Source organism: Candoia aspera, chromosome 10 (genome assembly GCF_035149785.1).
Source record: "Candoia aspera isolate rCanAsp1 chromosome 10, rCanAsp1.hap2, whole genome shotgun sequence".
NCBI classification, from domain to species: domain Eukaryota; kingdom Metazoa; phylum Chordata; class Lepidosauria; order Squamata; family Boidae; genus Candoia; species Candoia aspera.
This window is the reverse complement of record NC_086162.1, coordinates 25,796,455-25,908,329: the sequence shown is the minus strand read 5'-3', so window position 1 is coordinate 25,908,329 and position 111,875 is coordinate 25,796,455. Positions and strand designations below refer to the sequence as shown.

General features: G+C 52.4%; 5 protein-coding genes across 6 annotated transcripts; 2 read left to right on the top strand and 3 right to left on the bottom strand.

Annotated features, from left to right (window-relative positions):
- Nucleotides 1-56,559: 56,559 nt before the first annotated feature.
- Nucleotides 56,560-64,632, bottom strand: GMFG (glia maturation factor gamma). Its single transcript, XM_063312522.1, has 7 exons — nucleotides 63,932-64,632; nucleotides 62,643-62,739; nucleotides 61,951-62,000; nucleotides 58,989-59,038; nucleotides 57,625-57,707; nucleotides 57,153-57,226; nucleotides 56,560-56,843 (listed from the first exon to the last, which is right to left on the bottom strand). The coding sequence occupies exons 1-7, from the start codon at nucleotides 63,932-63,934 to the stop codon at nucleotides 56,772-56,774; spliced, it is 429 nt and encodes a 142-aa protein (XP_063168592.1). The 5' UTR covers nucleotides 63,935-64,632; the 3' UTR covers nucleotides 56,560-56,771.
- A 1,418-nt stretch (nucleotides 64,633-66,050) lies between these two features.
- Nucleotides 66,051-82,390, top strand: SAMD4B (sterile alpha motif domain containing 4B). Of its 2 annotated transcripts, none has more exons than XM_063312496.1 (13): nucleotides 66,051-66,178; nucleotides 71,789-72,204; nucleotides 72,741-73,226; nucleotides 74,029-74,271; nucleotides 74,898-75,007; nucleotides 75,317-75,403; nucleotides 75,896-76,202; nucleotides 76,604-76,689; nucleotides 76,792-76,910; nucleotides 78,706-78,904; nucleotides 79,423-79,546; nucleotides 79,929-80,012; nucleotides 81,993-82,390. In XM_063312496.1, exons 2-13 carry the CDS (start codon nucleotides 72,009-72,011, stop codon nucleotides 82,019-82,021), a joined length of 2,070 nt encoding a protein of 689 aa, XP_063168566.1. In that variant the 5' UTR covers nucleotides 66,051-66,178; nucleotides 71,789-72,008; the 3' UTR covers nucleotides 82,022-82,390. The 2 variants fall into 2 exon arrangements, with proteins under 2 accessions (XP_063168566.1, XP_063168567.1); XM_063312497.1 differs by lacking the exon at nucleotides 66,051-66,178 and adding an exon at nucleotides 69,374-69,451.
- Nucleotides 82,391-84,189: 1,799 nt separating this feature from the next.
- Nucleotides 84,190-91,941, bottom strand: LOC134503726 (suppressor of cytokine signaling 5-like). The gene is made up of 4 exons (XM_063312631.1): nucleotides 91,749-91,941; nucleotides 91,398-91,510; nucleotides 90,286-90,833; nucleotides 84,190-88,729 (listed from the first exon to the last, which is right to left on the bottom strand). Exons 1-4 carry the CDS (start codon nucleotides 91,939-91,941, stop codon nucleotides 87,400-87,402), a joined length of 2,184 nt encoding a protein of 727 aa, XP_063168701.1. The 3' UTR covers nucleotides 84,190-87,399.
- PAF1 (PAF1 homolog, Paf1/RNA polymerase II complex component) lies at nucleotides 91,681-98,387 on the bottom strand. The gene is made up of 14 exons (XM_063312502.1): nucleotides 98,192-98,387; nucleotides 98,074-98,103; nucleotides 97,897-97,989; nucleotides 96,884-97,005; nucleotides 96,420-96,486; nucleotides 95,634-95,735; nucleotides 95,327-95,432; nucleotides 94,978-95,046; nucleotides 94,723-94,826; nucleotides 94,301-94,417; nucleotides 93,232-93,360; nucleotides 92,753-92,858; nucleotides 92,538-92,628; nucleotides 91,681-92,403 (listed from the first exon to the last, which is right to left on the bottom strand). Exons 1-14 carry the CDS (start codon nucleotides 98,239-98,241, stop codon nucleotides 91,958-91,960), a joined length of 1,632 nt encoding a protein of 543 aa, XP_063168572.1. The 5' UTR covers nucleotides 98,242-98,387; the 3' UTR covers nucleotides 91,681-91,957.
- Nucleotides 98,388-98,579: 192 nt separating this feature from the next.
- Nucleotides 98,580-102,485, top strand: MED29 (mediator complex subunit 29). Its single transcript, XM_063312516.1, has 4 exons — nucleotides 98,580-98,855; nucleotides 101,065-101,123; nucleotides 101,229-101,313; nucleotides 101,656-102,485. The coding sequence occupies exons 1-4, from the start codon at nucleotides 98,595-98,597 to the stop codon at nucleotides 101,881-101,883; spliced, it is 633 nt and encodes a 210-aa protein (XP_063168586.1). The 5' UTR covers nucleotides 98,580-98,594; the 3' UTR covers nucleotides 101,884-102,485.
- The last annotated feature ends 9,390 nt before the right edge of the window (nucleotides 102,486-111,875 follow it).

Sequence of the window (111,875 nt, the reverse complement as noted above, 5' to 3'; positions counted from 1 at the left end):
TCCAACACATCTGGAAGGCTGTGATAGGAACACACATGCACACCCAGTCCCTCGTGGTCACTATTTGTGCTTCATAACAAATCCAACCCAGGGCCAGGTGGGGAGGAGGCGAAGAGACAGCAGCGATGGGAGGAAGCATTTGCCTGGGCAGAACCTGGATGAGATCCTGAACATCCTTAAGATGCCAACTTGGGTGCCACAGTGGAAGAAAGGCGGGAAGAAGAGATAGTCAGTCATGAGAAGGCAGGGAGGGGGAGAGATTGCCTCCCTCTTTTCTATTGAAAGAACTCATGCAGAGGTTATTCCAGCAGATGCAGAACACGGGGGAAGTATTTTGCCCACATACAATTCTTTTCAGAGTTTACTGCTGCAGATGTGGGGCGGTCTGCCGAGATTGGGGGCATGAAGAGATGGGAGCCAAAGGAGAAGGCTGAACCTGGCGTCAGAGATCAACCACGGACCCAGGACTTGGCCGAGCGCGTCTCGAGTCCCAGAGCACCCAAACGCCAGGCTGCTGCATAGAAAGTTAAACCGGAGCCTGAGGCTGCTCCACTGAAACTGAAGCCACTTTAGTGGCCTGCTAGAACCACTGAAATGGAGCAGAGCTTATAACACAGCTGAGAAGCTGGCACAGAAAAAGAATATTATCTTAGATAGCTTCAATGAGCACATCAGAGAAACACAGGTTATTGATCTTACACATTCAGCCCTCCCAAGCATAAAGAATCACATGCTTAGACAGATTAGGTTAGGATAAGTAAAAGAATTCTTACTGACTTTATTGTTGATTCTGTTACATCCATCTTGGTGGAAAAGATGACGTTCCTTTGTTCGTCTTTTCTTTCTAAATACTTAGTTTGCCCTAAACGCTCAGCCCTATTTTGCTGCCAAGGATTGTGTGGAAGAAAGTGGCAAATCCTTCATCAAGGCCTGAGCACATAGCCCTGATGAATGGAGAGCAGAGCAGCATGCTTGCTTCTCCCTGGGTGGAAGGAGAGAGAAAGAGGAAGTGGAAGTGGCAACAAACAGCTTCCTCAGAGTTGCATTGTGGGACAACTCAATTTACATGCTAATTCACATGCTAATGAGGCATGCTGGATTTGCCAGGACTTCCAACAGAAACGAGGGAGGGTCCGGCTGCTGTTCCCAGGGTCTCCAGCGTTTCTGATGTTACAGTTGCTGGTTTAGGCAGCTTTAAGGGCAGAAGGAAAAAGCACCAAGAAGAAGAGACCAATCTGTGGAGCCCACATATTAAGAGGCAATATTTTTTAACCAGTTGCTGTTTTATTCCTTTTTACATTTGATTGCTAAGTCGCAGTGAGGTAGTATATAAATGTTTTAGATCAGTGTTTTTCAAACTTGGCCACTTTCAGGTGTGTGGACTTCGACTCCCAGAATTCCCCAGCCAGCCATGGGGAGTCGGGAGTTGAAGTCCACACACCTGAAAGTGGCTGAGTTTGAAAAACACTGATTCAAATAAATAAGCAAGTGAATAAAATAATTTGCTGGCAGGCAAGTGAGCAGAGTTAACTGTTCTGAGATTTTGAGCCTCCCAGAGGCAAAGTGAAATCCAGCCCTACATTTGGCCTATAATTGCCATAACGATTCTGTCTTTTTTAAAAAAACCTTTTCTGCACCTTCCACTATCTAATGGAGAGCTCTGGAGAACACAACAGTTTGCATACCTCTTTTTGTGCCATGTTGGCTGATCCCAATGACAGCTTGTCCCTGCAAAACAATTTAGGAATCTTTTTTTTTCTCTTTTATGTGCAAAACTGTTACTGAACAAAGCAGGCCTTGGGCCTGATCCAGCTATGCCCTGAGCACAGGAAGCTGCATGTCTCAATGGAAGGTCTACTTCCCTCCTTCCCTGCCCCCGGTTCTTCCTCCATTCTAAGTTTGATGGCTCATGTATTTCTGCCCGCAATAAAGGATGCTCCTTTAAAGGCAGGTCTGCCCACAGTAGTAAATCAGGATGCGACCAGATCCAGCAGAGAGGGCATGCTGCCAGTCCCGTTGGCTAGGAGCTACACTTGGCGGGTCCTAGGCGACAGGCCTTTTCTGCGGTGGTCCCCGCTTTATAGAACATCCTTCCCCCCCCCCCCAAGTGAAGCTGGCTTCATCCCTTCTAACTTTCCAGGAGTCCCTCAAGGCCTGGTTGTGCCATCATGCTCGGGGACCCCGGGGGAATTGCAAAATATTGAGATGGCTCCCGTGAAATTAACACCTGCTCTTTGCCTAGTATTTTTTATTTTTCTGCCTTTTATAATTTCAAAGTTTTTTAAAATCATCATCATAATATGAATCACCGTTTGTCTATGTTTATTGTTTTTTGCTTTGTTGTACACAGCCCAGAGTCACCTGTTTGTGAGATGGGCGGCCCTATAAATATGATGACAATAAATAAATAAATACGTGCTCCTTGATGAACGTGCAGCCAGGCGTGGGCTGCATCAGCACCTCTTCCACGACCAGACCGCAGGGCTGTTTATCTGCACAGTCGGTGCCCCTGGTGGGGCAGGGCTGCCCATGGGCAGGGTTCCTCATCCAGGACTCGCTCTGGAGGCCCAAATGCAACACCCAGGCAGCGTTGCTGCTGTGCTGCTGCTGGAAAAGGCGAATGCAGGCTCTGGCAGAGGGCCTTGTTAATACGGGGGATTGATGAATGATGCAGAAGCCTTTGCAACGCAGGCAAGTCGGAAGCAGCGTCCCCCCTTCCTCCCTCCCTCCCCCGGCCATTAGTGTCTGATTTGTGAGGCTGTGTGGCTGGCACTTCTGTTTTAAAAGCTGTTTCTTCAGCCCCTCTGGTGCCCATGAAAATCTGTTTTATGGCTTTAGAGCAGGAGCTGAGCTCCTCAGAACGAAGGCTCAGAAATGCTCTGGATGATCCTCCTCCTCCTCCTCCTCCTCCTCCGCCCCATGTCAACAGCAGGGCCCCACATGGGGCTGCCCTCGCTCCGGCCACCATCCCAGGCATGGCTCGATTGCTTTTACGCCCCTTCTGTCCAAAAGACTTGGTCGGTAATGGTACGTTAAGTCAGTCTGAAAAGCTGGTTGCAATCAAACGCAACAGGTGAGCAAGGAAGGATTCACCGTGGTACCTTTAGCCTCAGAACAGCCTCCTCCAATCATTGTAGATTAAGGCCATGTTGGCTGGGGATGATGGGTGCCCAAGTTCAACAAGCCTGGAGGGCCACAGTTGGGGAAGTCCCTGCCTGCAAGCTTGGATCAGGGCCTCCTCTTCCCGGAGCAGCCCCCAGATGGCCCTGGATGGGGCATCTTCTTTCCCCAACAGGCCTCTTCCAGATGCATTAGGATCCTGGAATGCCCAGCTGGCATATCTCCAGCAGTGTGGCTCTCATTCCCACACTGGCTTAGGCATTCCAGGAACTGAAGTCCTGGCAGAGCCTCCAAGTTCAAGGTGGAGATATTTCTGAGATACTTCGTGGGGTTCCCTTGGAGCAGGGCAGCAGCAAGGAGGGCCCATCGCTCAGCGAAGGAGGGCCTCAGACTAGGCTGGGTGACCAGCGGGGTCCCTCCTGGGGACTTGAGAGGCCCCAGTCCAGAAACCAAGGGCTCCCTGCCAAGCACTCAGGGCCCTCACCCAGGCTTCCAGAGCGGGTCTCCTGACTCCCGCTCCCAAGCAGTGGAATTTAGGACCAGGGCTGCCAGAAATGGGCGGAGCTTGGATGGCATCACCCTCCTGACCATACTCTGTGGACACCCCACTCGGTGAAGTGCCCATCTTTCTTGCTCCTTCACCAACAGGTTACAGGCTGTTTAAACTCTGTAAGACATCCTGTTATTAATAATATTGATGCAGCTGTTCCATTGATTTAAATCAGATTTCTGGCTGGGCTAGACTGCTTTTGAAAAAATTCTTCTAAGAGGCTTCATTCAGACACTTCTAACTCCTTCTGTAGCCTTGCAGCTGCACGTCATCCCCGGGGAGGAGGAGGACCACTCTTTGGCCCTCTCTTTTCCCCAGGGGATGAAGGCTCCAAGGCAGACTCCCAGCTGTGGGGAGCAGAGAGGTGGGTGGAATAGCCCACGGGACGCCTCCTGTGGAACCAGAGCCATGGTCCTGGAGCTCTCGCAGCCCTGGGCCCACCAGCTAAGGCCAGACCCGGAGTGGCTGCCACAAAAATTGGCCCACCAGACAAGACAAGCCCCTCCCACAAGCTGGGGGCCTGGATGGACCGAGGAAAGACCCCACGGCCACTTGCAGACCTTGATGGCGTGGCCAGGTCAGGGGCTCCTGGGCAGCGGGGGTGACCATGCCTTGAGCCTTGGGGGCCTGCAATATGGGTCAGTTTGGCCAAAGGCCGTTCAGGAGGACAAGGGGGGGAGGTGGGGGGCCAAGGGGGGGAGGTGGGGGGCCAAGGGGGGGAGGCATATCCTAGTGCTCATTCTCTCTGTTTAATCTGGTAGCCGTCTGGCAAGGAGAATAAGAAGAGCTACCGCTGATTTGCTCCCCAACTCTTCCAAGAGTCAAGTTACCATTTTAGCGTGGTGCAGTAGACCAGCAAAGTGTGTGCTTCTAGGCTGGGACTGCTCAACACACGAAGCCCTCATCCTAGCGTGAAAACTCAATTGTTGTGTCCACATCACATGCCCCCCCAACCACGCAGCCCCCGGTGCAGCTGAACGGGATAGCTGGTTCTTCGCCAGGGAAGCACAGGCAAGCCACCCCCCCCCCCCCGGTCACGCTGAGCTCCTGCAGCCCAACCGCCCCTCAGCCCAGCCACGCGGGTTGTGCAAATCCAGCTGCGCAGTCACATCAGTTCTAACCTGTTTAACTCTGCAAACTCGGTAAGACACCTTGTTACTATCAACATTAACACAGCAATTCCTCCGGTTTCCACTGAGCTAATGGGACGCACGCTCCCTTTCTCCTCCCTGTGAAACTGGGGTTGGATTTTATTTCTCCATCCTTCAACGCTGTCGCCGCAATTTCTTTGATCAATCGGTTATCAATCTGCAGAATGTTTCAAAATTAACTCCCCCAGATAAATAGCAGAGTTTTCTCTTTAGGATGAAAAACTTGCAGATTTATGTGCCATCTTCGGGAATGAAAACCAGCAAAAAGGAGTCATCTGCTTTATTACCCAGGCCCACCCCTCCACTCCGTATCAGGTATTAGCATAGGCGAGAAACACCATAACCCAAGGGACCACAGTTCTGATAGCAGGCGTCACAAATCAGATACGGGGAAGGTGCAGCGCAGGTTTACATGGTGCCAATAAAACAAAATAAATAAAATAAAATAAAATTACAACTATTGGGATAAGGAAAAATATTGACAAGAAAAGGATTTTTTTTAAGTTGCAAAAATAAAGAAAAACAACAGCAATAGCTATGAAGGAAAAAAAATCTCAGTAGTTTTTATTCTTGACATGTTGGAATAAACATTTTTCATTAGAAACCGTATTTTCCAAACTTGAAAGGGTAAAAAAAAAACATCATTTATTTTATACTGATCCCTGCCTATTTATGGAGGCCTATGAAATGGTAATAATTATTAATCAGATTTGCTATTAACTTAAAATATTAGATTATAAAGGAACAGTTTGCATGCACACTCCTCGTACTCAATAAATATCTGACAAGTGAAAATATTTTACTAAAAAAATAACCAATTGAAAGGTAACCAAACCCACCCACGCATAAACAGATACATATACTCATCTTTTTTTGCCAAATAAGAAGAAAAAGGCAAAAGAGGTTTTAAAATCAGCCTGTTAGGCTGTCATCTGAAATACCCTATCTATCTAGGGAGGAAGTCCACCGAGGCAGGGTCTGATTATACACATAACACGGGTTGTTTGCTTGGGCTCTGTGTATAACGCGTGAACCTGATTGCTGAGATTTTAGGCCATGATTTATGGCTTAAAACAATGCCCACACCCAGCCAATAGTAGCTTACTCAAGAAATGGTGGTTAAACAAACCATGGTTTAACAGCCTGTGTGATACTTTTGCAGGTGGCCGGAGAATATCTTTGCAAGTAAACCTGACCTGCGTGTTAGGTTGTTGTCTGAATGCAGAATTAAGGGCGAGGGGAAAAAAAACGGCCAGCCGACACCGCCTCTTAGATTGGGAGGTCTCTGGAGCAGGGACCGGTCAGTTGGTGACTTGTGACACACCAACAGCCCTACATTTCAAGGGTCTCTTGATAATTGTAATACTCCAGTGCAGCTGGTTTGGGGAAGGACCTGAACCCAAAGCTTAGATCTGGGCAGGCAGCTCCAGAGGCCTTGCATGTTGGACAGACCCAACCCCCTTTAGCTCATCCTGCAAAGGGAAGAGTGGAATTGGGGGGGGGGGGGCGGCGGAAATGGAGCCCAAGAAGGGCTGCTCTGGTTCCCAGCCTCATGTGCAGGGAGGGTGCCAGTGCTGGAGGGAAAGGGCTGCACCATTTGTGCAGCCCCTCTTCCCAGGCCAGGTGGGGGCTTCCTTGAGCAAATGGAAGTGTGCAGGAATCCTCTGCTTGGGCCACACTGCACCCCCCCCCACGGCTTGGTTCCTGTGTGGTGCAGTAGGCAGGTCCTCTGTCTTGCCTGCAGGAAAGCCTCTTATCTAACCTTATTGAGGCCTTAAAGTTCCCGCAATTATCCCACTCCTGAATTGGGCTTGAGGGCCCAGAAAGAGCAGACATATTGCCCTGCCTGGCTGGAAATCTGACATTATCTCTTCTGACAGGCAGCAATCACAGCTATCCAGACTGGTGGCACTGTAGATCTGCACTCTCAAGGCAAGATGAGGATTGGATCTACAAGTCATTTCACAAGAGCTTGGCCGCAGAAGCACACGTCTTTGGACTTCTCCCCTCAGCCCTCCTGTGGCTGCTGCTTTCACTCCCCTGCGTCCCCCATCAGTGGGTAGTTGTGGAGGACGCCACGAGCTTCTGCCTTTCTGCTGAATCCCCGGGAAGCCCAGGCTTGAAGTAAGTTGCCCACTCACCATGGTGCACCACCCCTCTCTCCTGGAGGTAGCCAAATGGTCCATCTATGCCCCCCGCCGTTTCCCCCCAAACCCCAGAGGAAGTTGAAAGAAAGGCAGACTAGCGGGAGGGGCAAGTCCCAAAGGGCCTGCGAGAGGTCTCTTTCCCTGCCTGGAGCTTCATTGACAGCAGAGCCAATTAGAGTCGCATCCTGGCCTCTGGGCTGTAATTAGCAGTCAAGGTCATCTTGCTCACAGGTTTTATTTGCCTATTGTTTGTCTTTGTGGGGGAGGGAGAAGCACCTGGCAGCAGTTGCAAATCAGTTCCTTCCCTTAAAGAGGAAGTGCTCAAGAGCTGCCTCTGGCCCCTTTTGCCTCTTCAGTTTCTCCCCCCCCCCGCCCCAGGGTTACACCCTGTTCTAGAGTCTTCCATCCTTGCTCTCTTCCCCCCGCCCCCCACCTGGCTGCTGTCTGTTTTGCAAGGTGTCCCCAGGACCAGACCAGCTGTTGGGTACCCTTGAGCAGAGCTCCAGATGGATGAGGCAGTAGAGCGCCACCTGCTGGATGCCTGGTGCATTTATTTATCCATCCTTCCCCCTGGGATCCTGCTGCCAACCAACGGGGTCCTGGCAGGCAGCAAAGTTAGCGCTGCTCTCGGGGGTGCAGCGAGGAGGGTTTTGGGGAAGATGGTTGCAATTTGCAGACTGGGGGAAAGCCAACTTGGGTAGATACAAATTGTTGGAATTATCAGGGGTCAACTCAGCATTGTCTCATAAGCATAAGGGGGTCTCTCTAGCAAACACATCTCTATTGTGCTTGTGGGATGTCACATGGGTCACCTGATTTCCACTTCCTCCTCCTTCTTGGGGTTGGGGATTAACAATCTCCATTACCCTTCTGGCACACCTGCAAGCAGGAGGTGCTGCAGGAATGCAGCCCTCCCCCTCTACCATCTCACCTGCACACAGACTTTCTATTCCACATAGAAATGTGTCTACAAAGAACCAGTGATGATTAAGTACCTTCTACTGTGAATCTACTTGTATCCACATCTATTGAATAAAAGTAAGCTATCTCTATTTTTCTTCATCTAACTACAGTGTGAAGACTGAGTTTGTTTTCTGAACGTAATTAAGCTTAATGTGCAAGTTCCTTTTTGGGGGGGGTTCACACTTCTGCTCTGCAAGATTGCTGTTAGCTGCTTGGAGTTCTTTTATTAACCTTTAAAAACTCCATCACAAATGGGTGGTAGACCCACCTTTTCTGCCCTGACACCCTCGAGATGGACTGGACCATGATCAATTATAAGAAGTGGAGCCCAATCCAGGGGGAGGGGGGAGGGGGGAGGGAGGGTGCCAGGTTGGGAAGAACATTGTTCTGCCAGGAGAACAGGGTGGAAGATACCACCCAGATACCTTGGAAGTTCCCACCCCCGCTTCTGTCCAGGTGCCAATGGGGCACAGCATACCTGCTTGGAAGCAGAGTAGGAGGGGGAGCTGTGTGGACAAGCCAAGAAGGGGGTCTTCCTGCGAGCTTCTGGGCTGCCACTGAAGGAGGGATCCCAAAGAACTCCAGGGACACTCAGCAGTGGCTCACAAAGCTTGGAGCTTGTCTGTGCAGGCCATCTAAGTGGCTGGAAAGGAAGGCTGAAATCAGACCCCCTCCCTGCAAATTCTTTCATGGAAGTCTTGCCAGATGTCCGACCGATACAAATCTTTGGCAGATATTCCATGTCTAATATCCAGCTATCCTGGATGTCAATATTTGATTTGGCTAATTGGTAATATTTGAGAGTTGACATGCGTTTCTGGAGGACAGAATCAGGAAGTTGACAAAAAATAAAAAATAAAAAATAAATCCCATGCCGTGCCTCTAATGTCTCAAATAATATTTGAGAGTTGGCACATAACTGTAGTTTGCCAATAATCTCATCTGACAGTTTTGCCCACTTATGAGATTTCATATTTGACACCAAATCAAAGTAATCCAGAGACAAACAGAAGTGGAAGGGACGGTCAATCAGGCCCTTTTGCTTCAACTGATCGTGGGAGACGATTGCAAGAGTGCAAATTTCTCTCCTCTCTCTTGCTCGCTCACTCAACACCATGCACAGCTTCTTCCTGGGGCCTTGATGTCTTGAAAACATTTCCCTGCTCTCTGCCCTCAATTACTTGGATTTCTTAACATGACATGGATGTTAGCTGTTTTTGCACCGGGCTCATTGTAGTTTAAGAGCAGAAGCCAGGGAGGGCTAAGCAAGAACTCTCCCCTCTGGGTTTCCTTCCATGTGCAAGTGACCAGCAAGGAGCAGCTGAGTTCCCCAAGTCAAACCGGGCAAGCATTGGCCTAGGAGCCAACCTCATATGCAAATTCTTCCAGCTCCAGCATGCCTCCAGGGCAGGGTTCCTCGACCTGAGCAACTTTAAGATGGTTGGACTTCAACTCCCAGAATTCCCCAGCCAGCATGTATCTGTATCCCTTCCTATTATTTGGTTATGCTTTGCTTATATTTTAATTCTATCTGGCTGTATTCATAAGGTCAATCCGCCTAACCAGTAAAATGAAATGAATAAGACTGCCTGTTTACACGTATGCTCCCAAAGAATGGGGGTGGGGGTGGGGGAACATTACAATAAACATGATCGGTACCTTGAAATGAGAGCAACTTTTATCAAGGAAGAACTCTCTCTGAGCTTTAAAAAGAGAAGATGCCAAAGGATTTGTCTAATTGATTGTTTTTTGTATTCTTATAATGGTTTTTGCAACTTTTATCAGTAAGCCGCCCAGAGTCACTTTTAGAGTGAGATGGGCAGCATATTAATCTAATAAATACATCCATAAATAAATGGAGCCATCTGCCTCACGCAGGTCCATGCCTGCTGTGAGAAATGCGGGCGGGGGAGAAGGCGTCTGTCTCTTCTGACCGCTGAATGCATCCGAGGGGTGTCTTTGCAAAAGCAAACTCACGGCCTTGCAGGGAGGGGGGCCTTCCCTGCACAAAACCACTGAAATCGCCTGATGTTTTGTGCCGGTGGTGGGCAATGAAAAAGGCAGCTGAACAGAAGAGGTGAAAGGTCTGCTGAATTGTTCTCTGCATGCGGAGGCAGAGAAGGCGTCCCTCCTCTTTTTCAGCTCCGCCAATCCACAGGCAGGGGGCTCGAAGCCAAGGCTGCCAGCCAAGGCTGAACTGTCTGGAATGTGATGCCAGAGCGTGGCACCCTCACCTTCACTCCCTGCCACATCCCACCCCCCACCTATATAACAGAGCAAGCCATCTCCTCCCCTCTCCTCCCCAGCTTCCTCTCAGCTGCGAAGCCAGGTCTGTCCCAACACAGCTGCAGGAACTACCCCAGGGCGGCTCCAGACGCAGGAAGCCAGTGGCTCTCAGGGGCACCCGGACATTACCAAACCCCTGACCACCTGTGGCTGGGCCCCGGCACTCTGGAGCCCAAACTGAACGATCAGGACGGTTACGGAAGATTTACTTATTCATTCGTTCGTTGGTTCATTCAGTTTATATGGCCGATACTCAATTTATATCAACAAGTGACTCTGGGCAGCAAGCAGAATTAAAATAAAAGAAAAACGATGACAAACATTACAAAAATTAGAATATCAAGCAGCTGAGAAACATCCAGCCCAAATCACGAGGACAGCCAAGAAGTGGGTCCTGCACACCCTTGGGGCCCAGGCCCAGAGCCAGGTCTTTATTTATTTTATTTATTTTCTATCCTGCCTTTATTATTTTATATAACTCAAGGCAGTGAACATACCTCATACCCCTTAGGGCCTGGCGAGAGGCCAGCTGGGTTGGGGCCAGCTTGAACTCTGGAGGTAGGATGTTCTGCAAGGCGGGTGCCATGGCAGAAAAGGCACATCTCCTGGGCCCCACCAGCTGGCATTCTTTGGCCAAGGAGACCTGGAGCGTGCCCGTCCTGCCTGACCAGATTGGGTGGGTACAAACGACCGGGGAGAGGCGGTCCCTCAAGTAACCCAGTCCCAACCTATGAAGGGCTTTGAAAGTGACAACCAGCACCTTGAACTGTGCCCGGAAGTGCACTGATGTGTTGGGCATCTGAGCTAAAGTTTGCAAGATCCATCAGGGCATCTGCAGGGTTAGATTTGCTCATCTAAAGTGACTGTTTGTCTTCGGTTTAGCTGGCTGTGCAGTGCAATTTAGAAAACTGTACGTTATGTGCCTCGCACGTTGGGTGAACCCAGCCAAATTGTAACTTATTCAATAGTCCCTAGTTAAAGAAATGATAGCTTAGTACAACGTGTGGATAAGGTTCAGAGGTTCACAATGGAGCCTGGTTGGTCCTCTGTTATATCAGAATGGAACTGAGGGGTGGATAAGTATCCTTTCCTTCCCGTTCTTAAAGAAACTTTGGCCGTAGAAGAGGAGCACGCCAGTGAAACTCCGAGCTAGAGAGGACGCCTACACGAGATGGCTTCCCGTGTGCACTGAGGTTGCACGTGCCACGAGCGAAGGGCCCCCGGAGCCTTTTTGGGCGGGCACAACCCAGGAGCGCCCAAGACGAAGACAGGGTTGCTGGGTCCTAAGTGTCTTACCCCCAGGAGCTCTGCCAGATACAGAAGGTTGCACGTGCTCCTCAGTAGCCAGAGTGGCCCTCTGTGTGTGCTCGGAGGCAGGGCTGCAACTGGAGGGGGCAAGTGGGGCATGTGCCCTGGGCACCGTGCTGGAGGGGGTGCCAAAATGAGCGCTGGGGGTGGGCCACCAAAATGGGCACGGAATCCATGTTTGCCCTGGGTGACACAGACCCTGGTTGCGGGCCAGCTCAGAGGCAGCCTTTCCTTTCCCCACAGCACGGGCTTCAAGGCTCAGAGGGCCCCCCCCGGCCTGCCTGCTCTGAGCTCGTGTTTTCCTTTCTGGGGTGCGCGGACGCCAGCTATCCCCACTGAAGCAATGCGTGGCTTCCCACAGCATCTCCACACACAGGAAGCCAGGCCCTGACCTAGATTCTGGCGGTGGACCCGCTCAGCTCCTCACGGGCCTCTCCGGAGAAGGCGAAGGCAGCAGGACTGCCGGGGGACGATTCAGTCATTTGTGTCCTCGAGGGTGCTGCCTGCTGCTAACGAGCCTGGGGTCCCGCTGCCTGGGCGGAAGGGAAGGCCCCGCGGCAGCCCACCTTCTGGCCCGGCGTCCAGCTGCCAATGGCTCAGGCGGGGCGGGGCTGACGAGCAGGAGCCGCACAGGAGCCCCCCCAGGGCCGGAGCTGCCAGCTCCTTTGCTGCCCGGGGTGCAGAGAGAACGTGGGCCAGGCTGGAGAGGGGGGGCAGCAAGGCTGGCCTTCCTTGGAAATCTGCCCAGGGCCGGTAGCGTGCAAGAGAACGACCCAACAGTGGAGGGTGGTTCAGGGCTCTGGGGCCCCAGGGAGTGAGCCATGCCTGGCCCCTGGGGGGACTGGATTCTCTGGCAGGGGGAGAGTCCCTAGAGACAAGCAGGCACTCCTCCTCTTTGGGTCCCTGATGCTAGACCCCCTTTCCCTCACTTCTCCCACAGGGAAGGGGAGCAGGGAGCAAGCAAAGGGTGGGACGCTGTCCTTGAGCTCGCAGGCTGCTCTAGGCAGAAACGGGGCAGTCTGGGGCCATCTTCCCAGGCAGCAGGAACAAGGCCATCACATGCATCAGATTCCCCTTATGCATCGGCTACCGCCTGGTCTGGTGGGGAATCTGACTGCCTCCAGACCGGATCTTCTGACTGCTGCAGTCTCAGAGAAGGGCTGAGGACCAACCTTTGTGGTCACCATTCCAATGCAAAGGACAGTTGTGCCACATTAGATCCAGAACCAAACCGGGAGTGCCACAGAAGGCCTGTGATTTCCTGGAGCCCCGAGCTGGGCTGGGCTAGGCGAGCCTCTCGCTTCTGCAGATGGTGGAGGAACCGAGCTGAGCTGGGTCTCTTCCCTGCACAAGTCTGAAAACCCTGCCTGGCCCTGCCCTCTGGCTGCCCAGCAGCCTTGCCTGGCTCCCCCTTCCTCCATAGAGTTGAGAAGACTGAAAAGGCTTTGGGAGAAAGCATGCGTATGCATGGGCCAGAGGGAAAAGGAGTGCCACGGAGGCACTGATGCTTATGAATGGAGAGGCCGCGTCAAGCTGGCAATGGGCGATTCGCTTGGCCCAGGAAGGCCAGGCGAACAGGTGGAGCCCTGGAAGCAGAGGCGCAGCGAAGAAGAAAATGACAGCTTGGCCAAGAAGCCGCCAGCCAAGTGTGGGCACTGGACCAGTCCCACCCAGCTGGGGGAGGTGGTCAGGGGCAGTGCAGGTAATGGCAGGGGGCAATTTCTGGCATACAGTCTCCCTGCTAAGAGACAGGCAAGGTTTGGATCATCATCTGCCGGGAGCCTCTCAGGAAAGGGGGTGGGGTCGGAGGTGCCCCCCATTTCTCCCCCACCCACACAGCAAATGCTGCTGTGGACCATCTTCCCCTTCTAAAGCCCCATTGTAGCTTTTTAAGACAAGACAAGGCTTCCTTTGCTGTGCTGGGGCTCGATGGAGCAGAGCTGTGACATCGTCTCTGAGCACGGCCACTGCGGGCTTGACCACTGTCCCCTGCCTTCCATGACACCACTTTCCCAAGCTGACTCGGTGGCTGTATTGAATGTGATTGGTAGATGTAATAACCTTGGCTGTGAATTTTATGACTTTTTTCATATGCTCTTGTATTTTTTTATGGCTTTGGGGGTTTTTTACATGTTTTCTGTCTGTAAGCTGCCCAGAGTCATATATATGAGATGGGCAGCTATATAAATTAGAATAAAAATAAAATATAAATAACATGGACCACACAACTGTTTGGACCAATGTTTCTCAAGCTTGGCCATTTTAAGACGTGTGGACTCCAACTCCCAGAATTCTCCAGCCAGCCTGGCTGGGGAATTCTGGGAGTTGGAGTCCACCCATCTTAAAGTGGCCAAGCTTGAGAAACACTGCTTTAAATGCTGGCCCAGCCTCCGCGCTGCAGGTTTAATCAGTGCTAATTCCTCCCCTCCGTCACTCCTCTAGAGCAAGGCCGGGGGAACCAATTAGTCTCACCACATTAAACAGGAGGAATGGCTGTCATTCCCTTTGCTTCCTTTTCAGAAAAAGTACCAGCAGGGGCGACTCCAGAACTGTGGGAAGAAGCACACTCCCCTTCTGAATCCAAGCACCCTGCAAGAGCAGCCCCCCCGCAACACAGATGCAACTCAGGGTGGTGTTCCTGCTGGAGCACCTTGCTAGGAAGAAGAGCTACCCGATGGATGCACTCGAGTCCCAGATCAGCCAGGCCCTCCCTGCATGGATGCTACTCTCCCCACAGAACAGCTGAACGATGCCTGTGTAACTGGGGGGAAAGGGGGTTTTCCTGTAAAGCTTTCATCTCCCACGTTGAGCACTCTAAGTGGGTGAGCATACAGGAAACCCCGATCCATTGCTTGAGGGGACGGCCAGGAGCTGCGTGGTGGACTCGCTTATTCCCAGGAAATGTCTCCAGGTTTTGCAAAGGGTTTTTCAAAAGCAGAAGGCAAGATACAGACTGTGACTTTGAAACCCTGCGTCTTCTTAGGTGGAAAGGACAGGATTTCCAATGTGCAATTTTTGACACACACGCAGCGGACACCGCTATTCCCCATCTTCCCTGATGTGCATCAGTTGTCTGATGGAAAAAAAGAATTTTCTTTTTTAATTTAACTCCATGTGCTTTAAATTATCCCCGGGGACAGAGTGGACAGCATAAACCTTCATCCACCTCAGCATCAGGTAGTGAATGTTCTTGATTCAGCTGCTTTTAATTAAGCCGGGAGACCAGCAGGAGGCAGTTAGGGGAGACGGAGCCCAGGCCAAGGGGGCATGCGGCTCTCTGCTGGGGCCAGGAGGTGGGCAGACATGCCCTTCCAGCAGGCCAGAAGAGCAGGCTGGCAGCTGCCAGGCCAGGCGGGCGGTGCATCCTCAGGCTGGGCTAGGAAGCTCCTTCCAGCACCAGCCTGCCTTTTACATTGGGAGGTGGGCACCAATCACACAAACTTAAAAAATAATAAATCATATCACCTAACCAGCCACCCAAAAGTTCTCAGAAGCGTGCTTGCAAGACTAGCAGAACAAAGGCTGAGAAGAAGTAAACAATGTTTTGAAAGGCAAGATGTTAATGGCAAGTAAATTAAAAAGACATCCAGGAAGGGAAGGGAAAATTGCAATAACAGGCAATAACAGGCAAAAGGTCTTGTGTGAGTGCCACTCTGACATGTTTCCCAAGACCTTCAAATCTAGGCCAAGTGTTCACTCTGCCCAGAACCACCCTAGGCAGGCCAGGCAGTATTTCAAAGACTTGAGAAAACTCCCCTGGTTGGCATGAAAGCCTGGCACATAGAGCTGCCCCACTGAGGAGGAGGAGGAGGAGGTCTTGTGAGGCAAACAGCCAAAGTCTGTCTTTGTCATCAGCAAACTTTCAGCCATTCAGCAGATGTGAAACACTCGTGACTGCAAATGGGTCCCCAATGGGGCTCTGCAGCACGGAGAGGACGAGGGGCCAGCGCTGGAGCAAACTCCTCCTCGTATTCCATCTGAGTCTCCTCTTCTAATTTCCACCCTTTACTCCTTGCTCTGTGCTTGTTCTCTCAGAGAGCGCGGACGGCCCCATTTAAAGAGCCGTGGATCGCCACCCCAACTTCTCTTTCTCATTGCATCGGTTTTTCACCTTCTCTTTAGCAAGGAAGATACCCAGCTGATTTCACACGCAGAAATGGGTGCCGTGTCAGTTTTGTGAGCGGTTGGGATGAATTGGGTCACTGCTAGGTATTGCTATTATTGACTTGTTAGCACCCCCTCCCCAGATACAGGGAGAGCGCAGAAAGGTGGGGTCAGGATGTGTAAACAACAATACATGAGATTGAGGGCCTCACCTTCAGTTCAAATCTGAACGGGAAGGATGAAGGAGTCCCAGTGTGGGCGCGGGAAGCGCACTTCGGAGAAGGCCTGTCTGCCAGGCATTTTCACATCCTCCCCTGAAGCCTTCTCAGCTTAGCAGTCATCCCCACATCATCTGGAGATGAATCCCTTATGTTGGTTTGGCATTTTCCAAAGAGGCCTCTCCCTTCACTCCAGCTGTGGCCAATCCTCCTCACCCCCATCTGTGGCCCTCCTTCAGTCCCTCAGCAAAAGCCCTCCCCTGCTGCTCCTGGTGAGGAGGGAAGGGCGTGGCCAAGTTTTCCTCCCTAGCAAGGGGACCCTGGAGCCAGGGGCGATTTTCTCCATCTGCCCTCAGGGAGGGTGCTTGCTGCCCTCTTCAGCTCCACCCTGGTTTGTCCAACAACAAAGGGTTCCCATCCGTGCCATTTCAGGCCAGGGTGGGGGGAGTCGCTTGCTTCCCTCCGATGAGCCCGAGGACTGAGCCAGCCCCACCAGCCTGCTCTTTCCCAGGATAAGGACACAGCACCGGAGCCTGCTTTAGAGGCAGCCAGATGTAACTCCCTCCTGCTCATGCAAAAGGCCGGGGACTTCCCTTCGCAGTCCTGCTTCGAGGTCCCAGGAGAGAAGCCAGGGCCTGGGGTTAGCCAGACGGGAGCCTGGACACCGGATTATTGTCCCCACTCGTGTGGGCTTCTTCAGCCTTGCTGGGAGGAAATGCTATGCACCCACGCACAGACACGCACTCATGGCTTGCATTTCCTTCCCACCCCTCCAGAAAGAGGAGTTGCATCGCGGGATTGGGGAGGAAACACAATCATTCCCCACTGCACCCCCCAGAGCCACTCTTGCTCAGCCACAAGAAAGAGAGCGAGCCTCCCCAACGTGTCAAATCTAGAACAGAAGAGCAAGCATGAAACCCACCCTGCCTTCTGCAGCAAGCGTGTGTCCCCCTGTTCCACAGCCTTGTCTGGGGGGGGGGCTGCAGCTTTGCAGGGCAAAGGTGCCCAAGGCACACAGCAACACTGGGGGTCTTCCGATGCAACGACATGCACGCGCACACACAGACAGGTCTCACGCCACTCCTGATGCCTGGCCCTGCACTCTCTCCTCCTGCAAGCCTCAGGCAAGCTTCCCGCAGAGAGAACGAGCTCGACTCTCCTCCGAGGGCAAGGCCCCGTAGTCTTCCCTGGCAGCTCCAGCCTGGCTGCCCACGAGCCCCTCCCGCTTTTCTTCTGGCTGGGTGAGCTGTTGCAAGCAGCGGTGGGAGCCCTTGACCGTTGGCCTCACTGCAGATAGTACAAAACTCTGGGGGAAGCCTGTTTCTGTCCCCGGAAACTGCAGCGAGGTTGGAATCGGCTTCCTTCCTTCCCCCCACAGAGACAGGCACAACCTGCTGGCACTGTCCCCACAGGAACCCTGGCGCGCCCCTCGAGGCAAGCCATGCAGCTACTATGAACAGAGCCCGAGCAAAGTGCTGCGATAGCCGGACTCCTTTCAGAACGTTTACCTGACGGAGAAGCCAGGTGGCAGTGGTCTTTCCCCAACCTGGAGCCCTCCGGATGTGCTGGGATTGCAGCTCCCAGCATTCCCCACCCAGCACAGTCAGGTTGGCTAGGAATTCTGGGAGCTGCAGTCCTGGCATATCCAGAGAGGGTCTAGTTGGGAAAGTCCCCAGTCTCAGCTACCACCTGAGAAGCTTCTAATGAGGGAGGAGAAGAATCAGGTTAGTTAATCCTGATAGCGAGGAAGGCAAAGGGGAAGAGAGGAGCAGCAGCAAGCCCGACCAGGCAGCAAACGGGCGCAAAGGGAAAGCTAAGAGCCTACGGCCTATGCAACCGCCTATCTGGGCAGCCGGATTAACCGCCCTCTTCATCCTAATTTTCCCCTCTTCTCAATCCCTTTCCTCGGGCTTCCCGGCTTTTCAGGTGGCTTAACATCAGTCACTCCGGGCCGCATTTTGGTTGAAGAACAACCTAGGAATAACCCAAGATGATTCAATTTATCTGCTCTCCTCCCGAAGAAAAGCCACCTTGCCCCCTCCTCCCCACCCCCAAACCAGGAGATCTTCCAAAGATTTTTCCAGCTCCCCTCCCCCACCCCTTCCGCTCTTTTTAGCGTCGCCCTCGAACAACCGGCTTAATTGCCAAAATTCATTAGCTAGCACTTAATTACACCCGCCACGTGCCGGCTTAGCCGGGAAGGCGTCTGATAAACGGCGTGTACGTTACGCGGGGAATCGTGGTCCGTAATTAACCGCCAGCCGCTCCGCTGTGTAATATTAATGAGGTCTTTTTGACTATGCAAATGAAGCAGGCGGAGCGGACGGCGATTGGACGCGGGGCGGGGCGGGGCGGGGCGGCGGCTGCTTCGCGGGTGGGGGGAGAGTCGGCCAGCTGCGTCGCGCTGCGCTTTTGCGCCTCGAGGTCCGGCTTGGCCGCTCTTGCGACGGTTCTTTATTTCCCGTGCGCGGGTTCCACTTCGGGTTTATCACCCCCCGCTCTCGCAGCGAAGTCAACGCACTAAGCAAGGAAAAAGAGAGGCGTACGCGGATCCCCCTAACTTAAGCACCCTTCCAGAACAGGGGCTGAGGAAGTTTGAGAGACCCGTCTGGACCTGCCTCCCATTCTCAGGATCTGCTTTAGCGCAAGTGGCGTCGCGCGGGGGTTCAGGCCCCGAGCTGGCAAGCAGCGCTACTCCTCAGTTACTAGGACGGCGGGAAACTGTGAGGAGGAGGCTCTGTTGGGACCGAAGGGCAGCCAATGAATCGGTCAGTCGGTTGATGTTGTTGTTCAGTCGTTAACTCGTGTCCGACCCTTCATGACCCCAGGGACCACAGCACGCCAGGCCTTCCTGTCCCCCACTGTCTCCTGGAGTTTACTCAGATTCATGCTCACTGCATTGGTGATGCTGCCTAACCATCTCACCCTCTGCCGCCCCCTTCTCCTTTTGCCTTCAGTCATTCCCAGCATCAGGGTCTTTTCCAGTGAGACCTCTCTTCGCATTAGGTGGCCAAAGTATTTGAGCTTCAGCTTCAGTATCTGTCCTTCCAGTGAGCAGTCAGGGCTGATTCCCTGTAGGATCGACTGATTTGACCTCCTTGCGGTCCAAGGGACTCTTAAGAGTCTTCTCCAGCACCACAGTTTGAAAGCATCCATTCTTCGGCGCTCAGCCTTCCTTATGGTCCAACTCTCACAGCCATACATCACTACTGGGAACACCATAGCTTTGATTATACGGACCTTTATCGGCAAGGTGATGTCTCTGCTTTTTAATATAATGTCTAGGTTTGCCATAGCTTTCCTCCCAAGGAGCAAGCGTCTTTTAATTTCATGGCTGCAGTCACCGTCTGTGGTGATCTTGGAGCCCAAGAAAATAAAATCTGTCACTGCTTCCATTTCTTCCCCTTCTATTTGCCAGGAAGAGATGGGACCAGATGCCACGATCTTAGTTTTTTTTCAAGCCAGCTTTTGCACTCTCCTCTTTCACCTTCATCAAGAGGCTCTTTAGTTCCTCTTCACTTTCTGCCATTGGGGTGGTATCGTCCGCATATCTGAGGTTGTTGGTATTTCTCCCGGCAATCTTACTTCCGGCTTGTGATTCATCCAGCCCGGCACTTCTCATAATGTACTCTGCATATATTAAATAAGCAGGGTGACAATATACAACCTTGTACTCCTTTCCCAATTTTGAACCAATCGGTTGTTCCATGTCCGGTTCAAACTGTTGCTTCCTGACCCACATACAGGTTTCTCAGGAGACAGGTAAGGTGGTCCAGTTGCTTCAAAAAGTGCATGTCAGAATATATTTTTATTTATTTTTATTTATTTTATATCCCGCCTTTATTATTTTTATAAATAACTCAAGGCGGCAAACATACCTAGTACTCCTTCCTCTTCCTATTTTCCCCACAACAACCACCCTGTGAGGTGGGTTGGGCTGAGAGAGAGGAACTGGCCCGAGGTCACCCAGCCGGCTTTCATGCCTAAGGTGGGACTCGAACTCACAGTCTCCTGGTTTCTAGCCCAGCCAGACCACTAGACCAAACTGCAAGGATTCAAGCCTTCGGTATTTTTAAAGCACAGGACCAAGCAAAAATTGTTGCAGAGTTGCGGGTGGGGGAAGGCAGAATTCATCTCTGACCAAAGAAGGGGAAAAAGAAGGGAGGCACTTCGCAAATTCTTGTCAGTTGCTTGTCCTTAAGAAATATTGGGAGAAAAATCAGGTCTGTTGCTATGGTGATCCGCAGAACAGGCTCCATTCATAAAACCGCAGGTGCCTGATGGCTGGCTCTTCCCCTGCCAAGGCCCCCCTCTTCTTGGTGCAGCACCATCTCAAGGCCACCACCTTCAGGGGGGTAAGAGCCAGGAAGATCCAGCTGGGTTTGATTCCAGGATTCTTGCGGAGAATATTGAAATCAACTATGCAAAGTCCTCAAAATACGAGGGGCTTCCCAAACTTCTGATATGTGAGCTGCACCAGGCTTTTTCCGCCCCTGAATCAGGCTGGGGAGACCCTTCAATCAACCTTGGCAATTTTAAGATACGTGGACTTCAACTCCCAGAATTCCCCAGCCAGCCATGCTGGCTGGGGAATTCTGGGAGTTGAAATCCACGCATCTCAAAACTGCCAAGGCTGAGAGAAACTGCTTCAATGGATGCTCAAACATGCCTTTTTCTCTCTCTCCTTTTAAGTCCAGTCCTAGAGGAAGAAGCAATCCTGTTGAACCCAGGTGGGAGATGTAACCTACCTGTGCCGTTCTTGCTTGGCATGGAGAAAGTCTCAGGACTGGGGGCATCCACGTGGGAGTCAAGGTGGCAGCTGCCGCCATGTGGCTGGTGGGGCTTTGATCACGTGGTGCAGCTGCCATGTGCACTTTGCGACACCCCTGTCCTGCCACCAGTGCCCCTGCTCAGGACTGATTCTTGGCCTCTCCATGCAGAGATGGGAAAGACCCCTCTCTGAAACATCGCAATCCTCTGGCTTGGAGCACACCACCTGCTGATCACGGTTGGTTTAATAAATCATCACTGCTTGGGTGCACGCCGACTAGCCACACTATTTATTTATTTATTCATTTTTCAAATTTCTATCACCGCCCATCACTCCCAAAAAGGGGACTCTGGGCCGTACATTACAATATAAATAGATCAATAAAAAGATAAAATAGATATAGGATGTAAAATCCAAGCGGCACAGATCTTATTTGTTGGGGAGAGATCTACGGTGCTAGCCACCCTCAAGATGAACTGGTGCCCCTCCCACCCCAAGCGAGGTGGCAGAACCAGGTTTTCATTATGGCTTAATGCTGGTTTGTAAGCCACAGCTTACAGTCAGCCATGATATTGGAACCCCCTGTGAGTGCAGGGACCGGTCCCAGACACACAAGGCAAGCGGGGGGTGGGGGATGTCCTCCTCCCAGTCAGCCCAGGCTGAGCGGGCTTCAGCCTTCCAGATCCTAAGATGCCAGGCAGGTGGAGAACCTCCAGCCAGCTGCTCCTGCTCCATCTGCCGTCAGGGCCCTCGGCCCTCCCCTTCCACCCACACGCACACACACCCACTCGAGGAGCAGCTTGCAGTTCTTGCCAAGAGCAGCCATGTGGCGAGGCGGCCCCCTGTCCTGCGCAGCGTGTGCCCGGCACTGCAGGCAAGATGCACAGATGGTCTGAGCTGGGATGGGCTCTTCGCTCTCCTTAAATGGTCCTTGGCACCAGCACCCTTCAGCTGGAGCAGGCAAAGAAGGGAAGGGAAATCGGGCAAGAGCGTAGCCTGGATCCTTCTGCCAATTTCCCAGGGCCCTGGAAAAGGGAAACGGGAGGAGGCGGCCCAGGCCTGATGCAAACCTCCCACCAGGCAAGAGGGAGCCATTGACAGCGCTCCCCACTTCCCTTTCTTTCCCAAAGCCACCGGAGCCAAACTACGTGGGGTTTGTAACCTCTGGCAAGATCTCTTTCTTTAAAAACGTGCCAGCTGAGTAAGGAAGAATAAAGCTCCAGGCACATGGTGCTACTCCGTCAACTAAATCAATACCTTTCATCCATGTGTGAGAGCCCCCAACCCAACCTCCCCCCTCATAGCCCCCCTGCAAAGACCCAGACTTGGCACTATTCCAGACTGGATCCCAGTGCTTCCCCCCGCCCCAAGCAGCTGGGTATTTGGGTTCCCAGAAGCTACCAGCCACAAAAGCTCATCAAGGCTTATTAAGGAAGACATCCAGAGACCCCCTTTTTAGTGCCTTCAGCTCAGCACGGTATTGTCAAGTGGGCAATAGTTCCAGCGAAGCCTCCGTTCCACGCTCAGCTTCAGCTTGCCTGTGACCAAATGCATTTGCTCAGCCTTTGTTGCAGGTTAATGGGTCTGGGCACACTTCCATCCTACGCACACCTCTTGCACTCGAGCCTTCAATCAATGGCAGAGGCTGCATGCATCGTAGCAGTCCCGAGGGACCACCATTGTCAGTTTGCAGACAATGGTGGCTGCCCCAGGTTCACACCAATAACCTAGAAATTGGTTCCTGCAGCAGGCAAGCCATGCCCGGAGCTCCCGTTCAAGGCTCGTCTGCAGTTGCTTCCGTGGCTGAGTTCACACAACCCGCTAGGCAAAAATGGCTGATTAGTTTATGACTCAGGATGTTGTGTGCAAACACTGCCAAAGTGGTTAGTTTATGGCACTGTTTGTTACACAATCCCAGGCAATTAGGTTAATTCAGTAAACCATGGTTCCAGTTAGTTACTGGTCAGAGTGCTGTGCAAACACACCCATGCTGTTGTTGCGTGTGCCGCTGTGTTGGGTGAAGAGCTCCTTGCCTTTTCTCGCCCCGCCCCGCCCCAGACCCTCTCAGTCCTGCTGAGCCTGAATTCTCTGGAGCGAGATAAGATTGCAGGATCCATTTGTGGGGAAACAGGACTTGCATGTTCACACCAGAAACACTGCTTTTCTCCGCACCCAAAGCCTTAAGCTCCCTGGGGGGGAAATTAACGTTATAAAACTCTGCCTTGAGTATGAGATCTTGGCTTACTGATCCGTTCTTCTTCAGCAAAAGGCGGGAAAGTTGATTGATTAATAAGCTTAAACCTACTTTGTTATAAAACTGCCTTCTCAGAATGAGCCTCCTCAATTTAAAGCAGAACACAAGAGAAGCTGATTAAATTTGCCAAGATTATGCAGACAGCCAATAGGCGTTGGGAAGGGCGTGCCTTTAGAAGGAGCGGGGAAGTCCCATGATTGCAGGAAAGAGGTGCATGAGCCTCCGTTTTATGCCGCTCCAAGCGAAACACAGTCCAACTCAGAAAGTCAAATTCACCCCCAGCAGAATACTTAGGGAACATTCCACGGCGAGCCTGCAAGGGTTATTGGCTTACTGTATTTGTTCCAGTACGTCAAACGTCTTTTTCACTGATTTATTAGACAGTCAGTGGATGCAACTTTGACTCAGTTGCAGAATCCAAGGGAAAGACTCTGTGTGTTCCCAGCTGTTAATCCTGGAAGGAAAGATGTATGAGAATGTGCGAGCCCCAAAAGATGGACTGGGGAGTGTGGATTTGGTGCACCGGATGGGGCTTGGGGGACCCTCTTCCCAGGCTGGCAGCTTGTGCAGGCGTTGGAAATATGGGATGGGCGAGGACCTTACCTTGGGATAGGTTTCCCCTGGATTGATGGAGTTGCTGTTCCTCTGCCCAGGTGGATGGGACACAATAGCGATGCGCCAAGGACACGGGGGCTCCAGCTTGGAAATCCCTCCCTCCCTCCCTTTTTAGCAGCCACGCTGGGGGAATGAAGCAAGCCCGGGTTTGCACCCCAACCCAAGAGGCTGCTGCTTTGCCTCTCCCATCCTCCAGGGTTATGAATTGGGGAGGAGGGAAAGATGAGTTCTCAGCAAACGTCATCCATCCAGGAGATGGAAAGCTATCCAGAAAAGCCAGAGGAGCTTCCTTCCCTGTACACACACACGTATGCATGCATGCATGCACCCCCCCACACACCCCATGCCCTTTCGGAGGTCATCCAGGGGATTCCTTGAGTTGCTGGGGGTTATTAAGTCCCGAAGGCCGGCAAGGCCCAGGAGGTAGATCTAGCAAAAGGGGTTTGGAAGGGAAAGGCAGCAGTGCGCCGGGTGGAGGAGGGAAGGAGAGACGCGTCTCATCCCACGTCAAGACTGGGGAATACAAATGATGGCCGGGCACCCAATTAGCGGCCGGCCTCCCACCCTGTCCCGGGAATTGGCCAATTTCTCCCTGCAAACCAAGCAGCCCTGTTGAGTAACCTCCAGTAATGATATTTTGCAGGTACAAATCACATTTCGAGGGTTTTTCTTGGCCCTTTCCGCACAAGCTTGTGGTCTTGCCGGAAGGGCAGAGGAAACCTATTACCTGCACAGGGCAGAGAAGAAAGGAAGGCCAAAGGTCAGAGAGTAGCTCGTCCAGGCTAGTCTGAGGGGCGAGAGTCAGAGGCACCACATGGCTCTTCTTTTTGTACCCCTCAAGCCTCTTCAGGGATGATTTCAGGAAATTGGGATGTGGGAACACGCGAAAACATACCATGACCTCAGATGTGCTTTCCATGCTTAAACCAGTGTTTCTGAACCTTAACAACTTTAAGAGATGTGGACTTCAACTCCCAGAATTCCCTAGCCTGGGTGGGGACTTTAACTCCCAGAATTCCCTAGCCAGCCTGCATGGGTGGACTTCAACTCCCAGAATGCAAGGCTGGGTGGCTTATGGGAAGCAGTGATTGATGTTAGAAAGAATCATTTCCTGACTCATATTTACTTTAGTTCAAAGACTTGTGTTCATCTTTCTGGATCTGCCTCTTCCTCTGCCAAAAATTGCCTTTGTGTGTCCACAGGAGGATTACTTTTCAACAGACTCCAGAAAGCACCAAAGGCTGGGGGGAAGGTCCCCCAACCAGCTAACAACAGGGGACCCACAGTGGAGACGTGTCCCAGCCCCACGGCTGCCTTGCTGTCCATTGCGCCTGGTCCTCCTGCTCGCCAGCCTCTGCCCCCTCCCCCTCAGCTTTTGCTAAGGCTGTGCCACTCTCCAGCCTCCCCACGGTGTGTTGGGGACTTCATCCAGCCTACTCAAGTTGGCAGGATCATGACCCCTTCCCTGAGACGCTGCGTACCCCCGGAGAGCTTGTGTGAGCGTGCCTTAGGAACCTGCCCTTCCACAAGGCCCTTGCATTTTAGCCAGCCTCAAATCCGGGCAGCAGCTTCTGCCCTGCTGCCCAATAGGGTGAAAAGTTTGGAAGTTGGGAGAAGAGGGGCTGGGTGGTGGTGCCTGGGCAGAATGGCAGTCAGTGGCTTCAGAGAAGAGCAGGGGTCAAGGAAACCAAGTGAAGACACCTCAGTTTCCCAGCCCAGAAATCCAACAAGCAGAGTCATCGTCTCCAGCCCATAATAGTCACCCAATGTGCTTGAGGTGGAAGGCCCATTAGGGGGGGAGAGCGAAGCGTGCTCAGCCGTCTGCCTTTGCCACTCCACACCCCGGAGTCCCTGCAAGTCGGAGGAGTGAAAGGGAGAAATGGGTTGCTGCAGCTCATCTCTTCCCTTCCACAGAAACACGATGAATGGAGTCGGGATGGAACTCAACCCACAGACCCAGGGAGATGCCAGGGAGGGAGGGAGGGAGGGAGGGAGGGAAAGGCAGCCAAGCGCATGGGCCAGGCCTGCTGCCCACCAGGTGCTCCACCAAGCGGCATGCTGGCCACCAGGCACCCTTGGGAGCCAGAAGTCATGAAAACCCTCCCAAGCAGACGGGAAGAAGAATTTGGGAGAATGCAACATGTTTTGAAATTCTCCTAACCCCTTCCTCTAATTAATGAGGATCCATTCCCTCAGCAAACATTACCTTGAAGATTGCAATTTGCTTAGTTTTGTTTTGGGTTTTTTTTTTTTGTTAAGCCAAACAAAACAAAATCCCATTTGCACAGCTAATGGAAGCTTAAGCTGGAGTGGGACATAACCTTGCTTGAAATAACAGCATGGCCATTTCGCCCAGAGGAGAGCCTGCCTCAAACCTGGGCCCTAAAGCAAGAAGTCCAGCTGCTGAGGGCTGCCTGGCGTTGGTGTCCTGGGACTCGCGAGCCTTTCATGCCAGCCTTGGCTGGCCCGTGGAGGTATCCTCCCGACGAACCGACGTGAAATAACCGTTATCCGTTGGAGTGAGGAAATAATTACTCTGCCTGTGATGAGAGGAATGCTTGTCTTCCTTATCCCTTTCACGTGCTCCAGGGAAGAGGCAAAGCATGAATGAGTTGGCGATGCAGAGGGAAATCACAGAGGGAAATGAGGGAGACCCAGAGGCTGAACGGGACCTGAAGCTATTCCCAGCCAGCCCTGCCTCCCCCCTTGCAAACAGTCGAGCCGGGGAGTTCAGCTTTGTGCAGCCCCCAGAGTGGAGCCATTGTTTTATTTGTGGCATTTCCTTGGGAGAAGAGAAGTGCCTGTGGCTAAACAAATATTGTGTTGGCTGCCTCTAATGATTAAATATCTTAAAACCTAATTAAAGAGATTTTTGTTTTAAGAAGAGGAAGAGGAGGAGAAGGGGTGGAATGGAAGAGGATATGGGGTGATCTTTGAACCATGGGCTGATGGGAAGATGAGCGATGGCTGTGGGGGGCATCCTACAGCCTTTAGACAGACCCCTGGGCCCTCAACCAAATGTGAACCCCCCCCCCCACGTGAGCACTTTGAACCCCTGGCAAGAACGAGGCAGAGAGAGGGTCCTGCTTTGCAATCTGCAATGCTAAGCAACCCTCGCAATTCCTGCATCTTTATGTGTTCCTCAAGTGTCTCGTATCTGAAGTTGGCATCCAGTGACCTTGGAATCAACCTCAAAGTCGCACCTGATCTTTAGCACTCCTTCCAGGCTGGTCTGCGCCATGGTATCGAGCATGTACTGCTGGCCACCAAAAGCCGACAGCTCAATGATGTCTTAGGGGACCAAAGTGGGGGCAGCTCCTTCTGGGGAGCAGAGGCAAGCCAGGATGGAGGTGGTGGTGGGGGGGAGAGAAGGTGGTGTGCAGCAATCAGCCGCTAGATCTCAAGAGCGCTTGGATTGGCCGAATAGTGATTCCCAGTCGAAACAACCCAACCTCTCCAAAGTGGGTTGCTGAAAGAAAAGTTTCCATGTATAGGAATGGAGGGTTGTGTGGAAGGGTTGGGGAACCAAGCTGCACTGAGGACCTGCCCATCCCATATGGCACAAAACAGAACAGTTGGCTTCACACAACGCACAGTGCCCCAAAAGTCCATCCGACTCTGGTTTATCATGAGGGCCTGGTTCATGCAACGTGCTGAGTGGTTCTCAAAACACACATCTTCAAATGACCCAATCCAGCCACAGCGGATGCCCCAGCTGAGTGGAGCCGGTGCCCAGGCCACAGAAGTGACGCTCCCCCGCCTGGTCCAGGTGGCTGGGTGCAGCTGGGCCCTTCTGCCTTAGGAGTTGCTAGGCAACTACACAGCTCTTCCTCCATCTTCCTGTTCTCCAGAGCGCCTGGATATTTGCAACAGGTTTGTGGCTGACCTGGAGGGATGCTTGGCGAGCAGAAATAATTCACTTCCTGGTGACTCACTCCCCTCCTGGGTCTCCAGGATTGATCCCTCTCTTGGATAGCAGGCCAGGAGGTGGATATTCAGAACGTTTTTGTTTAAGAAAATAATTCTGCTAATCCAGGAGTGCGGTAGCTTGTGACGGTCTTGCTGGAAGAGTTTGGGGCGTCTTGGAGAAGCAGCTCCGTCCAGCAGTGTGCTGGTGGCCCAGGGTCCGACTGTGGGTCCTGGCTGGTAGCAAACACAGGAGGCCGTGACTGAACCGAGGCTGGAAGAGGGCACGTCCAATTTGCCACCAAACACCCTTCCTCCAGAATGACAGCAGCATCGTCCCCGGCCGCCCAGATCTGCCTTTTCCTGACAGGGCTGATGTCTCGGGGAAAAGGAAACTGGGAGGAAGTGCCAGCCAGCCAGGAGCCCTGCTGGGCTGGGGCAGTGGCAGAGAAGAGTGGGCGATGCCTGCAGCGGCCACCTGTCTATTTCAGACAGCTGTCCTTTAGATGTATTTAATTTGATTATTTATTTTCTTGGTTTTGCTCTTGAGTTTTCCTTTGTAAAGCAAAGTTATAAACATAAACAATTTTTAAAAAATCCTTATGAACCTCCTTCAGATTTACCCCCTTTTCAGAGTTGTCCTTTACTTTTTCCAAGAAAATATGGTCACTGTAGTGATGCCCACAGTCTCAGGGGAATGGCAGGGCATGCATGCTCACGCATCTCAGGTTGGTGTTTTTGCACACCTAGTGTGTAAAAAACAAAGTGTCCCCTGAAAAGCTCCTCTCTTCCTTTCTCTCTCCCCAAATGCCTGCCTGTATTCAAACCTCCCCCCTCCGCCCGTGTTTTGGATTCCTGCAGCAGAAAACATCTTTCTCTTCCAACGAACAATCCATGCAAAATGTCAGCCAGCCTGAGTCAATACAGAAGTTTGATCCTGTTAGGAAAACCATTTTTGTTCTAAGTCTAGTTATTGGCTGGGCTGGCTTGGAGAGAATTTTCTGAGATTAAAGGCAAGCCACATGGATTTGCAGCATTTGGGTCAAAGGATGCCATGGGATCTTTTCAAGAATTACCACTGTGCTTTGGCCAAAAGTGTCTTGCTCCTTCCAAGGGGATCCCAGACTGGTACCTAGAATGTGAAAGGATCCAGAATCCAGAGACCAATTGTGTCAGTACAGCCCAATGTGCAGAAGAAAGAACAGGACTCAACTGAGCCACGTCTTACCACAGGCTGCAATGAAGTACATGCGTGTCTGGAAGTAAGAACCAGTCAACTTAGTGTTTCCCAACTGGGCCACTTTAAGATGTGTGGACTTCAGCTCCCAGAATTCCCCACCCTGGGGTATTCTGGGAGTTGAAGTCCACACATCTTAAAGTGGCTCAGTTGGGAAACACTGATCTGGAGTCTTGACTGGGACAAGTCAGAGCATTTCTGCCCCCCGGAAGTCAGGGTGGAGGGATCCTTTCTGCTCCCAAGGTGGTGTCATCAGACTCCAAGTCTGGGTGGGAGCTGACAGAGCTAGAGAAAAGGGGCAGGGGGCATTTGGGTGGCTAGGAGAAGCAGAAGCAGGGAAGGAGGTGGGGAAAAACCCCAGCCCTCGGTTAGAGACTGGAGAGGCTGCCAGGAAGAACAGGAAAATCATCCCCAGGAGTGAGGAATTTTGAAAACCTGAACCAATTTGCTGAGCCTCCCTTACTCTAATGGGTTCTTGATATATTGGAGCAAACCAGTTCAGGTTTTCAGTCCATCTCCATTCTGGGCAGTTGGAGAAAGCTGAACTACCGCTGGGTGGAATGGGGTGTGTGCGCACGCGTTGAAAGAGTGAGAAAGAATAGATGCTCACAAAGTGCATTCCTCTGGTTTTGCATAATGGACTTCGGCTGTCCAAGCGCACAATTGCTATATTTCTGTTTATTCCAGAGCTCATGTACTCTAGCCTCCGCTTCAGCTATTTCAGCGCATTTTATTTGCCTATGCGGTTTATTTATTTAAAAAAAAAGGGGGGGGGGAGAAATCAGCACCCTTTTCCTGAATGTCCCCACTTAGACATGGCATTGCACACATGGCAGAAGGCAAAACCATTTCCTTCTGGAGAAACAGCCTCCCAGATTTGCCGTATTATCTATGGGGTTAATTCATTTCCGAGAATGAGGCTGTGGGGGACGGGGGAGTGGCACGTATTTATGCTTACAGAGGCTGAAGGTGCTCATTAAATCTATTTGCACTATAAATTGAAATCCACGGGAGTTCTGCACGGTTCTAAAACCTTCAGTATTCGGTGTTCTTTAATTCGTTGAGGGGAGGAAAGTGGGGGAAGGGCAGGGGTGGGCTCTGCTCCTCGGCCAGTGCAAATCGGAAGCAAACCGGGGCCGGGGGGGCGCTTGGGGACCCCGGAGTTGAAGAAAAGACGTTCCCAAACTGTTGGCTTGTGCAAAAAGGCCAGGGAGGGACATCGGCTGGTTCCGGCACACTAAGACACAAAGCTGGTCTCCCCGGGGAATGAGCCCAGCCTGCGACCCAGAGTTTGGGGTTCAGTGCGTTGCGTGAGTCCAGCAGACTGAGGGTTCGTCTATGAAGCAGCGTTTTACAAGCCGTGACTCAGCCGTCACGCAAACCCAGGGAACTATGGTTTACTCAGTAAACGGGGACTGGGGACTCTTTTTTTTTTTTTGCTTTTTATCTCCAGATCCTGCCCTTGAGAGCGAGATTCTCTCCGAGCACAAAAAATCAGTTCCAACCCCGCAGGCCTTTACTCTTCCAGTGAAGCCCTCGCCCCAAACCAGCCCTACCGGCTGGTGCAGAGACAGGTGGCCTGAAGCCTCCGAAGCCTTCTTTCCGAAGCCTCTGCAAGCAACGCCCCCGCCCGCCCCCGCTTTCTCCCGGAAAGATGGCATGCTGGCGGGCAAGGGCAAGGGAGGAAAGCGCCAGAGAGGGAAGGAGAAGGGAATGGCCGAAAGGGAAAGGGGGGCGGGCCCGAGGAGGGGTGACCCTGCACTCCCCCCCACACACAGCGCTACGCTGGGCTCTGCTCCCACCTGCTGCGCAGGCGTGTCTTCCCGGCCCCTGTTTCTCCGGGCAGCCGCTTCTCTTGAGCTGGCTGCTGATACCTATCCCCTCGGTGGCCTCTCTTCTTCCTTGAAATTGGGCTGTTTGGATGCAAATTGGTTCTCCCATTGTCTGTTGAACCTTGACTATGGATTTAGTTTCCACTTAGCCGACTTATTAACATAGACGCCACACAGCTCTTTAGCGGGACTCTAACCACAGGGCTTCTGCGTCTGGGGGGCTGGCTGTATAGCGAGAGAGGCGCAACGCTCAGCCTGGGTCGCCCAGCTGCCTGGCGGGGGCTTGGGTCCACTGACCTCACAAAACACAGGGTCATCGTCGGGGGAGGGGGGAGCTTGGAAGTGAGGCTCCCCAATGACTTTGGCCCCCCATGAATGAACGGCTGCGTGCAGGTGCCTTTCGAACCCCTCTGCTCGTTCTCCTTCCTCTGCCCCCGAATTTCCACCCTCTGTTCTTGGATGACCCTGATGCCCTTCTGTGACTCAGAGGCTCCCTTCACCTCCCCATGAGCACCGGCTCCAGCGGCTCCACAGGGATGGGGGGCAGAGGGGTGGGAAAGGCACTGACTGGCCAAGCAGACAGCTTTGGCAGAACCCCTGTATGTTGGTGGGAGAGCTGGGTCGCTCCTCTGTGGGCAGGAGGCCAGCCAAAGATCGGGACATGGTACTAAAATGCCAGTGAGAATCTTTGGCACAAGGGGAGGGTCTAGCTGGGAGGGCCGGGGAGGCCCCTTGACCTTGCACTGGTGCTGCATCTCCCAGAGTGCATGTTGCTACTGAACCACAAAGGCCCAAGAAAGCCTCAGGCACACGCCTTGACTTCTGGCTGCCTCCAGCCACACCTGGACCGAGGCAGCCTTGTGCTTCTGGAGACCTTCCACTCGGTCCTGTGTCTGCTCCAGACAGCCTGCCTCAGCAGGTGAAGGCAGGGGTCCTGGTCCTCAGTTACCATCTGAAAAGGGAGACGGCAGACTTCTGCAGATAATTTACTCCTTTTATGACGTTTCCGTCAAACAGCCTTTGGCAGCAGGTTAACTGAGTGGAAAGCCCACTGCCGGCAGCACCCTTTACTCTGTGTGGGAGCAGAAGAACCGCGCATGCCGGAGAGGGTGAATGGATGCAAGAGAGGGGGGGCCCTTGTCCGTTCCAGCCAGGTCTCATCCCAGGCAGGCACTGGACAATTCACAGTTGGGGTGGGGTGAGGTATTGCTGGCTGGCAACAGTTGGCCAACATGACGTAGGTGATCTAAAACCGTTGGGGGCTTCGTTCCAGAGCCAGAAACAAGGACCGGGCTAACCACAGAGATAGACTAAAAATGCCTGACATCCAGAGGAAGATCTTAGAGAAGCTCTAGAGCAGTGTTTCTCAACCTCGGCCACTTTAAGATGGGTGGACTTCAAACTGGCTGGGGAATCCTGGGAGTTGAATTCCACACATCTGAAAGTGGCCAGGGTTGAGAAACACTGCTGTAGACTGAGCAGAGACAACAGCCAGTGAGGCTTTCCCTGCAGGGAATGGTTCTGACTTCTCAGACGTAGAAATCACGGACTTAAGGGCACAAACAGCCACCCGGCCAGACCGGTCAGTCAGTTCTGATAAACCTTTGCATCCTTCTGGCAGGCTTGTGAGCACTGCCAATCATTTCAGCGGAGCTGGCCCAAGATATTTTGCTTCCTGAAATGAAGAACAAAACGATGCCCTCTTCTGCCCCATGTGCAAAAGCCAGCTGAGTTGCCAGCCAAATCTCTTTTCAACGCTGACAGTGCAATAGCAGGGAGAAGACACATGGCACACAATTCTCTCCTGCAGCTAGCAGGAAAGTTGGCCTGGATGGCCAAGCTGGCAGGTCCAGTGACAAAACAGACCGATTCTGCACCGAGAACAGCCTGCTTGAGCTGCAGCCCCCATCCTGCCTGCTTTGCTGTGAAACCCAAGTGCCAGGGAAGGGAAGATGGAGCTGGCTGCTAGAGACCTGGTTCAGGAATTCTCTTGGCACCTTACATGGAAGGATGTGGCTCAGTTGGTTTCAGCCAGAAATAATTCCCAGGCGCAACAATTTAGGGGAGTGAGGATTTTCTCTATGCTAGGGGGAGCGTTAACAATATGTTGGAATGGAAAGCTAGATTAAAAAATCTAGTCAAGGAGCCTTTTGATGATGGCATCCACAGTTTTCTTGACAGAAAAGACTGGATTTTTCCATTCAGAAACTGCCAGGAGGCCCTGCTTAAGACCACCATCTCTGTCCCAGTCACAAGCACATTCACACTTGCAAGACACTGAACTATTCAACAGGGTTTTTTAAAAGATTTTTTTGGATGATTAAATAGTAAGTGGCTTGCCAATTCAAATGACAGTCAGGTCTGTAAGACTCATGGTATATAACTATTATTAGAATGGTTGCAAATTTTAATTGGATTAATTCATAGATTAATCCACGAAATCTTCTGCTGATTAATTAATTGTGGCTAGTTTTCTTTAATTGAGTTCAGGTGTATTGCCCTTCTCACAAATGAAGCATAATCCGAAGGCGAAGTCTCTCCTTGCAACTCTGCCTAGTTTGGCTTTTGTCTGTTGACTTAACAAATGACCGGGTTCCTCTTCCAGGACATTCCAGAAGCACTTCGATGGAGGTCTGAGTAAGATGCAAGTGTGCTTCTATTTAATAGATTAATTAATCAGCTAAAAGGCAGGGGATTCATCAAGGGAAGACTTGGAGGAGCCCTAATTGCTGTGGGCATTGTTCTCCTAGCTGTTTCAATTTGCAAAGGCCTCCACCCTCTTGAGCAAGCTTGGTCTTGCTGGCTGAGTCTTGCTTCCCACAATCACTGCTGGGGATGCCAAAGGCAAGGATGATGCCCAGGATGTTTGCCGCATAATCCCGGAGGTCCTCCTCGGTGCTTCTTCTGCTCTGCGGCGAGGCGGAGGTTTTACGGCAGCGTCTGGGAGGGGCATGTCAAGCGCCCCAAAGTTCATCTCAGTAAGGTATGTACATGCAGCTTTGGTGGTGAAGGTTCCTCACTCGCTGAGGTCAGGCATCTCTGCTGGAAGCCGAAACCCAGAGGCTGCCAGCATCAACCTGCTGGTGGATGTAAGGCAGGAGGACAACAGAGCCTAGGCAACTGTTCTCCATCTTTGATGGGCTTCCTGGTGGCTTGGGCACAGACCCGGAAGGGGACTGCCCTGCCAGGGCCCTCCTTGGCTACCACCCCTTGTAGGGAGGGCGAGAGAAACCCCTCACAGCATGACAGGATCCCTGATTTGGCATTCTGAAGGAAGGCAGAAAGACAGGCAGAGGCATCCAGATGCTACGTCATTTGCTGAAAGGAAGGGCCAAAGACTTTCTGGGAATATCAGCAGGATGATGGTTTTTATGGTTCATTGGTCAGACCCGGCTGAACTTCTGATGTCAAAAGGTGGCGGGAAGGAAACTGACCTTGGTGGCTTGCTTTTAATTTACTCGGCATCTAAATACCTTCATACGATCTGAAAAATCTCAAACTCTCCAGCTTTTTTCTTTTCCTTGTATCTTTTATTTGCTGGTTGTTTATTATTTATTGCAGCTTTGTTTGTTTGTTTGGAAGCAGCCTTGAAATCATTCATAAAATATGACATACGTTCTAACTGAATAAATATTTCTCTGCATCGGAGCTTGTTGAGCACTGCAGAAAGAAAATACAGGGCAAAGTGGAGAAAGCTTCTTTTCCTCCTGCATCAAAAATGCAGAAGGCCACGAGCTGCCGTTCCTGGCCCTTTCAGCCCCCCCCTTTCCTTTGCAGGATCATGTGGGGTTCCTCCCACTCCCTTCCCACAACTCCACAATCAAGCTCTGTGGCGCAGCCCGATGCTCTTATGCTCGGATTGTCTCACAGCCTTCCCCAGCCTGGTGCCCTGCAAGGATCTGCACCAGTGTTCCTCAGCCTTGGCCGCTTGAAGATGGGTGGACTACAACGCCCAGAATTCCCCAGCCAGTCTTGCTGGCTGGGGAATTCTGGGAGTTGAAGTCCACCCATCTTCAAGCGGCCAAGGCTGAGGAACACCGATTTGGACTCTCACCCCCGTCATCACCTGACAGGAGTTTATGCTGGGAGGGGGTGGTGAGAAGTTGCTGCCTGGCACCTTTGGAAGCCAGGGGTGGGGGGAGGTTATGTTATTGTTTCTCCTTCCCTCATGCTCTTCGATTCCACCTCCGTCCTCCGCATTTCAAAGGTAAAAGCAGTGTTGTCTACTAAGAGAGAAAGATGGCGCACCAACAGTAATTGCTCCCTCATCTCTGTAATTATAGGCTGTTGGCCTCAGGGGGGCACAAGGGGTCTTCGCTGGCGGCGTTTGCTAGCAGCGTGCCCAAGCAGAATGGGGTTGATTGCAGGGGCTGGGGATAGCAGTTCAGGGAGAAAGAGCTACCCACCCCCCAAATAAACAACTCTGCCAGGAGCAGAGCCCCAATAAGCCTATGACCCGCTCCTGCCTGCAAAGTCCTGGCTTTGACCTGGTGGCCAGAGGCACCCCAGAGCCCCTCCCAGCAGCAGCTCCTGGCATCGTCCTTCTGGATGCAGCTGCAGGGTCAGCCCTCCGGAGGAGGAGGAGGGCACCGGGTGGGGGTTAACGCCCCGCCTGGGAGCAGAGGGGCCCTGCTTCTTCTCAGCCCCAGCTCCCCTTCTGGAAAAAGGTAATCAGGATCCTCAGAAAAACAAAGGCAGTAAAGATGACCCGACAGTTTGCAAAGCCTCCGTGTTAGAAACCTAAATGTGCAGGAAACGCATCACGAGCAAATTGCTTGAGTCCGGTTCCGACACAGCAAACGAGGGTTGGAATCTCCCAAGTGCTCAGTTAGGGCTGTGCACGGGGGAAGGGGGTGTTCAGAGAAATCAGGATGGCACCCACAGCCATGTGACTGAAGGCCTGCTTTGGGTTGTGCCCGCCATACCGACTTGCTGACCCCTCCCCACCTCTGGTTCATCTGGAAAGTCTCAGATGAGACGCTAAGGACCGTCCCTCCTCTGCAGGGTCCCACTGCCTTTAAGAGCACCATTCCAAGATCTAGGAGTCCGGCAAGACTCCGCTGATGTTGGCAGCCGAGCCAGAAGTTTCCCATTATGCTCGTCTAACATGCGGCTCCTATCCTGCCCTCCGCAGGCAAAGGGGGTCAGCGTTTGGCCCTCGGGGGAATTCTTTGGCATCAGTGGTACCTCCTGTTAAGGTTTCCCTACTAACAGATTAAGCTACTTTTATACCTAATCATTTGGCCAGGTGAAGGGGTTGCATTTGATTGTCTCCTCTCACGTGCTTCATGCAAAATAGCCTGGGGGGAGGACCTGCCCGGACTTGTTCTTCACTTCCTCTTTTTCTCTCTGCTGGAAATGTAGCTCAGCAAGGCTTGCTCCAAACGGAGCTAAGTACTTTAAATGTTTTGCTTTTGTTTTTGCTTTCTGTAAATAAATTATTTTTATAGAAATGCTTGGTGTGTGACTTTTTTGACCTCTCCTGGGCTAAAGGCTTTCCCAGCATCTGCAACAGGTTATGGGCCCAGTAAACAGCCCAGTAAAACCCAGAAAGAAAAGAGAGATCAACTCCACACCTCATGCACAATTTAAAGGCAGGTAGCAAAGACCTGTGAAGATTTTCTTTGGAGCCACCTGGAGATTTTCCAGCAACTGCCGGTCTGCAGGACAAAGAAGCTAGCTGAGGTGACTTGCAAAAGAAGGAAGAAGCCATGGCTGCCTCCCAGCCCTCAGCGATGCCTCTGGAGCGCCTATCAGAGACCAACTATTTGAATTGGGCCCTGAAGATGGAAATGTATCTTCGCAGAGAGGATCTTTGGCTGCAAATTGGTGAGCAAAACCCCCAAAATCCCAGTGCTGAATGGCTGAGACAGGATGAGCGGGCTAGAGCCACCATTATCTTGGGAGTTGAGGACAATCAGCTAGTCCACGTGCGAGGCATGCAGTCTGCAAAGCAACTTTGGGACGCTTTGAGAGACTTATATGTAAAGGCAACAGCAGGGAGTAAAGTTACTCTGACGAAAAAGCTGTACAGAGCCTACCTTGCAGAAGGAGATAGCCTTCCTGAGCACCTGCATTTTATTCAGCAGCTGTTTGTTGAGTTGCAGGAGAGAGGAATGGAATTTACACCTCTCACAAAATCCTATATCCTCCTGTCCTCACTAAATGCAACATGGGACACGCTGATTTGTACCCTGGAGGCTATGCCTGAAGCAGACCTCACCCCATCGTATGTTACACAGCGCTTACTCGCTGAATGGGAGAAGAGAGAGGAAAGATCCCCCCCCATCTCTTCTGGAAAGCTGCAAGACCAGAAAATGAGGGAAAAGAAGGGAAAGGAACCTGAGGCCACAGCACTAGCAAGCCAGCGATGCTTCACTTGTGGTTCAGCTGGACATTTGCAAAGAGACTGTGCCATGAGACCCAAGGGTAGAAAGACAGAGCAGAAGAACACAAGGGCAACACAGAAGAAGGCTCTTCAGACAACCCAGATTGCACAGGTTGCTGAGAAGGGTAATTCTGATGTATGGGTGTTAGATTCTGGGGCCAGTTGTCATTTATGTAATTGTAAAAGCTCTTTTGTGTCACTGTCTAAAACTGAAAGACAAAGTGTATCTTTGGCTGATGGGTCTGTCACCAAAATTATGGGACAAGGTGACTTGTATTTATCCTGCTTAGGAGAAACTGTAAAAGGTGTGTTGTACGTGCCAAATTTACAATCAAACCTTTTATCTGTGGCACAATTGGCTGCAACAGGGTATATCATAACATTTAAGAAAAATGGTTGTGAGATACGTAAAAATGGGAAATTGTGTGCTACTGGTATGTTAAAAGACTCCTTGTACATTGTGCAAAATGCAAGGAAGCCAAGCTGCAAGGCTGCAGTTGGCAACACACCATATCATGACCAATGTGTACACCTGATGCACAGGAGACTTGGTCATGCTAATTACAAGTATATAGCACAAATGCCACAGCTGTGTGCTGACCTAAAGATAAAACCCTGTGATAAATACTTAGATTGTGTAGTTTGCAAAGAATGCAAAACACTAAAAGCTCCTGTGAGTAAGCACAGTGACAGAGTTACAACTAGACCTTTGGAAATTGTACACTCTGACATTATTGGTCCTTTTGCTCCAAGTCTTGGACAAGCAAGGTATGCAATGACCATCATTGATGATTTCTCAAGATACACATTTATCTACATCTTAAAACATAAAGATGAGGCATTTGAGAAATTTAAAAGTTTTGTGACATGGGCAAATGGAAAATTCCCTAGGCCTGTATCTGCACTCCAATGTGATAGAGGAGGAGAATACCTTTCTCACAAATTCAGAAGGTTCCTAGTGGAAAAAGGGATAGAACAAATTCTTTCTAACCCGTACACCCCTCAGCAAAATGGTGTTGCTGAAAGAAAGGGCAGAACCTTGCAAAATGCGATGGAATGCATGTTAAAAGATTCACGATTATGTTTTAAGTTCTGGGGAGAAGCTATATCGACTGCTTGTTATGTTCAGAACAGGTTGTATAACTCTATGATTCAGGACACTCCATTCCATTTGTTTTATGGTGTGAAACCAAAAGTAAGCCATCTTAGAGTGTTTGGTAGCACTGCATGGGTTCACATTCCAAAACAGCAGAGAAGGAAAGGAGGCCCCACAACAAAGAAAGCCATCTTTGTTGGCTATGAACAAAGCCAGAGGAGCTACAGGTTCATAATGGGAGAGAAATTAATAATTAGCAAAAGCGCTTCTTTTGCTGAACAAAACTGGGGGAGATTAAATTCTAGCTCTCCAGTTGAACTGACCACCACAAGAGAACAGCAAGGACTTGCTGATGGTGATCTTTTGCCTGATGAGGACATTAAACCAGAAAAGCAAACTGAAGATCTGTCTGATGAGATAGATGCTTCTCAGGAAAGTGATAGGAGTCAAAATTTAAGCCCTGTATTACCTCGCAGATCTCAGAGGAGTAATAAAGGTGTTCCTCCATCACGTTTTCAGGCTGAAACAGTAAAGGCTTTTCACATATTCACAGAACCTGAATCTTTAGAACAAGTGAATGCTTTACCACCTGAGATTGCACAAAATTGGCATTCTGCCATGCAACAGGAATTAGCATCCTTGAAAGAAAATAAAACATGGAAACTGGTAAATCTACCTCCCAATGAACGCTGTCTGGGTTGTAGGTGGGTTTTCAAACTGAAAAGGGATGCTGATGGCAAAATCCAAAAATATAAAGCAAGGTTGGTTGCAAAAGGGTTCACTCAAAGGAAAGATTTAGACTTTGACAAGACTTTTGCACCAGTTACTAAAGGTGAATCAATTAGATTACTGTTAAAAGTTGCTGCACTCAAGGGAATGTCAGTTAACCACTATGACATTCAAACTGCATTTCTCTATGGTGATTTAGACCACAGATTATACATGCAGCAACCCCCTGGCTATGAAAAAGGGGAGAATCTAGTCTGTGAACTGCAGAAGTCAATCTATGGGTTAAAACAAGCTGCTAGATCCTGGAACCAAAAAGTAGATGAAAAACTGCAGAATTTTGGTTTTGAAAAAGGAAAAGCAGATCCCTGTGTATATATGAAGAAGGACAAACAAGGCTGTATGTATCTGTGCATTTATGTTGATGATTTGCTGCTATTCACATCAACAGAAAAACAAAGGCTTGATTTTGAAGCCTGCATGAAAAGCCATTTCATATTAAAAAGCCTTGGAGTTGTGACCAATTACCTAGGTTTGGAAAAACACAGGAAGAAAAATGGTAACTTTCTGTTAAACCAAAGGGGAGATAATGGTAATGTGAATGGAAAGACATATAAAGTCAGAGAAGATTGGTTTGCAACTTAATCTATAGTGTAAAAAGGGGAGTGTTAAGGTTTCCCTACTAACAGATTAAGCTACTTTTATACCTAATCATTTGGCCAGGTGAAGGGGTTGCATTTGATTGTCTCCTCTCACGTGCTTCATGCAAAATAGCCTGGGGGGAGGACCTGCCCGGACTTGTTCTTCACTTCCTCTTTTTCTCTCTGCTGGAAATGTAGCTCAGCAAGGCTTGCTCCAAACGGAGCTAAGTACTTTAAATGTTTTGCTTTTGTTTTTGCTTTCTGTAAATAAATTATTTTTATAGAAATGCTTGGTGTGTGACTTTTTTGACCTCTCCTGGGCTAAAGGCTTTCCCAGCATCTGCAACACCTCCCCCAGGACAGGGAGAAGGCAAGAGTTTGCTTCGTTCCCTCCGTGCTTGGAAAATATGTGAAGTGGATGCAAACTAGGAGGGAGCGGGTGATTCCTGCACAGGTTAAAAAAAAGTTTCCATGAGCAAACCATTTTGGAAAACCTTTCCTTTTAATTGAGGCGGGGGGGGGGGTCCCTTCTCTGGCCTCCTCTTTCCTTGAATGCCAGAAGCACAGGGATGGCAATTTGTCATACTGAGGCATGTCGATGTGACTTGACTGGAGGCAGGAAGTGGGGTTCTGAAGAGGTGCGGAAGGCAGGTGCTTAGACGGAGGCAGAAGGACGTCAGCCTGCACGCTGCCATCTCGGCAGTGCCCTTAACGAGTGCCCACTTGTCCCCCCGTGCAGCTTTGGGGAGCAATGGTTTCCTGAGCATGCTGCTGTTGGTGGATGGCAGAGCCACCTTCTTTCCCCAAAGGCCCGCTTCCCCGCTCCTCCCCCGGTGCCAGTGCAGTGCGCGCTCATCAATCACATTTACTGGGCCTTCTGTAAGGTACAGTCAGTGTCTCTGGGACCGAGTGCATTAATCATCGGGAAGCGGAGTGCTGCGTCTCTGGAGTAGCCGTGCAAGGGGGGATCCAAGCAGGGGAGAGATGGATAGCTGAGGAGACGGCTGCTCGCTGGCGGGGCAGGCCGGGACGCTGAGCCTTGCTGGGCAGAGGAGGAGGGACGGTCCAGCGGGTGAGTCGGGTTCCTTTCTGCTCCAGTCGAACGGAGATGGGGTGGCTGCAATTAATACAGTCCCCGCATTAGCCATACAGGGACAGAATACGTGGTATCTTAATAATCAGCACGATACATCTGTGGGTGACCCTGTTGTGCCCATTTGCCCTTCCATTTGGGACTCCCACAGACTACAGCACCGAACAGTCCAGAAAGCCCCTGAAAGTATGAGACGTCCCAGCCGGATGGAAGAGCCTGGGCAGAGCGGCCCTGTTCCCAGCGGCCCCTGGTTCATGGGGCATCACAAAAGCCTTTGGAAGTCCTCTCCTGGCCTGGCTTCTGGGGGCTGGGACACCAGTGGCTATTACATGTTATGGCTACCAGGAACCAGAGCCAGACTTTGCTGAGCGCTGGCGGCCAGGGAGCAGCGGCAGAGAAGGCCACTGCCTGAGTGGCTCGCTTATGGCCTCAAGGAGCCGCTCACTGGCCATAGTGGATCCCCTCCAGTGTGATCTGCCAGTCTCCTTGTGGCTCACTGCTCCCGGGTGCCCTAAGTTCTAACCAGGCAATTCCTTAACACCCCCTATTTTTTCTCACCAAGATACCTCGTCCACAGGGCTTGAAGCCTACCGCAGAGGCTCCTCTTGTAAAGGGACAGAGGCTGGAAAAATGGCTTCTCCTATTTCTTTCTGATATCACCCTAAATCTTCAAAGACTCTCCACAGAGCCACCCCTTAATCTTCTCCTTTTTTCCCTGAGGCTAAACAAATTCCTTCAGCGTGTCCTGTTATAATTGGTCTTCCTGATACCATTAGCATCTTTACAGTTCTTCTCAGAACCCTTTCCCGGTTCCTTAAGCCCAGTCTCCGCATGGATGGCCTCCTGTTTTCACGTCCCTGGCCTGCTGCTGCTTGAATTCTCTGTCCCCAGGCAGTCATTTTTCCAACATGTCCTATGCTCAGGGCCACGTATCCGAAGTCCCAACTGCCCGCAGGAAGACGAAGGCCTGGTGGGCAATTCTGCAAGCTTGCCTGTAACTGGTGACTTTATCAGAAGTCCCGGCTGTTTGGCTGCACTTGAGCAGAAGATTCCCATTCCCGTTGCTGTGTTTTTGCCTTTCTCCGAGGCTGAGATCCACAGCTGGTGGCTGTTAATCCTGGCCAAACGAGGCTGCCGAGAAAGGACCTGGCAACGTGGATTCAGCCACCATCCTCCATCAGTGCTGCACAAATTGGGAGAAGCTTGGCATGAGCCCAAGGAGAAAACATTTTCCTACTGGCCCGCTCTCCTGCTCAGAGCACAATCAAGCAGCAGATCCTTTCTTTTCTTTATTAGATTTAAGGGCCCCCTGACTCCAGAACAACTCTGGACAGCTTGCATTGATAAAATAATAAAAGGAAAATAGGCAAAAGAAACCGTGAATGTCCAGACAAAACAAACTGCAGAAATATACCCAACGGGTCTTGGCAGTCTCCCCGCTCCCCAGGCATTTGGGTCTACTTGAGTGGAATCCCCCGTTGGTGGTTTTAATCATTTGCCGTTTTGCACATTTGGGTTATTTTAATACTGTATGGTTTTCTTTTCTTTTTTCTGTTGGTTGTTGACTTTGTGATATGCAGCCTCGAGCCCCTTTGCTTGAGTTGGGTGGCCACACAAATGATTGCCATAAATACATCAATCAATCGATCGATCAGGGCCTGGGAGAAGAGCCAGGTTTTTATGGATTTCTGGAACACCTTTAGTGTGGGAGTCACACAGGTGTCTGGGGGGATGCTCTTCCAGAGTGCAGAGGCTGCAACAGGGCAAGGCACCCCACTTTGGAGAACCGTCCCATCTGCAGAAATAAATGAGATTCAACAGGTATGATTCCCCTCATATACCCTGGGAGCAGTGTTTCTCAGCCTCACCAACTTTAGGATGGGTGGACTTCAACTCCCAGAATTCCCCAGCTAGCCATGCTGGCTGGGGACTTCTGGGAGTTGAAGTCCACCCATCTTAAAGATGCTGAGGTTGAGAAACACTGCCCTGGGAGGCTGGCTGGCTGGGCTCGTACAACAAGCTTAAGCTGGTGTTTGAATTGACCTATTTTCACAATACACTGAAATATAAACTAACAAACTGGGCAAAGCCTCACTGCAGGAATGCAGCCACTGAGCCTCTCTTGAACTGGTTCAGCTGCTGTGTGAATGCAGCCATTCCACAGGCTGAGTCCAGAGGATCTTGTGTGTTTCTGTGTGCGGGAAGAAGCAGATAAATAGGGCAGACTTTCTCAGCAGGCAGATTTTTGCTCCAGCGTGAGCAGTCCAAGCCAAGACAGCTGGGAGGACCCCCCTCACCCCCCCGGCTTAAAGGACTAGGCACCACCACAGAGGAGGCTGCAGATATGCTGGCCCTGACACGAAAGACTCCTGCTTCAGAGGCAGCACGCCCAAGTCATGACATAACAGCAGAGGGGAAGTCCTCGTTTTTTAATCTCCCAACTTTATTTTTCCAAAGGAAAAAGGAAGAAAGAAAAACTACAGTGCAGAAGAAGCCAGAAAGGTCTCTGCCTCCTTCCCTCCCAGGCAAAGTGGCCAGATGGCTATTAAGGGGATCGGAGGCCCCCGGCTGACCCTTCGGCCAGGCAGACTAATGGAAAGGGCTGAAGTGCTGGGCTGAAAGGCTGGACCAGCCAGAATAGTTTGTCTTCCACCCATCATCCCCAGCTGTGTAGCCCCCTGAAGTCTTGGACAGGATGGGACATGGTCCTGACCGCACGGGAGAGACCTTTGTATGTCTTCCATGGCCTCCTGACCAAGTAGGTTGGTAAGAGACACACCGAGCTGCTGAACGGGGCCTGTCGGCCAGCTCCTTCACCCACGGAGCCTCCAGGTGGGTGGTGGCTCCCCCTTCCTCCCTCTCCCCACCACCAAGCTGTTTTGCTAAGGTCAGCTGGTGCCTAACCGAGCTCATATATCACTGCTTGCCACAGCAGTGAGTCCTGCTGACCATTTCTGGCAGGCAAAGCACTGAGGGCCTTTGCTGACTCTTGCACCTGCCTGCCACAGCCACACTTCTAGGGAAGACAAGAATGGGGACTGCAGAGGGTGGGCAAGTCAGCGGCAGGCCTCCCTGGCTGCGGTGGGGGGAAGGGAGGACGTGTGCAAGGTGGCCTCCCGTGCAGCTCTTGGACAGCTGGCCCAGCCTCGCTTCAGCCAGGAATGTAATGATGATTTCGCACTGCTATCCCGTCCCTGCCCAGTAGACCTGCAGCATGTTGGCGGCTGCAAACTCCAAGGTGGACTGATGAACTCCAAGATGAACACAGCTGCCCTTCTAGTTGGGAGAGGTCCCCAGCAGCAGAGGGCTCTGGGAGCAGTCCTTAGTGCCCCACCTTTCCTAGAAGCTTTTTTGCTGTATTATCCAAAAGCAAAATCATAACCATAATGTGCTGCGGACCCCCACCCTGGAAGCGTGGGTGTCGAGGTCTCCTCAGGAGCAGCATCTGGGTAAGGGATGCAACCTGCTGGAACTGGACCCGCTGGATGGTTCCCCAGCCTTCTCCTGGGGGTGTAAGCAGATGAGGGGGAGGACCCTCGAGCCTTAGGGGACTCAGACGGAGGTGAGGAAGGGCTGGGAGATCCTCAACAGCCGCTCTCTGCAGCCTCCGCTCTGGAAAGCTCCTGGTGCCAGGGCTCTCTTCCAGGGGGATCTCATTCAACGTGGACTGGGGAGATTCAGTTCTAGTTCTTGCCCAGTATGAAGCTTCCTGGGGGACCTCAGGCCAGTCACTGTCTTTCACCCCAGTCTCTCTTGGGGGATAAAATGCGGGAGAGAGGAATCACATATGCTACCCACAGCTCCTGCAGAGAAGGCAGGATTTCAGTATAATGAAATCCAGTAGCAGACCATCCTGGGGAGACTGAATGGCTGTGTCTAAATTTTAAAAATACCATCACAAGTGCTCAAAACGTTCAGTGACTTTAGTTATTATTAATGGTATGAATCAATACTTGGTTGTTATTAGCACACTTAATGATTGCTTAATTAAAAATAGGATGCTTGGAGCTGGCAAGCCAGCTCCAGCAATAGTCACTTAAAGGACGTTCTAGTGGCATTCATGGCAAATTGTGACCATGCCAAAATGACGCCATGCACAGTGACATCATCCCACAAACGGCACCATTACTCATGCCCAATTTGTCACGCAAGAATGTTAGCCGCACCGCTTGTGTGATGGCGTCATCACTCTCCTTTCGTTGTTGGCTTCCCACCTGGGGCGTTTTGTTATTGCAAATTTGTTGCTCAGAGGTGGGGACAGGGAAGGAACTCAAAAGCCACAAACAGGTAAAGGGGACGGAAAGGAAATATCAGCCTGGGAAAATGCTAAATGTATAAGAAGGGACTGAAAATAGCCTTGCCTTGATTCTGCATGGTATAAGAGAAGACAGAAGGAAACTACAAGTGGTCCTCACTTAGCAACCACTCATTCAGTGACTGTTTGAACGTACGACATCATTGAACAAGCGGTACTTATGACTGGTCCACATACTTATGACAGTTGCAGCATCCCCATTGCATCAACCCATCCCATCCAATCATGCAGAGAGGGCATGTTGCGGACCCCGTCGGTAAAAGAATTCCATCTGGCGGGGTCCAGAAATCAGGCCTTCTCTGCAGTGGCTCCCGCCCTCTGGAACATCCTTCCCCCAGAGATAAGACAGATTCCATCTCTTGCGGTCTTCTGGAAACAATTGAAGACTTGGTTCTGCCAGCTCGCTTGGGGCGGGAAGGGAAGTAATAACACCTGGAGATGGTTAGCGCCTTAAATGGCCCCTTTAGATACACGTAAATGATATTCCAACTGGTACCGTCATCTGGATTTTATATTGTATTTATGTTTATGGCATATTTATATTTATATTTATTACAGTATTTTAATGTTTTTATCTTGTTGTAAACCGCCCAGAGTCCCCGCTTTGGGGAGAGATGGGTGGTGGCTAAATTTAATAATAAATAAAAATAAAAAAATCCCCACGGTCACATGATCACCATTTGCGATCTTCTTTGCCGGCTTCCTACAAGCAAAGTCAACGGGGAAACCGGCAGGAGGTCACGAATGGCAACCACGTGACATACTTGCTTAACAACCTGCAGTGATTCGCTTAACGATGGCAGCCAGAAGTGTCAGAATTTCCATCGCTCAGCGGTGTGGTCACGTGACACTGAGCTTTACAACCACGTTGCTGAGTGATGGAAGTTCATGTCCCACTACTGTTGTTAAGTGAGGATTACCTGTATGGCAGGCTTATTATAACTTACAGCAGTAAGTGGAAATTCCAATAGTCTTTGTGGGATCAGCTTCCTGACCTGGCCTACTCGAAGGCAGACATGCCACCTCACCTGGTTCCGGATGCCCCCTTTTCCATGCCTTGTCTCTCTTGTGGCGCCCTTTTAATGTGTTGCACCTGACTCAGGGACAGCAATCCTCCCAAGAAACCTAACATTCCAGGGCAGCTCATATGTGATCAGGGATCCCAGATAATCTTAGTTCCTTTCTAGATGATGGGTGACCTTGATTCCAGCTAGAGTCTGATGCTCTGTAACAGTGTTTCTCAACCTTAGCAACTTAAGATATGTGGACTTCAACTCCCAGAATTCCCCAGCCAGCAAGTTGCTAAGGTTGCTAAGAGAAACACTGCTCTATAAGCAAAGCAAGACCAGATGTTCACAAGGTGCAATTCTTTATTGCCAAAATTAGCTCTTTCCCAAAGGAACACAAGAGTGGGGGTTTTTTTGGTGGTGGTGGGTCCTCCTCTAGCACATGGGATCTTGGCCAATTGACCAGCAATGTCTTCGAGGGCAAAAATGTCCAGGCTGTCTCCCAGGCCAGCCCTGCACAAAGGGGATTGCAATGAACTGGCTGGGAGACAGCTCAGGTAGGACGTCCCTTGTCCCTGTCCAGCTGCTGGACTGTCAGGAGGTGGCAAAGGGTTTCCCCAACACTCAGGGTCGATGTTTGCTGGACAATACCTGCTCTGTCCTGATGAAGCCTATTAATGCGAAACCTATTTGCACGTCTGATGCCCGGCCGGTTGGGTCCTTGCTACCATGAGGGAACGTGTATGGAGAAGCAGGGGACCTGCAACACCTGAGGGTCCTTGGAGCGAACAGAGACGGTGCTGGAGCGATGCAAAGGCGGGGAGGGTTCAACTGTTGCCACCTCGGGGCCCGCCCCTTCCAGAAACAAGAATCGGGTCTAGGACACGGCACTCTGAGTCATGCCAACTCTCATGTTGCAAGGCAGGTGGAAGTTTCTCTCTCCTTTAGAGGACTTACTTTTTTATTTCTAGAGACCCTGACCCAGAAAAATCATGTTTTTTCCAGCTTTCAGAGAGAGTAAAAACAACCCTTCCTGTGTGGCTTGGAAATAGGACACAGTCTGAGCCTGGGCTGGTTCCCACGGCTGTCACGGCACGGAGCACCGCACCATCGTCTGTGTTTCAGATTTTCCAGCTGATAATCAGGGCCGGACCGGTACACGGGACACAGACCGGCATCCAGCACCAGGGCCGATACCGGTCAGCCAGCAATTCAACAGGGATTCAGGCAAGATTTCATGTCCAACCTGACGCTGCCTGGAATCCTGCAAGAGGCCATCTCTGCTCTCTAGAAGGCGTCCATTTTGGGAAGGCTGCTCTCGGATGCCCGGGAACATCTGAGCCCGCACAGGATGGCCAGTTGTACTAAACGCTGAAGCAGTCACAGAGGGCTGGGCTGAAACTCACAGGTAACTTGAGCCCTAAGATTTGGCCGGTCTAAACTAAAGTGTGTCAGTGTGCTTTGCCGGGGCAGAGCCCCTGCAGTTCTACCCACTGTAGCCATGCTAGTGTTTATTAGCATTTATTTATCAAATCCAGGCCTAATCTTTCCACTGTCTTCAGGTCTACTTGCACACTGTCTCGCTGGCCAATGGGAACAGCCAGGGGTGCCTGAAGGGTGTGGTCAAAAATGTCACAATGACAGTGTGATCAAAGCAACACGCATAAAAACAGGTGGCGCTCTGGTCGTACCATTGCACCTGTCATCCTGATTTTTTTATCATATCCTGCGGACATCCCTGGGAACAGCCTTGCTCAGCTGGAACACGGAAGGCTGTGAATGTTGCTGGCACATAGCAGGGCAACCAATGTGGCACCTTCTGTTCTTCAGATGAGCAAAGATGCTCCTACTTAGGGGGAAAAAACCCTGCTTAACAGTTGCACATCCCTCAGTTACCCTCCAACTTGCACCCATATGCAGCTTGCTTATTGAGGAATTTCTTCAAGGCCTCATCAACAAAGCATCTCTGGATGTTACGCAGATTAAAACACAACCATATGCAATAATACCCACAAGGAAGCACCAGCAACGACCGACAGGCCTGTGCAGCACCGGCATAATGCTGTGGAATGTATCTTAGATTACACAAAGTAGAACAGCCAGCGAGATCTGAAACTAAGCCACTGGAGCTCAGATGCAGAAAGGAAAACGGTTTAGGCTCTGGAGCCCAAGAAGAGCACAGGGAGGCTTCCCTTGGGAAAGCGTTGCTAATTTGGGACAGGGCCACCACTGCGGAAGCACCGCCGTGCTCCTTTTGCGCCACGCTCCACGCTTCTGGCGGAGGGGGCAGCAGAGAAGGGTTTTGACAAAGACTTAGGGACAGGAAGGGGCAGTGGGCTTTTCTGGCATTTACAGGCCCTTATTTTACTTGGAATGTGACTTCTTTATGCATTAAACTCCCCACTCAAACTGTTGCCTTGTTTAATGGCCCTGACACGCTCAAGGATGACTGATCTTACACTCCGTGCGCACCTGTCACCCTCTCCATGCAGCCCTATGCATCTTCCCCAACACTGCGGGGCATTCCCACAGCTTTTTCAAAGCCACAGCTTGCCCCCAGGTCAACCTCACCAATGGAGAAAAGCTTAACTCCTGCACAGTTTGGCAGGATTCCTTCCGGCATCCTAGGCAGTTTGCTTTCTCTCATGTGGCTGGCCGTATTTTCCTTTCCAACCAACCAACCAGAGTTTGGGAAACAAACAGCCACTTTTGGAAGGCAACTTTCAGCAGAGAAATGGGGTGTGTGTTTGCATGTGTGCGAGCTGACATTACAGTCATGATCCGGACATGCACAATTACCATTTCTTTTAAGAAAGAAGAATCCCCAGTTCTAAGTGCACTGGATTGGTTATGGAAGCAAGAGAGCCTTTTTCTCCTCCAGTCCCAGACAACCAAAGCAGTTTCGCTGTCCTGGACACTCTGCCTTGGAATGAACACCGGCTCTGCAGCGTCTCTCCCTAGGCAGGCCCAGTGGAAAAGGCAGAAAACCGCTTCTGAATTTTGCAGCCCTCGTTTGCAAGAAAACTATCACCCCTCTGCATTTGGAGAGTCAGGCTTGGCAGCAAGCACATAAAATAAGGTGGCACCTTTGCTCACAGCGACTCCATGTCCTCCTTGTACCACTGACAGCCCAAAAGGACCCAACGAACAGAGGATTTCCATCTCTTTGCCTCCTGCCATACAACAGCATCTCCTCAGGATGCTGCGAAAGGGTTGAAAAAACAAGTTGTGAACACGCAGATCATGCACAAATCCTCTAGATACTTTAACCCAAACAATAAGCTGCAGCTTGGTCCCCAAACTGTTGACCCCTGGCCTCCAATGCGGACGCCCTCCCCTTCTTTTAAATCTCAGCTGCTTTTTCACTGTAGCTCAGGGCAGAGGCTCCCCCTGTTCTTTCTGCCTCTGGGGAACAGAAAATGATTCCAGAGTGCAGCAGCTGGAGCAGCCCAGCACCAGGAAATGCGGCAACGGAGCCCCCTGCCCTGCTGGTAGGCGGCTGCTGAACATGGAGGTTTCACCGCATAATCCTCACCCAGAGCCGCTGCCGCCGCCTCCCCCAATTCTACCCATGTGGCTTTGAAATACTTTTGCAAAGCCAGCTCAGCAAATTAACAAGATGTGAGGTGGGGAACCCATTTGTGGCAGGAGAGCAAAATGAAATCTTGGGCAGAAGCCAGGATGGGGGGCATCCGGAGGGGACGGTTCTTAAGGAGGCGGGACTAAAGGCTGCTTGTCCTGGTAATTGGAGGCAGTGGCAGCGGCATTATTCCATTGAAGGGGGAGACAGGAAGGGTGCCTTTGCCCACTTTGGGGCTGCGGCACAGAGCGTGGGAAGGGGGAGAAAACACCGACTGCGCTTTCCGCGCACCAGGGACAGACCAGAGTTGAGGGCTTCCATGACTTTCAAGAGCCTTTGGCTGTTTAGCTGCTGGCCCCATTTGCCAGATGGGCTCTGGCCCCATCCATTCTGGAGCGGGGCCCTTGAGGGTCTTCTCCCCCCTCGCCCCCAGTTGAAAGGGAAGGCAGCGCTGCAGAGATGGGCATCTTGGGTTGTATCTGCTGAGGATGAAGCACCCTGTGCGATGCCTGGCCGAGGGGCGTCCACCGGGTGTGGTCCGCAAAGTCCAGGAGGGCGCTTACAATACGGGCGGAGCTTCGATCGCACCGTGGAGGCCGCCATCTGGCCTTTTTGGACCATGCCCTGAGGACACCCCTGCTGGCCCCCAAAGGGCACCACACCCCAGGGCACAGTCAGCCTTGAACCCTGCAGCATCTCCAGCTTCATTCCCTGAGCTGGGGGGGCCCACCGCAGCCCCTGGAGGGCAGTTTGCACAGTGGGCATCAGAGGAAGCCATGAGAAGAGGAGAGCATGTGCAGAGTTGTCCCCTCTAACCTCAGCAACTTCGGGCAAGGCTCTGGTGGAAGGAGGGTTGGCCTGTGAACCTCCCACCTTGGTGGGACAGAGCCTGGGGGCAGGGGGCCGCAGACAGGACTTCACCGGGGACAGCTGTGCTGCTGGGGGGGAGATGCTGCTCGGGCCAACGCTTGAGGGACAGTCAGATGGTGAAGGGCGTATTTAGGCAGGCAGGCAGGCAGGCAACCAATGGAGGAAGCTGCAGGGCTGGGTTTGTCTGGAGGAGCTGGACTGCGCCCTGGTCCTTCTTCCATTCCTAGCCTGGGCTTGCATGGAGCCCCAGAGAAGGACCCTTCCTGCCCCTTGGATGGGCAGCAGATGGGCCAGGGACTGAGGACCGGGAGAGGCTGGCTATCGGGGATGGACAGGAGCCGTTCGCTGTGGCTTTAGCCACCCTCACAAACAGGCCTGTTTCCATGGAGATGCGCCATCCAGAGCTTTGAAAAGGGAAAGGAAAAGCGGGGGGGGGAGAGCCGATGTGGTTGCTGCAGACCAAGGGAGGGGGGCGGATTTCACCCAGAGGTTTCTGAAGCCTGATGAGGATGGCAGATGTCCAGAGCATCCAAGAAATGGTCTCTCTTGGCCATTCTCTGGAGGGGAGAGGTAGAGGGAAAAGGAAGGGGAAGGGGAAGGGGAAGGAAGAGGGAGAGAGGGGGAGGGAGGCAGGCAGGCTCTCATTTGGAATACACGGAAGAGAAGGCTGACTTCACCGACCCCTGAGGAGCAGGACCCCCTGAATTTAGCAAAGGCTTTGGTCTCTCCCCACTGTGCTCCTTCCGCGCACGGGGCACGCGCATGCCATATCTTGGCTCAATGTGCCAGCAGAAGCCCCCAGAAGTCCAAAAGCACCTTGGGGAGCGATATCCCTCTGGCCAGCTTTCCCAACCTGATGTCCTGCAGATGCATGGGGCTTCCACGCCATTATCCCCAAGTGCAAATTCAAAAAGTGAGCTCTCTCACCATCTGGTGGGGAGGCACCCCAGAGACCTGCTCAGCCCCATAAGGGGAGGCAGTGTTGGCTGTCGGGGGAACAGAGCCTTATTGCTGGTGGTGCCCACTTCTTGTTGCTTTGCTCTGGACCGCAAAGAAATATTACTATCCGCAGATGTTATCTGATTTTACTGCCTTCCCCAAAACAAGCTCTGGTCCCTCTGCTGGGCACACAGCTCAACTAGTTGCCTTCTCTTGCTGAGGGGGCTGACTTGTGTTTGGTTGGCAATGGTAATGACAGTGTATTTTTTAAAAATAACTTTTTAATTACTGCTCATGTGTTCCCTGCTTTCACAAATGGATAGGTGGGGTGGACCGCCTTAATTGAATGAATTAATTTGTCAGGCTTTGTTTTAGTTGGTGATGGAGGAGTTAAGCCTGAACGTTTCACGCCAGAGGTGGATTTGAATCAGGGCGTGCTGCTGGTGTGGCCCTCCCAGCCTGGGCATCCACTTTGCTTTATTGCCAGGTTGGCAAAAAGGCATCACGTGTACCTTCCGGCAGATGTGCACGTGTGTGACTGATTCCTCATCTGCCTCTGTATTTCTAGTTTTGCACACTCACATCTTTAGAATGGCCCAGAATCGGCTGTGGTCACGAACGTTTTAAGCTCTGTGCAAGGGTGGTTGGCCCACGCGGTGCCCTCAGGCCCCAAGCAAGAGAGTCCCGGGCTCCCTCGGCGAGCCAGCATCTCTCAGCCTTGCCTGTGGCAGAGGGGGGCAACAGGGTGATGGCCTGGCGGACGGCTCTTCCGGGCAGAACCACTGCTCCCCTTCCTCAGGCACCGACGGCTGCAGTTCCAAGCAAATCACCTGGTCCGTAATTCCTTTCTTTTCCCTCCATGTTGAAAAATCATCATCCTAACCAACAACAACAAAATATGCAGTCCCCCTCCCCGAAATCCAAGGACAACAGCTCTGCGCCCCCTGCTGCCCAGAACCACAACTGCAGATTCTCGGACCCCTTTCGCACAAAACAGTTTCTCGGCTTGGCCTGCCTTGGCCGAGGGGAAGATTCAGGGGGAACCGGCCCCCACCCCGGCCATCGGTCTGGACGCTGCATTTCTGGGGGAGAAGAGAACTCTTTCTCCAGCGCAGGTCTTCCGCAGCCTGCTGACCATCACCCAGAAACGTTTGCGGTTCCTTATTTTGCCTGCCGTGCAAGGAAACGGAGCCTCATCTTGCTTGAATGGGCAGTTTGGAAAGCCACCTAAATTGGCCGCTGTCTCTGCACTTGGGATAAAGAGTTGCAGAGTTAAACTCTGGAAAGCAGTCCTTAAGAACAAGAGGAGACCCCATCGACCTCTCTCCTGTGAAGGCAGCTCAAGGGCGGTGGGAAGGCCACGGGGGCGCCGCTTGCATGCAAGTCCACCCTTCCCCGCTTGGTCGTCAGCGGCTGGCACCCAGAGGCAGAGTCCTTCTACTAAATAGGGCAGCCGTGATAAGTTGCCATTGGCAGCCCGCTCATCTACAATACATGTGGGGGGAATTAAAAGATGGGAGGACTGGCACCAACGGTAAGAGGAAGGGATCCTCTAGGGCGGGGTTTCTCTACCAGGGTTCTATGGCACACTCGGATTCCACGAGAGATCACAATTTATTTAAAAAATTATTTCAAATTTGGGCAACTTCACATTGAAGAAGTAAGTTTCATTCTTTACTTTTAGTTTAAGAACGTTGTTCATACATATAGACGGGCCTACCCATGAAACCTTCAGCAAAGGATCGTTACCTTGTCGTGGTGCTGGAGCTTGAGCACCTCAATGATGCCATGAGCTAAACCGTGAAGGGCCACCCAAGACGGGAAGGTCATGACAGAGAGGTCAGACTAAATGCGATCCCTGGGGAAGGTAATGGCAACCCACCCCAGTATTCTTGCCGTGAAAACTAAATGGATCAGTACAACCAGAGATATGTCGGTAAACCATCGGAAGATGAGACCCCCAGGTCGGAAGATGGTCAAAATGCTACTGGGGAGGAACAGAGGATGCGTTCAACTAGCCCCAGACGTGATGACGCAGCTAGCTCAAAGCCAAAAGGACGGCTAGCGGCCGATGGTGCTGGTGGTGAACGGCAAATCCAATGTTCTAAGAATCAACACACCATTGGAACCTGGAATGTAAGATCTATGAGCCAGGGCAAATTGGATGTGGTTATTGGTGAGATGTCAAGATTAAAGATAGACATTCTGGGCGTCAGTGAACTGAAATGGACTGGAATGGGCCACTTCACATCAAATGACCACCAGATCTACTACTGTGGACAAGAGGACCACAGAAGAAATGGAGTAGCCTTCATAATTAATAGTAAAGTGGCTAAAGCAGTGCTTGGATACAATCCAAAAAACGACAGAATGATCTCAAAGATTACTGCAGATGCTGACTGCAGTCAGGAAATCAGAAGACGCTTAATCCTTGGGAGAAGAGCAATGACAAATCTCGATAAAATAGTCAAGAGCAGAGACCTCACACTGACAACAAAGGTCCGCATAGTCAAAGCAATGGAGTTCCCCGGAGTAACATATGGCTGCGAGAGCTGGACCATAAGGAAGGCTGAGCGAAGGAAGATCGATGCTTTTGAACTGTGGTGTTGGAGGAAAATTCTGAGAGTGCCTTGGACTGCAAGAAGATCAAACCAGTCCATCCTCCAGGAAATCAAGCCAGACTGCTCACTTGAAGGAATGATATTAAAGGCAAAACTGAAATACTTTGGCCACATAATGAGAAGACAGGACACCCTGGAGAAGATGCTGATGCTGGGGAGAGTGGAGGGCAAAAGGAAGAGGGGCCGACCAAGGGCAAGGTGGATGGATGATATTCTGGAGGTGACAGACTCGTCCCTGGGGGAGCTGGGGGTGTTGACGACCGACAGGAAGCTCTGGCGTGGGCTGGTCCATGAAGTCACGAAGAGTCGGAAGCGACTAAACGAATAAACAACAAACCCATGAAACAAATGCAATAATTTTGTAACTCCTGGCCTCTATTTGAGCCTGAATGTGCAGGGGTTCCCCGAGGCCTGAAAATAGTTCAAGGGTTCTTCCAGGGTCAAAAGGTGGAGAAAGGTTGCTCTAGGGCAGCCTCTCCAGGTCAGTGGCCAATGGCTGTGCTGAATTCCATTTTCCCAGCCCTCATCGCCAGCGGCCACACAGGCTGCGGGGTCGTGGGAGTTGAATGCCGGCGCACCTGGAGGGCAGCCGGGAGGGAAAGGCACAGAGGCTGCACTGTGAAGAAAAACACTTCGTTTTCCTCCTGCGAGATCTTCCTGGACCCCAGAATGCCTCCGTCCAGCAACCCAACTCGAGATGTCAGACATTCACGTCCGTCTCACGCTTGATAGCTTGCTCACCCAGATTCACAGGGGATGACTGCCCCTTGATGTGAGTTGACGTCCCTGAAGATAAAGTGAGGGAGGATCCTGCCTTCAATGGACAAGAATACAAGGGGGGGGGGGGGTTCAGCCTCTGACTGAAGAATCAAATTTTTCAACCAGCAGGCAAAAAGCACACTGGAGGCCACGGTGATGCAATAATATAAACATCCAAAGAGCAAAACTACATCTTCGCCATTTCTGGAGTGCAGGGTTTAAGGACCATGACATTTTGGGATATTTGCGCATGCCTTTTGCAGCATATAACCAGCACTTCTCCTATGAGAATTCTAATTTGGTAACCTAGATGGGAAATATCAGGCTATAAAATATTGCCTGTTGTAGAAGGTTGAATAGGTAGATTAGCCATCTCCAATCTGACACTTCAGCCAGCTCTGAATAAAATAAATGATAAGCTGGGATGGGCCAGCCTAGTTGCTCTTACCTTCCTCATAATCTTCAGTTGTGGTAAACAAGTGACTTTCAAAGAACTTTCTTCCATGCTTCTGAGATATACAAACTCATTTTGCAGAGAAAATGTGTTTCAGGATTGTCTGCATGGTATCGGTCATAACCCTTGGGCAAATTTCTAGGGCCAATTTCTTGGGCACAAGTTCGCCACCCAAATTTCCATCCCTTCCAACTCCAGACCAAGATATTCAGTTACCCGTTTCCATCACCCAAGGAGAGGTTTTCTCTTTTTTTCTGAACCCTTTGTCCTTCCAATCAGCAAAACCAATTTCCAGGCCAGGCCATTTTCATAATTGCTCCTCAGATTAATCTGGCAGGGAGATGGAGAGGAACCCACTCCATCTATACAAATGAAGCAATAATTAGCCCCCGTCTCTGGAGGATACGAAGACCCTGGGGAGTCTTGCCATCCCCCAGCGAAGGCTCCGAAGGATGATAGATCTGTGAAGTGCAGCATTTTTCTCCCAGGGACAATCTATCTCCCGCCTTTTGGGGAAGTAATACCACCACACCTTAGTAACTCCCACTAGTCTAGCGCTGCTCCAAAAAATCTTCCTAACTTCCTTTCACCCTTTTTAGCTCCCTTCCCAATTTGTCTCCAGGAAGTGGATGTCCTTAAAAGGCTTACAGGAGATTGTATTTTCCATCACGGTAAACGCACCTACCAGTTCAGCCATCAAGGCTAATATCCTATAGACACGTGTCTCCTTCATGAATTGCCTTGGTCTTTAACCCAGAGGTTCTGAAACTGGGGGTGGTGATTAGCCCTGGGGCTCGTGTGCAGCTTAGAAGCCGTGTGTGTGTGTGTCATGAAGTTTTGCTGCAGCTGGCCAGGCGTGGCAGGCAATGCCAGAGCGCTGCCACAATGTGCTCCGTCAGGCCTGGGCGAGCGACCTGGGACCAAGCCTTGACGGAGCTTCAGGAGATAGCTAAACCCGTGAGCTCAGCCATCTCGCCAAACCACCCCCAATCACAGTGGTTTTATTTGTCACTGATTTTCTCTTTAGCTTTCTTCATTTTCTTCACACACTTTCGTCTTTTGGGGGCATCGCAATATCACCAAGTTTGAGATCCCCTGCTTTAACCAAATTACTGCATGAATCCATTCTCTCAGCTTGCACCATGCGTTGACCTACACATTAACCAAATGTCTGGCTTAATATACAAAATGCCAAGGCCCCAAACTAGTCGCTAGACTGCTACGACACAGCCCGAGCCCCCTCCCCCCAGATCAGCCCTTCAGCCCCTTCTGAGAGTTCAGCGGGGGGGGGGGGCTTCTCGTGCCATGCTCCTGGAATGCTCTGACATGCTGCGCTTGCGGGAATTCCTCCTGTTAGTCCCGCTATTCCAAACTAGAAGACTCTGAGAAGCTGGTCACCCCAAATATAGGACCAGGTGTCCAGTCTACCTTGCCAGGGCCCTTCCAGTGGGCAGAAGGTGCCATCAGGTGGTGAAAGGCTGCACTACGGGGGGAAAACCCAGTGTGGTCTCCCTGGGTCAGAGAAAGAGGTCCCCTTCATCGGTAAGAGTGGCAAGCCAAACGGTATTCCCTGGAAACTTAAATTAGGCCTGAAGGGGACAAGTTCAGTGCAATGCTTCAGAGAAGAAAAACTAGAACCAGTCACTGTTTTATTTTCAGACGTTTTCGCTACTAGCAAGAGCTGGCAGTGCCAACAGCGGTGATGGGGAGACAGCTTCAGCTACGCGCACCACGTGGCGGTGCCTCTAGCAGGAGAGGGACAGAATCTACTGGAGGCTGGGACTGAAGGGAAGACTCGGCCCTCCTGGACTGATGAGCGGTTAACGGAAAAAAGCCAGGCGCTCCTTGAGCCACTGCTCCGTCAGCTCTTCTGTGGATCGGATCTCAAAGACCTAGCAGAAAGAGAATGGCCGCCGATGTTAATAATTCACTCCACTCCATGCTACGAATAAGTGGAACATTTCAAAAAATTAAAATAAAATGCAAGACAAAGTAAATTCAAAACCAATACTCACCAGTACTGTAAAAGAATACATAGCAATCGGCAGCAAAACATTAGTAAAATCTTGGTGATCTGCATTCTGTGGATTTGCAGCCAAGGAACGTTACGCTTTGTATAAAGGCGGCAGCAAAAGTCCCAGAAAGCCAGAAGAGTCAAAGGGATTGGCAAAAACGCAAGCAGCAAAACCAGCATTAAGTACCTTTGTGAGCTCAGCTGCCTGCACCAGCCTGTTTTTGCTCCCAGCATACATCATCTGCTGCTCTGGCTTGCACCCTGGGCGGAGGGAAGAGGGGAGAAGTGTTTGTTCATTTGCAATTAGCATTCGCTATCTCATTCAGAACGCCTTTCAAAGGGTTGCATAATTCATTGGCACTCAAGGAGGTGGGATTTACTGAGACAGGCGGAGAAGCCCTCCCTCCATTGGGCAATCTCAAGTCCCACAGATGCTGGGCCACTGCATTCGCTCCTTAGCACAAAAAGGCGCCAATGGGAAACCACACAGTATTAGGGTCCTTGGGGAAAACTGCTGCCACGCCCACTCAGAGTCAAAGCCTGCACCCTCCTTACAAACACCTTCAAAAGGTTTGAGTTTATTCCTGTAAGGGATCAAACCCAACTCCACAGAGACCAACCCCTTAACTACCCTGGCTGAACTGGTTACTGGTTCTTACCAGCTGGACTGGAGAAGATGAAACAAAGTGGGTAAGAGATCCGCCCATCATTGTGGATATATTTATAGCTGTAGATAACAAACGTAGACGCACACGGACAGTCAAGGAAACAACGGGGAATTTCACAGCAAGTTCTGAGGATAGGGACTCCGAAGAGAGCTTCTTCTGAGTTGGTGCCTAGGCTCTAGAACTATCTATGGTTTCACCCTTTCTCTGACGGATTTTCATCATTTCATTTTGGTTTTTTTCTGCTGTGCTTCCTTTTAAGTATGGAGTCCTTCACAAAACTGGCCTTGCCGCTACAATACGTGCAAAACCGTCCTGAGATACCCAGGGCTGGACTTCCTGGCTGAAAACGCATTTCATTCACTTACAGCCTAACCTATACTCAATTTCAGTCGCTCAAAAACTTAAGGAATGAAGGATAAATTTCTCTTTTGAACCATCCACCTTCTGTGGCTGCTTTAATTCTCTCCCCAATATGTGAACAGCATCAACGCCTTTGGCAACACCGTTTGTTCCTGTGCTCTTTTATCTTGGATTTATTTATTTATGATTCAAATTTTATTACCGCTCATCTCCCTCAAAAGAGGGACTCGGGGCGGTTTACAATAAAATCAAGCTACAGCCATAAACGTTAAAATCTCATAAAGATCAGGCACATTACAATTATAAAATGCAATAAATAAATATAAAATCCAATTATATGGCTGAGGGATAGAGGGATAGAGTTTGCCAGTTTGCGTTGCTATTTTTTTTGTGACTCAATGGACAGGCAACACCGTTTGCTTTATGTCCGGCAGTGACTGATGGAGGACTCAGTAGTAGAAACCGGGCAACCAGACCTGAGCTGCAAGCTTCTGTGTGACATTAGGTGGCCACCTGGAAATACAGAGAACTCTGATAACTCTTTGCTGTCATCTAGTGGTCATCCAGATTTATATAGCCCAAATCTGGTGGCTGAAAAAAAGGCCCAGGTAAGAAGGGTCCGGCTGCTGGTCAGATCAAAGGTCTATTTACTTATGCACACTGCTTTCTGGGTGGTCAGCCAGATGCCCCTGAGAAACTTACATGCAGAGCTGGAGAGCGGTATTTGTCTGCTGCAGGGACCTTCCCCATCAAATGTCCTTTGACCATTATGGTGATTAGCACTGGGTAAATATTGGCTAATTAACTTGCAGAATCATCTAATATTCTGCCATCTTGTGAGAGCAAATTTCATAAATGAATTACACCTTAGGTGAGGGAAGACTTCCTCTTGTCTGCCCTGAAAGCAACAGAAAACGCGGAGCTACTTAAAGGTATGGACAGACGCAGAAGAACGTGGAAGGTGAAACTAGGCCCTCCCCACAGCTCTAGGATATCGGGGCTGGCGCTCAGGTAGCTCATTTCTCAGCTGCTCTGGAGAGACGTCCTACCGGAGAGAAGAGAGGCGTTATTTCAGGGATGGGCTTTGAACAGCTGGAGTGCAAAGACGGGGGGGGGGGTCCTTCTCAGCCTGTAAAAGACGGTTAGGAGAGGGGAGGGGGCCTGTGTGATGAGAAACGGGGAAGGGCACGTACAGAGCCATAGAAGTATTTTCAAGGTGTAAGCTGAGCAATGCGTTCATGTATGTTCCATCTCCAGGAGTTACCTTCACTCCTTGAGGAATGTTCTTGCATCCTGCGGGGTTTTTACAGGATGTGCTTTAAATCTTATTGTGGCTTGGACATCCTGAGGCATCCTGTCCCGCTGGGCTGCAGTGGGGGATCACACAGCACATGTTGCACGGCTACAGTTGTGCTCTGCACCGTGTCTTGTTTTTAATAAGCAACTGAAAGAACTCCTTGTTGTGAGCAGATGGCATCACCAGACCCTCCCTGACCACTCTTTTTGCAAGCCGCTGAGCACTGAAGCCAAGCAAGGCACTGTTCACCCACCCAGCAGCCCGCCATGTCCCTCTCAGGGTTTGTGTGCCCCCTTTTGCCTGCCATCCTTCCCTCTGGCACAGAGATGTGTAGCCCTTTCCAGGCTGAGGTCCACACAGTCCTTGAACAGTATGACAAGGCTCGCACTTCCAAAAGTGGGCATGGCCTTGCTAAAACTCAGTTTGGTTCAATTGGGAACTCCTTGCATTTAATATTTTCCTCTTTTATCTGGCTAAACATTACAATGTGATGGCAACTTTTAGGTTTGGAGGGCCACCCCAAGCCTCTGGGGGCATCCAGATTATACCCTGGCATAATAAAGTTCAGAGACAGGCACTCTCCCTGCATTAAAATCCCACAAGGCAGCAGGTATGATCCGAACCCGGGTCTGCCAGCATAGGGCTCCCTTTGCTGCCTCACAGCCGTGGTCTTCTATCAGGTGTCAGGTGGAGTTGCTCTGACATAGGCAGCCTGAAAAGTATCTACAGGTGACGGTTACCATTTTCAGCCTCACATTGTTTAAAAGCTCAACTGTGGCTCTTGACACTCCAGACAGTTGAATAAAATGGGCCATAAACTGCTGATGGCTGCTTGCTGCTCCAGAGAGTGGTGGAGGAGGGGAGGGGGGAGATGCAGAGGTTCTGTTTCTCACCAGTCTTCTGCACCCTGCCTTCATCAAATAGGGAAGGAAACTCTCCCTCTTTGAAGGCTCCCTGCTCTGACTTGGCGTGGTGAAAAAGGGGCTCAAAAGTTCTTTTCTTCATTCATTCTACTGCATTCAAACTGTTAGAGCTCCAAAAAGAGCAGTTGCTGTTTAGGATAAAAAAGAGATCAGCAGCCTCCTCATTCCAGGCCCCTGCACATATCCTTTTAAATGCAGCAGAACTGAGGCACCCTGAAACTCATCTACGCAGCTCGAGCGAAGAGGCTACCCAGCGCCTCGGATCAGGGTGCCAGAGCCAGCCCTCCTCCGCTTTTGGCCAGTCTACCTAGATGGAGCTGCATCAGCCCGAAACCCCGTGCAGGCGTGTCTTGGGGGGCTGGCAGTGGAGAGCTGGGGGTGGGGTGGGGGGCGAGCGGCAGAGAGCAACACAAGGCCTTCCCAGAGCCAGCGCCCTGCGAGTAAGAGCCCACGTATCACCAGAGGCGGTCTCAGATAGGACCTCAACTAGCATTTGGGTCCCGCGAGATAAAAGTAATTGTTTTTAGTCATCTACTTTTCCGGGATAATTCTGTTTGGAAGCATCGATCCTCTGCCTCACCCTACATCTGCCTATGGTATTATTAAGCACCGCTTCCTGCTCTGGAGATTCCCTCAGGACCATTAAAATGATTCTGCATTCGGATAAAAGGGGGAGGCAAAGCGCTCCACAAAATCCCACCAACTTCGTGTGCTTTGCTAAAAAGCCATGAACCAGAGATCAAATCATTAACAGCTCGCTGACACGCGTGAAGACTGCAAGACGTACTGAATTAAGCAGGCAGGCAAACGACGCCATCAGCACCCTGCTCCCCCAAGACAGTGAGCTTGGTTTGAAATTCAGTTTGCTTTCAGTCTGGCCTGGCAATTTCTAGCAAGACTCGTTATCAGGATTGCTGGCATGTCTAACGGGAGGGTTTGCTTTTGAAGCAAAAGTGAGGTGGCCTGAAGTCGGGTTCAAGCAGTGGTGTCACGTGCTGGGGGTTTAGTCTTCGGATGAACTTAATCAGGAGGGGTGGAAATGCACACACACAGGGAAAGGAGAGCAAAGGAAAGAGAAATGAAAAAGCACGTTGATCTCAGTGCCCTCCATGTAAAAAAAGCATCCCATCGTGTGCGTATTTTGGCATCGTTACCACCTTTCCATTGTGCTGAAGGAAAGGAGCTGGCTCATATTTTATCTTAATCCATAGTGTGGATAATTCATTTTTAATCCAAAAGGCAAAGTTCCTTTATAATGTCCTCGGATTATAACAAAATGCATATTTCTATTTCTTTCTAGCTTTACAAAATTGAGTTTTTATTCTTGGCAGATGAAACCACAGCTAAGCAGTTAGTTAACTACTCATAAGATGCAGCCCTTCTCATGCTCCAAGTTTCACTGGGCATCTTATCGGATATAAAGGAGAGCATTCCGCAGTCCTGGCTGATTTGGGACTACAGGAAAGATGTATCTGTCTCTGCCCTCTGTGGTTTGGTCTGTGTGTACGTGAGGTGGCTCTGCAGGTTAACTGCTCTTTGTAGTCTGCTCAGCAGCAAACACAAGCTAGACATTTCTCTGACCCTTGAATGAACCTATGTTTTCCCTGCCCTAGGCTAAATGCTGCTTTAATCTATGGATTGGAATTATGAATAGGCATAGATTCAAAATATGGATGGGCTTCTTTGGGAATACTGCGCTCATTTTAGTTTTAAAAATGAAATAAAAGTTTTACCTACCTGAAATTCTTCCTCCAGAACCACCAGTTGTCTATCTTTGTCAACTTTCACTGATGATAGAGAAAGAAGAAACCAATTAACAATTTTTTCACCTCCACCTGTTCCTTAAATTCTTGCAGTCTCAGCGAAATTCCTTGTCCTCCTCAAGTCTTCCAGCACAACTGCTAGACAAGAGTGGGAACAGAGCACTAAGCTTGAAATCCTGACTTTTAATAGCAGTCAAGAAATCTACAGTAAGCAGGATTAGAGCCAAGAGCTGTTTTCACATCTCTTTCACTTTTATCAAAGTGATGACAAATTAACTGATGTTAAAGGTTGCCTATACAGCTGTCAGCAGAGGTTCAATGAACATCAAAGCCACTTTAATATAAGGTGCCCAAAGTGCTGACACATTTCAAACTAGCAGACTGCCGTGCTCTTGGGTTAAAAAATACAATCATCACAATGGTGTACAATGGAGCTCATTGAAAGCACACACACACACACACGAGTGCACACATGCATATTCACTGAGGAAGCACAGATGCTTGAAATGTATCAGGATCTGGGTGCCTCTTTGTACTGAATTTGTGACACATGGGCCAAGCATACCGTTTTGCACTAATAACTGTGTCAAGTCATAGTGCTTGAGCATCCAAGGGGGGAAAACATGGGACAGAGAATTAATTTGCATCCAACAGGTGGTAACTCACTAATTATAGCTGCGTTGTTAGCCTCCTTCTGGAAACGAAATTTCTTTAGTTTCTCTATGAGCTCTGGATCCACATCACACACAACCAGAGAATCTGACTAAAAAAGAAAGAGTAACGTGGATTTTCTCTTCCACTCAGGTGTATCATGCCTGGAGTCATTCCATTTTCCTGAGGGGCAACATGAATCTCCTCTACTCTCTGATTACTGTAAAGGGCTGCCTGTATTTACAGACTGGTCAAAAATTTGGGGTTTATATCCAGGAACAAAATGCCCAAATGGGAATGGAATAGACGACATATGCAAAACAGGCTTGTTTTCTTAAAACCACAGTCCGTTTTTCTATAGCTAAGGGTTTAGATATAACTATAAACTTTAATTGAAACTGAAACTAAAAATTCCAATTTCCATGTGACTACATGGAGTGGGGTGGCTGGGTGGGCAGTTGGTTATGCAAGACTGGAGGATTATGCACAACCAGGCAGTATTTCTCTAGATGCCTTTCTGCTTTTACAGTTCATTTTTTTAAAAAGATGAAGTTAATTCCAATCCTCCACAAAACACATCTTTTTCACGTGGATTTTAGTTTAACCTCTATCTTTATTACAGTCACAGACCAGTATATGCCTACTGTATGGTCTTTTCTCCCACCTCTTATCTCCTCCACCACTTCACCATTTTGATCTTAGACTGTAAGCTCTTTGGCAGCGGAAACTATGTTGCCTGTGCATATTGATGATGCGACATCAACAAAAGCAGACAGGTTTTCAACTGGCCATAAATCATGAGGTTGTTAGGGGTCGAGTTAATCTCATCTGCCAGCCTTGTTTCTAGGACATCTTATGCCTAATTGAAATTTCTCCAGCCTCTTCTTGAAAACCTGAGGAAAGAGGATTCCGTCTGTTTCATGACTAAACAGGTTTAAATCTTCATAAGGCAGTTTACATTGTCCTTATAACTTAAACTCGATTATTCCAAAGCACTCCAAAATGCCCTTGTTTCGAAATGCTGATCTTTCAATCCAGCACACCCGAGAGGAAGTGCGTTTCTACCAACCGACAACATGAGCCTGGCCCCAACTTGGGCCATCTTTCTTTCCCTTGAGGCTTCATTTTGAGAGATGGGAAAGAAACTGCCTTCAGAACCTCCTCCCCATGGATTTTGCATCTGAAAGAGTAACTGACCGAATGGCAAAGTGACCAGTCAGATTAAAAAAAAAAACTTTCCAAGACAGCTAACCCAATATTGGAAGCAAGGGCCCCACCCACAATTAGGAATTGTTTAAGCTGACCATTCTGCCTGGGTTCTCTGTCTTCTCTCCTCGTCTGCTGAAATCTTGTAGCTCCGAGTTTGGTGCTTTTCCCCTGGGCAGGATGTGCGGTTCTTCAGCTCAGGGCACTCTCCAACAGATGTGAAGGAAAGACAGATAAAGAGGAAGTAATTGCTAAAGATGGGGTGGAGCATAGAGCAATGCAAAAGGTTTGCATTTTTAGTTGCAAAAGAGGAACAGCAGCCAGAAGGCAAGGTGGAAATTTATTCTGCTATATTCAGGAGTCCCACCAAATCGTATTTTTCAAAAGGAGAATAGGCACAAGGAGAAATCAAGGCTAAGAAAGAGGCTGCAATTCTCAGCTCCATTTCAAATAGTAACTTAGCAAAGCAGGTTGCTCAGGCAAACAAGCCAGGGCATCTTCTTCAGGGAAAGCGGATCGGTTTGACCCAATACAGTATTCAGAAATAAGTGTGAGTTTTTAAGAGCTATCCAAGTTTACAAGCCTTAACAGACCTGGACCAGATCAAGTAGGTCCCTTTAACCCAGGATTAGACTTCAATTCCCAGAATCCCCAGTCAGCTTGCCAGAATTCAACACATCATGGAAGGCCAATTGCTGAGAGACCAGTAGCAGGGCAGAGCAATCGCCTACATAGATTGGATTTGCTACATCTGGTGCTAAAATAGAGTTGGCTTTAACCTTAGTTATCAAAATAAAGCAGTTGGCTGGGTTCCCACAACATGCTAAATGAAAACCAAGCAGGGCTGTGCCTAATTCATGGGGCAAACCCAGCGCATACTGTTGTTTATTCGTTTAGTCGCTTCTGACCCTTCGTGACTTCATGGACCAGCCCACGCCAGAGCTTCCTGTTGGTCCCCAGCTCCCCCAGGGACGAGTCCGCCACCTCCAGAATGTCATCCGTCCACCTTGCCCTCGGTCGGCCCCTCTTCCTTTTGCCCTCCACTCTCCCCAGCATCAGCATCCTCCAGGGCTTCCTGTCTTCTCATTGTGTGGCCAAAGTACTTCAGTTAGTGCATACTGGCTGTTGGGCAAACCCAGAAGATTGGGTGTGATGAGAACCACAGACAAGCAGGAGTCCCGTGAACCCCACATAGCGCGGCCATCTGCCGGGGGAAGCAAGCCACATCATGACGCAGGGCACCCCGGACTGCAGCATACACCTACGTGCTGACAGCTTGGCTAGCAAACCCAGCGGGGGGTGCTCTGTCCCGTCTTGCATGGCCGGCTTCACGCAACTGTCCGAGCCTGCCGGGCCAAGCCCTAGGCCAGGGTGAACCGGGAGGGCGGCGCTTCTCAGCCTCAGCGACTTTTGAGACGCGTGGACTTCAACTCCCAGAGTTCCCCAGCCAGCCGTGCCTCTCACCGTCGCTGAGGCTGAGAAGCACCGCACTAGGCCCTAAAAGGCTTTACTGGCTGGGGGATCGCACGCGCTGCGAACGCGACGGCCGAGCCTCGTTAACTCGGGTCTGGGGCTTTCCAGGTTCTGCGAACTCAGCCAAGGTGAAGACCTAGATTCGAGCAGGGCAATCTGGGCTCGGGAAAAAGGCCGGGGCTCAGGGGGCAGGGCGGCCCTCGGAGGCCTGGACCAGAGGGGCGCAAATTGAGGCGGGGACCCGGCCCGGCCGGAGGGAAGCGGCGGGTGAGGGGAACGGGGCGCCTCGGTCGGGCCTTGCGCTTCTCTGGGCGGCTCCGGGAACAGCCCAGGAAGGGGGCAGCCCGCTTTCCGGCCCCTGTCGCCCCGCAGCTCTCCGAACGCCCGCTCGGAAAGCTCCCGGCAGTCGCGGCCTGCGGATGAGGGAGAAACGCGCTTTGGGCGGGAAAGGGAGGGGGCGTGGCCCCTCCTGAGAGACTCGGAGGCCACGCCTCCGCTTTCCCCCGCCTCACGCCTTGATTTCCGGCCAGCTCATTGGCCGCCCGGGAGGCCCTTCGCGCAAACTCCTCCCCGCACCGCCTTTCCTCGCCGATTGGCGAAGGAGCGTCCCGAGGACGAGAACGATTGGAGGAGGAGGAGGAGGAGGGATTAAAGGAAAGGCTCGCGCGGCGCCAGCCAATGGAAATGCCAACTAGGTGACGTAGCTAGGCGACCGGGGCGGGCGGGCTGGTCCGGGCGCGCGCCCGTGCGTGCGTGAGGGCGTGCGGTCGTCCCGGGTGCGTCCCCTCGTCGCCGTGCGTTGTGACGTCGCGCGCCCCCCTCTGGAGTGTGTGGTGGCTGGAGCTGCCCTGTTTGTGTGTGAGTGAGAGTGTGTGAGTGTGTATGTATGTGGGTCTGTGTGCGCGCCCGCGCGCGTGTGGAACTTGGTCTCCCCGGTGGGCCGGAGTGGGCCGCGGCGACGGTGAGTGCGCTCCGGGGGCGGGCGGGAGAGCGGTTCTGAGGCGGCGGGCGGTCCGCCGGCGCCGCCCCACTCCTGCGCCCCTCCCCCTCCCCGGGGGTCCTCGGGGAGCTGAGGCGGCCCCGCCCCGTGGGAGGGGGCCTCGGCGGCCCCGCCCCTTCCCGCTCGGTCGGGGCGTGAGCCGGGCGCGCTCGCTGTGCGACTCCGGGCCCCATCATCCCCAGCCACGCTTTGGGGACTGCAGAGCCGGTCGCAGCCCGAAGCGAATGGCGCGCTGGACCTGCGACCCCCCTGCTCGCGGGCCTCCCGGGCGCCGCCCCCCTCAAGTGGCTCGGGGACGATTTGGGGGGCGCTCCGTGGCGGTTGCAAAGACACCCCGCCCGAAGCAGCCCTCCTCCGCCCGTGGGAGCCGGAGGTGGGCGGCGAGGGCAGCCCGCCCTCCCGAGGTGGGTGCCGTGAATCGGGCCCTGCTCCGGCGCTTCCGGGGCACTTCAGCCCCCCAAGGGGGGATGCTTGCCCGCCCTCCTCTCCCTGCGGTTTCGCCGCAGATTCACCTTCCTCGGCTGTCGGAGCCGAAAGCACCTTCCAGCTTTGGGCTGCCCCTGCACCCCCCCCCAACAGATTTCAAGCCGGGCTGGTCTGGTGGTTGAGGCACTGGCCAGTTCCAGTCCCGCCTGAGGCAGGAAAGCCGGCTGGGTGGCCCGGGGCCAGTCCCCCCCTCTCAGCCCAGCCCGCCTCTCAGGGTGGCTGTTGTAGTGGGGAAAATAGGAGGCGGAAGGAGCATTAGGGATGTTCCCGCCTTGAGTAATTTATAAAAATAATAAAGGTGGAATAGCAAATAAATAAATATTAAAATTATATAATAATTTGCTGGACTATCTGCTCTGTCACTTTTTGTTCCTCCAAATGCCATGGGGCTTCCTTTCCTGATCAGCTGGCTTCTGCCTCTTTTAAAGGGCTTCTCCCCGAGATGGAGGGGTTCTTCTGCTTTGCCTCAGCTCTAAAACGTTTTGGCTGAATGCATCCCAGGTTGTTCTTGGACTATTTAAACCAAACCTCTTGTTTTTGGCCCCAGCAGAGAACCTCCTTGGCGGAGCAGGACCCAGGGATGGGAAAGCTCCGAGGGTGTGAATATATTTTGGGGCGTTGCCAGTGTTTTAAAGTTTAAAATGTAGACTTATGAGAGCAGAAAAGGAGCAGGAGGGGTGCTTTGGGGGGCTGGACTGTGGCCTTCCAGGAGCAGGCCTGCCTCCTCCTAGCACGTATGCGGCTGGGGACTAGGGCCACTGATCACGGTGTCATAAACAACTAATGAAGGCACCCAGATGTTCCTTTTCGGCATCTTTTACAGGAAAGATTTGCTCTTATTCATTTTATATGAGCTGCCTCATTGTTTTTGCTCTTGTAGTGCTTATGTTGATTCTGCCTCAGGTTAGCGCCATGTAATTTTTTTCTTTTTTGTTCTATAACTTAGCTTGCTCTGCGTGATACTTCTCTGTGAGCTGAAATACTCTTCTGTAGTTATTTCGGCTCTCGTTGGGGGGTTCGCTGGTTCAGCTTTGAGAGCACGCCCTTGCTGTTGCTGGATCCGAGGAAAGCCCTCCTCTCCTTTGGCAGGCTTCTGACCGTGGCTCGTGGAGACGCCCTGTCTCGGTGTCGCCCATGCACTCTGCTCCCAGGCCCCCAACAGAACAGGCTCAGATCCTCTCTGGGGTAGTGGAGAGCAGACAGAAAATAAATCCATAATATTTAGCTGTGTGAGATTTGTAGAGGTGCCTCCTATTTGAGGCAAGACTGTCCTAGCTTAAAATAGTTGCTGCATCCTTCATTCCAGCCACCTCCTTGTACCTCTCGATCTGATTTTTCCCCTGGGCCATCTTGCACAAGCATCACAGGCTTTCTTCCATGAAATTACTCCTAGTGATGCTCTGATCTTTGTCCCTAGTGCATGGAGGAATCTTTGGGGGGGGTTGTTTTTGTTTTTAAATGACTGGCCAGGTTGGGTGGTTGTCTGCAGATCCAGAAAAGAAAGCTCCAACTTCTGGAAATGCTGCCTCCCAATCGTGATAAACTGGTGGTAACCCCAAGGTGTGAAGTGTGTTAATCTGTCTTGAGATCTGCATCAGGACTCTGTCTACTTCTGAGTCCTGAAATTAGTGACAAAGAGAGGATCCAGCTGGGTCAGTTCTTTCCAAAAATTTGATAACTGCGACACCCACAGAGTTTCAAATTGGAGGCACGCTTCATTTTTAGCTCATTTTTTTTTACTCATTTTATGAGTAAACTTTTAATGTGAAAGAGCTCCTATCCCATGGAAGATCTGGGAGTTCAGTTCAGACGTTAACGGTTCAGCCTATACAACCTGTTCTCACTAAGCTTACTTGTGGTTATGCGCTGTTTAGCACGTTGAGGCAGATTTGTGTTTTAGATTGAACCTTATAATAATCTTAACTTAAATACTTTGTAACTAGGTCTGCCCGGCCAAAGATAATAGCCTTATGAGAGTCTGCTGTTCTTTGATGGGCTTTGAAACTGGAACTAGAAAGCTGAACTGGATTAGAAATTTAGTACAGGTCCTAATGATCTGTGTCAATAACAACAGAATTCCATACTGCGTGTGATGGCTGAAGCTAAGTGAGGCACACTAGAAGCCTATATTTAGCTGAAAGGCTCATCCTACTTAATATCTATATTGTTTTATTGCCAGTGGCAGATGCCCTTCTATTAAAAGAAAAAATTGTGCCGTGAGCACTCAATCAGATCCTGTGTTTCCACCCTGTCCCCTTATTTCAACATGTTGGTCTCCTTTCAGACCTCTCCAAATCTTGTTTTATGGTTTGCATTTCTTGGCCACAAGGGAAGGCCTGGTTAGTGCGATGAAGTAATTTACAAACCTTGAGGTTAGTTGCATTTTTTGAGTGTGCTGTTTTGCCCTGAAAGGAAGAATTTGAACAAGCACAATAGCAAACTGGAGGACTGAACATCAGTGTAGGTCATTCCATGATGTACTCTGCATGTACTGGGCTGTAAGAGCAATAGGCCAGGATTGGCAGGTTGTTGCTCTTTGTGTAGTTCCTTTGCGGAGCTGCTTGCCTGCATGCGCTGCCGTAGAGAAAAAGTGGCGTGTGTATGTATGCATTGGACTTGGTTTGTGCAAAGACAAGTCAGGCCAGCTACAACCCTGTCTGTGTTTGCAAGAAACGTGAGTGAAGGATCGCTGTGTAACAAGGAATATTTCTTGGTTTTAATGGCTGTGTTCAGGAACAGGCGCAAAGGCGCTGGGGCCATTCTGGTGGTGCTGTCTCGCTTCTCCAACACCCACATACCTTTTAAGGTGTCTTCTGTCAAAGTTATTCTTGACTGTGTCTTGTGCCATGCAAGTAGACAGCCTATCTAGGAAGAATAAGATTAGGTCCTGCTCTGTCTTACAAGGTTCACAGGGATGAACTCTTTAGGGAGAATCTTACTGCTCTGCTATAAAAGTGTTTTTTCTCTCACACACAAATGTCCTTTTTATATGAGCAATAAAGTTAATACGTGTCCAAGTCTTTAGAGAATCCTCCTCCCTCAATAAGGTGGTGTGTTTCCACATAATCCAAAATAGGAGGCTTGCATATCGCACTCCTGTAACTCACCATATTATGATTTACTGTTCTGTACAAACTAGGTTTATGTCTTCCATCTTTGTATCTTCCCTGCTTCATCTGAAAGCAATGCAGGCTGCAAGTATCAGAGTACAGGCCTGCTTGACAGTTCCTTTTACTAAGCCTTGCAACCTCCTTCTGTCTTGAGACTGGGAGTTCAGTGTTATTAGCCCCTGAAGTTCAAATTAGTGTCGTGGAGTTATTTGTCCTGAATCATCTCTTTGAATTGGAAAACTGGGAGTGAAATTGGAGTATCCTTTTGTTTTCTGACTTACAAGTCCTATATTTGGTCCCATGACAGTGATGTTTCCCTGGTTTTGATTTTCAGTGTGAGAACCAGAAACACACACTAGTGCCCTGAGGGAAGAGTAGCCACGGCTCCTCTGCTTTGTATTCTTTTGCTCCAGTTAAACATTCTGCCATGTATTTTGGGGTAGCAAAATAGGCTTAGCCTTGCATTTTTGGAGTCAGTGGGGGGAGTGGCCAGAAGTGGCCTCTTTACTGCTTGGTAAAGGATATTTCTGCTTAGCTGAGTCACTGGAACCTGACTGTAATTCTGGGGTTCTAGTCCTGGCTTGTTTGTATAACTGAAATACTTTTCCATCCTTTCGGCAAACTCTCAATAGCTGATATCAAAGTTTTATGTGGGGTATACGTGAGATTTCAGAATGAAGCAGTATCATCTTTTCAGAAAGTTCAACTGATTTGGAGTCATGCTCTCCTTTAGATTATGCAGCTCATCTCCAGTTTTGGCTTTTTATCTTTTTGGTGCTGTCGGCCCACTCCTGCATCTTCTGTGCCCCTGATTCCTACCTGTGTGGCAAAGGGCCCCTTTTCGGCGTGCATGTGACTGCGGATGGCATTTGGTATGTTGCGTTCTTCTTTTGAAGGTATAATTAGGGCCAGCTGCCTTGCTGCTCCTCCAGACTACTTCTGGTTGTTTTCTTTGGGAAGTATGCTTGCTTCAGTTAACTCTAATTATAGCGTCCAGAGAATAGAAGGACCCAGACAGCCGTTTCCTCAGCCTATTCTTTCCCTTTCATTAAAATATATATATATATATAGAGAGAGAGATGCTCTCTCTTTGTAGGACTGCTTTAACAGAAACATAGTTTTGGAAGCCACTTTGCTTCTTCCTCTACCCAAATTGGATGTCTGAACGGTGGCAATGTCCAGAGGCAATGGTAGCCAGGCTATGCTTATGGGTGTGTTGTTTTTAATTGATTCTTTCTGCTGTTATGGGTTGCGCTGTCCATCAGTACGTGCCTTGCCATGAATTCCTACACCTTAACTCACGTTCTGAAATTTGAGGGGGGTTTGCCTGCTTGCTTGCTTGCTTGCTTGGCAGTTGATTGGGTTCATCTATCTCTGCTGGCTTCTGGCTCCTTTAGGGGTCTTGGAGAAGCCATTTAGAGCCTTTTATGATATCCCTTCTTGGGGTTGCATTATTTGCATAACACTATCCGTTGAACATCTGGAAATGTAATTTGCCAGAGGTGATTGTCCTCACGCTCTTCTTTTCGATCCTCATCCAAACACTGTCTCCCTGATTCCCAAACTAGCTTTTCCCCTATTTGTTTTCTTTTGCTGTCTTTAATAGGAAAGATATCAGTGTCATTCAGTGTAAATAATTCTCAAGATAGCTTACACAATAAGCTAAGAAACATGATTGTTAAGTTTCTGGGATTGGGTACTTCCTTGTTAGTACATTGTTAAGTACAAGTAGTCGTAAACTGTTTAGAAGAGCAGGTGTTTTGTTTTATTTTCAAGTATGTGTTGCATGTTCTCAGCTTAGGGATTTGGCAGATGATAGAGAAATGGGGAGGGATTTCCAGAGCCTCAGACTGACTGCTCTTTCTTTTGTGCAGGGAGGTTGGAAGATCTGTCAAAGAAGAGGAATCCCAAAGAACCTACAGAGAACCAGGAGTTTCTGACATACTTCTGTGCCACCCTGTTTCCCTACTGGTGTGAAAGTTGGTGTTCTAGTGGTGCCCATGTGCTAACCCTCATACTTGAAAACATGTGAGGGGTTCCCCTTTCCTGTACTTTTCTTGACCCCTTTGTGGGTAAGTTGCTGCTAAGGCCAAGGCGCTGGCCATCATGATGTTCCGGGACCAGGTGGGCATCCTTGCTGGCTGGTTCAAAGGCTGGAACGAATGTGAGCAGACAGTCGCCCTGCTGTCCCTCCTCAAGCGTATCTCTCGCACCCAAGCCCGCTTTCTGCAGCTGTGCCTGGAGCACTCGCTGGCAGACTGCACAGAGATCCATGTTCTGGAGTCTGAAGCTAACAGCGCAGGTAAGCCAGTGATTCTTTTGGGGAAGCTTGAGCTGGGGGGTCGAATTCAGACAGCTTGCTCCTTTGATGCTGATCCTTTTGTCACCCCACTTGCCATGGGGGGCTGTATCAACACTCCTAGCAAGTTGCAAGAGAAGCCCCAGCCTAGAGTGGGCCCAATTGCTTTGGCAGTGCCAGGGAAGGTTCTTTTCTTCCTCCTCCAAGTCAAAGAGGATGGAAGGTGTGGGCAGAATGGCTTTTCTGTCGCTAGGCTGCCAAGGCACTTCAAACTCCCGTGTTAAGTCTAGTATGCTGTTTCTGACCACGTATCATGAAAGACACGGTGGCATCTGAAAGGCTGGTACAGCTATTACGGCAGTGGCATAGCTCTCTGGTTTTGTGGCAGCGGGCTAACCATCCATGCCATTGCGTCCGTCTTGATAGGAAGGATCCTGCTTCAGGGTAGAGGGGCTCCCCTTGGAGACCCCAGAAGAGGGTAATGGCTCTGAAGTGGCGTAAGGCACCCATCAGACGTGTGTCCCTCTTCTCTCCAACAGCCATCATCAGTCAATGGCACCAAGAGCCAAAAGACAAAGTTGTCTCCCTGCTCCTGTCCCATCTGCCCCTTCTCCAGCCTGGCAACACAGATGCCAAGTCAGAATACATGAAGCTTTTGCAAAAGGTGCTGGCGTACTCGATTGAAAGCAACCTCTTCATAGAAGAAAGCAGGCAGCTCCTGTCCTACGCCCTCATTCATCCAGCCACCACCCTGGACGACCGCAGTTCCCTGGCACTTTGGCTCAACCATCTGGAGGAGCGCCTTTCCAGCGGCTATCCCAGCCAAGGCAGGGGACGGCCAGACACGGCCTACCACTCACGCCAAGGCTCAGATGACTGGCAAGGTCCAGTGGAGACGGGCCTTGGCGATCTGGGACACAGCTGGCAAGAGAAGACCCCGCGGGAAAATGGGCACATGTCCTTCCACCCTTCTGGCTCCATGTCCTCGGCAATCAATAGCATTGGGAGCAACACAAGCAGCACAGGTTTGGAAAGGCATTGCTGGGAAACAGGGTGGTAAATGCGGGTTTTGCCATCCAGTCTGGTTAGTCCAGAATATTTCTGAGGAGTTGGAAAAGGTTTTCATATCCTTGCCTGTGAGCTAGGAAACGTTCACCTGGGGGCACTTCTGGGCGGTTGCCCTCATAGGTTAGGTGCCAGCTGTACAAGGAGCTGCATGCAGCATTGGTTGTTGGGCTTTCTGAGTGCCTAAGCGATCAGTGGGACTAAGCAGGGACAGCTCTGCTGAAGAAGCTCTTCCTGGATTCCACCAGGCGAATGCTAGTTGGGTTCATGGTTGAACCCATGTTTCTGGGTGGGGGGAGGGCAGTTGTTCACCTCATCAGGAACTGTAATGCACTTCTTCCTATTGGGAGCCCCTAAGTCAGCCTTTCTCAACCTTTTGACCCTGGAGGGACCCTTGAAATAGTTTTCAGGCCTTGGGGAACCCCTGCCCATTCAGGCTCAAATATAGGCCAGAAGTTGCAAAATTATTCTATTTGTTTCATGGGTAGGCCTGTAGATATGCATTAACAGTGTTCTTTAGCTAAAAATAAAGAATGAAACTTATCTCTTTAATGTGAAGTTGCCTGAATTTGAAATAGTTTTTAAAATAAATTGTGATCTCCCAGGGAACCCCTAGCGACCTCTCATGGAACCCTGGCTGAGAAACCCTGCCCTTCATATTGAACTCTTTCCCAAAATAAGAGGGCTTTTCCTCCCGATAATTTCATGACTAGCACCTGAAACCATTGCTGGTGCCCCCTAATTCTTTCTCCCTGGTTGCAGCTCTTCCTTGCCAAATCCACCCCAGCCCGCTGAAGCGCTCCATGTCGCTCATCCCCACGGGCCAGCAGGTCCCCGGTGAGTGGATGAACATGGATGAGATGGGTGCCAGGACAGCCTTCATCTCCAGCGGGGAGCACGCACCCCTCTCGCCCCAGAGCAGCGTGGCTTCCTCAGGCAGCGAGCAGACGGAGGAGCAGCCCGGCAGTCGTAACACCTTTCAGGAGGATGGCAGCGGCATGAAAGGTATGGCAGGTGCTGGCCCAGGTGACTGAGCAGCTTCCACAGATTAGAGGGTAGCCGGGGCTAAGAGGGCACATGACCTGGTTCTGCCTTGCTTGCGTAATTCCAGTCTGGGATTTGAGGAGTCAAACCATTTCTGTTTCGCTCAAGACCTCTCAACAGTGCATCTTAGCTGGGAATTCCTTTTTTTTACTGTGTTTGGGATGGTGGATATATTATGGAGAAAAGCCTAGCCTGTCTGCGAGGCTATTCTGCTCTGATTGTTTCTGAAAGTCAGAAGGCATTCAAAATAAGTTTGAGAGAGAGTGCCTTGATTTTCTTGTCCTGGGCGTTGCATCTGATGCGTCGGGATTGTGAAGACAGGCGGGGTCTCTTACAGCTCCTAAGCATGGAAACTTGGGTGGGCCTTGCGTAGGGCTTGCGGCCGTACTGCTGTTGGTCTCAAAGCAGCGCTAGAAATGCTCAGTAATATTTCTTGCTTCACCCAAAAAGTGACTCCCCTCGTGCCTGTGTTCGAGGGCTGCACGTGGCCCTTCCTTCGAGACCGTCAGCGTGCTTAATGGGTGCTCTTCTCTGGGAAACTGGGCTTTTGGGACAGGCAGCTTGACGTCTTGATCCTTTTCCCGCAGATGTTCCCTCATGGCTAAAGAGCCTCCGCCTCCACAAATACGCAGCCCTTTTCTCCCAAATGACTTACGAAGAGATGATGACCCTCACGGAGCAGCACCTGGAATCGCAGGTACTGCAGTCTCCGGACCGGGGGGCGGGGGAAAGGAGGGAGGGCCTTGCCTTGCCTTGCCTTCTGTGGGGTCTGTTCCTGTCTGGTTTGAAAGGCTGCTGTTTGGGTGGTGCCTGGGGGGGCCAGGATGGTCACGTTTTCCATTTCTGTGACTTTGTTACAACAAGGTGCCTGAAATGTGATGCCACGCACTGTTGAGGGGGGCACTCTGAAGATGTAAATATGCCCCTACTGTAAAGGCTGGAGGGCAGAGGCAGTTCCGGCTCCCTTTTTAGCTCTCTTTTTCTTCCCCAATCTTTCCCTGGACAGAATGTGACCAAAGGAGCAAGGCACAAAATTGCCTTAAGCATCCAAAAGCTGCGGGAACGGCAGAGTGTCCTGAAGTCCTTGGAGAAGGTAAGGGACCTGTTGGACAGACCTGGGATTTGCGGGTTGTTTGAATTGCCTAGACAAGTTTTTCTCAACCTTGGCCACTTTAAGCTGTGTGGAATTCAACTCCCAGAATTCCCCAGCCAGCCTTGCTGTAGTATTAGGTATGTTCGCAGCCTTGAGTTATTTATAAAAATAATAAAGACGGGATAAAAATCAATCACCACATCTCTTTTTAAAGCCATCTGAGCTGGCAGCTGCTGCTTCATCTTGTCATGGCAATTTCCATAGTCCGAATTTGAGGCTGCTAACCTCCATATGACTCAGAAAATGGTTGTTGATGGAATATGCCAGAGTGATTTTTGTGAGTTGCTGAGAGTCTTTGTGGTTGTGGCTGGATATACCTTTCATTAATACATAGGCAAACAATAGATAAATAGCTTGCACAAAGCGAGCAGAATTCCAAGGTCACTTTTCTCTCTCCTTGGGCCCCCTCTTTTCTCTCCCTTTTTGGGGCAGGACATTCTGGAAGGTGGGAACTTGTGGAACGCTCTCCAAGAACTGCAGCAGATCATCACCACCCCCATCAAAGCCTTCCATGCTCTGCAGGCTGCAGCAGCATCCAAGGAGGCCCAGCAGTTGGCAGCTGAGCCGCGCGGAGGCTCCACGCTGGGCTTGGAGAAAAGCAGCAACAGCACCGAGGAAAAGGAGGCCACCGAAGACCCCTTCCCACCCGCAACAGGCTCTCCGTGCGATGGAGAATCCGGAGCAGCGCCTATCGCCGAAGGGGACATTGCAGGGCAGTTCACTCGCGTGATGGGCAAAGGTGAGTTTTCTGGCTTGGCATCAAGCCCTTTGCACTCTCCCCTGCAGCAACCAGGATGGGTTATGCTGACTATTTTCAGCAAGAGCTTCAAGGAAGCTGGAGTTTGCGGGCGGTGCCACAGGTCTGTTTCCACTTAAGGAATGCTCCATTCTCGTACCCTGCTCTTGGTGTTCACAGACTCTGGAGGATTGACATGGCTCCTCCGAAGAGTGCCGTTTCTTATTGTCCCTTTATGCTGAACTTGTACTGTGGATTTTCAGGTTTGGTGTAAGCCTCCAGGAGCTATTTGATTTTAGTGGTACATAAATTAGATAAACCGTGCTACTCAAAAAGCTCTGATTTCTCCATCTCTCCTGGACCACTTACATGGCCCTTCCACCTTTCTCCTTTCTCTCTTGCAGTGTGTACGCAATTACTAGTCTCCCGGCCAGACGAGGAGAACATCACTAGTTATCTCCAGCTGATCGAGAAGTGCTTGATGCACGAGGTAGGCACGGACGTTGACGGGCCCCAGAGGTCGATGGCCTGAGAACGCTGGCCCTTTCCGTCCTTTCCCAACCTGGCTGCCTTTCTGTCCCCCTCCCTCCAGGCCTTCACAGAGACCCAGAAAAAGAGGCTGTTGTCTTGGAAGCAGCAAGTGCTGAAGTTGCTCCGTACCTTCCCAAGGAAGGCCGTGCTGGACATGCAAGGCTATCGCCCCCAGAAAGGGTAGGTCTCTGGGCACCACTGGGGTGAAATGCAGGCCTGGCACCGAAGTGGGCCTAAGGGGCTTTCTAGGCTAATTGCGCAGACCTGCGGGCTTTTCTCGGTGAATTGGGAAGGAAAACCCTGATTGTCAGCCCTGTAAGATTGACCGGGCTAAGTACAGGCACCGTGCAGACCTAAAGCTGCTTTTATTAGAACAGCTATAGTAAGAGAACCTTGCAAGTCTGAATGTGCTCCCCTTCCTCCCTCTTCTGTCCTCTCGTGGACGGCTGTGTGGGTGTGCTGTCTGAGGTATTTTCGCAAAGCACTTTCCTGGTCTGGGCTCAAGCCCCACTTGCCTGACCCTTGCCTCGGCAGTGGATCTCCCCTCTGCCCTTCGGGACCACCCCCGCTCCTCGTTCGCAGAGTGCTGCCTTGGGAAAGGGTCAGAGCCGAGCTGGATCTGGGACTGCTGAGGGTCCGTGCGTTCAGGACTCGTTCGCCCGTAGGGACAGGGAACCCTCGTACGCCAGCGACACCTTTGCTTGTGAGCAGAGGAAATCCAGCTCCCGAGAAGAACTCGGTGGCTTTCGGGGCTTCATGAGCAGCTGCTGTTCTAGCTAATGTTATGACAAGCAGAGGGTGCGTTTTGATGGCATTGTCAGTTTGTGGTGTCAGCTTAAGCTCATGAAGCCTAAGAGGCTTGCCGCTTACTGCTTGCATCATGAATTTAATTCAACAGGAGAAATGGATTTCTCCTTTTGCTTCAAAATGACTGGGAGCCCCTTTTTTTTGGTTAAACTAACCCTTTCATATAGTAAAGAACCTGCAGATGCACCTGCTATTGTGATGTTGCAATATGCAAATTTGAACTGCTTGCTTTGGGTCATTTTTGAAAAAGCCAGGGCTTAGCTGACACACCCCTATTCAGAGAGAAGAGGTTTTGCGTGGGCTTCCTTACAGCTCCTAGCTGGCGTCTGCTTAGCCAACCTTGCTCTTTTCCTTTGTGGTTGTGCGGGGCGGAGTCAGTCCTCCTCTCGGCCGGCTGCTGTCAGATTTAAATGGGGGGGGAGGAGGACAGTTTGGCTTCCATTGTGGCTTTCCTCTCAAGAAGGTCTTAAGACCTGGCATGGAGTACTCAGTTGCTGTTGCCGCCTTTCCTGTGCCAGGATGTCAGGTGGCAAAAGAGGCCTCTTAGATCTGTCCTGCCCTTTGTGAAGTACAAGTAGTCCTCAATTTACGACCACAACTGAGACTGGAACTTCTGCTGCTAAGCGAGGGTTGTCACGCCCAATTTTACAACCTTTTTTTTTGTTGCATTTGTTAAGTGAATCAGGTGGTTGTTAAGTGAATCCAGCTTCCCCCACTGACTTTGCTTGTTGGAAGCCGGCTGGGAAGGTCGCAAATGGCAATCAGGTGACCCCAGGATGCTGCAACCATCGTAAATACGTGCCGGTTCCAAGCGCCTGAATTTTGATCAGGTGACCTCAGGGATGCTGTGACAGTCATAAGTTTGAGGACCGGTCATAAATCACTTTTTTCAGTGCCATCATAACTTCGAATGGTCGTAAGTCGAGGAGTACCTGTACCTCAACAGTGATGGAGGGTGGGCCAGAGGAAGGCTTCCAAGGGGCCAAACCACTTGAGGGAGGTGCCCGTGCTTCTGAGCTAAGAGAGCCGCTTCAACTGCTCGGGCTCACTTTGGACGTCTTGGGTGAGGCTGCCACAAGCGGCATTGCTTTGGGTGGCAAGTCGGGACCAGGATCCCAGCCATAATGGTCACAGGTAGGATTAACTCCCTCTCTCTGTATTTTTGCAGATGGGCCTTTGGTTCTAACTCTCTCCCCATAGCTGGATCTGTGGGGGTGGGAGTGGCCCGCCGAGGACAGAGGCAGTTCCAGATGCCCCCCCGTGCCATCCCCCCAAGCCGCATGGGGATCCTTAGTCCCGTGGGGATCGGTGGGGTCTCTCCCCGGCATGGTTTGGCCAGCCCAAATCTGGGGAGCCAGGGTCGGCAGGTAAGGTCCAGTTTTGTTTGGCAGAATAACTTCTGAATGCTCCGGAAAGATCGGTGCGGGTGAAGAGGTGCCTTGACTGGGAGAGGGTTGGGAGGAATCTTCAGCCATCCCCCAGTGGACCCATCCCCTGCTCTCTGCCTGCTTAGCCTAAAAGGGACCCACTTTCTCCACTACACTCCTCTTCTGCCACGGGCAGGCCTCTTGGTCAGCCAGGTTGCCTGTCTCTGGGATGAACTGTTTCTGTTGCTGCTATGACCCCGTTCTGGTCAAAGGGTCCTTGTAGGATGAAACGGAGGAGGCTGCTAGCGGCACGTATGCTTAGCTTTCCCCGCGGAGTTAGCGTCTCCTTGGTGCCGCTGTGGTGAACATTCAGCTTGGCCCTTACCGTGCAGGCCCCACCTCCCTCCGGTTTCTTCCCCTGCCCTGCAGCAGAGAGGCAGGCTGGGGTGTGTGTGTGTGAGAGAGGCTTTCCTTTTCAGAGAGAGCCTGCCCCAACAGACTTCTCTCCTCTCCCCTAGAACCTGTGGTTTGCCAATCCCGGCGGCAGCAACAGCATGCCTGGCCAGAATCGCAGCTCAGTCCAGCGGACCCATTCGCTGCCTGTCCACACCTCCCCTCAGGCTATCCTCATGTTCCCGCAGGGTGAGTAAGCCAGCACAGCTGCACGTCAGCCGACGAGGAAGCATGCTGCTTTGCTCTGCGGCACGTGATCTCTCAGGAACGCTGCTCTTGGGACCTGATCTTCAGTCCTGGAGCACCGGCCCTTCCTTGAACACAGAGTTAGGTCTCTGGGCAAGTGTCTGCCAGTGCTCGCTCTCGTTTTTAAGGAACTGCCATCGTCCCCTTCCTCTTGTCTCTCCCCATTCCTTTCCAATTTGAGACTGAGCAAATCTAAATCTGGGACGTCATGTTTCACCGGGGCCCTTAAGCACTAGCCGAAAGCTGTGTCATCGCCCCCGTGGAACGCCAGAACCACCTGTGGCTGTGCCTGATGGTTCGTCTGATCTTTCCTCTAACCTCTCAGATTGCCAGCTCCCTGGAACGGATCTGGAGATCAACCCCACGTTGGAGTCCCTGTGCCTGAGCATGACGGAGCATGCGCTGGGCGGTAAGCAACTCTGGCTTACCAGATTGTGAGAATGGGTCTGGTTTGCCAAGGGAAGGCCTGATACGGGTTTACCTGAAAGTAAATGTTGAAGGTGGTGTGATTCTTGTTGAGGTGTTGAACTAGGATTGTCTAAGACCACTCTTGGGAGCAAAGGCTCCTGGGGCAATCTTGGGCCAGCACTTTCACTCAGCCTGGTCTACCTCGCAGAGTTATTGTTGGTAAAAATCAGAAGTGCCACATATGCCAGCCTGAGCTTCTGAAGGGAAAGAAGATAAGAATCTAAGTGACAGATCCATAAAATTAGTATCTTTAGCAGGTGGCCAAGGACCTGTGAATTCCACTAACGAGAAACTCAGCCAGCGCCTTGGTTTCCATAGGCAGCCTATTTTTCTTCCAAGGCTCTGGTAGAAAGGGGCGGTCTGAATGGGACTCAGAGCTGCTGCCTTGCTGGTCAGCGGTCACGTGACCTTTCCTGAAGTGGGCCTTCCTGCATCCTGTGAGGCCAACTCGGGACAAGTGACCGGATTGCTCAGACTCAGGCTGTGTAGAAGCTGAGCTTCAGCTGGCACCATTCCTCCTCGTGGCCAAAGGCCCTGGGAACTGAGTAGCAGCTGGGGAGCTGCCGATGTCCCAGATCAGGATTCGGATGGCCCCAGTCACCCCGAGGGATGACTTGCTTCCAGGGAGAGAGGAGAGAGACGGAACCTGCGATGTTCCTGGGGTTCCCAGCTGCTTCTGCTACCAGCAACTGTAGTGTCTTGTCTTAGTGGACGAGTTGGTTTCTGCTCCTGTGCAGAGGGCAGATGCCAGAGGAATTTCTGTTCCGTTGCTCGGCTCCCGGGCGATGGGTCATCGTGTGATTCTGTTGTGCCTCTGTGTAACACCTGCATGAGATTGCTGGGTGCAGCCATCGGGGGCTTAGAGTCGGGCATCACCTACATGATCCCCGCTCTGTTTCTTCCCATTGCCAAGCCCAGGCAAAGCCGGGCAAACGCTGAAATCGTGTCCAAGCATTGGGATGGGCTTGATGAGGACAAATTCACTGAAGCTGAATTCTGGCAAAATGGAGGGCCTGTAGATTGACCGTTCTCAGGTCTGCAGTTGGTTAATTATCCTCCCCCGGAGTGGGGTTGTCCCTAAAGGCGGTCCCTGAAGCTCAGATTTGGAGCCAATTAAGTGGCTGTTTTGAATGTGTTTGCTGCCACCATGGGGTAGCTGTTGTTTTTTTTATGGTTTTTAACTCTGTGAGCTGCCCAGAGTCATCCTGTGTGATTTGGGTGGCCTTATAAATTTGATTAATAATTATTAAATCAATAAATAAATTGCTTCAACAGCCCAGAGTCACTAGGGATGTAGCTGGGCAAGGGTCAGCCCATGCTTGGATTTCAGGGACCAGAGCTGGTCCGTTGTAGTCTAACCTAATACTAATCTTAGTACATTTTTGGCATGGAGCACCTTTTTGAAGATGCTGTGTTTTAATTATTTACTTGCTGTTTGTGGTCAGTGTCCATTGTTCACGCTGCTGATCTAGGGCAGGTTAGAAATGTTTAAATGAGTAAAAGTTGCCATGGCGAATTCTTTGCCTCCCCGATAGATGCTAGCTGCCGTTGAAGGCAGGGCTTGTCAACATGGTTCCCAAGAGCAGTTAGAAGCATCTTCTCTTGCCCATCAAGTCCTCAGGGCCTTATTCAACCCTTTTAGTTTGAAGGCAACTTGGGGGGCCCCAGGAAGAGCCTCAGAAAGCAGAACTGTGGAGAGTCCTATTCCTTGCCTTAAAATAAATAAATGTCATTTATTTATCCTTGTACAAAGGATGCTCTCACCTCTCTTCAGATAAGGCCCTTGCTGCGTTTTCCCGTTTCCACCTGACATGAGCAGGCTCAAGGGTTCCCAGGACCCCCATGTAGAAAAAAGCCCGTGGCCTGTGAACAGGGCGTCCCCTTCCCGTGCTGCCGTCTGATCCACGTTCTCTCTTTGCAGATGGCACCGACAAGACATCCACCATTTGAGAAAGCTGGATCTGCTGGCATTCCTGAGAAGCTTTAGGATGGCTGTTTATTTTTCTCCTCCCACTCCTTTTTTTTTTAAACCCCTTCCCCCAGGGGTGTGTTGCTGTGGGGGTAGGTGAATTGTTTGTTTTTCCTCGGACCCCCCAAACCTTCTCCAGCATTCCTTAGCAGCCAGAGGGATAGGGGAGAAAAAGCTGTCACTACAATCTTACCATCTTATTGTGTTCTAATATTTTTCTATTTTTTATTATTCTTATAACTTCAGATATTGGTTTAATATTTTGATGTACATGGGAGATGGCAGTCTCCCCAATTTAACTTGCAAAGGCAGACGCCTAAATTAGGCCACATATGATCCCTTTCCCGATCTGGTTTTCCTCTCCTATCCCCTCTCTTCTCCTCCAGGACCCATCTCCCTCCCTCCCGCATAAGAAAGGAGCAGGGACTGAAGTCCAGGGGGACGCCTTGGTGGAGTCAGAGCTCACCCCGCGGAGCCTGTCAGCACCGGGATTTGAGGGGGGTGAGGTGGGGCCACCTGGGCAAGCTGAGCAACTTCCCTGGTCGCTTTTGGTCCCTGGCTTTGGACGGATGTCAGAGGGGCAGGAAGGGGGAGGAGGGTGCAGCAGGTGACTTGTAAAATTTTAAAAGTGCCTCTAATACTTGCTTCTACCAAGAGTGGTTGGGGGAGGGTGACACAAGGGAATGGCACAGGAGGTGTGTGGGTGTCTAGCACACAGTTGGCGTTTCGTGTTCATTTTCTTTTCGTGCTCACGAAGCAGCGTCCACGGGCAGTCTCTTTGAGGAACTGGACGGAATAGCTGAGGAAGGTTTAAGAGGGCCCTCTTAGCCATCACCCGGGAATGGGGAACGTATCACTAACGTGGGATTTCTAACCCCCTCAGTTACTGCCCCGAGACTTTTTTTTTTTTTAAATGTGGCAGCGTTAAGCCTAGTTCTGCTGATGTGGTTCCAGTGGATCGGGGGATCACCAGTTTGGGTTTCCGAAGCCGAGTTCTCAGTTGAGCTGTTTTGGGTTAGATGCAAGATTCTTTTCTCCCCCTCCCCCATAATTGTGGAGGGGGCAGGGAGGGGAGAAGGGGATTGGAACATCTATGGAGAATCTCCAAAAATTGGTCATGAATTTTCTCTAGTTTCGTTTGGGTTGCATAATTGTGTGTCTTCCTTTGTTGAAAGGGGCGGTGGGGAGGGTGTGACCATAGAGTCAGGGTAGACTGGCCTTAGCAAAGCCCCGGTGACCCCAGGACAGGGACCATCCCCTCCACCCAGTTTCCTGGTACGTAGCAAGAGCAAGGTGGAGGAGTGCGCGGGGTGAATTAATTTGGAAAGCAGGCCAGTGTCTCCTGGGGGAGGAGAGTTTGATCGGACACGAGGGTGCGAGGTTATCCAGGTTCCCCACCATTAACGGGGCTGGGAGGGGAGGAAGGACTTTGGGCACGCACCCAGATGGGCCAAAAGATTTGGGCAAGGATGGGGGGCAGGAGCCCCGCTTCTGCGGGAGTGAGTTTTCCTGGACACTACAGGGGTTGAGGGCACCGGGAGGCCTCCCGCCACACACCGCCAGCCAGCCAGGCTGCCCCACCTTGTTTACCTTTTCCTAGTTCCGAATAGCTTTACTGCAGAAGGGGGAGGAGGACGTTGCTACCACCCTGCCTCTTCCACCTTTCCCAAGGAGGCAGTCCCAGGGGATGCAGGGCAGGGCTTGCCTTTGAAAGCAAAGACTGGCCTTGCATTTCTGTAGCAGGACCAGGTAAGCAGGGCGAGACACCGAGCCCAGACTTCCAGGGCGAGTGTGGGCGTTGGGGACTCCACAACCAGGGGGCAAGGCAGGCTTGTCCAGTTAGGAGGGGAGCTGGAGGGAGCCGCCCGCAGTTTCTGCCCCCCCCTGACGGTGCTTGGTGTGGCAGCTGGGGGGGCAGCACCCCCCCTCTTCGCGAGGAGGAGAGCGTTCCCCGTCCACCAGCGTTGGCCACCTCTTGGGCGCAGAAGGACTCTCGCCGTCTCCCCTTCCTCCTCTTGCACCCTCAAGAACTGTTCAAAGTATAAAAGCCTTTTTCCAAAGTGTATACCGAAGAGTAGCGTACAGAAAAACAAAACGAGAAAGACAAACCAGACAGAACTACTGTATTTCTAAAAGTAGAGAGACAAAGTTCCTGTTTGAAATAGAAATGTTATTTTAGATACATTTTATTATGAATAACTTTTGTTATGACTATGGCTGGTAACCATGAATACGTTATTTAAAAAAAAAACACACAAAAAGTTTTACAAAAAAAAAAACGAATTCTGACTTTAGATTGCTTTGTTGGACTCCTTTGCTGCTTTTCCCCTTCTGGTTTTTTTTTTTTTTTTTTGCTTTGTAAAAGGCATATACAGAATTTAAGCATTAGTCCTTTTTTATTAACCTCTATGATAAAGCTGTGCTTATTTTGTATTATTTTTTTAAGTGCTTGGTTTTTTGGGGGACGGGGGCTTGACCCAGCACTGTATTTCTTCTTGGTTGTGTTAATGGAAGCGGGGGCAGGGGGAGAAGCTGGGGGTTGCTGCTGAGAGGCTCACTCCACCACTCACATCCCCAGGATGAGCTCCTTGAGATTAATCAAACCCTCAGGATTTCCTCCACCTGCACTTCGCACCTAATTTGGGTAGGTGGGTGGGTTAAGAGTGCTTAAAGATGGTAGGTCTGACCTGTATCAGGATCTTGCCCACTGAGTCGGTTCTGATGGGAGAATGGCTTGGTGCGATTTATTTTTTTTTAAATGCATGCCTGGGTAGATGGGCGCCATCTTGGAGAAAGAGCTGCTTGCTGGACAGTGGTGCCTTCTAGCAAGATTGCTCCATTGCCTTCTGCAGGCCGTAATTTTGGCATCAGGGCAGCCAGGGGTGTCTTGAGAAGCCATGCAGGGGGGAGAGAGGTCGGATTTACCCCACGTTCATCGGTACGATCAGCTGTGGCCTTGAAGGACTTGGTGTTCCCCCTTGGGTCTGCCTCTGGTTTGGGTTACAGGCCTTGCCCATCGTCCTCTTGAGCGGCACAGACTCCAGATGTGGGCTCGGCAGGAGCCTTTGTCTGGTGGTTTATGTGCCTGCAAACGCTCAGAATGTCCCCTTTTTAGAACTATAAACCGAGACTTATGTGTCCTTGTTTCGTGGGGTCTGTTCTGGGATAATGGGGGGGGGGCGCGGTCAGTACATCTGCCTGTGACACATCATTCCCCCCCCCTTTTTCCCTTTGGAAGCACCCAGTTTGCCCCCCTAGGTATTTCTGTATCTCAAATGTGCCAAAGATTTTGAATTTCAGTTTTATGTTCAAAATGGATTGTTCCAACCTTCCCCGAAACCTTCTGATCTCGGGAGAGTTCTGGAATGGTCCAAACTAAACTCAGAACCACCTTTCAAATGCAAACTATTTTGCACACTGCTAATAACCCAGTTATTGTGTCTTACATCAGGAAAGGCCCACCTGTCATATAGCAAAGCTTGTGGATTGTTTGCACCAGCAGGCTCTTCTATGGGGATTGGCCTTTGGAAACCACCTGCCAGAACTGGCCTTTGAAATTACACTCCTGCGTTTGCCTTGGGGGTGTCCCAGGGTCATCCCTCGTGCTCAAGTTCCCGGGCAGGGAGCTGGTGGATTTCCTGTGGGACAATGCCCTTGCTATTGCTGCCAAGAGGAAGGATGATCTGTTAGGTGGACATTTCTCATCTAAGGGACTGACCCAGCATGTCTTGGGGGCAGCTTTAGGAAAGGCAGTATCTGTTCTTCACACGTGGAACGATCTACTGCGACTTACTTCTGTTGCACCATGGACAGCAGCTGCCCAGTGCCATGGGTCTTTTGGTAACAGCTGGGACCTTTGGACGCCCCCCCCCAAAAACTCCTGCTCAGCTAGACTAGCCCTTTCCTGGCCAGCCGGGGCTGGTTTCAGTTTGGGGGCAGCCAGCTCACCTTTCAGAAAGCAGAATCAGACCCTCGGCCCCCCTGCGCAGGTAGCAGAGCTGCAGGCCTGTCGGAAGACAACTTGTTCCTGTCAGCCCTGGTTTTTCACGGGGGGGGGGGAAAGGGGAGGGTTTGGGCGCTCGTCCCCCCTTTGGCACCCCTGTGTTGGCCCAGGATGGGCACAAGGCCTTCCTTTGCGCGGAGGGGCAGCTGGGGCTCAGAGCCGCTCCGCTCGCTTCCCAGGCTGCTCCTCCAGCCCCGTTCCAGGTGCAACAGGAAAGTGGACCAAACAGGTTTTAATGATAAAACACAGCAGTACAGAGCGACAGGTGGCGGCGGGAGCTCAGAGGCAGCAGCAACCACATTATGTCTGTTATCCCTCCCCAAGGATAACGCAAGGGAGGCTTCCGGATCTTCAGCTGCGTTGCCTCGTCCCTCAAGGCAAGGCGCTTCTGGCTCCCTCTGCTGCCCTGTGGCAGCCAGGATTTGGGGTGCCATCACGGTCTCCAGAGCAGTGACTACGGCTTGGGGGAATGGAAGGAAAGCAAAGGACTGCAGGATTGTGCCAGAGGCGGCACTGACCGAGAAGCACCGGCTCATCTTCCTGCATGACATTTTGTGCTCAAAAGACTGGCTTGGAATGCCCCCAACCCGAAATCTTTGTGCTGCTTCTTTGTCATGGCTTGGCACCCCACCCCTCCCCCCGTTACCACCAAGGAGCAGGATGACTCCAGAAACCAGCTGCCCAGGACTGCCAGGGGGGGGGGGGGGGGATGAAGTGCAAATCAGCTGCAGCCGCCCTTGTTCTTCAGAACGCAGAGGCTGCCTTTTGAACCCGGCTTGCACGTGATTTCTTCCCCTGTAGACCTGCACAATTAATGTGCCGAGTGGGAAAGAACCGGAGGCAGGGTGCTGACCGGTAGCTTTCCCTTCAAAGCAGCGGTGCGGCTAAGAAAGAGCCCACCAGTTGGGGTAGATCTCCTATCTAGCAGGTGCCCAGGTATTGGGTGCTGCTTCACCTTCCCTTTTCTGGTCAGCTGGAAGTGCCGATTTCTTGCTCTTGCTTGCAAAGATTCTGGGCGCTCCCCAAATCCCTATGGCCTGACGTCTTGACCACACCGAGTTTTGCACCCAAAGTGAGAGAGACGTACATAAATAACACTTGTGCTCACAACACTGGAGAAGCATGGAGGGAGACGGGGTCGCTTCCTCCGACTGGACGCTTTCCAGGTGTGCCGGACTACAGCTCCCAGGATTTCCGGCCAGTGTGCCAGCTAGGAACCCTGGAAAGCGACACCCATCGATTCCAGAGAGTACCGGGTTGGAGCGGGTGGGTTAAGGGTTACGACTGTCATCACGGGGAAAGCAAGGGGCAGATTCAGAAGGCAGATCTGCCACCAATGGCCGCCAGGCTGCTGCTTCAGGTGCCCCAGGTGTCCAGGCGCCGCACCCTCACCCGCTGCTTGTAGTGGTACTCCTTCAGGTACTCCTTCAGCGCCCTGGGCAGCGGCAGGCGCCCAATGCCGTCGTAAGTGGTGCAGCAGGTCACGACGGCCCGGCAGAGGTGCTGCAGGCCAAAGGGGAAGGTGCGGTTGACGGGGATGGAGAGCAGCGGCTCAAAGAACATGCAGACGCTGGGGTCCTTGTAGTGCTCCAACAGACCGCTCACAGTGGGGGCATGGAAGACGCTGGGGTCGTGGACGTCAAAGCTGAAGTTGTGGTTCCACTGCTCGATGCGGGCGTGGAGGGAGCGGCCGTAGCGCCGGAAGCTCACGGAGAAGAGATAGTCCTCCTGGGCGGAGTCCCGCAGGAGGAACGTCCCCTCCGGCTTGCCCTCCAGCAGGGACTCGGCCTCGTAGCGGTCCATCACGCCCCAGTAGCAGGGCAGCTGGGTCAACTGCAGCAGGTCAGGGACCAGGCAGTGGATGTAGTCAATCTGGGTGTGGACCCGGAGGCCGTCCCAGACCTCGGGCAGCCCGGCCCAGCCCGACTCCAGCTCTTCCTCCTCCTCCTCCTCTTCCTCCTGTTCTTCTGTGGCGGTCAGCCCGGCCCAGCTGGGCCCAGCCAGCTCGGTCATCCCGTGAGCCAGCTTTGGCCCCAGCTTGTAGAGGGGGTTGATCTGAGCTGTTACCTCAAAGGTGTGGATCAGGGCATCCGGGGGCGGTTCCACGCCCTGCTCGATGCTGACGCGGCGGCGCTCCCTCAGGCGGTCGTCTTCGTCCTCAGGGGGCAAGGGAGCCAGGCCGTCATGCTCAGAGACAGGCACCGTGTGCTGCTTGATGAGCTTCCACGTGCGGGCCAGCTCTGAGCCAGGGGGGAAGGGGCAGGTGTCCAGCATCAGCTCCCGGAGGTGGATCTTGCGCTGGGAAGAGAGATCTGGGGAGCGAGACAAGCTCTTGATCGGGAAGCATTGGCCCACGGCAGCCTGCAGCTTCTGCCGCAAGGAGTGGCCAAGCCCCTTGGTGGGCTCCGGGTCTGCCTGCCGTTGGCCCTCCACGGCCAGCTCCACTTTGGGCGAAGAAAGGCTCTCTCTCTCTGAGGATGGGCCCAGCCTGGCCCTCCCGCACCCACCGGGCTGGCTGTTCGTCCCCCCATCTGGCTTCACTTTAGGCCGGGCCCCCGCTGTCCTGTGGCATGGCCCCCCAGGCAGGGGGCACTCCGGAGGGCTGGAGCTTCTCCCGGGCATGCAGTGAGACGGCTGCAGCTCTTTGGAGGAAGGGGCAGACCAAGTGGGCCGCCACGATGCTGACCTGGGGAAGAAAGAATGGAGCATCGTTAGCAGCCCTTCTGCTCCAAGGCCCAGCTCTGGACGCAGCTGAAAGCAGAGCAAGAACATCCCACAACCTTCTGGCACAGGCAGAAACCGGATCGATCCCTTTGTCTAAACCAGGGTTTCTCAACCTCCCAGAATTCCCCAGCCAGCATGTGCTGAAGTCCACGCAGCTTCAAGTTGCTGAGGTTGAGAAACCCTGGTCTAAACTTCGGTCTGCCCTAGCGTGTCCACGAATGCCAGTCGTAGCTTGTGCGTCATGATTTATGGCTCAGAGCAACACGTGAAACCAGCCAATTGTCCGCAATCAAGGTTTAGCAGAGCCTGAAAATGGGTGCGGGTTGGTAGAAGGAATCCTCATCCTCTGCCACTCTTCCTCGGGCCTGTGATGTCAGAGGGGCCTCGCCAGCCAGCCAGCCAGCCAGCCAGCTGCACGTCCCAACACCAAAGCTGGCACGCGCAGCTGGACAGCAGAACGGGGAGAAGATCTGCTCCGTGTGGAGCTGCTGGGACTCCAAAAGGGTGGCAGAGGGGCAATCAGAAGAACCGGGAACTCCTACCCAAGGCCCCGCAGTCCACCTCTTTCGCCAAAATCCGGAAGCGGCTGGTGGCACCTCTTCCGAGCCACGAATTTTACCAGAAGCCATCAGCCGTAGGGAGCCGCAGCTGGCTTCGTCCGACGCGGGAGCTGGCTGGACTTGTTTGTCGGAAAAGGTGCGGCCAGCCTCCCTCGGATTTTTTGCCACCACAGACCGACGCGGATCTCCGCAACAAGCGCTCTTTGGGCCGAGTAGTTTTAAGCCCACTTCGCCTCTCCCCGCGGCACGGCCGGCCCCGTCCCGCCCGGGGTCCCCGCTGCCTTCGCTCCGCGCGACACCTCCAGGCCGCGTCCCTCCGCTCCGCCAGGGGCGGGCCGGCCCGCTGGCTCCCTCCTCGGCCGGGGCTGCCCATCTGCCGTGCGCTTCGGACCTCGGGGGGGTGCCGGGAGGGGGCCGCGCGCCGGCCGAACCAAGCCGCCTGCGTCGGGAACCGGCCTTTCCGGCTGAGCTCCCGCTTGGGCGGCAGGACGGGCCCACCCGGCGCGGCTTTGGACCCCGCTCGCCCTGGCTCCGGGACGCCCGCGGAAGTCCGAGCGGGCGGGGAAAAGCGGACGGAGCCGACGGAAACCCGGGCACCGCCCTTCCTCCTTCCAATCCGCCGCCGGGCCCCCTCTCCGGGGATCGCTCCGATCGCGGAGCGCGGCTGGACGGAATTCGCCGCAAAGGCGCCCGGGGAGCCCGGAGGAGGCAGGAGCCGGCCCGCCGCGACTCCTCGGCGGGAGGCCCCGAGGGTCCGCCGGCCGTGCCCCGCACGGGGAGCCCCATCCCCGGCGGACCGCGGGGAGGCCACTGGGCACAGGCTCGGCCGCCCCCGCCCGGCCGCGCAAAGGGCGCCGCCCGACCCACCCCGAGCGCAGGCCGCCCGGCCCGGCCGGAGACCCGCCCGCCTCCCCGAGCGCCCGGCGCCGCCTCTCCGCCCGGCCCGGCCCCAACGCACCCGCGGTCCATGCACCCCGCCGGCCCCGCGCCGGATCCGGAGGGCGCCGCGGCGGAGCGAGGCCGCTTCCTGGGTGGCGGCCGCGAGCCGAGGAGAGGAAGCGCCGGACGGAGAGCGCCGCCCCTCCGGCCGGCGGAGGCCGCCCGCGCCGCGCCGCGCCCGCCCTCGCTCCCTCCGGCCCCCGCCCCCCACCGCGGAGCGCGGGCGCCCTGCAGCCGGGAGGAGGAGCGGGCGGGCGGGGGTTGCGAGGGGCACGAGGGGCACCGGAGCCCCCTCGCCCCCGGAGACCCGCGCTTTCGCCCAGAGGGGCGGCTCGCAGGCCCCCTCCGGGAGGGAGGGCCCCGCCTGCGGCCTCGCCCGGACCCGCGACGCGAAGCCCGGCGCCGGAGCTGGGGAAGGCGGAAGCGGGGCGAGAGCGGGAGGAAGCCGGCAGCCCGGCGGAGGGACGCGGCGGCGGCGGCAATGGGGTGCCCTTGGGAGGGCCAAAGGGCCGGATCCTCGCGGTGGAGGTCCGGCTGCGCGGTCGCCAGGAGAGGGACACCACCTTGCTGGCACGCGAGGAGCTGACCAACGGCCGAGCATTTCGCACGGGGCCGGGACCATCTTGGGCCTCTGGAAGCGAGCGCCGCCGCCCCGGAACGCCCCCTTGGCCGCAGCACGCGCGATCCTAAACCGGCCTTTCTGAACCTTGCTGGCTGAGGAATTCTGGGAGTTGAAGTCCACACATCCTAAAGTGCCCACGGTTGAGACACACTGGCCTTGACAATCTGGGGACTTTTTAAAAGGTTTTTTTAAACCTGCTTTTATTTTTTTTATAAATAAAAGGGGGGGAGGCATATCAGGTATGTTCCCACCCTCAATACTCCTTCCTCCCACTATTTCCCCCTCAACCACCACCCTGTGAGGTGGGCTGGGCTGAGAGAGGGGGACTGGCCAAGTTCACCCAGCTGGCTTTCCTGCCTGAGGAGGGACTAGAACTCATGGTCTCCCGGTTTCTAGCCCGCGGCCTTCACTACTATGCCAAGTGGGCCATATGTCCCGGGGGGGGGGGGGGACTCCCCACGAGGCTGCAGACCCAGGGCTGTTTGAGAGCCAGTCCTCCCACGCCTCACTCTCTCTTCCACCAGCCTGGGGCCCAAGCCTCTGCTCCAGACCTCAGGGGCCATATGGCCCAAGGGATGATGGGAGTTGTAGTCCAGCACACCTGAAGATGCAGGAGCCTGCCCTGAAGACAAGAGACCCACCCACCGGACAGAAGCGAGCTTCCCTGCACTAACATTGCTGAGATCTGCCACGATAAAAGTTCCTCACTGCTGCTGCTTCCCCATACAAAGCAGGGGTGCTGCTGCTGAAACAGCCCTCTGACCGGAAGGCGGGTAGTTCAAGAAAGAAAAGGAAGGGGGGAAAAGGCTTTATTGCAAGAGGAAGGGGCTGGCTGTCCATATATACAGCAAGGAACGCACAGGGGGTTTGAAGCAAGCGGCTTCCCCAGCAATGCCCGCTCCCCGCTGCCACGCTTTCCTGCCGAGCGAGCCCTGCGGGCGTTGCCGATGGCAGAGTTGGGGGAAGGAACTTCAGGGTGTCTGAGGGGGGCCTGGAAAACCAGAGTGCCGCCACCCCCTCCGGGCGAGGACAGCCACACTGAGCGCCCGCCATCGCCCCCCAAAGCCACTCAGTCGCTGTCGCTGCTGTCGCTGCTGGACTGTGAGGGGGCCTCGCTGGCGCTGGCCTCACCCTCCTCGTCCTCGTGGTTGGAGTGCTCGCTGCCGCTGAGGAAGGGGCTGCGGCTGCCACGGTGCTGCTGCTGCAGGTGCTGCCGTTGCCGCCTGCCACCCCCCTCCTCGTCATCGTCGTCCTCCTCGCTGCCGCTCTCGTCGTCCCCCTCTGGCCGGCCCCCCTCCAGCTCGGAGTCCTCCTCCTCCTCCTCGTCGTCGTCACTCCCAAAAATCTCCTCTTTGTCCCGTGCCGCCCGCTCATCCTCCTCGCTGACGGCCCCCTCGCCCTCGCTGGGGGAGTGGCCTTCTTCCTCTTCCTCTTCCTCCTCCTCCTCCTCCTCCTCCTCCTCCTCGGCCTCACTGGCATCCTTCTCGCTCTCGCTCCCTTTCTCCGGCTCTTCATCTGAAGGGGAGACGGGGGGCTCGGGGAGTTAAAGGAAGGCGGAAGGGGGACGGCATGCTCCGGGGGGGGGCACGAAAGAACCCTCCCTCCGCGGCGGGGTGGGGCGGGCAGGGACCAGGAGGAAGCACAGTTACCTGATCCCTGGGCCTCTTTGCCCAAGTCCATCTCCTCCTCCTCTTCCTCCTCCTCGGGCTCGTGGTTCTCCAGTTGGGCTTTGCGGGCCTCCTGCGGGGGGCACAAAAGGTGCCCGAGTTGGGCTCATGGCCCAAGATGCCCCCCACCCCCCACCAGAAGCGCTCTCGGGCAGGGCCCCAGAGCCCCCTCGACCCACCACCATGCCCGGCCCTACCTGGGCCTCCAGCTCCTTCTCGTTCATGTCCCTGTGCTTCACCACCAGCACTGCGTTGGTGCCTGACTGAACCCCAGCCTTGGCTCGCCGTTTGCTGAGCCGCACTCTGCCGGGGAAGAGGTGTATCAGAGACAGAGGAGGAAGCAGCCCGGCCCCTGCCAGCACCTGGGCAGCACGACAGTTTGCCCCCCACTCCCTTTATCAAAAGAACCACGGCTGCAAGGCCCCGAGCTGACTTTTCCGACGGTTCCCAATGCCTCTCCCCACTACTGGGGGCAAGGAGAATCAAGGACAGCCAAGGGGAGAAAGATGGCATTTTTGGGGCAATGTAGGTGCTGGGCACACTCAGAAAATGACCAAGCAGCCCAGGGAGCGCCAACCACGATGGCTTAGCACGCAAAGGTCCCCGGAGCTCCAGCAGGCAGCCTCTTCCGTTCCGTCTGTCCCAGCCCCGAACTCCTCCTCCTCCTCCTCCTCACCTGGTTTCCAGTTCATTGTAATAGACACCATCACCCTCACGAAAGATGAAGAAGTAATTTTCTTCGTAGCCCTTGCTGGCCTTGTTCTTAACGTTCCAGTTGTACTCCCGGGCAATTTTATACTCATACCTAACGGTGGACGGGAAAGAGAAAGGTGAGCATTGCACAACTGCGTGCGGAAAAAGCGATCTGGGGAAAAAATTAACTCCCTCCCCCGCATTCCCTAAAACAAGGAGATTATTTTCTTGCTTCCCCAAATCCCATCAGCGGGATACAGCTCTTCTGCAACAGCAAACAAATGCAGAGAGAGGCACGTACAAAATTTAAGAGCAGAATTAAGCAACTCATGCAGCTTACTTTCTCACATTTCTATCCCTCGTTAATGAAGTAAAGAACTAAAAAAACCAAAATCTCTACCAACTCAGCCACCCCTATCACTTGGCCTTAATCCGTGGCTCTGAAAAGTCAAATTCAAACTACAGGTAGCCCTCGCTTAACAATTATTCGTTTAATGACAGTTCAGACTTGTGGTGGTGCTGAAAAAAATGACTTGCAACCGGTCCTCACACTTATAACCACTGCAGCATCCCCACAGTCACATGATCACAATTTGGACACTTGGCAACCAGTTCATATTTATGACCATCACAGCGTCCTGTGGCCACATGATTGCCATTTTCAACCTTCCTGGCCAGCTTCTGGCAAGCAAAATCAATGGGAGACAGCATGATTTGCTTAATGACCACATGGTTTGCTTAACGACTGTGATGATTTGCTTAACAACCACCGTAAAAAAGGTCGTAAAATTGGGTCGAATTCGTTTAGCAACCAAAATTCCAGTCCCAATTGTGGTTGTTAAGTGAGGATTACCTGTAAGCTGGTTGGAAAATGTAAGCTAAGTTGTATGCAGGCTTGCTGACCCAAGTTTTCACCTACGGAACGCAAAACTAGAACCCTTCTCCCAAACACAATGCCTTTCTGTGTTTCCTTCCATGCTGATTTTATCTTTAGCCTGGCTTTTATTCCCATTTTCTCAATCGGCCAATCCTTGGCATCTGGGATCACTTACACATCCTCAGGGGCATAATCCATCTCCTCCTCTTGGTCTCGTTTGCGTTTCCGCATCGTATCATCCACGGGAAGGAAGTAGGCCACAAACTGGTTGCCCTCTTCATCCATCATGCCCCTGGAGATGGAGGGGAAGGGGAAAAGAGGCGCATAAACTCCCTGCTCTGAGCAGGGCAGAGCTCCTGACAGAATGGCCACGGTGTCAAGCTCAGTCTTCGCCAGCACTCGATAAAAGGGGAAGACAGAAGATTATGCGACGGAAATAGTTATTGCTGCTTGAGACCTTAAAAGAGCTGGGCTAGGGTCCAAAAAAGCCCACCTCTGAGGAAGTGCCAAATGTCAGGGCACAAAATAAAACACACTCGGCCAGGAAGCCGAGGCTGGCCTCCCCCTCCCCATTTTACAAGTGAAACACGGTAGCACCTAATCATGGCTTGAGACATCATCTCCAGAGCAGCTGCCCCACTGGTGTCCTTGGGAGCTGGGTCAGAATCAAAAATGACCTGAGCACAGGGGTTGATCCACATCTGGCAGGAAGGAGAGAACGGACAAGAGCAGCAGCTCAGGGCCCAGCAATGCCTTCTTGAGATGGGCAGGTGGCATGGCCTGCTGACCCGTCACTCCACCCAGCTGCCACACAGCCTGGCCCCTCCCTGCCACAGCCTGCTTTTGCCTTACCTTGAAGTCAGGAAAGACTGGCATAACCTCCACTGGAGTAACACGCGGCTTGCTGTAGTGCTGAGAAATCTAGGGGCAGAGTTTCCCATTAGGAGACACCCAAGGAGGAGAGAAAGCAGCCCTTGCCCTGCCTGGAAGCCGCGGCTGAATTTAGGCCCTGCCAAGCTCTCTACCCCTTGCCCCAAATCGGAGAGTGCATTTCAGCCATCAGTGCAAGGAGAGTAAGTGTGGCTCCAGCAAGCGTCCGCGGTTTCTCTCTCCGCACAGGTTCCTCCTCTAAAACTGGGAAAAGACAGAACAATGGGATGAAAGCAGATTTGGGGGAAAAGAAAGAGGAAGGGCAGCTCACTGATTTCTGAGCATCCTCAAACGTCTTCTCAATGGCTGCGATTTGGCTGTCTCGGTCCTTGTAGATTTCCTCTTCTGTGAACTGCTGTTTGACAGACACACCAATCCTGAGTGAAACAAGGGGGCAAGTTGAGGAAGGGAGTCTCGCCCAGCATAGCTTCCCTGTGCCGGACGTGGTGAGAAAGCTACTTTTGAGCAAAGACAAAAAGGCCCTCACCACCATCAGCCTTACAACAGAGTACTTATTTTCTGGCACAAGGCTGGAAAGAAAAAAAGAACGGCCTTACACCACAAACACTTCTACTCACTTAACCTCTGGCTTCTCATTGGAGACACCGTAGCGGTTGAACTCTGTGGAGATGTATTCTGTCTTCCGCATCCATGGCACCACTTTGGCATGCTGCTGTGACCTGGAGAGAAAAACACCAACAGCCCCCTGGGATCTCCGTTCCTCTCCAGAGCCACCTCCCCCAAACCCATCTGGCCGCAATTCCGACCGTTCCCAGCCAGCCCAGGCTTTAAGGAGTGTCGCCAAGATCCAGGAACGCAAAAACTTCCACACGCTGACTAGCAGCACAAAGTGGAGAGGCCGTCGGCGCTCTTTACTTGATTTAAACATGCTTCAGGATTCCTTGGCAGAGAAGCAAGGTTTCTTTGAAAAACGTCCCATTCGAACCACTGCTGCCTACGTAAAGTCAGTCCTGGTTCAACATTATTCCAGACGGGTGTATCTGTCCCAATCTCAAGGGCAGTGTACAACCTGTGTTCTCTCAACAGTGGCCACATAGTCAGAGAGAGGAAGCAAAGCAATGCGCAGCACACTGTGGGGCTGAGGGGAATCATGGAGCCTTTGAGGCAGATGCCAAGGGCAAGGGGGCTTGGGAAAGACGGGACCGCCTTACAAAGAAGGAAATAGCTTAAATGAGCAATGTCAGGAAGGACAACTGCAAGGACTTTTGAACAATCTGGTGTGGGGGGAGGCAGAGAGAGCATCTCGAGGCATCTGGAGTAAGAAAAGGGGCGGCAGTCCCAGGGCAGAGCCAGCGGAAGGGTGCTGCGGTGCCTGAGTGATCGCACAGAGGTGTGTGCGCTACCTCTTGGAGCTGGTTGGGGCCTGGATCTCCTCCTCCAGCAGCTTCTCATCCGCCGGATCCAGGAGAACTACAAGAAACCAAAGGGACACATCCACGGTTGGAGGCTGATCCCCTCCAATGAATATGCTCAAAGACTCCACAGGGGTTTGAGATGCAGTCCTGCTTTTTTGCATTCTGTAGCCAAACTCCTGGAATCTTGCTGTTAGATAGGGCAATCGGGGGTGCACACATTTTAACATTTATATTTAGTACAGTAAGAGATTTTAATTCACAGCACAGCTGTGGTTATCCCCCTAGCCTGCTATCTATCCAGTGAACACCAGAAATTTACTATGCAGGTTTTCCTCATGCACAAATCGGGCACATCTCCACCAACATTGGAGATCCACCAACGACTCGGTGCAATCTCTGCACACACATTATTAACCCTCCATTGTGATAGCTGTGCATAGAGATCATCTTACCATTGGGGTCAATGCGGTAAGTGTCTGGGTTAATTAGATCTATGGTGACTCCCAAGTCAGGTTCAGTCAGCAAGTCATGTTTGTGTTGCTTTTCAAGAGAGGTGGCCTTGTACTGTACAAACCTGGAAAGGGATGGAAGCAAGAAAAACCTTAATCCACAGAAAATGTCCAAGCAACAGTTCAAAGCCCAGTCACACTCAGAAATGTACAGTACCAGCAACATGCATATGGAATCCATTTCCCAAGGGATGCCAGCCAAACCGAAGGCTGAACTGGCATAAAGAATCTCCCTCCCCGTAAACAGGAAAGAGGGAGGAAAGCACCCTTCCTCTCCTGCTGGGCATCTCCTGCCGGGCTTCAGCTTCCTGGAGGTTCCAACTTTGGACCAATTCAAAAAAGGCAAAGCAGTTTCCCAAATTGTAATATTTTCACTAACGTGCATAAGGGCCTTTTCTGTGCACTCAACTAAATCATGGAGTTCTCTACCCCCAAAGGGCCTAACTCACTCCTGACAGCTTTTTATCAACAGCCAAGATAAAGTGCTCAGGGCAGTGTTTCTCACCATGGCCACTTTAAGATGTGTGGACTTAACTTCCAGAATGCCCCAGACAGCAGTTGCCAAGTTTGAAAAACACTGATTTAAGGCCTTACTTCAGAAGCTGCATCTTTACTTCATTACTTTCCTTCTCTAAGAATAGCTGCATTTTATTTCTTTCTCACTGCTCTCGGTTACTCCGAACAGCACAGAAGTGCTAGAAAGATGCGGCAGGAGTATGTCAGTAACTGTCAACCGTCAAATTAAGGCCGACGGGTGCTGCAATAGGAATAGAGCCCTTGCCACGTTTCTCACAGAACCGCAGAGTTGGAGGGGACCTAAGAGGTCATCGAGTCCGACCCCCTGCAGGATCCGCCAGACCCTCTCACATCTTTCCACGCAAACGGCTTAGGAGGGAAGACCTCTGCGATGCGCCAGGGCGGGTCGAGGGGGACTCTCTTCCCTCCTGCAGGCTCACCTGTTCTGGTCGAAGGGGTAGGTGATGAACTTGGGGTCGAACGGGATGTCGGGGAGGCTGTTGCAGTACTTCACGCGGCACACCACCCCGGACCTGAGGGCCGAAGCAGAAGGGGCAGAAGTGAGGCCGCCGCCGCCGCCTGCGGGGCCGGTGCCCGCGGCGGGAGGGGCGCCTTACCTCTCGGGGAGCGTCCGGTGCGAGTTGGGCCTGCGGAGAAGCGGACCGAGAGAGAGCGTTAGTGACCGCGGAGCGAGGCGGGCCCGCACGCCCCCCGCCCCGGAGACGCCCCTCGCACCTGTGGCCCGGCTCCTCCCGCTGCGCTTGGGTCTGGATCGTGGGCGCCATAGCAGCGGCCTCCACCAGCTCCCGAGGGCGGAGCCACTAGGCCCTTCTTGCCGCGCGGAGCGCCGGGAAACGTAGTCCGAGAGCCCGCCGACGCCCGACGCTCTCTACATGCCGGGACTCCGACTCCCAGAGTTCCCCGCCGGAATCCCCGCGGAAAGGGCTCCTCGCGCCACCGCGCAAGGCAGGCTGGGGGCTTCTCCGTCAGAGAAGTCCCCCCAGGCTCGCGCAAGGCCTGCCGGGAAGCGTCGCTCTTGTTCCTGCGCTGGGGGAGAAAGAGCTTCCGCGGTAAATGCCGGGAAGCGCCCCTCGCGCGCGGCACGCCGGGAGCGGTAGTCCCCTGAGAGCAGCCGAAGATGGCGGCGCCGCCTCAGCCACAGGCGCCGCCGCCTCAGCCACAGGCGCCCACGCAGCCGTCACTGCCGCTGCCGCTGGGCCAGGTGGGGCCTTCCGCCGCAGCCGGGGCGGCGGCGGGAGGGCAGCAGGCCGCGGCGGGAGCGCCCCAGCTGGCCGCGGGCCCGGCACCCTCGGGCATGCAGGTGGCCGCGCAGGCGCAGGACTTCGACCCGGTGCAGCGCTTCCGCCTCCTGCTGCCGCAGCTGAAGGAGAGCCTGCAGGTGAGCGGACTCCAGCGCCCATGGTGCGCGGCCAGCCGGGGGCGCCCAAGCGCTGCTGCCGGCCGCCTTGAGCCGCAGCCACGCTCCGGGCCGCTTCCGGGTCCGGGCGGAGCCCGCCCTCCCGGAAGCCCCTGAGCTGGGGGGCGGGGAATGCTGGTGGCTGAGGAATTCTGGGAGTTGGAGTCCACGCATCTTAACAGCTGCTGAGGTCGAGAAACGCTGGGTTATGTTAATTCTTACTGATGGCTCTGTTTTTACCCCGTTTTTCCACGTGTGTTTGTTTTTCTCTGCTTTTACATTTTTAAAAAACTCTTAGCCACCTAGACTTTTCGCATGAAACAGAACAAAATGTGCTTACGATTTGTGGCTTTGATGATTAGGAAAAAGACCCTGGATAATAGAAAACAGTGAGCCTTTTTTTTGTAATTATAGAATGAATTTCATAATTGTACTTGTATTTGATGCAGAAGACATCGGGCGCTTTTTATTTATTTTTGTTCCATCTTTTTGCACTTTTTCTTTTTTTTCTCTCCTTGTTCTCTCTACTCTTGATTAGTTTGTGTTAGTTTTTATGTTCTTTGTAAAAATTTTAATAAAATTTATTTTAAAAAATTGTTAGCCACCCAGAGTCTTAATCTGAGATAGGCGGCCACATTGAATAAAAGGAAGGAAGGAAGGAAGGAAGGAAGGAAGGAAGGAAGGAAGGAAGGAAGGAAAGCTTGGTGCATTCTGTGCTCCTGGCCTAGGATTGTTTGTCTCTCGGGTCAACCCACCAAATTGTCTTTCTTCGATAGGTGGAGAAAGAACTAAATGCCAAAAGAGAAAACTGGAGCTCTAACTTTGCTCTTAATAAGCTTGCCCCAACTTGAAAAATAGCATAGGGCAGTCCTCCCCAAGGGCAATCTGAAACGGTTTCCTTTTCTCTGTAAGGCTTTTAGAAAGGCAGCAACAGAGTGAGAGAGGGGAGCCCTGAGGCTGGAAAAAGGGTCAAAGCGAGTGAGCAAGAAACTTCTTAAACTTGGCCTGCCTTTCGAGAGTTCTCTGAATCAGACTTTTCCACTTCAGAATAAGTTCTGCCCATTCCCTCAAGAATTGTAGCATAGTTCTTTTTAAGCCACTGATTGCGGCAGCATAAAAATATGTTTAATGAATGATAAATCAAACAGTTGTTTAACTTCAGCCCTTTCCTTCTTAAAAGTAGGGCAAACATCCCAACTACCTGCGCCGCCCATCCTTGTCCTGCTTTCTTTCACAGCACCCCATTCTTTCTCCTCCTCCCAAATGCCCAAATGTGTGGCTTTTTTAGGGAAAAAAGTGTTGGTGTTGCTGCGGCTTGGCAGCCAGGCTGAATTATTTCTAACTTTGCTAAAACAAAAAGGAAAAAGAAACCAAACCACTGACTCCTTTGAAAGGAATGAAGCCTCAGTCCTTAGCCAAATATACTGAATTTTGAAACGTAGCATTTTTTCTGGCGGGGAGGAGCGGAGCAGCACCTGGGGAGGGGGAGGGCAGCTTCAGCAGCAGGCTGGCCGCCAAGCCTTCTGGTCAGTGACTCAGCAGAGGAGGGGGCGCCATCCCTGGGTCAGTAGTTCCCGAGCTACTGAGCTGGAAAGTTGCATGAAGGGAGCCGTCTTAACCCACGGTAGCCGAAAATCCAAAGGAGCCTGGTAGCGCCTTTTCAGACTAACAAGTGTTACTAATGGACAGAAGCTCTCTTCACTTTCTTCCTGCCCCCAACCTGTGGACTTTGGCATTTGAATTTTCCAGAATCAGTTTCTGTTTTGATAAGGCTGGCTTTGTTTTTGCTTCCTATGCTTACAGAGCCTTGCCAATGAACCTGATCCTCCCTCCTGCCCAGCCCCCTCCTCCCATTGCTGAATCTGTACAGAAAGCCAGAACAAGCTTTCGAAGACTCGGTGGGGGGGTAGGATGGAGGCTGTCTCTCTCTTTTGGGGGCCAGGGATGGGAGGGAGCAATGCAGCAAAAGAGCTTAGCCATCACTTAATACCTTCTGCCGCTGTTAAGGAATGGCTGAATGTGGTGATATTTTCAACTCCCGGTTGTCAGGGGCTAAAAACACCACCTCTGCACCCAGCAGATCACAGTGCGGGTTGTCCTGGGGGGAGGGGTAATTTACGCCAAGCATGGTTAACTTCAGGGGTTCCTGCTCAGAAGGCACTTTAAGGTTCTCCCCCTTTTCCCCTTCCAGAACCTGATGAAGTTGGCTGCTCAGAACTTCGTCCAGAACACCAACATCGACAGCGGGCAGTGAGTTCACTCGAGCGTTCCTCTCCACGGCCTGGCTGAGCGCACCCACCCTGCTCCCTTTCGTTCCGCACATTATAAGCTTTTCCTTATTTTCCTTTTCTTCAGGAAAATTAGTGAAGTTCCAGTGCAGAGGGTAGACAAAAACCTTGAAGAATTTTACGCCCTGTGTGACCAGCTGGAACTGTGCCTGGTAGGTTCTTGCTCTTCGGCCACGGATTCCAACCCGATGAAGCATTTCTCATTGGGGTTCGTTTCCCCCCCCCTTTTCCTTTTTGTGCACCACGCCTCTGGTTGGTGCAGTTGGGGATGGGCACCGCTTTCAGAGCGCTTGGTGGCGAGAAGGAGCGGCCAGTCTGTGCCTGAGACCCGCAGGCGGTCTTCCTCTGGGTGCCGGGTGGAGGGACCAGCAGCAGGGGAGGCTGTTGTCTGCAGCCCCCCGGCCCCGGCCCTTCCCATGGGAGCATCTGTCAGTTTCCCTCTCTGAACAGGTGGCGGCTCCGCTCTGACGCCCCGCCCTTTCTCCTCTTCCCAGCGCCTGGCCTACGAGTGCCTTTCCCAGAGCTTCGACAGCGCTAAGCACTCGCCCACCCTCGTGCCAACAGCCACCAAGCCCGACGCAGTCCAGGCAGAGAGTCTGCCTTACACCCAGTACCTCGGCATGATCAAGTCCCAGATCTCATGTGCCAAGGACATCCACAACGCCCTCCTTGAGTGCTCCAACAAGATCACGGGCAAGATGCCCTCTCAGGGGGCCCTGTAGCCCGAGGGGCTCTCAGAACGCTCCTGGATTCCGACCTGCTAGTGGAGGAGCCAGACGGGTAGGAAGGGGGCAGAGCCAGAGTCTGGGGTTCCAGTCTTGCCTTTGGTTCATCTCTGTCTCGCTTTTCAGCCTTGGGGCCTACGCTGGGCGGTGTTCAGATTCCTGATGGGGTTTGCAGCAGCCACCGAGCAGTGATAATTCTGCCAACCGCAGGTCGCAGAGCTCTCCTGGAGCTGGCTGGCCAGTTTTTCCTATTTCTGTTTTCATTTTGGAGAAAGCATCGTGAGGCCTGCCCCACAACAATGACTCCCACACTGCTGGTGGTTTCAGAACTGGTTATTTAAGAGATCACTTATCCCACAGGGGCTTCGGGCAGGTAGAGAAGGGCCAGATGTCTTTCTTCTTAATTTCCTGAAGGCGGATCTGGGCACGAATACAGAATGCAGTGTTCTGTGGACCTTTGTTATCAAATGCGTGTCTGTAAAAAGACGGTTGCTCTGGGCTGATGAGTAGGCTCCTAGAAGCGTATCTTTCTTCGCTCACCTTTCTGTTATACTTGATAGAAGGCACTGCAACACAATAAAATCTGCCTAATGAATTTAGTTCAAGCTGAGCAGGCTCCCCGCCCCCGCCCCCCGCCTGTTGGTGGAGTGATTTTTGGCCCCGGCCAGATAACCGGAGGAGCCTGCAAGCCAGCCGACCTATTCCATTGGAGAGGAGCTAGTCTGTGGCATCCCAGAAAACTGAAGAGCACTGGAAATGAATGGAAGGAGGGAGGGACCTGGAGAGGCTGCGGGCAAGTGCCACACCAGCGTGGTAATGCTAGCCACCCAGCCTCTCCTGCTCTTCCTCGTGGTGCGCTCCTTTGGCTTGCGTGCGTCCTCCTCCAGCCCTTTGTGCAACACTCCCATCGTTACTGGCTTTGTGTGTGTGTGTGTCTGTGTTTTAACTGCTCCTCGTGACTACCCAAAGTTTACCAACAGCAAAACCTGCCTCTTTAGGAATGGAGCCTCGTCAGGCCCTTCAGCCTAAGCCCCTGAGGCTGCCACGCGCTGAGTCGGGGCCAGGGCCTTGGCCCAGGGAACTCAGCTGGGTGCGTGCTCATGGATCTCCAGGATCTCTGGCTGCCTAAGCACTTCCCGCTCCAAATCCTTTTTGTCTGGAGGCAGCCAGGGACGGGGTCAGGGTAATCCACTGCCAGCCCCCCCGGATGAAACGGACACGGCCTCACTAGCATACCCCTCGCTAGCCAAGCCTTCTGCAATGGGGGCTGCTCCACGGTTTCGCTCTGGGGAGGCTGGGTGGGATGAGGAGGACAGTGTCAGACGCCTCTGCCCACGTGCTGTGGGATCCCTGGGCGGGGGCAGGCCGGCCCATGCATCTGAGAAACAAGGGTGGATAATGGCAGAGGGCTACAGCCGGGAGCTATACTGGACCGTGTGCCATCGTACCAGGGCACCGTTGTGATACATGGGGCAGTTCATCAACAAGGCACAGGGGAGGCTTCTGGGGGACCGGAGGGTTGCTTGCTGGTGACCCCCCATTGGCATAGGGGCAGCAGGATGAAAGGGGAAGATCGACCCGGGGCCTGCGTCTTGACCAGGACCCCTCTGCACTTGAGGGGTGCCCTATTTTCGGAAATGCCCTCGCTCCTCAGACTGGGTCTGGGCAGCACGTTGCCTTCTTGGGAGCTTGGAAGGCAGGCCCACGCCCTGTCCTGAGGAGGAGCCCCTTCCACAGCAAGCCCGTTGCATCAGAAGGCAGGGGCTGGCTTTCGTGAGCCGCCAGTGTTTAAAGCCGTGGGTTTGTTGGGAAAGGGGCTACCAGGCTCCCGCAGCTCACAAGGGCCTTTCGGCAGCCTTGGCTAGTCAGAAAAGGCCCTGCAGTACCTGGGTACAGTTTTTCTGCCACTGCCCTGGCAGAAGGCAGAAAGGAGGACCATGCAGACTCAGCGAGAAGGAAGTGGGCGCTGAGGCCCTCCGGAACAGCTGGGAACAGGAAAGGTTTGGGGGCAGGTCCCTTTGCCCCTGCCCTTCAGAGGAAGGGGGAGCTGGAGAAAGACAAGGGCCCTGGCTCGCCCACCTTGCTCCTCCCACAGTTCCCACGGGGGAGCTTGTGCAATGTTTTATTCCAGGCATTGGGGGGGGGAGGGGAGGACATTCAGTTCTTGGTAGGACCCCGGGCCAGAAACGCACAGTTGCATCAGGGCCTTTTCTTCCTTCTCTTTGTCCAGAGTTTTGCAGGCAGCTTGATTGTTTCCCTCCCAGCGATGCTGCCTCCCCCCCACCGCGCCCGCCCCGTTTCTGTTGCAAGGGGAGGGAGGGGGAGCGGAAGCTACAGCGGCAGGCAACAGAACACCCTGTTCTCAGCTGTTTTGGCTGCACCTCTTTCCCCCCCTTCCAAACGCCAAGGGGAGGCAGTGAGCTATTGGAAAAAGCCGGCTGGTGCCAAGCGGCAGGCCAGGAGCTGTGTCAGCAAGCAAAAAAGGCGGAAAGCGGTTCACTGTTTGGGCTTTCTACGGCAGCTCGTCCCCGAGGTGGGGAGGGGGCCGGTTCCCCGAACGGCACGGCCCCTTTGCTAATGCAGAGGGGTGGGCGCCAAACTGCCCTTTCCGATTCCTGCAGCAAGAAAGGCACGCCAGCCCCTCCCGCTCCCTCTCCTTTCGTTTATTCCGAGTCGAAGAAACTTTCGGCGGTTTACTTGAAACGTTAAAGCGTTAGACAAATTAGCAACAACGCAGCTTTTTTAAACAAGTAGCTTTTACACCAGCGGCTGCCAAAATTGCTCAGGCACGATAAGGAGGTTCAGCATCAGGGTTTTCTCTGAAGCCAGCTGGGGAAAAAAGGGCTTTGTTTCTGCCCTCAGAGGCAGAGGTTCGAAAGAGAATAATAAAGGTGAAGGGCGATTAAGAGCAAAGAAGGCCGAGGAGGATGGAGGACTTAATCAAAGCCTGTTCTGTTGACCCGGCGAGGCATGTTTTTGTATAAAGGGGCAGCCAGGACAGAGGGGGAAATGACTCTTTCAAAGAGGAAGGCAGACAGAAAGGAAAGGAAAGGAAAGGAAAGGGAAAGGGGGAGGAAAAGAGAGAGAGAAGGGGCTGGAGGCAAGCCCAGCCCCATTGCCTCTGCTGCTCCAGAAGCCGCATGACACCCTCAGTTCCAGATGTGCAGGATGCAGGCCCTGCCAACCCCAGCATCTGCTTGGGCAGTGTTTCCCAACCTTGGCAACTTGAAGATGGGTTGACTTCAACTCCCAGAATACCTCAGCCAGCATGGCTGGCAGGGGAATTCTGGGAGTTGAAGTCCACCCATCTTCAAGCTGGCAAGGTTGAGAATCCCTGGGCTGGGGAGACCAGGATGGCTCTGCCCATAAGGAGAAAGCCCAGCTGGGTTGGCTGATTTTTTATTTTTGCCCCAGGTGCAAGTCGGTCCCACCCACTCTTCCCAGACAGGTAACATGCTCTGCTCCGAGAAGAAAGCAAGTCTCTCTCGCCAGGAGGGGGGTTTGGCCTGCAGTGGCACCTTTCCTCCCTCCTTCCCCCGCCCCCCAAAATTAGGCTTTGGCTGGGAACACACAGTGTGCTAAGTGGGGGGCAGGGGGGGCAAAGAAGTCAGGAGGACAGATGCCCCTGTGCAATTGAAGACCCCCCTTTTTTTTTACATGCAGTGCTTTGATTTCAAGGGCACAACTGCTGTTGTGACTTTTTTCACATATGCACACACAGTCCCCTTCCCATGGATAGCCTTGCGCAGGGCGGTGGAATTGGCTTGGCTTTATCACGCTGGCCGATGGCGAAGTTTGGATCCCCCCAGTGCACCTGCCCTCTTGACTTGATTTGACCACACCCTGAAGACAGCCCTGGCCAGCAAACGCAGCCAACCAGGGCTCACGAGACATGGGGGGGGGGGTTGCATGTTAGTCTGCATGCCCCCATCCTCTCCAAATGGCCCCCGCGTCCCCCGTGTGATTGCCAGTGGGACTGTTGGTGCTCCCGGCAGACCAGGAGCGCCACTCCCTGACCTGGGGGTTGAGGAAAATCCACGATTCACAGGTTCAGAGGCCGTACAGCCCTCCCTTCAGGGCTTCCTTTGACTTTAAGCCCGTTAACCTTCCTGACTGCGCACTAGAGCGCCTCTCATCACCATTTTTTGCCAAGAGTGAAGGCGAAACCAAACCACGCAATCCTCCCTCCCTCGTGCGGCTGGCTTTGGGGCTTCCCCCCCTTGACTGAAGGTGGCAGTGCGAAAACTGTGACCCAAGTGCTTTCTCTCCCTTTCCCTACCTCTTTGGAGCCCACTCTTCTGGGCCACCTGGGTGTGGAACGGAGGAGCACCCAGCCGGATTCACCTTCCCCGCTGTACTAAGAGGTCCAGTATTGCAGAGGCCGAAGTGTCCTGGAAGAACTGAAGGGGGGAGTGCGTACCCCTAAACCCTGGCAGGCAGCATCAGATTATTTTACAGCACTTTTGAGTGTCATCAACATCTTTCAGATATCCAGCCTCCCCCACTGGCTTCCTGCAATGCACCTTCCAGTCTATGGGTGGGACCCAGGAGTGAATCTTGGGGTCGATCTTTGGGTGCCCCTTTTCATTTATTCCATGGCTGCACGTGGCCAGTGGCCACCTTCTCAAGCAGGAATTGACCTCCAAAAGACCTCCATTCCTTCTTTACCCCCCCCCCCCAAATTTGGGCTGTGCAATGGAGCGGGAGGCATGGGTCACACCTGGCAGTTGAATAGTGTGCAAGGCTGGACAAACAATGTGCCTTAATTTGAGTAAAACCATCATGCTACGTGCCTACAGTTAGCATGACTGTACCCCGTGGGGGACCCCTTCCCTCCTTAAGCCACATGGACATTTGCCATGTGGACATTTGCCGTCCCTGGAAGAAGTTTTGCCAGCTTTGAGGACCTGGCTGCGCTCTCCTGCGCCAGGTTGAAATGCCCAGAGAAAGGGAGATTTCAGCAGCCGCCGCACCAGAACGGAGCACGTGGGCCCACGGCCTGCTGGTGGCTTCCTGATGCCCAGGGGCCAGCTGGCACCACCTCAGCATGAGGGCTGTGGCCGGGGGAGTTCTCATTGACCGCCCAGGGTGCCAAAGGCTGGCCAAGAAGCCAGGCCCAGCAGGCAAAGTGTGTGAATCAGCTGAGGAAAGGGTAAGGGTTTGTTTGTCAAGAGAGATCCTCTTGTGGTAAGAGTCCTTTCCCCACAGTTGCTGTAGTGGGCGGGAGAAAACAGCAGGAGAAGCCTGAGTCGAGAAAAGTCGCTCTCCCAATCTCCAGCCTGCTTGCAAGCGTCCATCTCCCGCTCTGCCCGCCGCGACTCGACTCAAGCACGGACAGATAGGGCGGGCCCGGCCGTTTGCCATCGGCCCCTGCAGCCCCTTTTGACCTGCTGGGTGGACGAGAGCGCGATCCGCCCGAGGTTACGCCGAGGGAGGGGGAGCCCATCAGCACCGGTGGCCTGAGGAGGCATCTGCGGCTCCTGCCGCGCAGCGAGCGAACTAACATGGAGGCTCCGTGAGTGTGCACGCGAGTCCATCCAGCCTCCCCATGACTAATTAGGGTGCGTGTTCGTGTGTGTAGGATCTAATCACAGCCGTGTTGCACGCGGGGGGTGGGCCGCTCTGCAGCGGTCACTTGACCGGGAGGGAGGGGCGCGGAGCGGTCCGCGGCGTTGGAGGCCGCTGCCCCGCCCGGCCTCTTTTCAAACCGGCCCTTCCTTCTCCCCCAACCCAAATCTGCCCCCCCCCGTTCTGTCCGCAGAGCCGTCCTGCGGGGGGGCAGGCAGGCGCACGGCCCCGTTTCCTTCCGAGATTCCGGGGGTGGGGGATGACCAGGGAGCGCCTGGACGGCGGGGGCTCTTCTGCAGAACTCTGCGCATGGCTAGGAGCCCGCTTGGCCGAGGAAGGGGGAAGGAGGCGGGCCCGAAAGGGCAGCGGGTTCTCTCCCGTCCTTTCCCGCCGGAAGGCGCCGCGAGCAGCCGCTCGGTGAGGCCTGATGGCATCGTGTGTCAGAAGGCCGTCAACATAAACCCGGTGCCCGCGTGACATAAGGCAGTTAATCAGGGTTTACTAACCAGCCATCAGCAACGCTCGGGACAATCCGGCTGGGCTGCTTCCAGGCGCCGCGGGAAGGCGGCCGGCTCCCCAACGGGGCCCCTCGCCCCTTCCCCGGTCGCCCCTGCGGGGCTCCGGTCCCAGCCGCGGGGCGGGAGGCGCGGCCGGTGCAAGCGGGCGGCGATGCCCCGTCGCCCTTTGGCTCCCCCGCCTTCCGCCGGGCGCGGTCCCGGGTGGCCTCGGCGCTCGCCCGAGACGCCGGCCCGGAGCCCGCCGACTCCCGGGAAGGCTGGGGCGCCGCGCCCGGCGGTCGGATGAGGGGAAGCCCGCTTGCTAATCCCGAGTCGGGCTCCGTCCTCCCGGGGCTCGGTGGAATTGCTCGTCCCAAACCCGTCGGAAGCAGCCCCAGCGCGGCTCCCGGCGAGGAGCGCCAAAGGAGCGATCCCCGCGGGGAGAGTGCGTGGAAAAGCCCCTTGGCCCAAAAAAGGGGGTGGGGGTGTTGCAAGGTGGGCCTGGTCTGAAAAAAAACCACCCTTCCCTCTCTTCCAAGCAGAATTTCTGTGTACCTGTGCGCACGTGTGTGTGTGTGTTTGTGCATCTGCATCTGCATCTGTCCATCTGTCCCTCCATCCTCTAGGCTGGGGTGTCCCAACCTCAGCAACTCTCAGATGGGTGGACTTCAACTCCCAGAATCCCCCAGCCAGCCAACCTGAGTTGAAGTCCACCCATCTGAGAGTGGTCAAGGTTGAGAAACGCTGCTCTAGGCCGGAAAGGGGGGTGCAGACTTATCAAGGTTGGCGTGGGGGAAATGTGTCAATCCATAAACGTGGGTTAAATCAATTAAAATGAGGAATAAAGCCCTGCAGGCTTGGCCTCTTGCAAATTACACTTTCAGTAAAATTGACTTTAAAAGCAGGGAAAGAAACCACCTCAAGATAGGGAAAGCCACAGCTTGCTAAAAGAGAGGCTGATGCTCTAAAGTTCTTTCCATGATACTGGTGTGGCTTTCATGGCCAGTATCTGCTGGGTGGCGTTTAGGGACAGTGGTCTAGACAACACATTCCACTGGCAGCCGTGGCTGGCATCTTCAGACCACCTTGCCTCTGAAGATGCCAGCCACAGTTGCTGGCAAAACATGACTTTCCATGACCTGAATTTGGATTCAGCCCTTACTCTGGTGGCCAGGGAGAGCAAGTCGTATTTTTGAGCATGTGCAGAGGGCCTTTCTGTCACAAGTGAGGAGCCCCACGGACTAGTCCACATGTAGGGATTGGGAACCAGCCAAGGGTGGGACACGGAGTGTGCACAGCCGTGCAGTGGAATTGGGGAATTAGCAAGTTCTTCACAGGAAGCAAAGCCTGCCAGCTTTTCAAAAGCCGAAGCTGTAAATGGGCCTTTTCTGATGAGCTGAGCTGCCCCCCCACCTCAGGCTGTGGTTTTGCTGCCCCAGAACCATCAGCACAAGAGCACACCTTGGCAAGAGTGCAGCCTGCCAGCTTTTCAAATGCTTCACAGACCCTGGTGAGTCCCTGCTTTCTGTCTCCAGATTCCTTTGTGGGGCATCCTTTTCCACCGCAGCCTTTGTTCCATGTAGCTTGGCCTTGGTGCATGGGGTGGGGGGGCCTCCCTCTGAATCGAGGCTCCATTCCTGATCTTTCCTTTTCAAAAGCCAGCATTTTCACCGCTGCATTCTGGCATCACCCCCTGTTAATGAGCAGCAGATCTTGGAGTCCCCCTGGAGGAAGGGCCCCGTCCTTCCAGGTTTTTCCTCCTGATTTAGTTCAAGGAGGTGTGCCGTCAGAAGCCTGGAGCCTGGGTGTTCTCCAAAACGTTCAGTGCACCTCCTGGAGATCCAGAAGTGGTGGCCGAATTGTCGTTTTTCACACAACAGGAGCAGGAAATTATTAAAGGGTGGCAGTAGAGGAATCATATAAGCTCCATTTCATAAAATCAAATGTGGCTTTTATCCTAGCTGCACCCACACCTTTGAGAGGGCAGCTCTGCTGGGCCTTGAGCAAAACTCCAGTCGGAAGTTGGATGTTTGATTTTGTTTTCGATTTGCTCTCCAGCATCCTTTCTGAGTGGCCACTGGTCCTGGAGTCACGGGATGTCATGTTCACTGTTTCAATGTGCATTGTACATCGTAACGTTTCACATGCCAAGGCGCTGACGCGCGTTTCTGGTTGGGAGGGAGCTGCTGTGGGACCTTGTACCAAGCTCTCTATCTGTGTTTATTTGGTGGAATGTGTTTGGGTTATCTTCTCTGTTCAAGGTCTTTTCCCGCTGATCAGCAGAACTCGTTAGGAGCACCTGGGATTGTGAATGTGAGACGATTGTACGGGGGGGGGACTTCATTTGTGTTGGGGGGTTTTAGTTTGATTTTGGCACGCTTTCATCATTCTCAGCTTTCTTTGTACTTGCATACTATTCTTAAATAAACCAGATATTATTAAGCTCCTGCTTGTGAGTCTGAGAGTGTTTTAGAATAGGCAACCACCACACGGGATGGCTTTCCTGAACCCACAGGTTGGCCCTGAATGCAGGATCCCTCCTGAGGCAGAAGTAATGGCATGTCCCCCCTTTTTATTTTCATTGCTCAAGTCCCAAGCCACTGCACCCCTGCTTCTGGTGGTTTTCCCCAAGTTCCCTCCTGTCAGAAATCAGGCGAAGGACCATGCTGAGCCGTTACTCCAGCTCTAGTTTCTTTATTGCTCTTGCCAGGGAACAGAACCTTGCCAGACTAAAGGTACTCTAACTGACCCATGGGTAAATATTCAGTGATGGCTCTAAGGCGGAGTTACCTTGAGCCTCTTCACTTTCCCACCAGTGGAATCCGGAGTGTGCAATCTTTTATCTGCCTGGAATGCGCCCCCTCCCTCTTGGGAAGGAGCAGCAGCTCTGAACAACACCACATCACCACTGTTAAGGTTTTCCTACTAACAGATTAAGCTACTATTATACCTAATCATTTGGCCAGGTGAAGGGGTTGCATTTGATTGTCTCCTCTCACGTGCTTCATGCAAAATAGCCTGGGGGGAGGACCTGCCCGGACTTGTTCTTCACTACTTCTTTTTCCCTCTGCTGGAAATGTAGCTCAGCAAGGCTTGCTCCAAAAAGGGAGCTAGGTCCTTTAAATGTTTTGCTTTTGTTTTTGTTTTCTGTAAATAAATTATTTTTATAGAAATGCTTGGTGTGTGACTTTTTTTGACCTCTCCTGGGCTAAAGGCTTTCCCAGCATTCTGTAACAGGTTATGTGCCCAGTAAACAACGCAGTAAAACCCAGAGAGAAAAGAGAGGTCAGCTCCACACCTCATGCACAATTTAAAGGCAGGTAGCAAAGACCTGTGAAGATTTTCTTTGGAGCCACCTGGAGATTTTCCAGCAACTGCCGGTCTGCAGGACTTAGAAGCTAGCTGAGGTGACTTGCAAAAGAAGGAAGAAGCCATGGCTACCTCCCAGCCCTCAGCGATGCCTCTGGAGCGCCTATCAGAGACCAACTATTTGAATTGGGCCCTGAAGATGGAGATGTATCTTCGCAGAGAGAATCTTTGGCTGCCAATTGGTGAGCAAACCCCCCAAAATCCCAATGCTGAATGGCTGAGACAGGATGAGCGGGCTAGAGCCACCATTATCTTGGGAGTTGAGGACAATCAGCTAGTCCACGTGCGAGGCATGCAGTCTGCAAAGCAACTTTGGGACGCTTTGAGAGACTTATATGTAAAGGCAACAGCAGGGAGTAAAGTTACTCTGACGAAAAAGCTGTACAGAGCCTACCTTGCAGAAGGAGAAAGCCTTCCTGAGCACCTGCATTATATTCAGCAGCTGTTTGTTGAGTTGCAGGAGAGAGGAATGGAATTTACACCTCTCACAAAATCCTATATCCTCCTGTCCTCACTGAATGAAACGTGGGACACGCTGATTTGTACCCTGGAGGC

Excerpts from the sequence above, each read along its gene's own strand:
- MED29 (XM_063312516.1), top strand. The coding sequence starts at position 98,595 with ATGGCGGCGCCGCCTCAGCCACAGGCGCCGCCGCCTCAGCCACAGGCG. Across the intron at positions 101,124-101,228 it reads ACCAACATCGACAGCGGGCA|GAAAATTAGTGAAGTTCCAG; the intron begins GTGAGTTCACTC and ends CCTTTTCTTCAG. Across the intron at positions 101,314-101,655 it reads ACCAGCTGGAACTGTGCCTG|CGCCTGGCCTACGAGTGCCT; the intron begins GTAGGTTCTTGC and ends TCCTCTTCCCAG.
- GMFG (XM_063312522.1), bottom strand. Across the intron at positions 57,708-58,988 it reads CTACCTGAGCGCCAGCCCCG|GTTTGTTATCTACAGCTATA; the intron begins ATATCCTAGAGC and ends GTGTGCGTCTAC. Across the intron at positions 56,844-57,152 it reads AGGCAGCTGAGCTCACAAAG|GTCTTTGAGATCCGATCCAC; the intron begins GTACTTAATGCT and ends TCTTTCTGCTAG.
- LOC134503726 (XM_063312631.1), bottom strand. The coding sequence starts at position 91,941 with ATGGCGGGCGCTCAGTGTGGCTGTCCTCGCCCGGAGGGGGTGGCGGCA. Across the intron at positions 91,511-91,748 it reads CCGCTTGCTTCAAACCCCCT|GGCAGGCTCCTGCATCTTCA; the intron begins GTGCGTTCCTTG and ends TCTTGTCTTCAG. Across the intron at positions 90,834-91,397 it reads CCAGGCTGGTGGAAGAGAGA|CAAGGTGGTGTCCCTCTCCT; the intron begins GTGAGGCGTGGG and ends CTCGCGTGCCAG.
- PAF1 (XM_063312502.1), bottom strand. The coding sequence starts at position 98,241 with ATGGCGCCCACGATCCAGACCCAAGCGCAGCGGGAGGAGCCGGGCCAC. Across the intron at positions 97,006-97,896 it reads TACCCCTTCGACCAGAACAG|GTTTGTACAGTACAAGGCCA; the intron begins GTGAGCCTGCAG and ends ATCCCTTTCCAG. Across the intron at positions 93,361-94,300 it reads GATTATGCCCCTGAGGATGT|GTATGAGTATAAAATTGCCC; the intron begins GTAAGTGATCCC and ends GTCCACCGTTAG.
- SAMD4B (XM_063312496.1), top strand. The coding sequence starts at position 72,009 with ATGATGTTCCGGGACCAGGTGGGCATCCTTGCTGGCTGGTTCAAAGGC. Across the intron at positions 75,008-75,316 it reads AGCAGCACCTGGAATCGCAG|AATGTGACCAAAGGAGCAAG; the intron begins GTACTGCAGTCT and ends TTCCCTGGACAG. Across the intron at positions 75,404-75,895 it reads TCCTGAAGTCCTTGGAGAAG|GACATTCTGGAAGGTGGGAA; the intron begins GTAAGGGACCTG and ends TTTTTGGGGCAG.